Raw genomic sequence first — 144,179 nt, 5'->3', positions numbered from 1 at the left:
ATTTTACCCAGTGCTTACTAATATGCACGGGAGGTACTATCTCTTTGCTTTGGGAAACTAGCAATTTTAATTGGAGTACTCTCAACCAACAGTAGCTAAATAATGGACAGATTATGAAGATGATGGATTCCAATTTATACCATTAAAGGAGTACTGTACATCTGCATTCAGAGAAAGATATATAATGAAACTGAAGCTTGAAGGACAGGATCCCTAACTCCTAAATTGTATACATTCTATCTAGTATAGGAGTGGGTATACAGAATGTGTGTCTGTGCATACTTTTAGAAAGAGAGAAAGAAAAAATTAGGATCCAAGAATGAATTAAGAATATGGGATGAACCAATATTTTGAATGTATCAATGACAGTGCAGTTTGTGATTCATCATATTTCTAAAACAGAAGCAGGGGTAAGGCATTTGTTTTGACAGGCTTTGCTTTAATTCTAGCTGCTTCTAATTGCCAAACTCTAATTCAAATCTACTAATCATTTATTTTATTTTATTTAAAACATTTATGTAGCCACCCATCTACCAACCAACTCTGGCGAGGTAGCTCCCAATCAAAGGTTTATCAATTATTTAAAAGATATCGTAGCTACTTGTAGTAAAGAATTCCAGAAAAATAATATTATTTAAGGATATTATTTAAGTTTAAGGAAGGACTTCCATCATAGGATCAGGGAAAGATCTTAAATGTTAACCTTGATGCTAAATCTTAAACAAGAGAGAAGATGGAGAAAACATTTTTTGGAATGCAACTTCAATTAAAACAAATCAGGAAATATGCTTCTGCCTCTGAAGAGCAATTGCCAATTAGTGTTTACAATATTAGATCATATTAACAGAAAATCAGCTTTGCTCCATCATCAATGCTATTTTTGTATCTGGGAACATGGATAAGGAAGCACTAGTTCAATAGAATATAGATGTTCATGTTCAAATTAGAGACATAGGAAGAATTCCCCTATAACAATGCTTTTAACATGATGCTAATGTAAAACTCTGCCCAGCACTATCTTTTCAGATATTGTTTCTACTTTTCCATTTAACTAGTATACACATATGGAGTCACTAATATATAAAATAGGAAAAAACCTCTATTCCCTTACTAGCACTGATAATTTACCCAATTTGGTAATGAAATGTCTGCAAGAACATCCAAACTCAGAAAACATCCAAACACACAAAGAACCAAGGGCCTCACATTTCAACCTTGAGCTACAAATATTCTCTTCTATCAGTCCACATGGAAGTCATTGTCCTACTTGTTTGATTCCATTCCAATCTGCATACAATAAAGTCCAAAACTGTACACTATACGAATATTAGGGGATTTTAGCAGCCTAGCCTAAATTCAAAGTTATTTCTTGAGCAAAAGGAATAGTTTTGATTGGGACAGATGGACAAATTGCAGCTCATCAAATCAGTCAGGCCAAACCTTAGGGATTTCTCATTTGTGCCTTATATGCCTCAAGACTGCCTCCCTAGTCTGAGCAACTTCTCAAGTAAGTTTGCTAAAGACCTTTGCTTTGCCATGCCATTCCTTCTAAAAGCCCAGTTCTCCATCTTCATGAAGTTATATCTTCTGCCTCTGATTCTTCAGATGAACATTTTACTACCCTTAGGGCTTCATCTTCTCCACTTAGGTTTATCAGACCTGGAAGCCATCTTTTACCTTTGGGACTACAGGCCTGCCATATTTTCTACTGTGGGAAAATGAGAGGGGGGATTATACAGAGTGTGGGTGAGATATAGTGAAAATAACATTCTTTCTCAGAAAGTCAAGGCCTCCGGCCCTGCAGTGCGATGAGGTGATTGGGAGGCATTTCCAGTTTTGGACGGTGCCTGATTGGATCATGTGATGGACATGTGGGTGCTGGGCAGGGAGTTGAACTTTCTTTTGCATGGGGAAAGCCTGGAAACTTTCAGATTCGTATTTCCCCAGATGTGCCAATATGACATCTCTAATAAAATGGAACTTTGAGGAAACTCAACCCTTGGAGTCTTCTTGCGTTGGGGGTGTTACTTGGAACTCTGACAAGGTTCCAATGATTGACAGGTTTGAAAAGTGGCCTCTGGACCTACATAACAAACCCATCAGCATCAACCCATCTAATTCTTTAATGAATGAGTGGAGAATTCTTTCAGGGAATAGTAAATTTCTTCTTACTTCCTGTTCATGGATTGTGGTGCAAGATATATTGATAACAAAAATAGATTTTCCTTGTACAATCTCTGGACTTATCTTTGTGATTACAAATTCAACAAAAGAATCAGGTCTGTGCCAAGGCTTTCCCATCTCACTCTCCTGAATCCCTGGGGATTCCCCTGCTGATCCAGGCTTCCTGGAAAAGCTACTGCTAGTCTTTCAGGAGAGCTTTCCAGAGGGCTCAAAGCTTCTGCTAGGTCTTGCTCTATCCACTTGTGACTTCCTTCTGGAAATAGAGGTAGCCAATAATAAACCTTGGCCTAAAGCCAGGTTGCTTAACACTTCTTCCCTGAAAACAATCAGGATAATATGTAGTATGAAAATGCAAAAATCATGCACATGTAAATTTGTCACATTCTGGTCCAAAGGTGATTATTCAGTTTGTGCTTGCAACCAATAATTAAGTTACAATCTCACAGCACAAGGCAAAGAAAGAGACTGTTTGACATACAAACACAGGGGCTCCAGGAGGGTGGGTGGGTAGCTCAACCATGCCATACTGACAGACATAATGCAATGGCAGGAACAACTGAAGATATAAAACCTTTGCTAGACCAATTCTTGAATACAACTCATCTGTCTGGAATCCGCGCAGTATATTGGATATTAATACAATTGAAAGAGGCCAGAGATATCTCAAGAGACGGGTACTCCACTCCTCTATTCACAACAGAATACCCTATGCCACCAGGTTTGAAATTTTGGCCTTGGAAAACCTAGAGCTACGCCACCTACGGTCTGACTTAAACATAGTTCACAAAATTATCTGCTACAGCCTCCTACCTGTCAATGACTACTTCAGCTTCAATTACAATATTACTCGAGCAAACAATAGATACAAACTCAAGGTAAAATGCTCCAATTGCACAAAATACGATTTCAGCAACAAGAGTGGTCAATGCCTGGAATGCACTACCTGACTCTGTTGTTACATCCCCAAACCAGAGGTGGGTTTCTCCCGGTTTGACCCGGATTGGCTGAACCGGTAGTAGCGGCAGTGGGAGGCTCTGCCTAAACGCTTCTGCACATGCGCAGAAGTGTTGTGCGCAAACATGCACGCGAGCATGCCCAAACTAGTAGTAAAAAAAATGGCAACCCACCACTGCCCTAAACCCCCATAATTTTAACCTACGCCTGTCTATTGTTGACCTCGCCCCATTCCTAAGAAATCTGTAAGGGGCGTGCATAAATGCACCAGCATACCTAATTTCCCTGTCCTACTGTCTCCATTTATTTGTACCCATTTACTGTGTTCATACTTACGTTTATACTTAGACCTGTTATCTTTTACGTGTTTGACAAAATAAATAAATAAATGTTAAAAAGGACTTTGACATACTTAAAAAGGGGTGGGACTTAACTATTTGACATCATTGATTCACCACACAGATGCCCAGACCCCAGAAGCATCAATTTTGAGACCAATGGGTTTTTCTTGAAATCATCTTCATAGCTAGTTGAAGAAGGAAAGCAGAACAAGAAGAAAAAGGGAAAACAATGAAATCAGATACCTGTAAACTACTTCTATTATTTCATCTGTCACACTTTTTAATGACCAATCCAAACAGCGTGTCTATCTGGATATAGGTTGACTTTTTTGCTACTTCATATGGCTGGGTCAGTTATTATGCACACCAGAACAACTAGACACAAGAACAGTTTTTCCCCAAGTGCCATCACTCTGCTAAACAACTAATTCCCACAATACTGTCAAATTATCTTCTAAGACTATTACTGTTGTTCTTCTCTTCTTTCCTAGTACCTATCTCTTCCCACTTATGACTATAACCATGTTGCTTGTATCTTTACAATTTATATATTTTTTGTTTCGTAGTATAATTTGATTGCTTATTAGTAACCTATGACTATCACTAAGTGTTCTATGCTATGCTATGCTATGCTATGCTATTCTATGCTATGCTGTGCTGTGCTATGCTATGCTATGCTATGCTATTCTGTGTTAGTTATTATGCACAGGCATGGGTTGTTTTTTGCTGTATCTTATTTGTGCTGCAAAAATCTTGATGGCCCCTTCATGGCAGGAAAGAAATATAGAAACATTTTGTTGCTACCTAGTCTTCATCTGGATTTTTAGTTTGATAGTACACAAAATAAGAGCCAGTTTTATGTAGTGCTTAAGGCACCAAGCTACAAACTGGGAGACTGTGATTTCTACTTGTGCTTCAGGCAAAAACAGTCCCCCTGTTTCATCCCTAGAAAGGGGGCAAGGACAAAGAACTTCAGAAATCTTGCCAAGAAAACTGCAGGGACTAGAATACGCCAGGAGACAATAATGAGTCAAAAGTGCATGCACACATAGCCACACAAGGCCCCAAAATATACATTTCCTCAGCACAGAAAAAAATGATTAGTATAATTTCTCTATTAGTTTGGACCATAATTATAGCTGATGAATGAAAATGATATGCAGAACACTATTACATATCCAAAGGCTGCTTCAGAATCTTTTTAATATCTTTCTATAAATAATACTGGATTGGTTTCTAACATCCTATAGTTAACCCCTGAAAGTAGGAAAAGGAGCTTTCTGCCACATCCTATGTAGTGGTGATATTCAAAAATTTTGTACTACCGGTTGTGGGCGTGGCTTTGTGGGCATGGCAGGGGAAAGATATTGTAAAATCTCCATTCCCTCCCCACTCCGGGGGAAGGTTACCGCAAAATCCCCATTCACTCCTGATCGGCTGGGACTTGGGAGGCAGAGAATAGATGGGGGCAGGGCCAGTCAAAGGTGGTATTTACCAGTTCTCCAAACAACTCAAAATTTCCACTACCAGTTCTCCAGAACTGGTCAGAACCTGCTGAATACCACCTCTGATTCTATGGTTGATGACATGTTTTAAAAATATCAGGTTTCGGAAGGAAGGAGGGAGGGAGGGAAGGGGGGAGGGAAGGAAGGAAGGAAGGAAGGAAGGAAGGAAGGAAGAGCTCTGTACTGGCTTAAACAAAAGCATCAAGTTGATATCAGTTGAATAATGACACAGTCTAGCAGTGGTGACTTTTATAAGGAACTTCAAGAAAATTTATTTTCTTGAAGTTCTGGTGAAATTATTGTCAATTAAATGTTTTGTGTTAAACATCTTCAAGTTATGTATCTGATTCAGGAACTTACTTGGAAGCTGAAAATTTAAATGAAAATGTAATAATGACATTATATTATAGAATGTGGAGGTGGTGGCGCAGAGGCTAAGATGCTGAGCTTCTTGATCAGGTCAGCAGTTCAGCGGTTCGAATCCCTAGCATTGCATAACAGACTGAGCTCCCATTACTTGTCCCAGCTTCTGCCAATCTAGCAATTCGAAAGCATGTAAAAATGCAAGTAGGAAAATAGGAACCACCTTTGGTGGGAAGGTAACAATGTTCCATATGCCTTTGGCGTTTAGACATGCCGGCCACAAGACCAGGGAGATGTCTTCAGACAGCGCTGGCTCTTCGGCTTTGAAACGGAGATGAGCAACACCCCTTAGAGTCAGGAATGACTAGCACATACATGCGAGGGGAACCTTTACATTTGCCTATTATAGAATGTATATTTTGAGAAAATTCTAAGTCATGAAGTTCATGTTGACTTCTTGCTGATCTCAAGAAATTCTACTTAGATCTTGGAAACCAAATACAGGTAGTCCTCGACTTAAACAATTTATTTAGACTTATGACCGTTTTTCAGAGTTATGACCTTTTCAGCATCCTCATGTGATCAAAATTCAGATGCTTGGCAACTGGTTCACATTTATGACCGTTACTGTGTCCCAAGGTCATGTGATCACTTTTTTCAATGGGGAAGCCAGATTCATGTAACAACCCTGTTACTAACTTAACAATGGCCATGATTCACTTAACAATTGTGGCAAGAAATGTTGTAAAATGCGTCAAAACTCACTTAACAAATGTTTCACTTAACAACATAAATTTTGGGCTCAATTGTGGTCATAAGTTGAGAACTACCTTTACTCAACAGCAACAGTAGAAAAGCAGACATATGTGCATGCACACACACATTTTATTTAAATTTCACTTCTGGTCTTAGGATTCTAATGATTTGATATTTCTGTAGTTATTTTTTAAGTAATTAAGAAGCATACATTTTTAGGAAAGGTCAGTGGTGAAATTCATTTTTTTTTACTACCGGTTCCGTGGGTGTGGTTTGGTGGGCGTGACAGGGATGATACTGCAATATTTCCATTCCCACCCCACTCCAGGGGAAAGATACTGCAAAATCCCCAAAACCTTACCACTCCTGGGGGAAGGATATTGCAAAATCTCCATTCTTGCCGGTTCTCCGGAATACTCAAAATTTCTGCTACTGGTTCTCCAAAACCTGTCAGAACCTGCTAAATTCCACCCCTAGGAGATGTGAATTTAAAATAAAAAGGGAAGAAAAGTGTATAAGTCACCCAAATCAATGTATGTAATATAATAAAAATTTCTGTGCAATGCTATGTAAAGTTTTCTATTCCATAGTACTTGGTAATTATTTAAAAGTCCTACTTCTAAACCTTATTACATTTGTACACTGCCCAACTCATAGAGAATTTGGGTGTTTACAAGATAAATACATAGGAAAAACTAATAAAATAAGACAAAAGAGCAAAAAGATGGCAAAACTGGGCAACAAGAAAAACATGCGCTTCAATCATCCCAGCCCAAAGCCAAAGTGCTCTCTTCTTTTATTCACTGTTGCCAACAGTGAATAGACAAAAGTGGAATTTTGACGCTTGTTGAAATCACACCTTTTTCAACGAACAACCAACACACTTGATTGTGATTATCAACACAATATTCAATCAAGCAGTGAACAGGTGATACACCTTTCATGCAGTTTGGTTAACAGATGAAAACCAGCATGTTCCTTGTTTCTTCAGTAGCAATAAAATTAGCTCTTGGCTGCCCAGCAAAGCTGCTGTTGCCTCAGACAGAACTACAGCAGCAGTTTTACACTGAAACACTATGAATATTTGTATTAAAACATCTTCAATTGTTCAACGAGCCAATAAATTAAAAGAACTGAACTAAAAATGTGCCCTGCATCTGCTAGGTAGATGAGATAAAAGGGCCAAATGGGAGAGTCTGCTTCCCTAGGGAAAAAAAGAGAAGTTTACTCTAAAGTAGGTTCTTAAGCTATCAGAAAATAGTCACTACTGGTGTTAACACAGGATGTTCTTTAGGAGTGTTTTCCCCCTGTGTCCTCCACACTTACTTTAAAAAGCAAAATGATGTAAAACTGGATTAGTAGTTAAGCAAAAGTCTGAAATGAGACAAAGACTCTAAGCCCCTAAACTACATTGGCCTCTAATAACAGTAGAAGGCTTAGAAACTTTAGAGATAATGCAAGTAAGGGGTTAGACCCATGATGGAGAACCTATGGCACGCGGAGCCCTCTCTGTGGGAACATGTGCCGTCACCAGCTACTGGTCTGGTTTCACGCCGGCCAGCTGGTTTCTCCATGTGGCTGAGTGCCAGAAACCCAAAGACCAGCTGGCTGCTGCGCATGCCGGAAACCTGAAAACCAGCCAGCTGGCACATGCATGTACAGCAACCAGCTGGTCTTCAGGTTTCTGGCGCTCCAGTTCATGCACATGCACACATTCCGGTTTGGGCACTCGGTGCCAAAAAGGTTCACCGGGCTAGACTGTTGTCAGGATGAGTCGGGAAAGGGCAGAGACTAATTGAGCATGTAAGCCCACTATGATTAAAAGAACTTAAAAGAGTTGTACCATAACCCAACACACTGCACAGTTTTACAATCAACCTGTTATTTGAAAATGTAGCTTTGTAACAGCTAATTATGTAAGTTCTATATATACAGATCATGAATTACTTTAACATGATTTTGAATTGAATATTTATAGCAATAGCACTTAGACTTATATATCGCTTCACAGTGCTTTACAGCCTTTTCTAAGTGGTTTACAGTTGGCATGTTGCCCTCAACAATCTGGATCCTCAAATCTGGAAATGGAAGGATGGAAGGCCGTCAACCTTATATTAGCAAACACTAGCAAAACTACTAGAAGTCTATTTAAAATACTTTGAATAATTTTTGACACAATTACAAGTAAAAATGAATATATATTAAAGTACAGCACACTTTAAATTCAACCAAAGTGAAGTGTCTTACATTTAGAAGGCCTTTATACCATTTGCCTGGGGCTAACTATGCCTAAGAAGCAAACAGGTACAAATTCAAGCTTAGCCAGTGTCAATTCCAGCTGTGGAATTCACTTACCTTTCCTACTGGTTCGCAAATCTAAGCATGCATGCGCGCTTCACTCACACATGCCACAGATGTCCAATGCTCATGCATTATGTCGGGGTGGGTGGGCAGAGACTCCCACAGCCGTCGCTACCGGTTCGCCTCGAACCCGAGAGAATCGGCTGAATACCACCTCTGGTCAGTTCCATATATAGCAGTTTCTATAATTTCCACTCTAGAGTCTGAGTTACCATTGCAAAGTGAGTATGCTTGTGTGTATATGAAAACGCTTGAGAACTAGATTACCTCTCAGCCACTAGTGTTCTCAATTCTAAACGATTTTTGAAACTCAAAGAAGATTAAAGCGCGGTTTGTACATTCAGAGCGCTATTGCAAGACAACTTGGGAGGGAAACAAGCAACAGGAACAAATATAATCATTCTCTTTTTTGTTAGCCCAGAAAAGGTTGGGAACATACCAATTCCTTTTCAAAATCCAAATTCATTAATTTGGCTGGGGTAACAATATTTTAAAAGCTACTCACTGCAAAGGCACTATGTACGATTAAAATCATCACTGTATCAGAATTCTTGTGTTCCAATTTAAAAAAAAAATTTTTTTTGTCTTGACCTATTCAGGGACAAACTATCATAATCCTGAATAGGAGAAGGAAAAAAAGATCTGATTTTATATTGTTACAATGGCAAGCAAATACTGTGTATGGACCTAGTGAAATGCAAGACAGAGACTTTAAGAAAATATCCTAACACATTTCAAAATTAATTATGCCACTGGATTATGGGATCGATCATGTTTTCATTTTATTCTTTCGGTTTTACCTTTTTTATTATTTGTACATCGCTTAGAACCTTTTTGGAAGTGAGTGGCTTTTAAACTGCTGAAATGATTATATGATTAACCAATACATTATTCATGTCCAGTTTGAGATACAGGTAAACCCCAACATATAAGAGGCTGTTTAGCATTTGAAATTACAACCGACTCTCCAAAAGCTATACATGACCCCATTAATGAGCTCTATGAGCTGGCCTTCCAGCTCCAGCGGTCCTTGGAGGAAGCAAACTATCTAGACCCCTTCCAGTCAGGCTTCAGACCCGGTTACAGCACAGAAACCGCTTTGGTCGCATTGATCGATGATCTCTGGAGGGCCAGAGATGGAGGACATTCCTCCATCCTGGTTCTCCTCGACCTCTCAGCGGCTTTCGATACCATCGACCATGGTATCCTTCTGCGACGACTGCGGGAGGTGGGAGTGGGAGGCGCCGTGTTGCGGTGGTTCTCCTCCTACCTCTCGGACAGGTCGCAGTCGGTGTTAGTGGGGGGGCAGAGATCGTCCCCTAGGCCCCTAACTTATGGGGTGCCTCAGGGCTCGGTCTTATCCCCCCTACTATTCAACATCTACATGAAACCGCTGGGTGAGATCATTCGCAGGCACGGGATTAGATACCATCAATATGCGGACGATACTCAACTGTATCTGTCCGCCCCGTGCCAACTCAATGAAGCGGCAGACGTGATGAACCGCGGCCTCGAAGCTGTTATGGACTGGATGAGGGTTAACAAGCTCGTGCTCAACCCAGAAAAGACCGAGTGGCTGTTGTGTTTCCCTCCCAGAGATTCGACCAATATTCCATCACTCAGGCTGGGGGGTCAAATTCTACACCCCTCAGAGAGGGTTCGCAACTTGGGAGTCCTCCTGGACTCACAGCTATCGTTTGACCACCATTTAATGGCTGTGACCAGGGGGGCATTCGCCCAGGTTCGCCTGGTGCGCCAGTTGCGACCCTACCTGAATCGGGAGGCTCTCACAACAGTCACCCGGGCCCTTGTGACCTCTAGGCTGGAATACTGCAACGTGCTCTACATGGGGCTGCCCTTGAAGAGCATCCGGCGACTTCAGCTAGTACAGAATGCGGCCGCGCGAGTGATTGTGGGTGCACCTCGGTTCACCCGCATAACACCTATCCTCCGCGAGCTGCGCTGGCTACCTGTCGATCTCCGGATGCGCTTCAAGGTGCTATTAGTCACCCATAAAGCCCTACATGGCAGTGGATCTGGATACTTGAGAGACCGCCTTCTGCCAATTACATCCCTGCGACCAATAAGATCACATAGATTAGGCCTCCTCCGTATACCATCGGCCAGCCAGTGTCGGCTGGCAACTACAAGGAGGAGGGCCTTCTCAGTAGTAGCCCCGACCCTTTGGAACGAGCTCCCCGTAGAGATTCGCACCCTCGCCACCGTCCAGGCCTTCCGCACAGCCTTGAAGAACTGGCTCGCCCGTCAGGCCTGGGGACAAGGATAGTTCCCCTCCCGAATGATGAATGTATGTTGTTTATTATTTTATTATATGTCTTATCTTAATGTCTGTATCTCCCCTTCCCCGATTTTATGTGAGCCGCCCTGAGTCCCCTCAGGGAAAAGGGCGGCCTACAAATATTAATAAAATCTCAAAAATCTCAAATCTCAAAGAAGACAACAGATGCAGTGGGCCTGCAGTCATTCGCCCTTACGACCCACCACAGGATCATTCTTTTCCCCTCCCACCCCATCAAAACCCTGTAGTGCTTGGACCTCTTTTCCACATAGCCATCATGCCCTACACTTACTGTCTGAAGTGCTCCAGATCTCATATTGTCAAAGCAGGGTAGGCCATGTGTCCCCATTCCATGTGGTAGTGATCAAAATGTGGACAAGACAAAATGATGGCTTCCAGAAAAATGGTTTCATTTTGCTACCTTACAGAGGTCTGCACAATGCTGCACAGGTTTCTGAATGCTGCAGAAAACTTTTGCAGAGTTTGGTAAGGCAGCAAATTGAAGCCGTTTATCCCTGGGCTATGTGACAGCGACCCCAATTGCGACCACCATTTTATCCCACCCATTTGTGGAAGGGGACAAAATGGCGACCACCAGACAAACTGCTTAGTTTTGCTGCCATACCAAGTTCTGCACTGTGCTGCAGAAGTTTCTCAGTGCTGAAGAAAACTTCTGTGCAGAGTGTCAGATCTGGAAGCCATCTTCTACATTTGGGCCACATTTTCTGGGAGGGGAGATTATATGGAGTATGGGAGATACATAGTCAAAATAACATTCTTTCTCAGAAAGTCAAGGCCATCTTACCCTGCAGCTGCGATGAGGTGACTGAGAGGAATCTCGAGTTTTGGATGTTGTCTAATCGGATCCTGTGATGGACATGTGGGTTCTGGGCAGGGACGTGAACTCTCTTTTGGGTGGGGAAAACCTGGAAACTTTCAGATTGGGGTTTTCCCAGATGTGCCAATATGACATCTCTAATAAAGTGGAACTTTGAGGAAATCAAAGCCTCAGAGTCTTCTTTCATTGGGTGGTGTTACTTGGAACCCTGACACAGAGTTTGCTAAGGGAGCAGAACAAAGTAGTTCCCTGGGACGTGTGTTGGTGACCCAAATATGGTTGCAATTGGGATTTTTGTCCTGGCTGGGAAAAAATGGTGACTGCTTGCAGTCCTGTACCATGCGGTCGTACAAAGGCAACCTTGGAGCTTTTCAAAAACTAAGTGAGGAGAAGGTATTTGGCCTGTTGTAATCAGGCCTAAGGCCTGGGAGGACCTGGTGGGAGCAGGGAAAGGGCTGTTGGGACCCAAGGTGTGATAAGTGGAGCATGGGGAATCTCAGGGGTGAGGGAGGCCTTGGGAGGGCCAGGGCAGGCAGGCCTGGGCCTTTGCGTGGCCTCCCCAATCCAGGAGGATCCCACGTTTGGTAAGTTTAACATCTCATTGGGGAGAGCAGGGATGGGGGAGGTCGTGAGGTGACATGTTTTGTCTAATAACTGCTGTGAAATGTCGGCCATAATAGACAGGCTCCATTTTTTGTATTTTGAGGGACACAAACTGAGGAGACCGGTTAACAACACCATTATGGTTGTATCTCAAGTATAAGGTTTTTTTGCTAACTATTCATTTCTTATAATGTCAGTTTGCCACTTTCTATTGTTATTTTTATTTAAACGTCCAAAAGAGAATAGGAATAGAATAATAAGCTCCTCAGAGTCACCTTGAATTGTGAGATAAGTGAAAATAGATTTAATAGTAAATGAAATGAAATAAAATAATAAATATTTGAGTGCTAAAAGGAAAAGCAACATTCTGAACGTTAGATAATTTTACTAATATGGTTTCAGTGACAATTATGAGTGGTCTTATAGCTTTATATACATTTCAGCCTAGACTACAGCTTTTCTGCCATTTATTAAATGGATCCACTCTGGATCCATGACATTGGTATCATTTTGCTGCCCTCACTTTGGCCATGTCATGTAGGAGAATTCACTGGAGAAAGCAATTATGCTTGGAAGAGTTAGTGGTAAAATGAAATGGATTCAAAGAATACAGTGGCTGGACACAATCAAAGCTGGCTCCAGGCAGAGCATATAAAAACTCAAATAGTGCAAGATTGAAAGATACGGAAAGACCTGATGTCGCCAAGAGTCAAACCTGACTACATGGATATCATCATCATAATTTGCTGTCTTAGGCTCAGTAGAGAAAGAGGAAGATACTCACAGCATCTTCCTTTGTATGGTTGTTTCAGTACTGCCTTCAAAATAAAGTGTGCGAATATGGTTTATGAGATGAAGCTGGACTGTGCAAAAAATTAATAAAAACTCCAAGGTGCAAATGCCATTAAGCAGTAGGCTGACTATTATCAAGTGTTAAAAATATACAAGAATGCATATGGAAGACTTGGAATTCACTGCTACCATGCATTTTTAAATACATTCAAGGAGATGCTAGAACAAATTCACCTACTGAATTATTTATAGGATACTCTTGAGTTACCATTTGCAATTTGAATGTGCCAATGCCTTTTCCCTTTCTTCCTCAATCACAAAGGGAATTCTTACTGCTGCAAAGGAAGTGGAAATGGTTTGTGTGTTTATATGTGTATATGGAGGGACGCCTGATGGAATATTGCCTGAATGGAAGCCTGCTCATGTTAAGATATTCTTCATTTTTCTCCTCTTGTTTGTCCCTCTGCAGCAGATTTAGGAAAAAAAGTGCATAAGGACCTCAAAGGAAATGGGTTACCCTTTCTGGTTTGGTGGCACTGGAGATATTAAATTTGCTTTTACTTATTTAATGTATATTTGATCAGAAAACTTACAGGTTTAGAAATACTTGTTTTGTGTCTTTGAATCAATTTTGACCCTTGGTGCAGAGATGGGTTGCTCCGGGTTTGGCCGAACTGGTAGTGGCGGTGGCAGGAGGCTCCACCTACCCACCCAGATGCACATGTGAACACGGGCACAAGCATGAACGGACCAGTAGTAAACCAGTTAGGAACCCACCACTGACTTGGTGACTGCCTGGACTAGGCCTTGCAGGGTTTTTTGGCAAATTTTTGGAAATGGTTTGCTATTGCCACCTTCTTAGGTTTGGGAGAGAGTGGTCCAAGGTCACCCAGCTGGTTTTGTGCCTAAGACAGAACTCATCAGTCCCCCAGTTTCTAGCTTGGGGTCTTAACCATTACACCGGCCTTTCTTTCAGTCATTTCCAGATTAGTGTAAATCAGGACTGAGGCTTCAGTCCAAAAACCATTTATGTGGATGTAAATCAATTCAAACCAAACACAAGCTTGTTTTGCTAAACTAAGCAGCACCAGAACCTATAATCCTGGAAAATGAAACAGCAAGAGCACATTTTGAAACTACCAGTATTTACTTAGGAGGCTAACCCAAGCTAGGTGTATATAAATTACTACATATAGAAAAAGAAACTGTATCTTGATAATGAAAAAAACCCCTCCTTTCTAGCTTCTATTGATCAAAAGCTATTGTAGAAATCTGGAGAAGGCATTTTTGGGCAAATCCATGGATGTTTGATTTTTGGAAACGCAGGCATAGTTGAGGTTTTCATAAATGTAACTTCTTCCGTTCACTGAACGTAATAGCCAAAGAATAACTACAGGCAGCTTTATCTTAACAATTCTCTTGGTTTTTAGCCTTGTGAGATACAAAAAGCTAGGATAGGTTCATCAACATTTGATACAATTCAGTTCATAAATCTGCCTTGCCAAGAAACTTCTAGCAAAACCTGAAGTGGTTGAAAATGGATAAAAACCAAAATTCTCCAAATAAAAGGCTGAACTATTACTCAGGAGAAGAAACAGGCGAAGCAATGCTTTGTTGTAATGCATCAAGGCAGCATTTATAATCAAACTTGACCTATACAGGTAGTCCTTGACACAACAGTTCATCTAGGGACTGTTCAAAGTTACAACATCACTGAAAAAAGTGACATGGTCATTTTTCACATGACCATTGCAGCATCTCCATCATCACGTGATCAAAATTCAGATGCTTGGCAACTGACTCATATTTATGATGGCTGCAGTGTCCTGGGATAGTGAAATCATCTTCTATGACCTTCTGACAAGTAAAGTCAATGGGTAAGCCAGCCTCCTGGATGTTACATAACAATTGCAATGATTCACTTAATACTTCTATCAAGAAGGGTTGTAAAATGGGATAAAACTCACCTAACAAATGTCTCACTTAGCAACATAAATTTTGAGCTCAATTGCGGTTGTCCATGGAGGATTACCTATATTACTTTTCCATATGAAAGTAGATACTGTATTTCAATACACTAATTGACCCCTGTAACAAAAGAGAAAGGTTCAATAAAGCTGCAAATATTTTGATACAATCCTATGTCTTCCAGAGTTGGGAAGGATCTTGAATACAATTGCAGTGCCATTCTTTCCCTCTACATGAGAATTCCAAGAAGAACTTCATGTTTGCTTAGAAGCTCATCACTTGAATGCTTTGCCTCCTCAAAGACGTTAGGAAGATAAGAAAGAAAAATCCTCACAGTAATAGAGATTTGAAGGCAAAACTCAGTATTTGCTTTGGTTAACATAATGGTGGTGTTGATACAAGAGGTAAGCAAATTGATAACCACACAAACTTTCAAAGACCAAGAGGGGAAACAATGTGATTATTCCATACAATAATTGTCTGGAGATACCCTGTAGAGATAGGACTTTTCTGAAAAGGAGGAATGGGATGAAATCCATCTGGCCAATAACCAGATTATTATCAACCAGAGTTGCAGCTATGGATTCTAGAGGCTTCAAAAAATGGAACTATAGAAAAAGTACTTTAATGTCCACAGGATTGAAGAAATTCTTTCTCCCACAACATGCATGTTGAGGTTGGTTAAAGTGTAGAATGGACAGCTTATCTTTTTCTAACTATATTTTGAAATGGTTTTTTTTAAGTTACAACAATATTTATGTGAGAAGTAACTCAGAAAGTAAAGATACATGTTTACTTATGACACCATTTAAGAAAACGGGATTGAAAAATGTTACTCATTACTGAACAGTAGAAGGCAGTATGCAATGTGCTTTGTTCTTATTGAGATTCATCAAGTTCAAGATGAAACTGATAATACACTACCTTCTGGGGTCAGTAGTGTACAAAATCACAAATATGCTGAAATTGCCCCCCCCAAAAAAAGAATGGTAAAATTACAAAACTTCTAGCATGACACAAGATTAACAGCTCTACTTCTCTAGCTTGAACCTCAAATAAGAAAGGCAAATACCACTCGTGGATCAAGGATTGAATTTTATGATTTAGAATATTTATTTTTTTCTCCCAGAGACCCTAATCCTATGGCAAAGCACTTCCATATGGGAACTTCATCTTGTAATAAAGTCAGATACTTCAGGATCACCTATCCTAGTGTGAGTCACAGAACTGGACTTCGGTTTAGAGAAAAAGGTCTTTTCCTGCAGTGTAGATGCTTATTCACCATGAGGCCACATTGCTTTGTTTTCACAGTACTGTCCTCCTTGGCCAGCCAAGTTGCTTTTCTCTTGGCTAAAATTGACTTAATCACATATCCAAAACTTACTGTATTGTTTGCAGGTGTTTCTGAATGTATTTCTATTATGCCAGAAACTAATGTATTTTTAACAGGTGTGGAAGGAGCACATGGCTAAGATCTCAAGGACAAGTTCACTTCTTCAATGTCCTTTTTACAATACTTATGTTCCAGCCTTATATTTTTATCTGCAAACAGAAGCCCCTTCTACTTTGAGGACAATCTTAATTGCTACTGGCCCAGAATCCTAACACCATCAGGAGAGTTGCAAAATTTATTTCAGCTGCCAATACCCCGTTACCCATCACAGTATCTCAAAGATAATCTATTCTACCTTAAAATACAGGGCCTTGACTGAATGATTGTTTTTAAACTTTCCTATTAAGCTCACAGGAGTTCTTGCTTATTCTCAATATTCCAAGACTGGTCTTACAAAACTGAAGGCCCTTGCACCCTGGACTTCAAATATTTTCCAGGGATTTGGCAGTGGAAACAATACTATGTATTAATGTATGAAGTGTTTCTTTGTCGTCAATGTTCCTATGAGCATTTAGCATGATGGGGTGAGTTCACTATATAGCCAACATATTCACAAGGCAAGCAAGGTGAAGTGAGAAAAGAAGTTCCAGCACATGGATGTCAGTGGTATCATGAGTATCATGTATCCTTCTCTTTATTGGTAATTGTAAACAATTCTATAGGCAACACAACGGCTGGATAGGTTAGAGCCGTGATGGCGAATCTATGGCACGCGTGCCAGGGGTAGCACGCAGAGCCCTCTCTGTGGGCATGCACGCCATCGCCAGCTGCTCTTCTGTTTTCCAGTGCGCCAGCCATCTGTCTTTGCAGGTGTCGGAGCACTGGAAAACAGCCTGAAAATGGCCAAAACCAGCCTGAAAATGGCAAAAAAAAAAAAAAAACCAGGCATGCACGTGCTGGCCAACTGGTCTTTGGGTTTCCGGTGTGTGCACATGCATGCACATTCTGGTTTGTGCACTCAGTGCCAAAAAGGTTCACTATCACTGGGTTAGAGATTAAAAACAATAATTACAGTGCTTAGTCCAGGTGAAAAAACCCAAATGTAACCTGTGCTAGGAATTTGTTTTAAACCTTTCATTTTTCTAAAGGACTGCAAGATTTGAGAAAAATAACTCTAATCTTCACAAATATTCTGCTATAGTTTTCTGGAGGAGATCACAGAAGGCATATCTGGAACTTGAGATTTCCAGATCAAAGTCGTATCATTTAGAAAGAAGAGACTAAGATCTTCAATTGTGCATTTTGCTTTGAATGGTTATTCCCACTAGAAAATAGAAACAGGGACAGTACTAAACAGTCCTCCAAAAAAACCCAAACCTCTTAGGTTCATAAACATAGGTGTAGGATGGGAAAAGCTGTTCATCCCTATCATTGCCTTGATACTCAATCTCAGTTTAGTTCTCCAGCGTGTCTTTCACAGTAAGGAACTAGCTGATTGCCAAAAGAAAAGAAAAATATTCTTATATGACAGCTAGAAGTATGCAGACTGTAAGACCCAAAGTCCTTTGGAGTTTGGGGGTCTAATAAACAAATAAACAAGAGCAACAACAAACAATAGGCAAATAAAGAGCGGAAGTGATGAGTACCCAGATGGACAGAGGAAAGCAAACTGCTTGCAACAACATGCAAAAATGACCTCATTTCCATCTCTGTCAGATAGCAAAAACCTCAAATGCATTCCTTTTTTTTTTTTTTTTTTGCTATGTCCAGGGCATGGATCCAAGGTTACATTTAACAGGAAAACAGAAAAGCCTCCAGCATAACATGATGTGGCTGCCTTACCTGATCACTAACCAATAGTTTTATATTGTATTCTATTAAAAAGAAGAAGAAAAAGAAGAAAGAAGAGGAGGAGGAGGAGAAAAGGGGATCTAGGAATGATAGTTGTCATGCAATTATCTCTAACCTAATTCCTCTGATTCCCCACTGCAAAGAAAGATTTTCAAGCATGCAAAAGGGCTGCATTTTCATTATAAGGTTGGGGAGAAAGGGAGAGAAGAAGTGACTTCTGCAGTATCTTTTCTGCTTCAGTTTCCTGTTCTATGGTAGCTTAGGAGGGAAGGAAAAAAAGAGCTGTGGGGGATTTAAAAAGGAAGCAAAAGAATGCATTATCGTTACAGGATAGCTCCATCTACTGTCAAAATAAATGCATATGCACCAATAAAGGGGAATATTTGTAGCTCAGGGTTGAAATGAGGGGTCCTTGACACTCCCTGAGCTTAGTGCTTAGTTAGAACACTGATGATATTACCTAGTTTGGGCAAGAAAACAACCAGGCTCAGAAAGCACCAAGGACCCCTCATGCATATGTACACTAAGTGCTAAATATTTACAGATTTTATTTGTGAGAGACAATTCAGCAGGAGGGGGAAAAAAGTAAAAGAGCCAAAAGCCAAATTCAGGTACATAGAAGAGACCAAACTCTGATGATAAAAAATGAACATTTCCAGAACCTTTACATTTCTCTTTTCAGTTGTTTCCCTTTTCATTTTTAAGATTAAAAGAAAAAACTTTAAAAAAAATTTTTTTTAAAAAAAACTCTGCTGGTTCATATTTATTATTTTGGTGAAGTTAAAAACTGCTAAATAGCCCTGTTCGCATTAGGATGCAAAACAATTTTCTTTTCATCATTTCCTACAGCGCCACTGGCTTGGAACGGAAGGAAATTTATACACGCAGCATAAATAACAAGTGCCAAGTCTGTGCAGATCATTCAATGAGGCATTTTGCTTATGAGAAAACTTCTCTCTGAATCTTGTCTTGGAAGCCATGAAGCAGCTGGAGAAGCTGGTTGAAATGTCTTCTGCTCATGCACACATATGCTTAGAAGGCTTAGTCTGCAGGCAATGACTATTTTAGGACTTCAAGGTGCAGATCCTTGAAGAGCAATTCACTGAACGATTTGCACAAGACTACAAGATGCTACTTTTTCTGGACAATTGAGGGATCTCTACATCCGAGAACAACTTTTGTGAACAATAAAAATACTGTCTAGCAGTTTTGCATTTGTATAAGTATAGACAGACAACTGTAAGGTTTAACTTTCATTTTTCAACCCAGAAATACTGATGAAGATTGGTTGATAATTTTCTCAGGATTATGCTTTGAAAAATCTGTATGTGAGAAAACAGCATGTGAGATGCTATGGAGCTGCTCAAGACCTTACAATTGCTTGTTAATGCTTATTATCCATTTCTAAACAAAGAAATCATCAAATTAAAAACATGTTGAAGCAATGTTGCAGAACTAGAGATATTTAAATAGTTCAACTTAGCTATTTTACTGTACATTCAAAAGGAACATTTGTAGCACTTGCATCTTACTCTTCCTTCATCAGTACTCTGGATATACTGACTACATTTATTTATTCATTTTTTATTTAAAGATTTGTATCTTAGAATCACAACTCTGGGTTGCTTAGAACAGGGGGAACAACTTTCTGGAAGGTTAAGAGGTGAGGTCTGCCACATCTCAAGGAGAAGAATATGCCATAGTCCAGGGATTGCTATGGAAAAGGCGCCACAAGATGGCACCATTTAAGAGAAGGGACCTGGAGCATCCTTACCTTATCCAATGTGATGGAAAGAACAGATAACTTCAAGAAGGAAGGAGGAAGTCCTGCAGATATCCTGGCCTTGTGCTATGTATGGTTTACGTATGATTTTTACTTTTTTTCAGATTTCAAATTCCGTACTATTTTGTTTGAAGCAAAATATCATGTCGCAGCAGTGAAAATGAAGCAACAATTGGCGCACAAGGTCTATAGTTACTTTGCTTTCCCGAAAGTAAGACAGGGTCTTATTTTCTTTTGACTCACGAAATTAGCACTTGGCCTTATTTTTGGGGAGGTTTTATTATTTTTGAGATGCAGGAGGCAGAAAGCGTGGTCACCTCATGGCTGCTGCTGTGTTGCAATATTTTCAGGGAGGGCTTATTTTAGCGCATGCAATCAAAAGCCCAATTGGGCTTATTATCCGGGGAGGTCTTATTTTCAGGGAAACAGGGTATAACTCTCTATATATACTTGTTTCCTTTTATTATCTTCAGGTATATATTTTTTCTTTTACTGTCTTTAGTAGTATTTTTTGGTTTGGGCCCTTAGCCATAATAAACTATTCAGAGATATCTACATAATTCTAACAATGTTTTGTTGAAAGACCAAGGAAGGTAGGCACTTTGAAAGCCCACTATAGTTAAAGAAGTTAAGGTACAATTCTCTGTATGCTTTACTTGTTTAATTGTGTTTTTGTAGGAGAACATCCCACGAGGGGTGGATCATGTTTGCAACAATTTTGGGTGCTCATGCTGAGTAAGCAAGTGAAAAGAAATTTTCACTAAATGTGCAAAAATCTTATTTATTTAGCTACTGGATTCAGCTCAATGATTGAGCTGCTTATCTAGCTCAGAAAATTATTTCAAATTCATGATGTCAAAGATCTCAGTGAAATGAAGTTGATGGTGCAGTTATGGAAGAGAACTCTTGCAGTCTTGGGAAGTAACATGACAACAACTACAAGATTGGTGCCTAAAAGACAATTGGAAATGAACAACACAAAAGAAATTTGAAACTGAATTATGTATACATGCTGAATATCTAATAGCAAAAATGTATACATTTTTGTAAGGATTTGAAATAGAAGAACAAATTAAATACTGCATGACAAAATGAGCTATTAATTTTGGTATAACCTAGGAATGGGTGCTTGGAAGATAATATGGGTAAATGGTATTAAATTTACCTTGTGTCATAATTTAAGGGATTTTTTCCCCCTAAAATGATGTATTGTTGGTCTACCACATCAGAGAGAGAAATTATCAAAATTTGCATAAACATATTTCAAACCAGTGTTGGAACTATGAAAACATGAGGGAACTTTTTAATCATGCATGGGTGATTTGTGGGGTAACTAAGAAATTTTTCACACTGTGATACAAAATATTAGTATTGCAAAAAAAAAACCTAAGCTCTTTTTGGGGGACTTATGGACAATGAATTAAAAAAGATACATGGCAGATTGCTTTTGTATAGTGTAGTAAGATTATTTTATGCACAAAGATGGAAGAATAATAAAACCCACACAATGGAGAAATGGATTGTGAAAATGTCAGAATTCGTAGGAATGGCAAAACCAAACTGTTTGGTCATAGAAAAAAAAGCTATGTTTTTTTTAGAAAGACTGAAAACCTTATATAGATTTTTTGCTGAAAAGACTTGCATGACATCTAAGAGGAAGAAAGAAGAGTAAAGTTGTTGTTATCTGTTGAAAAGATCAGAAGTCATTCGCACATTCTTTAACTTTGTATGTATCTCAGCTTTCCCAAGTAGACCAGATTCTACTTTTTCATGAGGCTATGTTTAAGAGAGTCTTGCAAGTCTGATGGTACAAATCTATCTCTTTTAAAGCTTGGGAAGTTAGGGAGGATCCTTTCTGAGCCCCCCCCCCCGCCTGTTATGCAGCTGCAGGCTCCCCATCCATCCCCCCCTCCACCTTAATTTGGATAGTATCATTTCATCATTTGACCAGTAGGTGGCACTGGACTTTTATATCTAGTTAAAGCCAAGCATTTCCTGTGGCTGTCTTCCTGTTAACAGTTTTTGCAACACAATTTTACATGCCTATGCTGGACAGATGACTGTCAGATCATTGTAGAGAGAAAAATAACATGGTCTTGGTAACTTGCATGTCACATTTCCTATTTCAAGATAGTTTATCCTTCCATACTTTTTAACATCTCTCTCTCTCCCTCTCCCTTCCCCCCCCTCTCTCCCCACACATACACATACACACACACATGTACAGGTGTGCCAGTTAGTCTTGATCAGTGGTGAAATTCATTTTTTTTTACTACCGGTTCTGTGGACGTAGCTTGGTAGGGGTCGCAGGAGAAAGATACTGCAAAATCCCCATTCCCTCCCCACTCCTGGGGGGGGGAGGATATTGCAAAATCTCCATTCCCACCCCACTCTGGGGCCAACCAGAGGTGGTATTTGCCGGTTCTCCAAACTACTCAAAATTTCCGCTACTGGTTCTCCAGAACCTGTCAGAACCTGCTGAATTTCACACCTGGTCTTGATTGATGGCAATTGCTTGGACTAGTCCCTGCAGTTTTCTTGGCAACATTTTTAGAAGTGATTTGCCATTCCCTTCTTCCCGGGGCAAGGGGTGACTGGAAGCACCATACATGAGAAGGAGTCTGATAGCATCTTTTCTAATCACCAAACTTTCTTACAAGGACTAAGGTTTTACGAACTGTAACTTATGTACATCAAAAGGGGTCAGGCAATCTCAGAAGAATTCAACAAATACAAGAGGTTTTTTTTTTAGCAGATTACATTTAAAGCACTGTAATCTGTCTCACAAGAAATCCTCATCTGAATAATCACCCAGTGTTCTTCTCCTTTCCTAACAGTTTCTCCACCCACACTAATTTAAATTCTACACCAATTCAAGCCACTCTTGCATCTGTTGAAGGGAGCTTATGCCTTTTAATAAAATGTGTCCATCAGAAAAGATAAATTTCATAATAAATGAAAAGATGCTACCAGACTCATTTTTTGCCAGCGGGGACTAGTATGGCCTCCTCCTACAATAGAGGCCCCAAATTACTTTCATGCCTATAATGGGGCTAAAATTCAAAGGCTCTTGGTTTATACCCTGTTTCCATGAAAATAAGACCTCCCCGGATAATAAGCACAAAGCGCATGTGCTTTTGAGCGCATGCGCTAAATTAAGTCCTCCCCCCAAAATAAACCCTCCCAGATAATATTGCAATACAGCAACAGCCATGAGGTGACCACACTTTCCGCCTCCTGTACCTCAAAAATAATAAGACTTCCCCGAAAATAAGGCCAAGCTCTTATTTCAGGGATCAAAAGAAAATAAGTTCCTGTCTTATTTTCGGGGAAACATGGTAGTTAGTCATGTCTTTAGGACACTTCAATTGTTAAAGCTGAAAGTTGGAGAGGGGGCATTTGTCGGAAGCTCTCAGAATTGGCTACATCAAAACAACGGTTTTGATAAGAATCCTCTTTTCAGTTATGGCTGTTTGAATTGAATTCCATGGACTGGTTTGGTACTATGTGAAGAAGTCAGCCTCACAAGCTCCAGAGGAGGTGAATGGTGGAATTCTCCTTCAGGTACTTTTCCTCCTGCCGGTTTATTTGCCTGGTGGTGATCTGCCCCGTGACCCGTCAAAACCGCGGAGGACAAAATCTCGTTCGATGAAAGCGCGCATTTGACGTCATCACAGCGCGACGAAAAAAATTAAAAATTGAAATAAAATTAAAATTAAAGCAAGCCGATTCACATAAAGGTAAGGGTTAGGTTTAGGGTTAGGTTAAGGGTTAGGGTTAGGTTTAGAGCGTTAGGGTTACGTTTAGGGTTAGGTTAAGGGTTAGCGTTAGCTTTAGCGTTACGTTAACGGTTAGGTTTAGAGTTAGATTTAGGGTTAGGTTAAGGGTTAGGTTTAGGGTTAGGTTTAGGGTTAGGTTTGGGGGGGTTAGGGTAAGGTTTTCGCTTTATTTTTACATTTTTCGATCACAGCGCGATGTTTTCGTCGCGCTGTGATGACGTCAAATGCGCGCTTTCGTCGAGCGCGATTTTGTCCTCCGCGGTTTTGTGGTGGAACCGATCTGCCCCACAATACTGAAGAAGAGAGCACAGCAACTGGAAGCTGTTCCTCTCTCTGAATGACAGAAAGGGCAAGTGACCATGGAATAATGAAATGAGGACAAAATTGCCTTTCACAGGGTGCCAAATTGCCCTTCAACATCGTCGCTGGGAAGGAAAATATTTTTGTTTAACTACTTTTAACTCACTGCCACTCTACTCATTCAAGCTATTGCTACTCCAAAGCATTTCTGAAAGGGGGACCCCTCCCAATCCATTTGGATTCAGCTATTCTGAAAAGTTATAAAAAGAGCAATTCTTTTATATTGGCTGGCTAGGAATGTAACAAGTCAAAAACTATGACTTAGAAACCACACTAGATGAATTCAGGCAACATGCTAAGCCCCAAATCAAACAATAAACTAACCATTTATGGCACAGCATAATGTCCAGGCTCAACCTTGCAATAACTCAAATGATGGTTCTAAGATCACTGTCATTAAGTGCTCAAATCACAAATAACCCATGGCTGACTTCTAGCTCTGCTGTGAAAATTCAAATGTAAATTAAAGCAGGCTTAGACAGAGTCCATCTATGGAACACTATATAAGAGATCCATTTTGTGATAAAATACTTTGGGAGGTTAAGCTGTTCAGAATTAAAATATTATTACAGCAACCTGCTTTATTACACAATCCATTTTTACACAATTCCAGGGATTCTGATAACCAGCAATTGTACTGATTACTAGCATGTAGGAATTAGCATGTAGACAACATGGCAAATCATACACAGTTACGGAAGTTTGTCTAGGTTAACAGCAAATATGCTTTACCCATCAGATAATGTCCTAACTCCCTTCCAGGTAGAAATAGCTTGGAATCTAGAGAGGAAGAGTATATGTATTTTCAGCAAGTACAGAATCAAAGACAGCAAATTTGCTAAGGGCCACTCAAAAAATACTTGGTAAATCAACTAAATTTCACCTTCCTTTAGAAATGTTGTCAAACAGTTAGTGACAGATGGTAAGTAAGTAAATCTTTATTACGGTCAAAGACCAGCAATACACATTAGTTTTTACACTATGTTAAAAAATATTGACATTAAGATATAATTAAAAGGTATTGACGTTAAAAATGGAAATAACATACATGTTCTCAGATTGTTCAGGTCACTCCCTGGTTTACCTGGGTGCAACGTTGTTAAGTATAGGAGTAAATACAATGGTCCAAAGATTGTTAGAGATATATCCAGATAATTGGTACAAGATGACAACTATACTTCTGTAGCCAATTTTTTTTTCTTATGGACATTGGCAGCAGCACAGAGCTTTGCCACTGCATACGTGGTAACCAGGTTAGTGTCCTGGAGGAGAAAGCCTAGATAAAAATTGTCTGCCCTCCCTGGCAATCTCTCTAATAAGAGGAGAATATGTGCAGACCTACAAGCTCTGTATAGCTCGCAGTGTAATAGAACATGTGAATTATCTTCCACTTTACCACATATAATGGGCATCATTGCATCCTCCTAAATGTGTGATTTGAGAGGGGTAGGGGTAGAGAGAGCTTCATTCTCAAGTGCAACTTTCCCCAAAGAACGGACTCCAATTTCCATATTTGGCCTCCTGTGCAAGTAAAGTTTTTGCAGTATGGTAACGTGGAAAGTTCTTCCTATTTAGCACAAAGTGAGAGTGACCAAGATGAAGCTATGCTGTGCGGCCCAAGCAAGCGAAGCTTCCCCAGCCCAGCAGGCCATTTAACAGCAGTGAGAATGCACCTCTTGAGTCTCATTCAACCAACCAACAGTCTCTGGTCTCTCTCATTACCAAATTAAGTCATTAACCCATCATAAAATAACAATGCTCTTAAGATTTAAAAGCTACGAAATAGAAAGGATGCCATGGTTTTAGAGATACCCTGATAAATGCAGTTGCACTTATATATCCTGGTAACAACATCAGTATTTCACTAGCAATAATTTTGTTATTGAACTTTTGAAGGGGGGGCAGGGATTTGGCGTTTATAAAGCTGTTAAGATGTGAATCTCAGATTAGCTGTCTTTTGTAAATTCAATAAGGGAAAAGTTAGCCGTGACTTCTTTAGGTTCTATTTATTTGGACAATATCTAATTGATTTAGTCAGAAAATGATTTGCAAGAGAAAACAAATTTAAGAATAATGGGAATGTGAACTGGGAATAAAAAAGGGGAAAGAGAGATGGTTGAGAACACAATGTGAAGTTTATCCGATGACTGTATTGTTTTCTCACTGACATATTATATATTTCTAAATATTGTAACAATACACAGATACATAGATAACAATATTAGAAGTCTTTCGCTTACAATTCTGTTGTGTTGTTTGTCTAGAACTGCAGAGGCTTTCCACAAAACTCATCCATACAGGCTATTTCCCAGGCCTTTTAATAACTTCTTGTGGGGCATTTTGTAACATCTGTCCTCTTACTCCATTTGCAAACCTTTTATGTGACCAAGATTATATTCTACAACTTGGTTTGCTTAGGAGGCTACAAGGGACAGGTCGGAAAAGCATGCAATGGCAACAGCAAGAACGCAGTTTAACCCAATTCTATAACAAAACCAGTCTTATTCAGACAATCTAAGCCCTACTTTATAAACAACAATTATCTGGGAGTAAAGAATCTGCTCAGTCATCAAACATACTGTTCACAAGCCACAATAGCTAGGTCACATTCTGCACTAAATAAAAAGCATGTTTCAAACATGATGTGGTACATTGTATGACCAAAACAAATTATGGATAATGTTACCAAAACTGCTTTCATTCCTTGTTTAAACTTTGCAATGAGTTTTTCCAAGCACCTCTTTATAATCCCCCAAGTTTCAATGAGATATGGCTTAATATATATCTCAGCTATGGTTTATGTTAACCAACTCTTACTAATACGGAATGACTGCTTTACATATTTAAGCCATAAAGTGTAATTAAGTAATTCAACATGCTAGGTCAAAGCCAATGAAATGACATTCTGGCCTAGCGTGATAAGTGAACTCAACCAGTAATCCTGTTTCACAATTACATTGAATTAATGATAGTTGTGGAGTGTAAATAAAAAGGTTCAATGGGAATTATATTACTTGTCTGAGCCTAGTGCCCTCTAGAGGTTTCTACACTATAGCACCCATCATTCCCTTCTCCATGTTGTCTAGAGATGAAGGCAGTTTTAACTCACTTATCCTACTAAACTCTATGAGACCTGCTTCCAACTACATAAATATAGAATTGCACTGTCATTCTGTCTTACACCTACTATCCTATGCTTACTCGTTTAAGAGAACATTTTAGGCAGATCTGTGAATTCACTTCATAATGATGAATAGAAATATGTCAATTTGACTGGCTAATGGAATTGAATCAATACCCACAACTTTCTGTAATATACACATGTTCTTTTCAGTTACCAATGCAGAAGAATATACAAACCCCCAATGGAGAAAAAAGCTATAGATCTAAACAATCCTTAAGATTACAATCCTATATGCAGAGACAAAGTTCACTGAAACAAATGGGATCTATTTCTATTAAATAAACCGGGACATAGGTTTTAAATTGTAAAATTTATTAACCTGAGGACTAAAATGTATAGTTGCATAATAGTACAACGTGTCTTCTCTTTTATCCAAAATTCTCCAGTCTCTCCAGATATGGAATTTTTTTTTAAAGAAAAAAACTTTTCAGAGTATTTCTGATTATCATAAATTTATCTTTTAAACATTACATCTTGCACAATTCTTCAAAACAAATATGAGAAGACTTTAAGACTGGAATTCATTGTACAGCCCCTCTCCTGTGCACTAAACCTGTATATAAATAGCAACAATTAAAAAGCCATCATGCCTCACCACTTCTCACTTTAACAGTATCTGTTAAAGTCTGTTAAAGTCCCCAATAATGTCCACCCCAATCATAATTAGGAAATGAGAAATGGGCTACTTACCCTTAGAGGTGAATGGACAACAGAGCTGAAAATATTCACTGCTTGTTTGGACCAAAGTGAGAGAAATGAAAGGCACAAGCAACATCCTGCAGCTAAATAAGGACAGCCCTTTCTCTTATATGCTAGAGATGCTTCACTGCTTAAAGATGGTGGGGGAAGCAGCATGTGTGAATACTGCGTTCCAGAATGCAACAACCAGCTGGCAATTTAATGAGTTAGTGTGCTGACTGAATGAATACGTTAATCACCCCCCCTCCCAATTCTGGTAGCTTTTAATTTAAATTCTCCCTCTCCCTCCCTCCCTCCGTCCCCCCGCTCTCTCACACACAAGCCCACTCACCCAAAACACATCTGTACATGCAGGCTTTTAAAACAGCAACCTTCACTGTGCATTTTGTGGCGCTCAAGACTAGTCCCACGCCGCTGTCCAAGGTCCTGCAGAATTCTCCCCAGCTTTAGGGCACATTCAAAGCATTCATGCCGCCTCATTAAGCACCAGTTCTCTGACAAACCCGGCTCTCCGGCTCTTGAAATTCCATTCACAAGCCTGCTGCACCACAACTACTCTGCCTACTGCTGGAGGCCTATTCTGATGCAGCCCATATCGGAGGAGTTCTCGATTCCTCTCTTCCTTTCAATGTTGCAGTAAACTGAAACAATAGGAGCCTCTTAGGGAATCGGTATTTTCCCCTCCACAGGCTGCTTCAACAGAGTTCAGCATATTTCTTAAACCGCTGTACCTGCACAAATCATCTACCGCAACCATCACCATAGGTGCTTTGTCTAGACTCTGCAGAGCAGTCACTCTAGAATTTTATCCGCAGTATCATTCACACACACACACACACACACACACACACACAAAGATCTTCAGTGGTTTTTAAAAATAAACACAGAAGCATAGATAACAGGTCTCTTGTAAAAGATGGATCGCTTCTACATTCATATCTATATCTATATCTATATATCTTTATATCATCTATATATCATCTATATATCATCTATATATCTATAGCTATCTACACCAAAAAGTCATAGTGAATAGCCCTTTTCATGGATATCTCTCCGCACTCACAGCACACCATGAAGGAAATAGATTTGTTTAATTGCTTAATCCGTCTAATCAACAGCAATTCCACCCACAGGCAGAGAAGATGTTTGCTAAGCAAATATATTATCGATTCATTTGCAGACTGTTTCAAAGCCAAAACCTAGTAAAAAAATATGCTATCCAAGCAAGAAAGCAGAACCTATTTTTCTCTCCGAATAATTCCCACCCCCCACCTCTCTTCATCGTACCGCATGACTGTAGGGGGGGGGTTGAAATCTCTCCGCATACTATTAAACATGCAATTAAAAATATTACCTAAGTAGATGCAGCAAAAGGTCATAATCCAACTTCCATGCTCCCATGAAGCATTAGGCTGAATCCGGAGCTTGTTCAGGTCGGTAGAATTTCTCTCTCTCTCTCTCTCCTACACTTGACCTAGACTGCCTTACATAATGAGGAGTCAGAACTAAATCTGGAATGTCATCCCTGGCAGGAAGAACAAATGCTAGCAAGCAGGTGGGCTGGTTTGTAGGGAGATGACCAAGTCTCTCCCTTTCTTTTCCCCCTGTACTGCTCTGGGAAAAGCAAGCTTAGTTCTGAAAAGCTGATGTCCTCCTTCCCCTGGCAGGAATAGCCAGGTTTAGAGACGAGCATTAGAGAAGCGTTGACAGTCAGCAAAAGCTAACCTAACACAATTCCTGCTCTCATGCTGTACAGGACTGCATGGCAGCAGCTAGCGTGAGCAACAGCGAGGCAAAACAAGGAAAGAGGCAAGCTTTGCCTGGGTGTCACTGTCTCATGCTGGTGAGCGGAAGGCAGAGGAAGAGGAACTGAAGATCAGATTCTCTAAAATGAATTTCCTAAAGGGATGTTTAAGTCAGCAAATGACTCTGTGAACATGTTGCTGCTTAGAGGGGGGAAAAAAACCCTTTGGGACAGCTACTGTTGTTCAAAGGCTGTGTCAATTTTCAACTAAAGGTATTTGATACGTCTGGAAGTCAATGTAGATTATATATGCAGACCGGACTGTAGCCTAGAGTTTCTTTTTCATTTTGGCTAGCTAGAATTTTCATTCATTATTTTCTATAGATTATAATCTCAGAATTCTTTGGATGGTTATTTGGTTGAGAAAAGTATCAAATGCAAGGTAAAAGTCAACACTGATATACTTGGTTTGGATGTTTTGAATTGAGACTTAGGCAGACTTCTGTTACTGGGTAAACTTAAGTCTTTTGTGAGTTACTGTATAATGGTTCAATTTCTTTCTCCTCTCTCAAAGTACTTTTTAATTTTCTAGAAAATAATGGGGAATAAAATAATAATAATTCTCAAATGAGGTGAATATATTTTAAAATTCATTGAAATATTGCATAGATTGATTTTGACTGTACAGTATATTAAATGATGTTGATAATAATATCAAACTATAAGACAGGTCATCAGTCATCTACCATTCAGATGAATTATCCTGGAAAATTCAAAATACATCTTCCCCTCTTCCTCTTGTTGTATTTTATTACTATAGGTAAGTTTCTTCTTAAGAAGGAGGATTAATCAATTAACCATGGTGATAATTAACACCACCACGAGTGTCAGTAATGAATGGAACTTTCTATCAAGAATTTAATCCATTCAGACCATTTATTCTATTAACTACCACAATTATCTGTAAAATAGGAATCTCATAATAGGAGTGAAGAAAAAGCACTTTTTATTTTGGTAAACAGGACTTGATTCTTTTGATAGTTTTGCTCTTATGCGATAGTAATTTATACATAAAAACTAATGGAAAGAATGATGTATATCCATTCACTCTTCAAAAAAGATTGTTTGATCTATCTATCCCTCTCCTAAACTTTTTTTCTTGCAGTTCTTTCATATATATATGAGATTTACATATGCTTTGCAAAATTGAGGCTATTCATTTTGATATGGAGAAATAGGAATTATATGATATTCTAATTCTGCTTGCACCCCATAAATTTTATATGACTCTACATGATCTGGCAGTGGGAGGTGGTGTAATGTCCTTTCTATCCTATTGCTAATGTTTTTTTCAAATGCTAATTTTCCCCCTTTGCCTGTTGCAGAATACTGTACAGATGATTTCAACTAAAGTTGTATTCTTATTATGGTCGTAAGGTCTGTGTAATTATGTCAGTTAGGTCTCATATTCATTTGCTTCATAATCATGTTTACTAAGATGCCTCTGTTCCTTCAAAACCCTCCTTAAGGGTTGTGTTTTTCCGAAAAACTTTGGCAAAGGTCTTTTTGCCCTGTTGCAAGGAAGCTTCAGTTGCTGTAACCGTATTGAATATGTGTAGATTCCTCTCTCTGGCTCCAGATATTCTGCTGCTCTCTTTCACACAATTGCTTAGAAGCATTTCTAAAGAGTCAGTAACACAAGACTAGGGCAGGAGGTGAAAATGGAAGTATATCAGTGGCGAAATCCCATACAAATCCATATATGTATGTAACTACATAGCCTATAGTAGTAACTGTGAGGCGGATCTTGGAGTCCTAGTGGACAACCATTTAAATATGAGCCAGCAGTGTGCAGCAGCTGCCAAAACAGCCAACACAGTTCTAGGCTGCATAAACAGAGGGACAGAATCAAGATCACGTGAAGTGTTAATACCATTTTATAATGCCTTGGTAAGGCCACACTTGGAATACTGCATTCAGTTTTGGTCGCTATGATGTAGAAAAGATGTGGAGACTCTAGATAGAGTGCAGAGAAGAGCAACAAAGCTGATTAGGGGACTGGAGACTAAAACATATGAAGAAGGGTTACAGGAACGGGGTATGTCTAGTTTAATGAAAAGAAGGACTAGGGGAGACATGACAGCAGTGTTCCAATATCTCAGGGTTTGCCACAAAGAAGAGGGAGTCAAACTATTCTCCAAAGCACCTGAAGGTAGAACAAGAAGGAGTGGGTGGAACCTAATCAAGGAAAGAAGCAACTTAGAACTGAGGAGAAATTTCCTGACAGAACAATTAATCAGTGGAACAGCTTGCCTCCAGAAATTGTGAATGCCCCAACACTGGAAGTCTTTAAGAAGATGTTGGATAGCCATTTGTCTGAAATGGTATAGGGTTTCCTGCCTAAGCAAGGGGTTGGACTAGAAGATCTCCAAGGTCCTTTCCAACTCTATTATTCTGATTCTATACAGGTAGTCTTTGACATACAACAGTTTTTTTAGTGATCTTTCAAAGTTACAATGGCACTGAAAAACCTGAGTAATAGCCGTTTTTCACACTTAAAACTAGTATCCCCAATTGACAATTGAGCCCAAAAGCACCTCTCTTGGTCAAAATGAAGTTCTCTTCTATATATTGTTTTTGATGGGTGAACATTCATGGTCATTTTTGTTGTTGTTTTAGGAGAAGGGCCAGAGAACACAAAGCAGGACAATAGGAACTCCTGTCATCTTTTAGTCTTTCCACTTGCTGCAGGTGAATCTCCAAGTGTAGAAACAAAGGATGATTGGGTAGGTGAGCTGAGGACTTTGCTGAGGCTTTGGAAAATGGAAAACACTATTATTCAGGTAGTCCTTGACTTACAACCATTCATTTAGTGACCATTCGAAGTTACAACGGCACTGAAAAAAGTGACTTATGACTGTTTTTTTCATGGTCGTGTGATCAAAATTCAAATGCTTGGTAACTGACTCATATTTATGACGGTTGCAGTGTCCTGGGGTTCTGTGATCACCTTTTGTGACCTTCTGACAAGCAAAGTCAATGGGGAAGCCTGATTCATTGAACCACCGTGTTACTAACTTAACAACTGCAGTGATTCACTTAACAACTGTGGCAAGACAGGTCATAAAATAGGACAAAACTCACTTAACAACTGTCTCGCTTATCAAAAGAAATGTTGGACTCAATCCAGGTTGTAAGTTGAGGACTATCTGTAATATCAGTTGATTTCAACTAGGAAGGATAAGTGTGAAAAATTAATACCATAGCAATAGCAATAGCAGTAGACTTATATACCGCTTCATAGGGCTTTCAGCCCTCTCTAAGCGGTTTACAGAGAGTCAGCATATTGCCCCCAACAATCTGGGTCCTCATTTTACCCACCTCGGAAGGATGGAAGGCTGAGTCAACCCTGAGCCGGTGGGATTTGAACCGCTGAACTGCTGATCTAGCAGTAGCCTGCAGTGCTGCATTTAACCACTGCGCCACCTTGGCTCATTGCCATTCCAAATATTGTCAAGAATCTTAGGAGATTTTTGCAAATTCAGTGAAATATTGAGAAACCTCTAAAGTCATAGAAAGCTGAACATGCTTATGAACCACCCACATTTCAAAATCCCAGTTTTGACCATTGTAAGCATGTTTAATTAAATACTCCATGATTCCTTTTAGGAATTTGTTATTAAATGAATGAAGAACCTTAAAGTATGTCAGAATCTCAGAGAAAAGATTTCTTTATTCTTTGCTGCTCCTTCTAATGTAATTCTGCTGAAGACAAACATCTGCTCTGAAGGTTGTATGACCAAACCTTCAGTTGCTTTCAACAAGTGATTTGCCAATGACAGTTTAACCCAAGGGTGAAATCCAGCAGGTTCTGGAGAACCGGTAGCAGAAATTTTGAGTAGTTCAGAGAATGCCACCTCTGGCTGACCCCAGAGTGGGGAGGGAATGGAGATTTTGCAATATCCTTTCCCTGCCACGCCCACTAAGCCACACCCACCAAGTCACACCACACCCACAGAACCGGTAGTAAAAAAAATTGAATTTCACGACTGGCCTAACCATGTGCTTTTGGTTCCTGTGGCAGCTACTACTCATTGCCTATTCTTAACCTGTGATTTGCTTTTCCTCCAGACAACCAAGTATATATGAATGTTCAAGTGGGAGACGGTTTTATTTTTTCTCCCCTAGGTTTGCCCAGATCACAATGGGGGTTTAGAACAGAAAGAGAGGGAGAAAAAAAAAAAGAACAGAAATTGGGGAAAGGCCAGCTTCTATGCTTGTAAGGCAGCCTATTCCTTTTTCCAGTAGGACTTCTGTTTCAGAGGCCAAAGAGGTAATGCAAAACCTGATCCAGAAATTAGTACGGGGATGAAACTATGGGATGTATTTTCTCTCCCTCTCTTCTATTTATTTAACTTACTTACATGCACCCAATACTATTTTATGAGCTTCTATCTTTACTGTCAAGCAGGTTGCATAGCTACAAAGTTCTCATGGAACAACAACAGCAAAAATGGTGACCAGATCGTTCCATTTCTCAAATATACTCTACAGCAGCGATTGCCAACTGGTGGTCTATAGACCCCTGGTGGTCCGTGAGAATATTTTGGTGGTCCGCAGGAAAAATTATTTACATTTTTTATATTGCACTAAATCAGGGGTCCTCAAACTACGGCCACTAGGCCGGATATGTGCAATGAACGCTTGTGTTGCTGCAGAGAGTCTCCCCCTTTGCGGTCTTTTTGTACGGGTTGGAGGGGGGCAGAAATTCCGACTTGGGGTCTGCTTCAGCCTCCTGGTGTGGAGCTTTGGGTGAAGGCTGGAGGGAAGTGCTGCTGGTGGCAAAGAGCCGGAGGGCCTTGTTCCAGTGGGACTGTATCATGGCCTGGAACTGGCTGACTATCTCAGTCTACTGAGCCTCCAGGCACCGGTACCTGCCTTGCACTCCTGCAGGTCTTCCCTCTGCTTGGAAAGCCTATGCTCATAGTCCTCAGCGAGGTGCTTCTGTTGAGCCTCAGTCTCGGTCAGATCCAATTTGAACTGAACTGTTTTGCCAACTCTTTCTCATGGCGGCTGCTTAGTTCCAGCAACTGCTTTCTGTTGGGGCCCTAAGGAGCCCAGGCAGGGAGGCAAGGAGTGGCTGGCAGAGGAGGGGCTCGTAGAGGCCAGCGAGGCGCCCTTGACATGAGTGACATCAAGTTGGCCATGCCCACCCAGTTACATGACCACCTAGCCACGCCCACCCAGCCAGTCATTAGGCAGATCATATTAGTGGTCCGTGGGATTTAAAATGATGAATTTAGTGGTCCCTGAGGTCCGAAAGGTTGGTGACCCCTGCTGTACAGGACATTCTTTAATGTTCTAATACAATAAGTATCCTTTCATGTTCACAAACAAATGGACTATCCCAAGAATAGTATACCTATAAAGAAATTGGGTTCAGTTTAGCTCACCGATATCTTAGCTAAGAATCCACATCTCATTTAACATTATTAATAGAATGGAAAAGGCAAGAAGCTCCATTGAGAAAGTGACTCTGCAGTTACTCCAGGTGTGGAAAAACCTATAGTACAGCTGCCTGTCAATGAATTCATGGGTAATACCGTAGGATTCTCTGCTGAATAAGAGGATCATCCTGAATAAGATTTTGATTTATGAGCGGGGTGGATTGTTCAAATTAAGTTTTTAAAATGGAATTCCTCCTTCCCTTTGCATACTCCAAGTGTTCTGACCTAGGCTTCCCAAGAGCATGAAGCAAACTCTTTGTCCCGACAAAAAAACTTTTTATTAATTTACTTTACTGAGCCAAGGTGGCGCAGTGGTTAAATGCAGCACTGCAGGCTACTGCTAGATCAGCAGGTCAGCGGTTCAAATCTCACCGGCTCAGGGTTGACTCAGCCTTCCATCCTTCCGAGGTGGGTAAAATGAGGACCCAGATTGTTGGGGGCAATATGCTGACTCTCTGTAAACCGCTTAGAGAGGCCTGAAAGGCCTATGAAGCGGTATATAAGTCTACTGCTATTGCTATTGCTATTGCTACTTTGAATTCTGCTCACTCACATCCAGTAAAGTCTTTCAAGGGAGGATTTACAGTCACAGACCTTATCTGGATTGGAGAGCTGACAGTCCGATATCTGCAAAACCTGGCAAGGAGTCTCGGACAGTCACGAACCAATTAATCGAACTAATTGTCACCTGCAAACTCCACTCCCCTTTTGCTCTCTTTTATTTCCTCTGGGAGGGGCCATTCATCATCCACCTATGGCCTTACTCCCAAGTCGACCACTGTTCTTTAGTTGTTCCCTTCGTCTGGCAACTGTGCGCATGCACACACTGGGAACAGGCTCCAGCTGTTCTTCTGCCTCACTGAAGTCTGACTCCGAAGACAGCTGATAACTGTCAGACGGCCTTGGCCCCATCTCTTCCTCTAACACAGAGCCCTCATCAGAGCCTTCCCCAGACTCCAGGACTGGCCCATGTTCCTCCCCAACCTCCTTACTGTCCGAATCTGCTACCAGCTCTGCTGGCAGGTCACAACACCAAGTCCAGTTACTGCTATCCCAAATTAAAAGACTGCAAATAATGAGAAATATATCTTTCCACCCAAGTAGGTAGTGTTAATTTAGATGGGCAAATCAATAGCAGTTTTGTATATTCTGAGGAGCAGCTGCATTATACAGCATGTGCTTTGTATGATAGAGATCTTGGTGCCTCCAGGCAAATAATTTCTTCAGAAGAACTACTTTCAGTCAAAATAGACAGGATCATAAATATCCAGGCTTGGAATCTTTGTCCTTGATATATTGCTTCTATGCCAGCCTATTTGAGCGCTGGTTAGTCACAATGGCCAAGGTGGCCAATGTGTCCCTGAATTGAACCCTTCTTGTATTAAGGATGCTTCTGTCCTAGTCCATTTGGGAAGGGTTGGCCAGAATATTACTAGTTTATTAAAGACCGATTTAGCGACTTGTGTTCCAGAGAACAAAGTGTTATTTGATCAAAGGGGATGAGGATGGAGTCACACAGTACTGCTGTCTTTTTCAAATCCTACTTGCTTGCTACATCATTTATAAGACGAGAACAAAGCTTTGGCGGCAGTCCTTAAACCACTGAACTGTCCCTTTAGTTTCTGTATTTCCATGCCCGAGCAAATGAGTCAAGAAGATTGTTGGGAATGTTAAAAGGTTTATAAATGTACATGTACAGCCATGGAAATCAATTACAAAAATGAAAACTAATATAAACTAAACTCAGAGAGAAAGTAAAAAGAGCAAATAAAGAAAAGAAAAAAGAAAAGATATGTATAAAGAAGTGACTTCCAATCTTCATCACAAGTATAAACAATTCTTCATATCTCTTCTTCCCATAATCCCTTGCTTATCTTATAAGCAAATCTGTAAGACATTAACTTTTAATTATCAAACCTGGTGTCACCAAAAAATCTGTAAGAGTTCCCAGAATTTCATATAAACATGTCTTATTTTAACCTTGGTCAAATAAACCACCTTTATACTTCACTTTATCTATAAGAACTTTAATGTTCAAATATTCAAATATTATTGTAGGATTTAATCTCTCTCCAATTCTTCTTTGTGCCATCACATAGGTTTCTTCAAGGCTTTAAGAAGTTTCTTTTAAAAATCTATTTAAAACATTGTCCAATCTTGGTTTATCATTTGCACTTCCCCTTTACTTTTAAAACCTTAGCTAGCTACTTTTGTATACTTGTATTTCCATTTTAAAAACCTTCTCTGTATTGCAATCCACGATTTTTAAAAGGTTCAATCTTTCCAATTTCATTACTTCTGCATCAGGCAGGATTTATTTCACAAATAGGCTGTCATTCCTTCATGAACTTCATTTAAATGCAGTCTTGAGGCAGATTTTGTGGCTACTAATTTCTAACCCCATTTCTAAAGATCTTCTTTAATATTTCAAATGAGTTCTGGTAAGACATTCCAAAACACACATATGTAGCGTGTTGCAGTCATAATGTTTCATTAGCATTTAATGGTATGATGTACTTCATTTGTGAAAGCTTCACAGATGGGTAAGGGAAGACTTCTCTTTAAAAAAAATATTACTAATAACGTATATTGCTCAGTGGCTAAGATTTTGGAAGTGGTTTGTCTTCGCTTTGGGCTAAGAAAGAATGAATGGCTCAAGGTCATTTAACTGGCTTTGTGCCAAACTAGGACTAGAACTCACATTGTCTAGGTTTCTAGTGCTTGCACCACTACACAAAACCGGCTCTCAACTTTGTACTGTATTAATAGCTAATAATTAAAATATCATTAAACCACAACTTGATGCTTTTTACTTGAAACATTAATAATATCACAGATACTATAATATATCCCATAAAGCAATTCTTCACTCAATCAAGTATGGATTGAGATATTTAAAAAATAATCCAAGTGGGAATATGTAAGATGAAGAGCTAAAAAATAAGTGTGTTCTTGAAACTTAAAAAAAAAAAAACAATTAATTGAAGGCTCAAATAATAAATGAAAAACTTGGTTGCCATTATATGGCCCACCTGTAAATTAAATCAATTAACTAAACATCTTTGTAAAATACCTAGTATATCTCTGGTGGTGCCATAAAAATGAAACTCACTTGAATATCATAGTTTCTAGCAACCAGGTTTATAGAGTGGCTCTCAGTAGCTGAAACCTGTTCATTTATAAAGTCTGAATGTGTGGCTTGGTGGCCCTGGCAGGGGAAGGAAACTGCAAAATCTCCATTCCCTCCCCACTCCAGAGGAAGGATACTGTAAAATCTCCATTCCCTCCCCACTCCAGGGAAAGGAAACAGCAAAATCTCCATTCCCTCCCAAGTCCAGGGGAAGGAAACTCAAAATCCCCATTCCCTCCACAATCCAGGGGAAGGATACTCCAGGGGAAGGTTAAAATCCCCATTCCCTCCACACTCCAGGGGAAGGATACTCCAGGGGAAGGTTACTGTAAAATCTCCATTCCCTCCCGATGAGCTTGGACTTGGGAGGCAGAGAATAGATGGGGGCAGGGCCAATGAGAGGTGATATTTACTGGTTCTCCGAACTACTTAAAATTTCTGCTATCAGTTCTCCAGAACTGGTCAGAACCTGCTGAATACCACCTCTGGCTTTGGTCCAGGGTTAAGACGTGAAATTTAAGGAAGCTGGTTCTGCAATTGGTTTTGCAAATTTAGGATTAGGATAAGCCTGTGTTTCTCAACCTTAGCAACTGGAAGACATGTGGATTTCAACTCCCAGAATTCCCCAGCCATCTTGGGGTAAAATTGCACTTTTAGCTGTAAAGTCAGGATTCCTTTCCAAACTGCTTCTGTATTGCTATTTCTGCTTTATCAGAGAGACTGAATGACAAAACGTGAAAAGCAAAGGCAAGCCTGAATGAGGTCCTCGGCCCTGGAAAAACATATGAACATGATGTTGAAATATTTGTGTTAATGGCTGCAACTCAATCCAAAAATATCTCCAACAACGTTCTGCTTTGTGTTTGAAACTCTATGCAGCTGTTAACAAAATAAATGTTGCTATCCTTTTGAGTATACTTAAAAGCATGAAGTATACATAAAAGCAGTAAGCATTTATGATTAATGCCTCCAAACTATGGATGAATGATCCCTACTTTTATGAGTTCTTAATAGTACTCACCGGAATAACAAAAGCTAAGTCAATCATTAAAATAAAATAAACACAAGAATCAGTGCCCCACAGATAAAAGCATTAGTTTCCATTCTGCAAGTGGAAAGTTACTTGTAGTGGTTAAGATCCATATTGTTAATTTCTCTTGTACTGGTGTAAAGAAAATACAGAATCATTTTGTCACTCTTATCTATCTATCTACCTATCTACCTATCTATCTATCTATCTATCTATCTATCTATCTATCTATCTATCTATCTATCTATCTATCTATCTTCTATCTATCTATCTATCTATCTATCATCTATCTATCATCTATCTATCTATCTATCTATCTATCTATCTATCTATCTATCATCTATCTATCTATCTATCTATCTATCTATCTATCTATCTTCTATCTATCTATCTATCTTCTATCTATCTATCTTCTATCTATCTATCTATCTATCTATCTATCTATCTATCTATCTATCTATCTATCTATCTATCTTCTATCTATCTATCTATCATCTATCTATCTATATATCTATCTATCTTCTATCTATCTTCTATCTATCTATCTTCTATCTATCTATCTATCTATCTATCTATCTATCATCTATCTATCTATCTATCTATCTATCTATCTTCTATCTATCTATCTATCTATCTATCTATCTATCTATCTATCATCTATCTATCTATCTATCTATCTATCTTCTATCTATCTATCTATCTATCTATCTATCTATCTATCTATCTATCTATCTATCTATCTATCTTCTATCTATCTATCTATCATCTATCTATCATCTATCTATCTATCTATCTATCTATCTATCTATCTATCTATCTATCTATCTATCATCTATCTATCTATCTATCTATCTATCTTCTATCTATCTATCTATCTTCTATCTATCTATCTTCTATCTATCTATCTATCTATCTATCTATCTATCTATCTATCTATCTATCTATCTTCTATCTATCTATCTATCATCTATCTATCTATATATCTATCTATCTTCTATCTATCTTCTATCTATCTATCTTCTATCTATCTATCTATCTATCTATCTATCTATCTATCTATCTATCATCTATCTATCTATCTATCTATCTATCTATTTATCTTCTATCTATCTATCTTCTATCTATCATCTATCTATCTATCTATCTATCTATCTATCTATCTATCTATCTATCTATCTATCTTCTATCTATCTATCTATCTATCTTCTATCTATCTATCTTCTATCTATCTATCTATCTATCTATCTATCTATCTATCTATCTATCTATCTATCTATCTTCTATCTATCTATCTATCATCTATCTATCTATATATCTATCTATCTTCTATCTATCTTCTATCTATCTATCTTCTATCTATCTATCTATCTATCTATCTATCTATCTATCTATCTATCATCTATCTATCTATCTATCTATCTATCTTCTATCTATCATCTATCTATCTATCTATCTATCTATCTATCTATCTATCTATCTATCTATCTATCTATCTTCTATCTATCTATCTTCTATCTATCTATCTATCTATCTATCTATCTATCTATCATCTATCTATCTATCTATCTATCTATCTTCTATCTATCTATCTATCTATCTATCTATCTATCTATCTTCTATCTATCTATCTATCTATCTATCTATCTATCTATCATCTATCTATCTATCTATCTATCTATCTATCTATCTATCTATTATCTATCTTCTATCTATCTATCTATCATCTATCTATCTATCTATCTATCTATCTATCTATCTATCTATCTATCTATCTATCTATCTATCTATAATCTTTGGGAATCACTGGGTACCTGGCTATCTGGCAAGATCTAAAGTAATTGTCTACACACATATAGAGGGAGGGGGGAGGGAGAGGGAGAGGGGGGGGAGAGATTATTTTAAAAGATTGTTCCTAGACTTATTGATCCCGTGCCACCTTTAAAAGGTACATGCTGTAGCAGCCAAAAATCAGTGCAGCATCTTTTCCTTACAGGCATTGCTAAGTGATCATTCTTTCTTTTCCTACATAAATGCTTCTAAATTTGAAAGCCAAAAATATGCACCACTAGGAGGAGGCTCTGATAGTAACTGCCAGGAGTCTATTCAGAAAGCACTCCATAGTGGGCGTGGGAAGAGACTCGGCCTTCCTCCCTTGCTTCATCTACATCCAGACTCCTTGCACAGGTTGTCCTCGACTTACATCCATTCGTTTAGTGACTGTTCAAAGTTACAACGGCCCTGGAAAAAGTGATTTATGGCCATTTTTCACTCTTGCAACCATTGCAACATCCCCATGGTCATGTGATCAAAATTCAAATGCTTGGCAACTGGCATGTACTGCATTTTTCAGAGTATAAGACGCACCAAGATTTTGAAGAGGTAAATTTAAAAAAAAGTTTTTGCACTCTGCAGGTTTCCCAAACCCTCTGCACACCTCATTTTGGGGGGGGGGGGGACGAGCAAAAAACAGCCCATTTTTGTGCGAAAACAAGCCCATTTTTTGCAAAAAAACAGAGCGTGCATAGGTTTTGGTAAGCTTGTAGAGTGCTACTGGGAGCTGGGGGGGGGCATAAAAGAGCAAAAGAACAGCCAATTTTTTGTTTGTTTTTGCCCGCCCCAGGTCCCAGGAGCACTTCGCAGGACTCCCAAACCCTCTGCATGTCCATTTTTGTGAAGGGGGCCAAAAATGCTGTATTCAGTGTATAAGACGCACTCAGATTTTTACCCTCTCTTTTTAGGGGAAAAGGTGCATCTTATACTCTGAAAAGTACAGTAGTTATGATGGTTGCAGGGTCCCGGGGTCATGTGATCACCTTTTGTCAAACAAAGTCAGTGGGGAAGCCATATTCACTTAAGAATTATGTTACTAACTTAACTGCTGCAGTGGCTAGAAAGGGCAAAACTCACTTAACAGCTGTCTTGCTTAGCAACAGAAATTCTGTTTCTGTCAGAAATTTTTCATAACTTGCACTAAGTCATATGTATTTCAGCCTTTTTAAAAATTCAGTTAACTTGAAGAGGATGAATGTGTGCATTGCCTTTAGAAGTGAAACATGGTTTGCAACTCATAGTGGCTGGATTCCCACAATGTAGAAAATCACAATCAGACAAACCCCAAGGGGGCTTAGTGCAATTTGTGAATGTTGCTCTTGATTGAAAAAAAACAAGGGGAGGAAATAGGAAGAGCACCCTAAGTTATCATGTCAAGCAGCTGTTCTAAAAAATATACACAGATCAGCAACAAATCTTTTGATTGACAGATAGACAAAACAAAGGGAATGACGGTCTTGTGTCACAGCGTATTATTCTACTTATTTTAAGGTATCAATAGCAATAGCAATAGCAATAGCAATAGCAGTAGACTTATATACCGCTTCATAGGCCTTTCAGGCCTCTCTAAGCGGTTTACAGAGAGTCAGCATATTGCCCCCAACAATCTGGGTCCTCATTTTACCCACCTCGGAAGGATGGAAGGCTGAGTCAACCCTGAGCCGGTGAGATTTGAACCGCTGACCTGCTGATCTAGCAGTAGCCTGCAGTGCTGCTTTTAACCACTGCGCCACCTTGGCTCAGCTTATGGCCGAAGTTATTATTTATGCAAACTGTTTATTGTCCCATAGTCAAGACTAAATTGCAAAAAAAAGGAGGGTTGATTTCTTGTTTCACTTTTTAATTACTTCAGTAACCTGAATTAATGAGACAGGACTGCATTCCGTATCGAAAACTAACCTGAAAGCCGTATGCCTCCTCTTTTCCTTTCAATTTAATATTGTATAATTTAACTTCAATTAGATTTTTTTTTTGAGATGCTGCCCTTGGCACCAATTGCACTAAACAGCTGTCAGGCCCTGTACAAATCATAGTGAAAGATGCAAGAAAAAGGATGGGCAAATGCTTGGCAGGGAAGGTGATCTGCAGCCCATCTGGCCTTTCTGAAGGCAACTATCTGCTTCAGAAACCTTCGGCAGACCTCTGGCTTTTCCTCCTGTGGCAGTGTCAGCCCATGTGAGACAATGACTTTCAAGCACATCCCAAGGCCCCATGGTCTCCAAACATGCCCCCTGCTCAATCAGTCTATAAACTACTGCATTTTTGAATATATGCTAATTTTGCCAAACAGATATAGTTCTGATTTTCTGCAAAGTTTTTGAGGCAAAAGTAGGAAGATCACCAGATTTTTAACACAAGTAGGGTATACTCTCTTACACAACTGTCTCCGGTTGTGCTACATTAGGTATATGATCTTCCAGGCACACTCATTGAGTCAAGAGGTTTCCATCCAAGGTTCTCCTTATGGGTTAGGAATAAAGATATAGAAAGGCTGAAAATGCTGAGGCAATGGAAAAAGAAAAGTAGGGAAAATGCAATATATGCTCCAGTCCTTTTGTTGTTGTTGGCACCCTTTAGAGATATAAATAATGGATGCTGCTGTCAATATTTATCCTGTGTTTTGAGGCCTAGCAGAGGACAGGAACATCTTTACCAACTTTAGATCAAAAGACAACAAGAAGAAGCAAACCAACGAATGGCTTCATAATCCTCTACCCAGAACATTCATTTGTAAAAGTTTGGTTAGGCTTGTTTATGCTTAGAAACTTAACCAAGCCCAAAGCGTAGCTCAACTGAGGCAAGGCCTCAGTAGAAAGAGTATGGGTTCAAGTCTTAGCCGAGTCTAAGAATAGCTGGGCGATCTCAGTTGGATAAGATTGTGTTATCTTAGCATCCTAGGAATTTGGGATTTGACAGGGACCTTGAAAAATCACCCAATCTACATCACAGAGCAAGATCATCTAGTGCAGCCTCTTCTCCTGTGTAGGTAACCATCACTACAACGTCCCCATCCAGCTTTTGCTTCTGATTACCAGAGAAGGAAAGTCCACTGCTTCCCAAGACAGTCTATGCCTTTGCTGAACAACTCTTGACCAACAGGAATTCTTTCCTGATATCCAGGTAAAACCTACTCTGAATTCTTGTTTCTTGCCTGCCTTCTGGAACAACTCTGACTAAATCTACCTGCTCATCTTCTAAGTATAAGTATAATCTTTATTGTCATTGTACTTAAATACAACGAAATTGGTTTTAACCTCTCTGGTGCAAAATTATAACAGAAACGAAAAAAGAAAGAAAAAGAAAAAACTAGCGTGTGCATGGAGTGATTGTCGTTGTATTTAAAAGTCTCACAGCCCAAGGATAGAAACTATCTTTAAACTTGTTTGTTCAGCTGGCTATACTTTGATGCCTTCTGCCTGATGGTAGAAGTGCAAAGAGACACTGACCAGGGTGTGAATCATCTCTGAGTATCTTCCTTACTCTGCTAAAGCAGCGAGATCTGGCGATGTCATCCAGTGGTGTCAGAGGGCAACCAATGGTTTCTTGTGCCTTCCTGTCCGCAGCTGTTAAACCAGCATACCATACTGTAATACAATATGTGAGGACACTTTCTATGGTGGAACGATAGAAAGAGGTCATCAGCTGTGGTTCCACCTGATTTTTTCGCAGGATTCTAAGGAAATGAAGTCTCTGTTGGGCCTTTCCAATCACCAGAGACATGTTGTTTTTCCAGGTGAGATCTTGACTAATAAGAACTCCCAAGAATTTAAAAGAGGAAACCCTCTCCACACAGCCCCCCCTCGATATACAGTGGGGCAAGTTGCTCTCTGTGCTTCCAGAAATCTAGCACCATCTCCTTTGTCTTACTAGTATTTAGATGTAAGTTGTTTCTTGAGCACCATGCGGATACCTTCTGGATTTCTTCCCTGTTTGCTGATTCATCCCCTCCAGTTATGAGACCCAGCACCATTGTGTCGTCTGCAAACTTTATTATGATGTTGGATGGATGAGAGGATATGCAGTCATATGTATACAGCGAGTACAGGTAGGGGCTGAGCACGCACAGCCCTGAGGGGAGTCTGTGCTGAGCTTCTGCGTGGAAGATGTAAAGGACCCAACCCTTACTGTTTGTGGATGATGTCAGGAAGTCTTTGATCCATTCACAAGTGAGGGGAGGGAAATTCAGGTCAGTCAACTTTTCAATGAAAATTCCTGGTGAGATGGTGCTAAAGGCCGAGCTACAGTCTATAAAAAGTATTCTGACATTGTTCCCAGATTTCTCAAGTGGCTCAGTGCAATATGTAGAGCAGTGATGATGGCGTCCCCTATCGACCTTCTACAGGGCAGCTCTTCTTATGGTTGTCACATCTCCACAAATGTTACAATATATACTTAACATCTTGTTGTAAACACTAGAAACTCCAATAAAAGTTTTGGTTTAATTTAACTAATTCAAATATTGCATCAGAAAACTCCAAGTTTGCCTGGTAATAAATGAATTATTTGGATCTTGAAGATGCTTGCAATCCTTAAATCCAAGGGCATCACCCTATACTGTAACTGTAGATAGGATGTAAAATTGAAATAATCACATATATTTTTGATGACTGCTTGCTGCCCCCTCCTCACCCCCATTTTCTTAATTCCTCAGTTATTTCTATGCATCTCTTTTGGACTATAAGCTCAACTGGGTTATCAACCTCTTAATACCAGTTCTTTATAAAACTCCATGCCTAGAATTGGATCTATTTTAAACAAGATCATTATTAAAACATAATCGGCAGACTGGGCAGAGAAGATAGCTTGGGGAAGCCAGAGTCAAATATTTCCCTGCTCATCTGTTCACTTTGTTGCAGATCCAACAAGAAATTCTTTTTACCCTGACAACATTGTTGTTGATCAAAGGGAATGCAATGCATTTCCTGTTTTCTATTTTCCTTAGAGGCAACAAGGAAGGAAGCTAAATATCAGAATAATGTTTTTTTCCCCCTTTTGCAGTAACAGAAACAGGGACACTATGCAAGATTGAGCAAATGAACTAGTAGTTAATTTCCTCCTTTCTAGAAGCAACGATATGGAGCTAGCTGGAAAGGGAACACACCAGGAATAGGCAGGAGTTAAATTAAGATGTGGGGATGCGGTGGCTCAATGGCTAAGACGCTGAGCTTGTTGATCAGAAAGGTTGGCAGTTCAAATGCCTAGCGCTGCGTAACCGAGTGAGCGCCTGTTACTTGTCCCAGCTTCTTCCAACCTAGCAGTTCGAAAGCATGTAAAAATGCAAGCAGAAAAATAGGAACCACCTTTGGTGGGAAGGAAACAGGATTCTGTGCGCCTTCAGCGTTGAGTCATGCCAACCACATGACCATGGAGATGTCTTTGGACAGCATTGGCACTTCAGCTTTGAAATGGAGATGAGCACTGCTCCCTAGAGTCAGGAACGACTAGTATATATGTGCGAGGGGAACCTTTACCTTTAAATTAAGATGCAGAGAACCAGTTTGGTTTAATGGTTTAAGATACCAGGCTAGAAACCAGGAGACTTGAGTTCTAGCCCTGCCTTGGGCACAAAGTCAGCTGAATGGGCTTGGGCTGTCACTGCCTCTCAGCCTTAGGAAGGAGCAGTTGAAGTCAAGATTTTGAAGTGTTGCCATGAAAAGTATAGACTTTTCTCTGGGCTGTTGCTACAGTCAACATTGACTCAAAAGTCTAAAATAAAAATTAAGAAGATGCACCTTTTGATTAAACCATTTTTAAGAATGGCAACAATTCCAAAGCTTTCTCACAAACTATGCTGCTGAAAAAAGAAAGCTGAGAGAAATCGGGGGTGGGGGCATTTTTGTGTGTGAAAGGACTTCTGAACTTGGCTTGTGCAGTGATCAGTTTCCTGTGCTAAGCATGTGCTTAGAAATATCCTATTATACCAACATACCATGAGACTTCAGCACACACCATTTCTTTTATTGGGTGCAGAGTAACAGAGGATGTGAAAGCATTCATTTGTGGGAAATTCTGAAAAACAAGGCTGAAATCTGAGCCATTTTCATTTAAAGACAGCAAAATAGAAAATCAAAATATAGTATTGCAGAGAAGGTCAGTCTGCTGGCGCTTTGGTTTTATTTTTTTAAAATGCGAGGTGTCCCTGGAAATGTTTCAGCCATTGTGTCATGCAGTAATTTGCAACTTCCTAGCACTTAGCTTCATGTATATTTAATGATGCTGAATAATCTAATCATCACAGATGAAGAACAACTCTAGACTCCACTTTGAAAAGTGCAGTTAAGCTGTACCTCCACCAGAATCATTGGCCCAAATTGGTAAGAGACCACAACTCTTTTCATTCAAAATATCCTGTACTGTGTGTCAATCTTCTGCACACCGAGTGATTTTGCATAGAGGGAAGGGTTGCCAGAATCTGGTTCAGGAGGGCAGGTGCCCGGGGATTTACATGGCAACAGGAGACATGGAGTGTCCTTCAAGAGATGGCAACCTTTCTGTTGTTGAGGTTCTCTCCCCCCCCCCCCCGCCTATAAGGACCATAGCGAGAGAGGAATGGCAATGATGCAATGGTATAAATGGTGAGGAAAGTTGCAGTACTTTTTGTTGGTTGGGAAATTTGATCATAGATGCATTGTAACTGGCGATGGCTATGGGAGATAGGGGGAAGAGTCAAAGCAGTAGCTGAATAAGAAGTAGCTGAGTCCCCAGTAGGTATGGGGGCATGGCAAACATCTCAGATCTCTTCCTAGATTTTGGGACTGTGAAGGTGTGTGAGATACACTTTCAGATTTGCAAGATTAATATCAAACTTGTGAAGTAGTCCAGGCAAAAGCACACCCACAAATACTAGCCCTAACTTTATTGTAAAGCTACATTAACAGAATTGTGCAAATTTGAAGCTGCTGTGAAAATTTGTTTAATTTCAGCTCAGCACATGAGTTTATGGCTTCATATTATGTAAGATCTCAAACACCTGCAACAGCCATATTTGGTTTAAACTTGGTTCATTGAACAAATTACACTAACATGCCTATTATGCCAACCACATATGATGATGGCTTGGCATAAATTTATAGTTTAGCATAAATAGAAACCATTTTCTATTTATTACTGATTTATTGGCATATGAGTTGAACCAATTGTGGCTTATTCACTAAACCATTTGCATTATAACCCAGTTTAAGAGTTAATTTGGGCCAGATCCAAGGGATCATTTTATCCAATACCTGACCTGTAATATGTAATATGTTGCATCTGAAATTTACAGAATTTGATCAGACCTGTATTAGCAAATGCAAGGTAGTGAGTTTCATGACTTTGAAAAAGAGAATGCCCCCCCCCTGCCTCCCCAAAAGAACATAAAAGAGAAAAACCTACTCTTTCTCTCTCTCTCTCTCTCCAGTTGATTTTGATTTAGTTGAGCTCAGGATTAGAAATATTGAAATGAATTTAAGTATGTGCTCCTTTGAGCTTGTTCTACTGTGTTGGGCAGTCTCTTTTGCCTTTATCTTAAAAGCAAATGGACCGACAGGAATCTCTATACTGCATCAGCTTCCCTTTTTTGGTATCTCCCCAAATTGTTGTTTTAATTTTGCCATCATTTATTGGAAAGGGAGGTGACAATAAGCACTCCAATTTATTTGGCATTTATGGGAAGCAGGGCAATGATCCAATTGATAATGGAGAATCTCTTTGCCTACTTTAGCAAGTAGCCAGTAATTGTTTTAATTCTCAAACTGGAAGTAAATACTTAATGGATTAATAAGGTAACATCTTAACCATCAGGACCATTGATTTCACCCATTCCTGGTGAAAGCCCCTGCATTATATCATTGTTAGGCAAGCTCCTTTTGGGCCAAGCAACCCATGATTGTATTTTATATATTAAATCATAGGCAGCTGGTTTTCCAGGCAAAATTCTATTGTAAATTCTCTTTATTAAATTTCTGACATAAGAAACAGTCTTTGATGGTAAAGGAAACTCAGCCTCCTTTTTCCATGCCCAAAGGATGGCTCCTTTATTTTCCCTTACATAAAGACAATACTTAGTTTTCTAATGTATGTTACAACATTGCACAAAATTGGGGCCTTAAACTGGAGATATCAATATGAATTTTAACATGAGGCTCTCTGCACCTTTGGTTTACATTGGTGCATAATCAAACACAAATATATCTGTCTACTATCAGAAATTCAGCAACTTAGCTACCATGATAATCTTTTACCTTCAAAATCCTGGATAGATGTGGTGTTGCTTTCTTCAGGATCCCAGCAAACCTTTTCTTAGCCCATCTCTACTGCCTGTCTCTTCTTGATTTACTGATATTGCGACCCCTATCAATTTTTTAGGAGGATTATCTTCTTCTTTAAGGGCTATGTATGAAAGCTGGAGTGGCTGGCTCTTCAGCTGGCTTCCCACAGTGTGCTTAGGCATGCTTAAGTGAATAAAGCTCACGTGGTTGTGTTCACACCACACTCAAAGACATGAATTGTGGCTTACAAAGCACAATGGCTAGGGCGCATGCAACAAACAAAACCGAAACCAAATCAGCTACTGTGTTTCTCCGAAAATAAGACGGGGTCTTATTTTCTTTTGACCCCTGAAATAAGTGCTTGGCCTTATTTTCAGGGAGGTCTTATTATTTTTGAGGTACAGGAGGCGGCAAGTGTGGTCACCTCATGGCTGCTGCTGTGTTACAATATTTTCAGGGAGGGCTTATTTTGGGGGGAGGGCTCATTTTCAGTGAAACCAGGTACTTATGGGCTTAATACAGAATTGAAGTCCAATTCAACTACTACTGAACAGTCTCTATGATTTCAGCTTCCTTCTACAAGGCACACAGTCCACTTAGCATAATATTGTCTGGTACTCAGAATACCTCAGTGAGGATACTCTTTAGTAGATAAGACACTGCCAATTGGAGAAAGCACAGATAAGGGGAAATTTAACATTTGCTCTTCCCCCATCTCAACTAGATGAAGATAGCTAACTAGAAGTTTTATATGTGAAGCACATATCATGCTTCTATGGCAGCCTTTATTCCCACTCACCCACCCATTGCCATGTTCAGCCCTCACAGTTGGAATGGTGCTACCTCATTTACCCTGAATAGATTTTGATTAAAGCATTTGATTATTATTTTTTTAATGTGAATCATTTCAAAGAGATATTTGTGGTTATTCTTTTGCACATTTTTCACTGGATCAGCTCAAGTATAATATATCCCATACCACTGCAATTTCTATTCCCTAATCAGAACTAATAAATTCCTGTCTGATAGCAAGTTGTAGTTTACCATTGCCTCTTCACTATGGCTTGCACAAACTTTACACATTGGTATTAGAATCTCAACTCCAACTCTAGTTTGATGTACTGATTAAAAAAGTATCTGCTCAGGGAACATACTTCAAAATTGTGTGAGCACAGCCATTGCAATTTATTCAACAAACCATAATCAAAATGAACCATGAGTTCATGGTTTTTAGTATGTTAGAAACCAGGGGACTGGGAGTTCTAGTCCCACCTTAGATCTAAAGCCATTTAGGTTAGTGATCGCGAATCTTTTTCACCTTGAGTGCCAAAAGCACACACACACATGCTACCATGCACGGTCGCGTGCCCACCCCCATAATTTAATGCCCCCTGCACCATGCTCCCTGTGTATGCACATGTGACCCCCCACTGCCCCACACATGCATGCACAACTTTATTGGTGCCTGAGGAGGGCAAAAACAGCCTCCCCTGCCCCACAGAGGTCCTCCAGATTCCGGAAATGGCCCATTTTCTGACCTCCAGTGGGCCCGATAGGTCCATTTTTTGTGCCCTCCCTAGCTCCTAGAAAGCCTCTTTAGCCTGGGGAGGGAGAAAAATGGCCCAACATGCAAACCGGAAGTTCGTTTTTCTTCTTCCGGAGGCTTCAAGAGGCTTTTTGCCCTCCAGAGGCTTCAGGATTAGGGTTAGGGTTTGCGCATTGGATGGTTTTTCACCCACCAGAGGCTTCAGGGAAGCCTCTGGAGGGTGAAAAATGGCTGAAAATCAGCCAGGCATACGCACTGTAGCTGACAGGGCAACCCATTGTGTGCCCTCAGAAATGGCTCCGCGTGCCATCTGTGACATGCTTGCCATAGGTTTGCCAGTCTCTTCTCTCTCAGTCCTAGGAAGAAGGAATGACAAACCACTTCTGAAGAACCTTGCCAAGAAAACTGCATGGGACTCTCCAAGTACAGGAGTCAAAAGCTGAATGAAAGGAATATGAACACATAAAAAGAGAGAACGAGGGATATAAAAACTATCCTTATCTCTTACATTTGAACTTTTTATCATAGTTTGATATTAGTATGGTTCATATGCCATCCCTCCAAAAGGGGGAAAAACAGATTTAAGATCTATTAAAATAAAGAATTAAAAAACCCATATGGATGTTTTGCTATTTTCAGAAGCTAATTCTATATATAGAATTGAATTTTATGTCTCTTCTCTCTTATCTGCCTCAAATTTTACCTGGAGGTGAGGCAGAATTATTTGAAATAAATAAATAAAAACCTTGGAAGCAAATTCAGTTGTGTTCAGTGGTGCTTGATCCTCGATCAGCATGTATTAAGAAATGTAGGGCCAGGTAAATCCTTGGCTGGAAAAATCCAAAAATAGCCGCAGAACACCTCTGTGCTTGTAAAATATTTGTTGCTGTAGCCTACCTTGGAGGGGGAATAATAATTGTGGCACATTCAGAAAGCCATTAATAAAAGCAAAATATTGCTACTGGATTTGAGTTTGCAAATTTGGAATATCTATGGTTTGTTGATTAAAACTTTCCACACAAAGCTTACCCACTCTCATTCAAAAATGTATTTTTCTAAGATGTACATCAAAACATTTACAGGTAATCAGTCCTCAACGTAAGACCACAATTGAGCCCCAAATTTATATTGCTAAGCGAGACTTTGGTTAAAAGTGAGTTTTGCCCCATTTTACAACTTTTCTTGTCACGTTTGTTAAGCGATCAAATGTAGTTGTCAGGTTAGTAATACAGTTGTTAAGCAAATCCGTCTTCCTCATGGGCTTTGCTTGTCGGAAGGTCGCAAATGGGAATTGCATGATCCTTGGGACATGAACCAATTGTCAAGCATTCGAATGTAAATCACATTCGAGGGTGGGGGATGCTTGCAACAGGGTCACGAGTGTGACAAATGGTCACATGTTGCTTTTTCAGTGCTCTTGTGACTTCGAACAGTCACTAAGCGAACTGTTGTAAATCAAGGATTATCTGTATACTGTAGTGATCTATTTATTTTTAAGTCAGGGTGGCTATTAAAATGGAATGCCTATGTACAGGACCCATATGTAATACCACTCTACAAAGCCCTAGTAAGACCACATCTAGAGTATTGCATCCAGTTTTGGTCCATATGCTAGAAAAAAGATCCTAGAAAAAGTGCAGATAAGAGCAACCAGGATGATTAGGGGACTGGAGACTAAAGTATATGAAGAACAATTGCAGGAATTGGGCATGGCTAGTCTAGTGAAGAGAAGGACCAGGGGAGACATGGTAGCAGTGTTTTAATATTTGAGGGGTTGCCACAGAGAGGAAGGGGTCAAGCTATTTTTCAAGGCACCTGAAGGCCAGACAAGGAATAATGGATGGAAACTGACCAAGTAGAGGTTCAACCTGGAAATGGGGAGAAATTTTCTGACAGTGAGATCAATCAATCAATGGAACAACTTGCCTTCAGAAGTTGTGGGAGCTTCATCACTGGAGGCTTTCAAGAAGAGACTGGACTGCCATTTGTCAGAAATGGTGTGAAGGGTCTCCTGCTTCAGGGGGGAAGGGTTGGACTAGATGACCTATAAGGTCCCTTCCAAATGTGTTTAATGTACACAGAAACATTCCCGCTGAAGGGGAAATGAGCACACAAGCTTTCTTCTACTACCGGCTCCTCGATTTGCGCAGATCCAGCTCGCAGTTATCAACTGTGAAGGACCGGGTTTAAGGGCGGGAGGGAGAGGGGAAAGGAGCCGGTTTTTCTGCGGCTCTCGTTGCGTGCTCCTTGAGTTAATTCGTGTCTCCTGCAGCAAGAACCACGCGAGAAGTGGCACGCCACCATTCCCTTTCCCCCACCCTCCCTCCACCGCGCTGCCCCGCCCGGCCGGCAAAAGTGCCGCAAATGCTTCGACTTCAGCGGCACTGCAGTGTCATTTCCACCCCCTCCCACCCTTTAAAGCTCGGTGTGGGTGTGGGTGGGAGGGAGACTATGCGCCGCCGCGTCTCCTCAAGCGCTGGGAGAGAAAAGGCGGGGGTGAGGCCAAAGCGGAGCGCAGCACAGAAGTCTCCAGCCATGCTCGCCTTCCCGCCTTGCAGCCTTTCCTGAGGGGAATTTTTTCCCCCCTTCTCTCCCCCCCCCCACCCCAATTCCCCAAGTATTTCCGAGCCAGGTACTTCGTTTTGGATTCGTTCTCCCAAGGAAAGCAAATGAGTCATCCTGCAAGAACACACCCCGCCAAAAAGAAAAGAAAAAAAAAAAAGCAAAAAGCAAGCCCAGGTCCTTGGTGGTTGGCTTTTAGGGAGGTATTCGGCTATTTTTAATCTGGCAATATCTTCCCTCTCCTGGCAATATTAAGCTCCCCACCCCAAACTGCTGCCATTTTAGCACATTGCGGTCGGTTCTTGCATCGATGCATGGAAGAAGAAAAAAACGCGTGCTTTCCACGCCAGCGAATAAAGCGCAGAGCTCTTTATGCGATTTCGCTTTCTTGGCATAAAGAAGCGGGTCGCATAAATGAATTAACACCCCACCCCTTAAAAAAGAGGAAAAATCTTGAATTAAGCCCCCAAAGAAGAATTTTGCAATATTTTGTTTTTTTTTTGGGGGGGGGGGGAGAGCAAACCATCTCCCTCGTCACCGCCCTATACTATATGCAGATTTTCTTCAAGACCACGTACTGTTTGGGGGGGAGGGATCAGATTTGGATGTTAAGCAAGAGACGGGAGTCAGCAGGTTTTGCCCCTGATATAGTGAAATTAATGAGAGTTATACGTCCTGGGATAAGTAATATATTTGAACCATTAAAAGAGATTGATACAAGCTGAAACCGATTTTATTTTATTAGAGCTTTGAGTTCAGGTTGCTGAACAAATCATGCACCTGGGCTAAAAATACAAAACTTCCTAAGTTCATTGAATTCTCCTTATGTTTGAAATCAATTAGGTTTACTTTTTAAATATTTTATAAACAGGGTATACTAATGTCCGAACCGTAATATTTCCAATATTGATTGTGAGACCAAATTTATTCTTTTTTCTTTCCTTCTTTCTGTCCTATCTTTCCCCCTCTGTCTGTCTGTCTGACACACAGAGACTCCTCTGCAGACCTTGTGGCAAAAATTGTGGCTGCTTTAAAATGTCACAGGAGTTACACTCAAGCCTTTGAAATGTGGTACACCTTTATTACACACAAAACAGGCTGTGTGTCTGCATGTGTATATATTTGATATCGTACATATGCATATATGTGATTCATTCCCATCCTCTCAATCCCTGCTATGCTGCCTCATCATGGCATGTGTGTTTGTGTGTTCCTGGATGGGATGAGTGACAAAAGCTGGGAGAATATGTCAAGAGTATGGAAGAGTCCCAGCAAGCTCACAAAAGCTGTGAAGGTCCACGTGCCCAGTTAAAGCAAGCAATTATCTATATTGAGCAGGAATAATACAGGAAGATGCCAGAAGAGGAAGATCACTTTAGGGACAATGGTAAAGGCATCAATTCATACTGCTCAGGAGAAACTGATATTTTACCAGAAAATCATGGCTGGGCAAAATAAAGTGATTGATGACACAGTGCAGGATGACAGCCCTCCAAGTTGGAAGGCATTCAACTTGCTACTGAGAAAGAACAGAAGGTATTTCAAAATACTATTTGTATTTATGATGCAGCTAGGCAAAATCTTTGGGACATCCAGTTGCTGCTGTTGCCATACAGAACAATTCAAAGTTTTGACATAATTACAGTGAGAACATAAACATGAAAAGCATGAATATGGGAATGGTTGACACCCTGAAAGATAATTGGCTGTAATTTTACATCTTAGGGAATAATGAACTGAAATGGATTAGAATTTGACACTTTCATTCAAAAGATTGTACTGCTTACTACACAGGATAAAAACAAGGACTAATGTTGTCTTCATTGGAAAGATACAGCTAACACATAACCTGGGTACAGGTTATGCAGTCTTTCAACAAATAATATCGGATTTCATGGACAACCATTCAATATGACACTTATCCACGTTTATGCTCTAACCATTGGTGCAGAAGAAGAAAAGGTGAATAAATGTTATGGTCAATTTTAGTCTGAAATCAACAGAACAGGCAAGCTGCCTATGATGGAAAATGGAAAGCCAAAGTGGGAAATGTAGTTGGACTGTATGGCAAAGGAAACAGAAATGAAGCAGAATAATGGCTTATCAGTTTCTACCTGTCCATTCTTTGCCTTGAAACAACCAGATGGAGTACACTGAAATCAAATTGACTGTGCTGACTATGTAATACTATGAAATATCTTTAGGAATATCTATTGGAATCCCAGAATAGCTCATTGTTCTTATATGAAACCTGTACTTAGGGCATAGTCCAGATTAAACATGGCAAAACAATCTGGCTTCATATTGGCAAAGGAACAAGACAAGGCTATACACTCTTTCTTTGTTGAATCAGTAGGTGACTAAAATTAGATTGGAAGAAGGTAAGTATGGTTTTATAGCTGGAAGAAGGAACATCTGTAACCTGTGTTACGTTGGTGATACTCTGAAAATGCAAATTATCTGAGAATTTTAGTAATTAAAGTTGAGTACAGTGAATAAACAGGACTAAGATTAAGTGCAAAGAAGACCAAGTAAATGATCTTGTGTGTAAAGGTACAAAACCAATCTTAGAATTGATAAGTGCAATGTTGTGTGGCACATTAATCGATTAATTAGATATAAACATGGTCATGTACCTGTTTGTTAGATAAGTCTCAATAGGAACTCTAATATTACACACAAATTCATTCTATGAAAGAGAAGAGGTTTTTTTTGCTTATAATGGCAAAGATCAATAGAGTTAAGGATACGATTAATACTAATATTAATCATGCTTGATGTGGAAAAGAATGAAAACTTGATTTTGGGTTTTACCTATTAGACTGATAGATCTTTATAGAAATTGATTGTTCATATTATGAAGAAAAAGCAAAAAAGCTGTTATTTGATGTTAATGCCTTATTTTACAGAGTAGGAAGTCAATGCTTTCTTTTCTTTTTCTTATCTTTCCTCACTCTTCCTTTCCTTCCCCACTGCTTTTCTATTTACTTTGTATTTTGAATGTTATAATACTTTATAATTCAATAAAAACATGTCGACAATGATACTATTGAAGTACAAGGACAACATCTTCATGCTTTTATAAAATTCCTTCCCATTTGTTTGCTATCATGGTAAGCTGAGATATTTCTTTCCTGCCTGCAAAATTTTGACTATACCTGTATTAGTGTATATGCATTTGATGTGAATGGTTTCATGTTTCAAGTGATATTTCAGAACGTTAGGCTAAGTCATAATGCAAGTTGCTTCGGTTTACATGAAAACAGACATTGTGATATGAAGTCCATGGTGTATGGATTTGGAATATTTTTCAGATGCAGCAAGGATTGTGGACTTTTGGGAAACACTTCACCTACTTCTACTTTATCTGATTTGCTTTGCCAAATCAACGAGTTCTGCACTAAAAAAGGTACTACTGATACTTCAGCGAATTTTAGACATGGCAAGGCTTTTTTGTGGTGTTTCTGCCACTATCTGAATCTAAACATGTCTCCAAATGTCCCAACCACTTTTCCCAGCAAATATGCTTTTTTCTTTAGCAGAAAAAAAGGACTTGCTATCATACCCAGCGGGTCTGGTTGTAACATTGATGAGGGTGACTAGATGAGGGATTGAACCAGAGGAAATGGCATGACATTCCTAGAGGATTCTTCGTGCATAGGGATTCATGATGTGAATAGTATAAAAATTATCATAAGGTGCATATTGGGTATGCAATAGAAAAATGGGTTTAAACTATGGATGGCTCATTCTTACTCTAATATGGTTTATTTAGTGAAATTCTGAACCAATTAGGATTTAATGCTATACACCAGGGGTGTCAAACTCAAGGCCCGGGGGCCAGATCCAGCCTGCGTGGTGCTTAGATCTGGGCTAGTGGCCCACCCTGGAAACAACGGACTGCCCTGCCCTCTGATAGTGAAAATGGAGCTCAGGAGAGCTGCATGCTCTATTTCTGCTGGCAGAGGGTTGCAAGAGGCCGTCGCAGCCAAAAATGGAGCTTGGGAGCCTGTTTTCACTGGAGAGAACTCAAGCCACCACAGGCGCCCCCAATATGAGTGAAGTCAAGCTGGCCACGCCCATCCTGGCCACACCCACCCCAGCCCCCTGAGGTCAAACACAACCTTGATGCAGCCCTCAATGAAATCAAGTTTGACACCCCTGTTATACATAGATGGGACATAGACATAGAACCTAGAACAACTGACACTTCGAATGTTCACTAATTGGCATACATTAAAATGAAATTTCATTGCATAAACCAGGTGACTAGCTTCTTTAAAATTTGTTCTTTTTTTAAAAAAACCAACTAATTCTTGAAGTGATCATCTTTGAAACTACACATGGGGGCAGAGACTCATTTGCAATTTTTAGAACAGGAATTACTTGGCAGAAACACCATCTCTCCCATATATCCTGTGACTGGCTGAATAAGAACCTCCACTTCTTGACAAAGGATCTGAAGGAACACAGGACTTCAAGCAAAGTAAGAGGGCAGATTGTGTGTGAATTCATGGATGGCAACTCAAGGAACAGCAGCTACAGATAAGTAACTATTTCTTATGAGCATTGTGACTTAACCCGAGTGAGTAAAAAGTTGCTTACCTGAAGCAGCATTTGGGTACCATATATGACATGACTCAAATAATTTGGCCCTTTCAAATGTCTGGGAATAGACATCTAATCCAGCGACCTCCAACCATTTGGGGCACCAGGGACAGGTTACGTGGAGAAAGGTTTTTCTGTGGACCAGAGGGGGCGTGGGTTTGCATGCTGCCTGCATGCTGCAGATGGGGCTTCACTTGTTTGCGTGGACCAGTTTCTGGCATGCCACAAACCGGTGCTGGTCCATGTACCGGGGGTTGGGGATCCCTCATCTTATCTATAATGAAAGGTTGAGCCCATGCAGTTACCTAGTACAACTACAGTCAGGAAATGCTTGAGAGAAAGTCTATGATGCTCGTGTGGGAACAAAGCAGGTTGAAAGAGGGCTTTAGCTGTTTGATCACCTCACAAACTACGGCTACTGCTGTTCATTTGGAGAATTGCTGTGAAAAAGGCCATATCCTTTAGATGTCCCTTGGAAGGGCAGGAATACATGTTGATCTATGTGAAACAGTGCCATATCTCAAGATGAAAAGGAAAAATACATCTAAATAATGAAATGGTGTTCTCAATGATGCTGGAGATGTTAAGAAAAAAGCAAACAATATAAGGAAGAAGAAAGGATTCCAAATTTTGTCCTTAAAATCCTTTAAGAGATCTTTAGCTTGATGAGCTGGCAGCATAGCTATCAAATCAATTGCCTTCCATGAGTCACTGTTAACTTGTGTGATTGCTGTAAGGCTGCATTCTATTTTACATCTTGGAATAAAGACCTTGCCGAAAATTGCATTCACCATTATTTGTGACATTTACAAGAATATTCTCCTTGACTCGATTAAAAAGTAGGACACATTTGTCACTCCTGTCTTCTGAAATATATTTTAGTTACTGGGAGCCATTATAATTGTTTAGTGTCCAAATATGCCAGCTTCATAATTTTATCCCAAAATACTGTATATAGTTTTATTTTGCTTCTGCCTCGTGGATTGCAGTTTATTTCCTTAGCCAAGAGCATGGATAATAATTAGCAGACTACCACAGAATGACTGGAACAGACATAGTTGGCTAGTGAGGATGGGGCCATACTTGGGAATAGGGCAGTAGAAAACTCAGCATTACGATTTATCTAGAAAATCCAGGGAAAGGTAGGCAAATTAAATAAATTAAATGGATTATTTGCTGGCAAATTAATAATTAAAAACATTAATCGTACATAAAAATTCCAGAAATTATACATGAGATCATAACACTCTAAAAGATCTAGATAAAAACCTCATATAATAGATCAGAGTGAAAATATGCAATAATATCAGGACAAATACTGTAGGACAATAGCTGAATTCAGAAAAACATACTTCTGTATTAATGGAAAAAAATGACAAATGATTTTTCCTGAGAATATTAGAGAATTTATAAAGATCACTTTGATGCTACAAGATTGCAAATACATCATATAAACATATGAAAAAAATTAAACCTTCCAAAGGAAACAAGCCTCAACCTGTTAAGAAAATAAGAATATATTTATTGCTTACCAGAAATGAAGCAGGGAGGGGACCGGTTGGTCCTCCCTTAAAAAGAATAGTAGATCTGGCGTGTTCCTACATTATCTTGCCTTTATGACTTTAAAATTTGGCTTAATCTCTGGATTAAGATGGTTTCTAGGTTATAGCTTGAGAAATTGTAATTATTTCTTCCATGCTACTACAGACATTACAAGTGAAAAGGTTTGTACTAGCAGGGTGAAAATTGTCATAATCGCCTAGTAAACCACGAAATCCAGTTGGATTTACCAGTATATAAGAGCAATAGTCTCTGCATTGCTCTTGTACTATTTCTCTTCAAACTGGTGCTGTTGACCTCACAATTCAGCTCCAAGCTACACATTCTCTATTAATTATATCCTGCTGATGCTTAAGAATCTTTGATATCTACTGATGTAGCTGGGCCCAATTGGGTAAAAAATTGGATCTTATTTTGGTTTGTTTCACTATTTAACACCCTCTTCCCCCTATTCTGAAAAAATATTTTACTTTAATGACATTTCAAAGTTAAAAAGAAGCACAAAGTTAATCGATCCATGATAAAAATGATCAGCTTTATTCTTTTGGCTTGTTAGTAATATGGTTTATAGTTATTTATGCTAAAATATTCTTCTACATGCAATTCATCAATATATATTACTAGTCGATAGCCAAAGTAAAAGAATAGGTTCACTTCTTCCCTCTGTAAGAAACAGACAAAACAAAAGATACCCAGATACATTGATTTTCATTTTGTTCTTAAAGAAAGAGGACATTCGAATCAGCCTCTGGGGACCAAATCAGAGTTATGTTATATTGTATCTAACGCAGCACAGATCAAAATGAATACTGCAACAGATGTAGCAGTAGTGAAATTCAAGACCCAAGTGTTGGTGCAAGTACTATGAGAACCAAACATTCATTAATACCACTGACCCAGAGCTCACTGCTTTCACAGGCAAATCACATACTGTCTCCATACATCTGCAATGACTTCACACACAGATTTGTTCAGCTTTTCTAACTGAAACTGCTAGGAGGCACAGAAACAAACATAGCAATAACAACCTGATTGTTCCCCACCCCCACTGGTGTGTTAAACTGTATTATAAAATACCGGTTCAAATCATTAAAGCAAGCATATCAACTGCAAGCTGATAAATCAAAGTGATTTAAAAAAATAATATAAAATATGCTTTTATAAAAAGTTTTATACATTTATATTTTAAACCAATTAGCATGTTCATAGTACATCTTGTTAGTACAGTAATGTTTCGTGTCATAGAATAATCAATTAATAAAAATTGTACAGTGGTATGCAGCATCAAATATAAATAGAATAATATTTCCACTAGTTTCTTTCAACTTCAGACACATGATTTCCCGTCTGACGGCTACAAAAAAAGATGTATCCGAGGCAACAAAGGCATTCTGCACCAATAGATATAGATTTATATGCCAATAAAATCCAAATCACTTTAACCAGAATAAATTGTGGACTTTTACTAAATTATACGCATTAGCCCCATTTCCAAGCACGTTATTCAATTAATTTAGGATTTCTCTGTTTCCCCTATAAGGTATATAAGGTGAAAAAGCTCTTATCTGAAAGTAAAAAGAGTATAGGAAAAGCTATCAACTGATCTTTTTTAAAAAAGAAAATATTCACTCAACTACAGTAAATGAGCATTCAACAACTGTAGAATTTACCAGAACTGCACAGAGGTTAAAACAGTAATTTCTAAAAATCTTGCTCATTTTTCAAAAGCTTAATGGGAAGAAAGTCTTCCTTTCTCTTGATGAGAAAGTTATGTGGGATACCTTTCCTAAGGCAGCACCTGACATCTGCACTTTTTCTAGACACAACGTAAGCACAGTATTTATAGAGTGGGCATTTAAATCAAATATTTAAATATATTTAAGAAGCTAATGTAGAACCTTTGCAGTTCTAGATGTGTTGAACAATTCTCTTTCAAATAGATATGATGATGATTCAATAATCTTTTGAGAGCTAGGCTACGCTCAAAGATCATATCCAATAATTCTAGAGCTAGTTTGGAAGAAAAAAGAAATGGCATATTTAAATAAGCCAAATGTATAATTATTTTGGCTTATTTCACTTAATTTATTAGATTACTATAGCTGCCCACTCCAGGAGACTCTGGATGGCTTAAACATAAATTAAAAAACAACAACAGTAAAAACAATTATGACTCACATAAACAAACAATCCTGTTTAGCAAACAAATTGTGAAATATACTGATTCAGGTACGAACATTTACAATAAAAGGAGAAGAAAAGTCACCATGTTATTTGATTCGGTTTATCTAACATATATAAACTGTATAGAAACTTTATCTTGTATTATACAGCATGAATAAGTTAAAAAAAAATTAACAATTATGCAACCCTGAAATTTGGACAAGTTATGACTCCTTGTTAGTTGCTTACTTTTCCATCATGCATGAGTTAGGTAGTAGAGCATGCCTTCATGCAAATCTGTTATCTATACATGTGTGAAAATACCAGTACACTAACTGGCCAAATAAATTCAAGGGATACCTGATGTGCTAGAGACTTGGTATAGCTCATAAAACACCATTTTAAGATGCTAGACCCTACTGTAGTTGTCATATTATTTTAGAATGTTGAATTAATTAATTAATTAATTAATTAATTAATCAAATCAGTGAATCCATGAACAAATGGTAAGAGCTACTCTTACCATCAAATTCAGTATGCTATAGTACTGTATTTTAGAATATGTAAATCTGTTAAGAGTATTTATTTTTGATTATTTTTAATAGTTCTCTTTTCCCCTGTAGAAGTAGTTACAGGAGAATACACATGAGAATGTAAAATCCTTTCGGCTTTTGCATTCTTATGTACCGTATCTCACAGGATTCAAGAATTTTTCTCCTAAGAAAGTATCACCTCAGAAAAACATTCCTCTTCTACAATAGAAACACTTGTATGTGTATATACAAACTGAAAACTAAAACCTGTGGAAGTTGAGGGCGAAGAATTGCCCAAACGTGAGAAACTATAAAAATAAAAAATAGTCAGAATTGATGGGAGTCCATGTAGCAGCTAATTCAGGTTCTTTTGGGAAAGGAAATCCACAAATTTCCATTGAGTAACTTGAGTTATGCCAGACACCAGCCTATATTCTTAAAGCACCTACCTGTCTCTTTAAAGGTGAGTGGAGTTTAGTCAAATTCAAACAGCCAGTGGCCTGAGCAGTGATAAACCGCAAATAAAGGCTGGAATCGGCAACAGCTAATAATGAAGATTGGTAGTTCGCTACCTATGGCAGGAAGCAACACACATATGCTATTGTGCCCAACCGCCCCTCTCAGCCTGCACAAAAGAAAGCTGAATAGCCAAAGAAACATTATCTATCTTCATGGATAATGCCAAATATGTTCTCCCCAGAGATCTGAAATTCTGCTACCTGAAAGAATCACAAGCTGTGGAAACACCCTATTCTTTTCAGGGGAAGTATGTGCCTCCACTCCAGGTGGCCAACCATTCATCGTCCTTACGCTTCACTATCCAGTTGGGCTTCTATCTTGCCTACTTTTGGCTCCTTCCAATCACATGAGTTCAAGGTCTGAACTTCTAGTTGCTTACAATTCTCTTAAGCTTTTCACTGACTTTCAACTGGAAGTCAAGTCTCTTATTTTGATTCCCATCATTTCTTTTCTGGTAGGCTCAGTTTTTAGTAAACTTAGCTGGACAATGTTTTTCCCCAAGGTGAGACTTGCAGGTCTGAAGGATCTTGCAGATAAACTTTGGACAAGCCTACAAATGTCTGACAAGAGTTTTAAGCCTACAATGGTCAAGTTTCCCCAATGATCATATCACTATTATAAGTAATAAAGTTAAATATATATGTATGTATATCTATATATAAATCTGTGAAAAATCAATTCTGTTGCTGGACATAATCACGATTTGTAAACAGAAATACAACTGCACTAACAATTTTGTCAAACATGACATAAATGGCAATTGGATACAATTACTGCAGCAAGGGAATAATTTTTGGTTGTTGTCGTGAACTCACGCACACACGCACACGCATACACACACACAAGTGCTAATGCAGTCTTACAGCCTATAGTAATTTTGTGAGTCCTCTTCATCTGTGCAAGCTGGTAAAAAGGATTGTTCTTGTCCTCATAAGTCTGTTACCATACTATGCAGTCAACGATAAAATTACAAGTACCTTGGATGCATGAATATATTATGCTGATATCATATAGTAGAAATGGTCAGTTTGGCATAAGCTTTCAGTGTGTTGGTATCAATATTACCTTTCTGATGTTGTAAACAATTTGGTATAGATACAATGATAGGCCTCCTTCAGGGTTACTTTCTATAATCCTTGTCATCTTTACCTTTTTCTTCTTTTTCTGACTTTTCTTGTTCATATTTGTCTGGTTTTGTTACACTATCATAGGAAGGAGGTGAAGTTGCGGAGGAGCTTCTTTCTGTCTTTTCCAGAGTTAAGCTCAAACTTAATTTATCAAACTCCATTTCTGCTTTGCAAGGAAAAATATTCCTGTTTAAGTATTGCATGTCAGTATTGCACACTGGTTTCCTCAGACGATAATGCCTAAAGGCTCTCTGAATAACCCTCGCCGATTGCTCCTCAAGTTTCCGTTTCAGGGTGGTTGTTATTGGTTCATAGGAGACTTTTGAGGGGTTAGCAGCCATAAACCGGTCTTCCATTTGCACTCGGAGGGAGTCCATTTCATCGCTTTCACCCAAAACACGCTTTGTAAAGGCGAATAAGATATCCAGGCAGTGAATCCTGTCACCACTCACAATGGGCAGGTCCATTGCAATTAGCTGAACTTTGTTTGGCTTTGGTATTAGCAGAGGGGGCTCTAGCGAGGCAGCAAAATCAAAGAGCTTGCTGAGCTCTATAAACTGTGTTGCACCTGGATCAAACTTTTCCCAGACCTCGTAGAACATCTCAAAGTCATCTTCCCCTAGTGGTTCAGCACTTTCTTCGGTAGCCACACTGAAGTTCTCCAAAATGACAGCAATGTACATGTTGACTACAACTAAAAATGAGATGATAATGTAGCTGACAAAGAAGAAAATCCCAACCGAAGGATTGCCACAGTCTCCTAAGACTGAGCTTCCCGGATGAACTTTTTTAGGGTCACAGTCTGGCTCCTTGTTAAGACTGGGATACAGCAGATAATTCCAACCACCGGAAGTGGTAATTTGGAAAAGGCAGATCATACTGTTTGCAAAAGTTTCAAAATTGAACATGTCATCAATCCCAGCTTCCCTTTTAACATAGGCAAATTGGGACATTCCAAATATGGCGTAGATGAACATGACCAGGAAAAGGAGGAGACCAATGTTGAACAAGGCAGGGAGAGACATCATCAAGGCAAAAAGCAGAGTGCGGATCCCCTTTGCCCCCTTGATTAGACGCAGGATTCGACCTATCCGGGCAAGTCGGACCACTCGAAACAAAGTGGGGGATACAAAGAATTTCTCAATGATCTTTGACAGGCACATACCTAAACAAAAAAACAACAACTATAGAAGTTAAAATTGTATAGTTATATTTTCATACGTTTATTGTCTATTATTGCAACTTTAAATCAGGAGTAAATATTATTGTAATTTTAAATCAGAATGAAATAACATCCTTGTGGTTTCTTTTATCCGGAATTGGCTCTATCCCCCTTTTCTAAGTGATATGACTGAGAAAACAGGAATAGAACACGAAGTCAATGTATCCTGTGCACAAGAATCCATCTTTTTTTTAAAAGTAAAGATGGGCGAGCTATCAAAAAGTAAAAAAAAAAAAAAATGCATAACACAATTTAATCTGATTTTACTTCAAAAGTTTCTTACCTACAATGGAGAATATGACAACCACAAAATCAAATATATTCCAGCCAATAGTGAAATAATAGTAACGGAGAGCAATCAATTTCAGGAGACACTCCGCAGTAAAAAGGACAATGAAAATCAAATTAATCCAATATAAAATATCTTCTACAGAAGTATCCTGGTCAGCTGTTTCCACCATCATGGTAATCATGTTAAGGCATATAAGAATCATGATGCCGATGTCAAAGGCTTGTTTGGTTACAAAATCAAAAACAAAGCCTTGTATTTTATTCTAAAAAAGGAGAAAAAAAAAACAATTTGTTGTTATTTCCCTGAAGGATCGGAAATGGTTTTACTGAGTTATTTTTTCAGTTATTGATAAAAGGATACATTTTTAATTTCAATAAAACAAACTATTTTACTTCTATTTGTTTTTACGCAGTTAAATAAATAACAAGCATTCTTACTGATGGCCTGGGTATAGGTTTCTGTGGTTTTTTTGATCCCAATTTTTTCATGGCATTATAATATTTTTTCTGTTCTTCTGTCATAAAAATATCTTGACCTCCTAAGTAAAGAAGTAAAACAAAACGGCTATAACCATTTATCTCACGAGGACAAAGTTGTACATGGTAGTTTAAAAAAGAGGTTTTGAAGAAATAAGTTGTTTTCTCAATAAATCGAGTGGTCACAGATAATTTCTTCCCATAAAATTCTACTAACCAGCTAAAACAAAAATATGAAAGATTCTCAAAGTAAAGGAATGTGGAACAGTAGAATTTTTCAAGAATTTCTATTGCAACGAATGGTTATTATGTTTTCATAAAATGTTCTGAAGATGTGAAATGTATTTTAATATTATATTAGTCAGGATATGTAGAATAATAAGGGATAGCAATGAGTTCCAAAAAATGTTTCCAAACTGACGTAATGAAATTGAAATGGCACAGATAATTCAATGTACAGGTAGTCCCCAACTTACAACCATAATTGAGCCCAATACTTCTGTTGCTAAGTGAGATATTTGTTAAGTGGGTTTTGCCCCATTTTATGACATTTATTGCCACGGTTGTTAAGCAAATCATTGCAGTGGTTAAGTTAGTAACATGGTTATTAAGTGAATCTGGTTTTCCCATTGACCTAGCTTGTCAGAAGGTTGCAAAAGGTGAGAACTAATAATTCAGTAAAATGACATTTGAGCTATTTAATTATAACAATTAGTATATTGAAGTGAAAACTCAATTGTTTAATTTTATTTATTTATGAAATTTATTTGCCACCCATCTTGTATCCAATGGCTGTAGGAAGCTTGCAACATTTAAAAAACCATTAAAACCATCCATTATAAAAAGACAGTCAATAAAAACAGGCATTAATGAATACTTATCTTCTTTTTCTGCTGGTTGAAATTATCAATGATGACGCCAATGAACAGATTCAAAGTGAAGAATGAACCAAATATAATGAAGCCAACAAAGTAAAGATACATATACAGGTTATGCTCATATTGGGGTTGCTCTTCTATCTATAAAATAAGGAGGCATGGAAAAATATTATCCAATGAGTTTTCGGGACTGATGAAGAATTTGTATGCTAAATGTTTGCTGACTATCACCATAAAGGAACAATGAAATAATGTACAAAATGTATCATTTTTTTCCTTCCTAGCATTTTCTCAAACATGCAGGGTCCACTTTTTTTGGATAAACTGAGTCTTGATCCACTGGAATTGACTGACCATTCACAGTCATGGGCTAAGGTAGAATGACTGACCCGAAGTCACCCAACCAGCTTTCATGTCTAAGGCAGGACTAGAACTTCTGGTTTCTGGACTTCTAGGCTGGTGCCTTACTTGCCAGACCAAACTGTCTCTCTATACAAAATATATGGTTAAAACTGGAAATCCATTTTCTTCATTAATTTCCCAGGAAGTCACTGGTGCAATAATGGAAGAATCTGGTATTAGCTTCCTTAATGTTATTCTCTCCAACATAAATACTGGAGGGAAGAAGACTGAGAATTAATTTTAGATGAATTGGAAGATGGTCAAACTAAGTCCCAAACAGTTCTGAAGAAAATAAAATGGCTGCTCTGTTGGTGAGGAAAATTTCAGCACATGTACCATATGCTTTTTTTTTAGTGTTGTTACAACTGCCAAGAGAAATGAGGGAGATGAGCAACAATTACTCAATGCTCTCCTGGCAAGGAGTAATGGAAGATGATCTTGTCTCTGTATTCTTGGCTATTCGTGGGGCTCTCCCCAACATGGAGAAGAAAAAAAATGGAGAAAAGTAATATTCTTCTATCCAGGTTTAGATATCTCACAAATAATCACTCTGAAGGTCCTATTATTCTTATCAAAAGAGAAAAGCAAAGAAAAAAGTAAAGTTGAGGCAAAATTAAAAGTCAAATTTCTGTCGTTTGATCCTAATGAATAAGCCTTCTAAACTCCAGATGATCTTCATATATCTAGAGACCAAAACTGTGATGGACAAGAAAGATATCCTCTGAATGAATCTAACTGAAAGCAGTAACGTTCATTCCGTAATGTTCCTTTATATGATCTGAAGGCAAAGCAAAATCTACTTATTATGAACACATGTAGATTTGTCATCCTATACTTACTCCTGTTGAATCAACAGCAGCATACATTATTTCCATCCATCCTTTAAAAGTAGCCTATAAAAAAAAGTGTCAGTGTTGATATATGGCAGATGCTGTTCCATTAATAGAACTACGGAACCTAGACTTCAAAATGAAAACCTCTATTTGGAATGAAATGAAAAGCTTCTGAATAATGAACTGTGCTAGTCTACAAATGACCCTGAACTAATTTTAATGGCCAAGTAAATGTTCTGCAGTTTTATAATTTAGCATATGATACCTACAATAAGATGGCCAGCAATAGTGATGCACTATTGTGAACACTATAGTGCATCACAATAGTGAACACTAATGCAAATGCCAATGCACTTAGCATTGCCTGGATGGACTTTACATATAGTTCTTCACTATCCTTATTTTTAACAACCGATACTCATTTTCACAAGTTTCCTTCTTGAAGAAGAATGACACTGAAGCAAAGCATAAATATGTTAGAACTGAAGAACTGAAACAGTGAGTCGTGGCTATTTTACACAAGTCACTGAATGCACTGATCTGGATCAGTCCAATGGCTTTCATTTGACAAAAATGCTGATGATACAGCAAGAACTCTACCAAAGAAAATGTTGATATGTTGCTCTGTTGATACGTTGTTCCTACATGCTAAATATTGCTTGCTTGAAAATAGGGATGTGGATTGATAAGGTTTGGCTAATGGCTTCACTTGTTTCCATTTTTCCAATGAAACCATAGACTACATAGTATAGATGGGAAGTTATTATTCATATTGATATGGTAGTTACTTACAACTTGAAGAAGAGAGAGATACCCAGCACCAACATTGTCAAAGTTGACTTTAACATTTCTCCATCTGGCATAGTCTAAAGTCTCACAGACATTTTTCAATGGGACGATCAAATGTGAAATCCTTACTCCATCTGTTTTATTTACACATTCAAAGAATGTACCAGCGAACAGATTTACACCCATGATGCTGAAAATTAGCCAGAATATAAGACAAACAAGAAGCACATTCATAATTGAGGGTATGGCTCCTACCAAGGCATTCACCACCACCTGGAGAACAAAACAAAAATTATGCAAAAGGTTGTAGGTCTACATCCAACAGTCTTATGGCACCTGAAAGATTAAATTGCCTGATGTCTAAATATATAATCATAGACAATTCACCAGGGAACATTCACATAACAAAACATGCTGATGTGGCCCACCTAAAAGCAGCAGCTAGTAAGAATTGTTCTTCTCTTTCAGTAGCACAAAAGGAAATATCAGGAATAAAGAACAGAAGAATCTTAACTATTATGTTTCCACAACTAGTTTATAGGGTAGATTTTTTAAAAAAAAGAAGAACTCTAGATTGACAATTTATAATGATTCTATTTGACATCTTTGGACTGATTTGTCAAGAAAGTATGCAAGTTTTGCAGTGCAAGAGGCAAGTTTTGCATCAGAGCCAAATGCATTGGGAGGAGCGACGGTGGAATAATGAAATAATCATCCTGACATTCTGATTCATATAGAAGGGAATGGTGGGATTTGCATTGTGAGACAGGATTTTCAATTTTTTTGTTACTATGGCTTATACCAGGTACCTATGATTTTAGCTTAAAAACAGCAACATCATCTTCTGAATAAGATAATGAAGATGTGGTGAAGGGAAGGTATAGTAATACCGTACCTATGAAGACAAGCTGGAAAGGAAAATGAACATGAGTGTCAGAGGGATGGGATGCAAATGAAACAGATTTAAATCTAATTTATTTTAAGGTATTTTTTTCCCAACCTATCTTGAGGATTAAGATCTACATCTTATTTTGAATTTGAAGAAGTCTATGAAGTACTCGTTTTTATGCACTTTTTTGCCTTTTAAATTACAGCTTGTTTGGCAATAAACAAAGCGACACAATCTGTTCTGGGATTAATTTATGTTGCCTTATGCTGCAATTCTGCATAATGTGTCTCACAAACGGTTCTAAGGATAGCATTAAAAGAACAATGCACTTGGCTGTAAAAACTATTCACCAGAATGACTGTGACTATGTTAATCTTCTCTGCAAATCTTTATCCTTGTTACAGGGAATGGTTCTAATAGTGGAAAAGCCAAACAGCAGATAACTTCACCCAACAAATTACTCTACCGAAATCCCCAACGAATCGGCATCTATGGAACAGCTGTTACCAATAACTTTGGTCTTACTTACCCTCATTCCTTCAAAGCGGGATAAGGCCCTTAAAGGTCTCAAAGCTCTCAGGGTGCGAAGCGATTTAATAGGACCAAGTTCAGAATAGTCCAAGGCATTGGCAATTAAACTGACTAAGGAAACCTGTTCAAAAAGATGAAAATCATGTCACTGAAGAATTGTTGGGGGAAAAAAGGTATCCTGTTTAAAAACGTAATTAACAAAAAAGACTTAAATGATCAGACAGATTACCAGATTAAAGTGTCTGAATTGAATGGTTTAGATATTTAACCTATATTTTTAGAGTCTCTTTTCACCCTGGTGGAATTCAAGGCAGCATACCAATAGAAAGGTATTACTTTAAAGCAAAGTTATTGTATTAACTGTTCTAGACTAGCCTGTTTTTATTCATTAATGTGCGCCTTCGGCATATAGCCTTATTGTCTATATGACCACGGACAATGTCTTTGGACAATGCTGGCTCCCTTGGCTAAGACATGGAGATGAGCACCGTGCTCTAGAGCAGTGTTTTTCAACCTTTTTTGTGCAAAGGCACACTTTTTTCATGAAAAAAATCACGAGGCACACCACCATTAGAAAATGTTAAAAAAATTTAACTCTGTGCCTATATTGACTATATATAAAGTAATTTTCCCACGGCACACCTTACACTATGTCACGGCACACTAGTGTGCCGCGGCACAGTGGTTGAAAAACACTGCTCTAGAGTCAGATACGACTGGACACGTCTCTAAAGCAGGGGTGTCAAACTCAATTTCATTGAGGGCCGCATCAGGGTTGTGTTTGACCTTTGGGGAGCAGAGTGGGTATGGCCAGAGTGGGCATCACTTGTGTCGGGGCCACCTGTGGCCTTTCAAGCGCTCTACCAGAGAAAACGGGCTCCTGAGTTCCGTTTTTGGCTGCAACGGCCTCCTGCAACCCTCTGCCAGTGAAAACCGAGCTCGGCAGGACCCAAGTACAGTTCTCCCAATCTCTGTTTTTGCTGGCAGAAGCACCACAAGCTGGTCCACTGTTTCCTAGGCGGCCCTGCAGGCCAGATCTAAGTACCCCACGAGCCAGATTTGGCCCCCGGGCCTTGAGTTTGACGCCCCTGCAATAAAGAGTTTGCTTTATTTCCAGTTGCCAGGCAGTATGAAAAGTTTATATACAAAACCAAAAAAGTCAATATAATAATAAAATTAACAATGACACCCAAACTTAAGTTTATTCATTTTCTCGGTCCTGGCAGGGATTTGTTCAGGCAATCACCAGAAGCCAACACTGACTCAAAGCATCCCCCACCCCCCCAAGACAGAAAATATTAGGAAAGGCTATGTGAGAATACAACACTCGTGCCAAACCTGACAATCTCACAAGTTTTTAAGAATTTCTCTTTTAAAATAAAACATTATTTAAAAATTTAGATTATGGAGACTAATGGATGCCCCTGTGATTGTTCTGGTGTCACATACAACTACCTGCAGCATTGTTAGGTTCAGGCATTAAGGTAAGTAAATGGAATCAGAACTTACATCTACAATCACGAAATCCAGCCAGCACCAAGCGTTGGTGAAATAGGCTTGAAAGCCATAAGCCACCCACTTCAGAAGCATTTCTAAAATGAAGATGTAGGTGAAGACCTTGTCTGCGTATTCTAGGACGGTCTTGATAGTCTTGCGCTGCTCAATGTATATGTCTTCGAAAGCCTATGAATTAAAATACTACTACAAGTAAAGTCGTAAAGGTAAAAGATTAAAGACAGAAAAGGGGAAAAATGAGAAGGGAGGGAGGGAGGAAGAAAAATAGAAAAGAAAATACCCTCCCACCCATATTGTACTCCATATTTCAAAGATTTGTTTTGCATTGATTGCTATCCCAATTATATTTTGGATAGTTGTATTTTGTTATTCAGGATTCTTTTGCTGCTTTGTTAAACAACACAATGTTTAGTATTACTTCATAGGCCCTACTTATGAACCACCACACTTATTTGGTGGGTTCTATACCAAAGCACCTGCAGGCAGGAGAAGAAGCAATGGATGGAAACTAATCAAGGACAGAAGCAACCTAGAACTAAGAAGAAATTTCCTGACTATTTAGAACAATAAATCAGTGGAACAGCTTGCTTCCAGAAGTTGTGAATGCTCCAACACCGGAGGTTATTAAAAAGATGTTGGATAACCATTTGTCTGAAGTGGTGCAGTAGAGTTTCCTGCCTAAGCAGAAGGTTGGACTAGAAGACTTCCAAGGTCCCTTCCAACTCTGTTATTCTATTCTGTCAAACATACTACTACTACTACTACTACTACTACTACTACTACTACTACTACAACTACTACTACTAGCCCTGTTATAAAATACTTCCTGTATTTCAAAGTCATCAGGACAAATCCATTTGCCCCTGTTGCTTTGGGGTCTTCCCACCTTTGTTCCCATTTACTTTCTCTATCTGTCTATCCAGCCTGGTCTTTTTCCTTCTATCTCCTCTAATGTTATAACTCGTCCTCTCATTCTCCCCTACCTATCATTAACAATAAGTGGCAAACAGGTTCCTTTCTATTTTTTTTTTTAAAGTGTGGAACAGCAGGTAGGGCAATGCTGGCTAAGTTGTAGCTCTTAGGGATAGGTTTTAAGACATCTGGTAATAATTCTGCTAGCTTCATTCAGAGCAACTTCTACTTTCCCAGCACGTGCTGATTTATACAAGAGTAGCAAAGAGCTAGAGCTGTTGTCTTAAGGACTTTTAGTTTGGCACCCCAGGTAAAGCTCATTCATGAGCGCTACCTGGATCAGCCCATTATATGCACTTAATTGACCACCTTGTATGAAATGCTTTTATACATATGCTACAGACATCTAAAGAGATGGAGACAGTAGGTAAAGAACCAACGTTTTCTGAAGCTCTTCATCGCCATCTGGTGGTTGTGTAGATTTTGAGCCCATATATAGCATTCTTATCTCATACATATGAAACACTGCAAAAGCCTCATAAATGTCAAACTAATCATAACTGACATGTTATGTTCAAAGTACCACAGTACAGGACTTTAACAACCATTTCATAGTCTCAGAATTGAACAGTTTTAAGAGCCAGTTCCCTTGAATTTATCAGTGTTTCAAATATTTATTAGTATTTTAATGAACTTCCAGATAAAATCTGTTTGAATTGAGGCTGGTTCTATCTATCATATCCTTTATAATCTATTCAACAACATCATGACAGAGAACTAGGAGCTTAGAGATTTAGTGAGACATTTTGAAAGCTTATGAAGATGCTACAGAAAAGATAGAAAATTGTGGTGAAAACCTCAGCCAACTATTATTAACAAATAATTATTCGGATTACTAAATGAAGCAAAGCAAAAATAAATGAGAAATAATAAAGCTACAAGAGAAGAACTATAGAAACGTATAGCTACCACATGATTTCATATGTCTCCTTATCATATAAATTGGATGCTGAAGTGACCACTGATAATACCAGACACGTTTTCCCCATAACCAGGGTTTCACCATAAACATTTTCCTCCTTAGTTACTCAATTTCATTTGTATAAATATCAGGGCTGCCCCTCCAATTAGTCTACTTACTTAATTTCGCAAGCAATAGAACTTGCATGGCATGTAATGTGGAATCTTGTTTTGTTTGTTTATTAGATTTATATTTATATGTTGTAGCACAAGCAACAGTTATCCTAGATAACTTGATTATCCTAAACTGTTTTGTTTCCAGTTGGATATGGAATAGATTCAACTTACCAAAGCACCACTGCTGAGAAGAATCATGAAGACAATGAAGGTTTCAAACCAATTGTGTTCCACTATCTTAAAGCAAGTTTTGCGAAGGTTCCACCAACATTTGCCTTTCCCAGACTCTATATCGATCTGACAACATTTGAATTTCTGTACACAGCCTAGAAAGCAGAATATCTGCATTAAACAAACTTAACAGCCCTAAAAAAAGCACCGTTATCTATGATAACACAAACTTTTTATAGAAACCCCTGCATTTTGTTTCCATAACTGGGTTTTGCACATGGAAAGTGTGAGTTTTTATTAACTGACAAAATGCAAATTCAAGAAAGGTCTTAGCAAACGGAAGGGAAGAAGATATTTTAGATTCCATTTCCACTGCAGGTTCCTGGGCCACCTTCCACACTGTCATTAACCCAGAAGTGTCCTGAGTATGTATGTCAAATGTTGAAACAGAGTCCTATTGTGATGATACAAGCTCTGCCCTTTATGTATGTCCCTTCTATAGCTGCATATACCCAAAAGGGCAAAATTAGTTTCACAACAGTAGAGTGCTAGTTTCTTCATTTTGACAAAAGTAACATGTCTGCAGATGTTTTGTCTGAATCCCAATGGTTTGGAATACATTTTCATTAGGTATAAGAAGGAGTCAAAGATACCAATGGGATTTGTTTTGTTAATACACTATTTCTGCTCATTAATTTCTGGAGTCTTTTCTTACATATTATGCACATTCCAAAGTCGTAGATACAGCTTGTCAACACTCAATATATGAATAAAAAGATGGAAGAAACAATATAATGCCCTTGATAACTTGGCTCATCTTTGAGGGAAGGATACAATAAAAAGAAATTTTCTGCTGTTCATCTTTAAATCAGCGTTAGACTCATTTATCTCAGATTCACATATCCTGTTAAATTTTATAAATCACTAGTACTAAATTTGGCATGCATGATAGATAATCAATTAATATATCACCAATATACATGGCATTGAATTTGGAGAGCTAGAAAAGTATGTGTGTGTGAGAGAGAGAGAGAGAGGGAGGGAGAGAGAGAGAGAGGGAGAGAGAGAGAGAGGGAGAGAGAGAGAGAGAGGGAGAGAGACAGACAGACAGACAGAGAGACAGAGAGAGACAGAGAGAGAGAAATCTACTTGTTAGCTTTGTAGCCTGGAATATGTTTTACTTTTCCATTTGCAGGCATACTGCATTATTCCAATACTCTAACTGCATTATAGATTGCAAATTCTGAAGGATAAATGGCATGTATTTTCAGAAATAATTGTGTGAAGACCGAGGCTGGCAAAACGCCAGAAGACCAATACCAGACAGTAACAACTAAATCATGGTACAGATGCCTTCCATGTCCACAATTAAGAAATGAGCAACAAGAAGTTCATTACTATGTGAGAAAGAAAAAAGATATATGCAGTAAAATATAAGATGTAAGCTTTGCAGTTATAAATAAAACACTTGACTCTGCAGCAGCTATATTTATTATTACAGCTTCTTAAAACTGCATTAAGCAATTTAAGCTCCACCCTTGGCAATTTTGCTTTTACAGTTGCAAGAAAAAGTATGTGAACCCCTTGGGATTACGTGGAGCTTTGCATGAATTGGTCATAAAATGTGCTCTGAACTTCATCCAAGTCACAACAAAAGAAAAACAGTCTGCTGAAAATAATACTACACAAACATTAGATATTGCCATGGTTTAATTGAACATAATATGTAAACATTCACAGTGCAGGGAGGAAAAAGTATGTGAGCCCCTAGCCTAATGACTTCTCCAAGAGCTAATTGGAGCCAGGGGTGAGCCAACCTTGACTCCAATCAGTGTAATGATATTGGATGTGTTGCTGACAGCTGTCCTGCCCTTTAAAAACGCACACCTGTTTTGGGTTTACTGGTTTCAAGAAGTACTGTCTGATGTGAACCATGCATCGCAAAAAAGAACTCTCAGAAGACCTATGATCAAGAATTGTTGACTTGCATGAAGCTGGAAAGGGTTACAAAAGTATCTCTAAAAGCCTTGATGTTCATGTGTCCACGGTAAGACAGACTGTCTACAAATGGAGAAAGTTTAGCACTGTTGCTATTCTCCCTAGGTATGGTCGTCCTGTAAAAATGACTGCAAGAGCACAGCGCAGAATGCTTCATGAGGTAAAGAAGAATCCTAGAGTATCAGCTAAAGATCTACAGAAATCTCTGGGACATGCTAACATTTTTGTTGACACATTTGCAATAAGGAAAACATTAAACAAGAATGGAGTACATGGGAGGACACCACGGAGGAATCCATTGCTGTCCAAAAAAAAATATTGCAGCACGTTTGAAGTTTGCAAAAGAGCACCTGGATGTTCCACAGCACTACTGGTAAAATATACTGTGGACAGATGAAACCAAAATTGAGTTGTTTGGGAAAACATACAACACTATGTGTGGAGAAAAAAAGGCACAGCACACCAACATCAAAACCTCATCCCCATTGTAAAACATGGCGGAGGGAGCATCATGAGCCAAGGTGGCGCAGTGGTTAAATGCAGCACTGCAGGCTACTGCTAGATCAGCAGGTCAGCGGTTCAAATCTCACCGGCTCAGGGTTGACTCAGCCTTCCATCCTTCCGAGGTGGGTAAAATGAGGACCCAGATTGTTGGGGGCAATATGCTGACTCTCTGTAAACCACTTAGAGAGGCCTGAAAGGCCTATGAAGCGGTATATAAGTCTACTGCTATACTGCTATTGCTATCATGGTTTGGGGCTGCTTTGCTGCCTCAGGGCCTGGACGGATTGTTGTCATTGATGGGACAATGAATTCCAGGGTTTATCAAGACATTTTGCAGGAAAGCGTACGACCATCTGTCTGCCAACTGAAGCTCCGCAGAGAATGGATGATGCAACAGGACAATGACCCAAAGCATACAAGTAATTCAACAAAAAATGGCTTCAACAGCACAGAATACATTTTCTGGAGTGGCCCAGTCAGAGTCCTGACCTCAACCTGATTGAAATGCTGTGGCATGACCTTAAGAGAGCGATTCACACCAGACATCCCAAGAATATTGCTACACTGAAACAGTTTTGTGAAGAGGAGTGGTCCAAAATTACTCCAGATCGTTGTGCAGGTCTGAATTGCAACTACAGGAAACATTTGGTTGAGGTTATTGCTGCCAAAGGAGGTTCAACCAGTTATTAAGTCCAACGGTTCAACATACTTTTTCCTCCCTGCACTGTGAATGTTTACATGTTATGTTCAATTAAACCATGGCAACATCTAATGTTTGTGTAGTATTATGTTCAGCAAACTGTGTTTTTCTATTGTTGTGACTTAGATGAAGTTCAGAGCACATTTTATGACCAATTCATGCAAAACTCCACATAATCCCAAGGGGTTCACATACTTTTTCTTGCACCTGTAGCTTCTAGAAACATGCCTCTCCACTTACACTATCATTGTTACTACTACCTCTTCAAGAGGTTGGTTATTTCTTCCTTATCCAGGTTAAACCAACAGTAACTAAATATATTTCTAGGGCAACTTTTCATACTTTCTCTACTTTTTTTTCATTGACTAAAACATCTCCCCAATCTTTTTTGCCATCTGCTTAATAATACAAAGAAAATGAATCTACAGTAAAGTTCTTCCTTTGCAGTCTCTAAACAGCAAATTTACTATCCATATCCTGGCAAGTAAAAAACTGTCTGCAACTGAATTCTCATTTTCTAATTCCAAAAGTTCCCACCAGTTACATCACAAGTGGACTAAAGTCTGAGTCCTTCATAAACTTGCTTTTTTCCTTCTTCAGAGACCAAGAAATTGATTCCATAATAAATGACTGACACATAATCTTTCAGTAACTATCAGCAAAGATAAATCAAGGTCCACAGCAGTACGAAGATAATTACAAACTGCAGATTCAGATAAAAATTACTGGTGGTATCATATACAGATTAACAACGTACATTTTGGTTGAAAGCAAGGGCTGAAAATGGCAATCATTTGCAAATTTCCCAAAATAAATTCACAATGAATACGCTCGATCATCACAATAAAGTTGGTCCCTTTGATACATACCATCAGTAAAACAAGGTTTTGGTTGTGGTGGGCCTTTTGCTGCAGCATCAGATTCTTTGTCTCCCACAGATGCGAAAATAATTGTGCTACCTTCAGTGGAGCTGCATAGACTTGTTTTCTGCAAATAAGATTCCACAAGGCATTTTAAAAGAAAACAATATTTATTCTGAATGGAAGTTAAGCATGCAATTGTGATACTTTTCAGGGATAAGATGATTTCAAAGTTGAAGAGGACCTACTCTCTCCTGTTCTACCACCTCTTACAACAGGGGTGCCAAATTTGCGTCATCATGATGTCATCACGTGACATATCGCGATGTTCCCCTTTCACTAAACCGGGCATGGCAAGCATGTGACACATCAAGCCTGTGGGCCGTGGGTTTGACACCCCCATCTTACAATAATAGGCAACACAATATCAACAGTAGAGTCCTTCAAATTTCTTGGTTCTATAGACTTGAAATGAATACCTAACGTTAGAACCATCATTAAAAGGCACAACGAAGAACATTCTTCCTGTGTCGACTCAGAGGAATTATTGACTCTGTCATTTGTACCTCAATGACGCTCTGGTTTGGCACAGCAACCAAGCAGGACAGGTACAGACCAGGGGTGGATTCCGACCGCCATTATACCAGTTCGGTGCCTGAAAAATTTTGCTGGCCAAATCGGATCGAATAGGTAGGAACCCACCTCTGGTACAGACTTCAACAAATAGTTAGGACTGCAGAAAAAACAATCGCAACCAGCCTTCCATTGAGGATCTTTATATTGCACGAACCAGAAAGATGGCTGGGAAAATATCTACAGACCCCCTCACATCCTGGACATAACCTGCTTCAACTGATCCCTCTCAGGATACTCCTGTACGTTACTGCATGCCAAAACAACTAGACACAAAGATAGATCCTCCCCCATGCCTTCACTGCTTTTAAAAAAGTGTTGGCATCAATCTGGAGAGTTGTGTTATAGTCATCAATAAATGTTCCATTCTGTCAGTCACTATCTCTTTAAAAAAACAGTTATATCTCAGTCAATGATTTGGATTTACATTCAGGTCTTCCTCATATACAGTATATCTCCTGTTATCTGCTGAAGGCTCAAGCTACTCATAATAACTAATGGACATTTCAGATTAATATATGACATGGAGCAGCTACCTGAGCAAAGCTGGTGATAAAAATGGCATATTTTTATCACCACCATCCTGTCTGCTGTAGGTGCACTTACATATTGTAAGGTCAGTTTGCCACTTCTTATCATGGAAACATTTTGTTTAACTGAAATTCAGCCGAACTAGGAAAAATGGTGCTAAAATACTGAACAAGTGTCACAGGTGATAAATCATTTTTTTCAACATGGCCAAGGCAATACTGAAATCACTACTGTGAAAGATAACAAATAAATTGCATTCCAATAGCAATTGTTTTGGATTTTTTCTTGTTGAAGCACAAATGTATCATTTCAGCACATTTTAAAACTATTTGTTATTTTGGTACACATATAGATAAAGATATCCAGATTGTTCCTGGGGAAAAAAATCAGATTGTGACTATATTGATTTGATATCTACCAATCTTGAAAACATCATCACAAATGTAAATGTGATTTAATGTAGTGTTCTGGGCAAGGACGGAACTGATACAAACTGGATAAACAATCGACATATATGAGTTTCCAAAATAAAGCAAATTAGTTTTGGTAATGGTATTTTCCAATCTGTTGCAATGTTATCACCATATAGTATAACATCTGAAATGAGTTCAACGCAACACAGCTGGATGAATATAATGAACAATGAAAGCATATTTAAAACAATATAGGATCATTCAGACCAATATTGCTGCAATCCAATTTTCCCTTTTTCAATTGGAAAAATACAAAATAAAAGATACAGAATAAAATATATTTTTATTTTATTCTTTAAAATAAAAATACATGCATTTATACATTTATTTTGTTTTTCATTCAGTTCCCCCCTTCTTTTTTTTTTTAAAAAAGGAAGCCCACAAGTATACTGTGAATGAAAATAAAATATTTATTTATAACACAGGACTGTTTATCTGCCACAGCTTCACTGGGCTGCATTATCCAACCCACACATTGACATTTCACAAGGAAGAGAAAGTAACTGCATCATCCTGCTACATGCTCTTCCTTGAAATTGTCTTCCTATAATTACCTGGGTGAGAAACAAACTACAGACTAGATATTCAAATATACAGTCTATGCTCTCCTAATGAGAACCACTGGAGTTTGAACTCCTATGGCACAAGGCTGCATTCGAATGTTCGCTGACATTTTTGCCAACACTTGTCCTAATCACTGATGGCCAGTTTCAAGTTTCAAGTTTATTAGAATTTGTATGCCGCCCACTCCCATAGGGACTCTGGGCGGCTCACAACAGACAAGAAACATTTAATTTTAAAAAATAGAGATAAAAAAAATAAAAATACAGTATTAAAATTCATGTCACCCATTCCATCTAAGCGGGGCTGGATATCAATCAACAGCCCCAGGCCTGTGGAACAGCCAGGTCTTGACGGCTTTACGGAAGGCCAGGAGAGTAGTAAGGGTACGGATCTCTGCAGGTAGATCGTGCCAGAACAAAAGTTGCCATAGGAACATTTTCTCTCATCTTGGCTGGGGAAGAATGCTACCAGAGTCAACACTTGGAGAAAGCCTCTCAGCTGGTTGTCTGAACTGAGGTAAGTTTCTATGGCATTGTCGATTCCAAAGGGTGCTTATATGTAGAAGTGTGGAGACAATGGGGAGGCCAACTTGGTCAATAGTTCCCCCCCAAAAAATGATTAATTAGAAACAAGGTGGCGCAGTGGTTAGAGTGTGGTATTTCAGGCTACTTCTGCTGACTGCCAGCTGCCTGCAATTTGGCAGTTCAAATCTCACCAGGCTCAAGGTTGACTCAGCCTTCCATCCTTCCGAGGTGGGTGAGGTGAAAACCCAGATGGGGGCAATAGGCTGACTCTGTAAACCGCTTAGAGGGGGCTGTAAAAGCACTATGAAGCAATATATAAGTAAGTGCTATTGCTATTATAACAATCCCTCCTCTGCATATTATTTAATCTTATGCTACTTTCTGAGGAAATGGAAACTCTTCCATTCAGACGACTAAAGAGCAGATAAACTGCTCTGAATACAAGACACTTGTATTCAGTTCCTTGCCTGTTACACAAATGATTTGATGATGCAATATAAGAATTGCAAAGCACTCACAACAAGAGGTTATAAGCATTGTGTCTATGTTAAAATAATCATATATCACTTTCTTTATTATTGTGGGCTGAGCGGTAATGTTTTTGCTTCCATCATTCTAATATGGACATTTTTCTTACACCAAATGTTACAACAATGACTGGAGTGGACATATTCATTCTGAACTGGATTATAAAACAAAGGTAACAGAAAAGTTTTAAGTAGCTAGATTTTCTATCATGCTAGATAAACTCAGATTGCTTTTAATTGTTGTTTAATAAATAGTTACTCCCATCTTCCTCTTTTTCCTTCAACCTTAGTCACTTTTCTGTTTTTCAGCAAAACATTTGAGAATGGGTCTGAATGGTGCCATTTCAGAGCGATAAAGTTCTTATTTCACCCTCTTTTCAACCTTTCCTCATCCCAGCTCTTCTTTCCCCATTATACTATTTTTCCCCCTCATCATTCACTGAGTCAGCTTCTCACTAGGCCCTGCCTTTTTCCCTTTAAATTGAGTGTGATACCCTGCACATATATCCTGGAGCTTTCCATCCCTGGATCAGACATAGATTTGTGATTGACTATGCCATCTTATATCAATCCCAGAAAATCATCAGTTGTAATAATCTCCCTGCTCAGTGGAAAAAGCCAGAAGCCAAGCCTGTTCTATGTTTGGGGAATAATAATAATAGTGTGGAACTGTGTCTGTTTCCTGAACTCACAGGAATCAGGAAATCCAATTTCAAAAATACTATGAAATGGAGTTCATCAGGCCAGCAAGGAGAGATAGAGTTAGAAGAGAAGGAAGAATTTAATGGTTCAACAAGAACTGTGAAAACGTGTTCTCCACCTTTTACACAAGTTCCTTGCCGTAGTAGGACAGCTAAGGGAAGTGTCAAGAAAGGCAGAAGATTGGGGAGTGGGGCAGGGTGGTGAGAGAGAGAGTGCACTGGAGAAAGGAAAGCATGGGGAAAGTGAAAGGGAGGGCATCAAGGATGATAGATATAATACAAGTGCTTGAGTGGTACCTCTGTAATGCCATAACATTGGTAGATGAAGCTGGGATGCTGTGAGAGGCTATGCCTGAGCAGGCCACCTAAAGATTCTGAGTTATGCACCCAGAATTCTAATAAAAATTAGAGAATTTGTCTTTTTTTTCTAGGTATAAACACACTCAAGTTATGATTGAAGATGGAATTACCTCAGATATTTTTCAGGATGGGTTTTCCTCTTAATACCTATAGTAATAGTTGTAGTTATAGTTAGTCATTGTTAGTATTGTTAGTATTGTTTTATACTTATCAAAAGACCTAATTGTTTCCTCAGAAGGCAGCAGGACAGTCACTTATACATGTAGCAATCATGTTATAAATGTCAGCATTCCAAGTATCATGTAGAATTAAATCAGAGTCCAAGGCAAAACAATCCTTAAAGTTCCAAATTAATAAAGCAGACATCTTAGCACATCTTAGCAAACCTTGAGTGGTTTATGGACAAAAACTTTAATTCGTACCATCAAAATCTGTATGTAATTTATTGTTTTCTACTCTAAGGCTAAGCAAAAAAAATCTTCAACTTAAAAAAAAGCTCCAGTGAATATACCGGTAATAGAAAATTAAATATCACATTAGAATTTTAAGATTGTAATATTCAATTATGTTATGTTCAGTAGTTCACTTCCTATAGAAAAGACCATAGACCATGCATTAAGATGCTATGTAACAATAGTCAGACATGGTGAATATTGATCATTGATCATGCTGTAATGCAAGTCACATGACTCAAATACTAGATCAATTCATACATGTTTCTATTCATTTGCAATGGATGGAAATGGCAGATATTGTAAACCGATTATTAGCATGCATGCCAGTCAAGTGTTATTCAACATGGAACATGTAGATTTGCTAAGACAACCTGTTCAAAAGAGGTGACACAGGATGATCTGCCTTGTTTAAAAGCACTAGAGGTGCATTCTTGATTGATCCTGCTTGATTTAAGTCCTGTGAGAAGTAAGAATGATAGGAAACAGGATTGAAGACACAAATAATTGGTTTCTGTTTCAGTAAATGTGATGAACATGGCTTCAAACGTTTCTACTACAATATTCAAAGAAAAAAACCTGTGAAAAGTAGGACAAACATAGCAAGTGAATAAACACTCAATTTTTAAAAAGTACACATTAGGAATATTGCTTGCTGTGGCTTCTGGTATGAGCCATGCCTGACTGAAGACACCTGGGCAAATAAGGAGAGATGACAATTACTGTGAATAACTAAAGATGAGCCTGTAGATGAGGCCTTCCAATCTCTCTGGGGAAGAGATAGAGAGATCACCATGAGTGCTCTGAATGGCAGCTTCTTTCTAGGGGATCATAAAAAATATATCTCCCACAGGTTTGAGCACCAGGAGCTGAGGGAGACAACATCTTTGCTCCTTTCAGCAGTGGAGCCTTTCATAAGGACACTAAGTCAGCAGAACTTTCAATTTGGAATTGTTCAATTTAACCATTTTATGAATATTAGAGATCTTCAAAGCAGGGAGCTTAATTTGAAACCTGCTAAGTTTTACCTTATTTGGATTTAAGAAATTTTAAACAGAGATTAAAGAATTTAAAATTATATACAAAAAAGCAAAAGTAATGGCAAAATACAAAAAGAAAAAGAGGATTTAATAAAGTTTTAGATGGAGTGGGAGACTAGAGAGATTTGGAATCTTGATTATTTTTGCTGTACGATTTGAAATATAAGTATATAATTTATTCAATATACTTAGGGAAAATGATTGAAATGGAACTAAAACCCATATTAGAAATTGAGGCTCAATGAAGCCTGCAAATGGACACTAGAGGGAACTAAAAGACCAGGCTAAAGTGGCTAAGCCAATTATAATTTTATCTTATCTGTAAGGAAGTTTGTGAAATATGGACTGAAATATTAATAACTAATATTTCTGTAAGGATACAATTTTAATTGGAAGATACAGAGCCACCCCCTCCCCCAGACATTATAGAGTCAGGGAACGGAAGAGAATAAAATCGAGATTATTAAAATAGGAAGACCAAAGGCAAATCAAGAAAATCTGGGCATGAAATAGCTTTGACAAGAAATCCTGGACAGTGCCTCTTTACGGTGTTGGAAGAAATGTCCATCTGGGTTCAGTTCCAAGTGGGGAAAAAGACACTGAATATAATGGTGGCTGTTTGGAAAGATGGTTTTAATGGTAGACAGGACCACATGGCTTGAAGTCCCGGGAAAAAAAAACACATGGGTGAGAGAAAGAGAGAGATTTATACACTGTTGAGCTTCCTTTTCCTGTGTAAGAAATATATCCCATTGGATATATTGTCAGACTCCCAGGGGGCAGGGGTCTTACCTAACTTTGTAGACTGTCTGTGTCCCAGGCTTGGTTGAGCCTTGCTGGATGCTGTAATCTTCCCAGGTGCCATGTGGTGAGATGGGTAGAGGGCTAATCCTGTCATGTCCTAAGGGCCATGTCTTAATCCCATCACCCTGGAGCTGAAGGGGGGGCAAGGAGTTGCTTTGTCTTTAAAACATGTTTCTCCTTTTCTCATCCAGGGAAACATAATATTCTGCCTTTTTAATATTTCCTAGAATATTTCATTCTTCTAGGAGAGGGGTGGGTGCTAACTTCCTACAATGGGATTTACAATGTAGGCTGGTAAAACCTTTGATGACTCCTTTTAAATCCAAAGAGTGATGAAATATCAAATCCTGAAATGCCATAGGAATTATTTAAAAGTCAAGATTTGCAGAGGGAAAAAGAAAGAATACGAAGTTGGACTATTTGACCAGGAATAAACTATTTATTTGATTTTCTGGCAAAAGTCCCTAATGGATTTTTTGCTGAATTGGAATTGAAAAGGTGACGATTTCTAGATTGGATTTGCTTACAAAAGTTAGGCTATAGGAAGATATAGGTGTTGGTTTTTTTGTAACTTTAAAAAACGTTGAAAAGTTAGCATGCCAGCTTATTCTTGGTTGGAAACACTTCATTATTGTATTTGTTGCCTTTTTTCTCTTCTTTATTCTGCACCTTTTGGACTTTCTTTCTTCTATTTTAGTTTACATCCATTTTTACTATTATTACTTTTTTATAATCATATAGTAATAGAGAATTTTTAAACATATTCGTATTTGCTATAAAGCAAATTGAAAAATTCTATTTTTAAAAATTCTTTCCTTCTGCACTTTTGCTTTTCTTCTTCTTTATTTGCTGTTTCTGTACTTGATTAGTTTGTGTCAACGTTCATGTGTTTTGTAAAATTTAAATATTAAAAAGTTTTACTATGTTTATTAAAGGCTTTGATACAATTATCAACAAAAAGGAATACTGGCAGCTGTGGAAACCTCCACAGAGCAAATCCAGGAAAACGTATGTCAGTCCAGAACAAGTCAATTCCAAACAGATGAATCTGTGCATTACACTTTTGTACAGGGTGGAAATTTTCCTTTTGAAAAACTCTTGTAGGATAAGGAAAGAGAAAGTCAGCTATGCAACTTTGGGACACTCCAGCAAACTCACATGGATGCTGTGGGATTTTAACTGCTTAATAAACAGAACTGGGGAAAATAGAAGAAGTGAGTGTGAGGTATGTTAGTTGCCTTGAGTTATTTATCAAAATAATAATGAATACATAAATAAAATACACTCATTTTATTAGACATGTAGGATAACTCGCAGTAACCTTCAATTCCCTTCTTTTCCTGTGCATCTCTAAAGTTGGACATTGAACCATATATTATACAAAGATGATATTCACAATCTTAATCACAATAGGCAAAAGCAATAATGTGAATAAAATTTGATCTGAAGCTGAATTGTTTCCATTAATCTAACAAAGTCTTAAGAAAAGTTTGTCCAAAGCTTTTCAATTTGGAGCAAAAAATAAAATAAAATAAAATAAAATTGTTCATCCACTGTTCTCTTGTACCTTATTCTCTGCCCCTTATTCTCAAAATCATGTTGGTATCAAGTGCCCTTTGTGACTGAAACTAGTTCAGCAGGAGAAGATAATGTATAGTACTAGAACATCAAGTGGCACTTGACCTAAATTGAAAATAAATTCTGTTCATTAACAGGCTTTTGGCAAGAATAAAGTGGCCCTCCTTTAACAGTTTGCTAGATGGTTAGATAAAAAGAAAGGGGTTGGAAGAAAGAGGGAGAAAAGGGAAATGGCGTTTTTGGCTCCAACCTCAACTACCCTCATCTCCTGCAGCATTCAGGGTTTGCCAACAACTGATAAACAATGAAGATGCTTCTCGACTTGGAGGACAGGATACTATTTATGTGCACAAATAGAGAAGTGAAGGTGAATAATAACATCCCGTGCTCAAAATTCTTGGGAGAATGAGGAAGGCCTACTTATGGAGGAAAAGACACCTGGTATTTATTTATTTATTTGTAAAATTTATTAGCTGCCTGCCTTTCCACACTAGGGCAAAATCCTACTTCCATAATACAATCTCCCCATTAGTTTGAGAAGACCTAAGTTCAAATCCATCCTTAACCATGGAAGCTCACAGAGTGACATATGATTAGTCTCTATTCCACAAGACCATTGTGAGGGAGAAAAGATACCTACCGTATTTTTCGGAGTATAACACGAACCTCTTTTCCTCAAAAAACGCTGAAAATCTGGGTGCGTCTTATACACTGAATACATCATTTTTTGCCTCCCGAAACCCCCCCCCCCTTCACCAAAATGGCACACCCTTATAGAGGCTTTCAGAGAGCTTCTGGGGGCTGGGGAGGGCAGAAATAAGTGAAAAACTGGCCCTTCCCCCCCCCCCCCCCCCCAGCAGCACTCTATAAGCCTCCATAAGGCTATGCATGCAATTTTTTTGGCTGTTTTTGAGGAGGTTTGCAGACAGCAAAAACTTTTTTTTTCCTTTAGGAAAGCTCATTAATTGATTGATGAGAATTACATTGATCAAGTGCTGTGCCAGCAGAAACAAAGTCTTAAGGTGCTGCAGATTGTCAGCGATTTCCTTCTTCGGCACATGGATAAATACACCTCTCTCTCTCTATCCCTCTATCTACCTACCTACCTACTGTATTTCTCTCTTTCTATTTCTCTCTCGCTATCCCTCTACCTACCTACCCTCTCTCTCCCCCCCTCTCTCTACCCACCTACCTACCTACTCTCTCTCCCTAACTAGCTACTGTATTTCTCTCTCTCTCTTTCTATTTCTCTCTATTCCTCTACCTATCTACCTACACACACTCTCTCTCCCTACCTACCTACTGTATTTCTCCATCTCTTTATCTCTCTCTATTTCTCTCTCTCTATCCCTTTATCTACCTACCTACCTATTCTCTCTCCCTACCTACCTACTGTATTTCTCTCTCTTTCTTTCTCTCCCTCGCTATCCCTCTATCTACCTACCTACTTTTTTTTTAATTTGCCTCTTCAAAACCTTGGTGAGTTTTATACTCTGAAAAATATGGTAGGTAGATCAGTTTGAGTTCCTGAAGGAATATAAATCTAAATAAATAAAATATTATTACCTGATTGTTATTGTAATTAGTGTTACTTCGGTTAACACTAACCTCAACGGGGCCATGCGTCTAACTATTTTCAAAATGTTGACTAGTTCCTACTTCAAACACAACAGCATTTTATATTCATCCATTTATTAAGTCAAGTCATAGCCCATTTCAGCATTTTGTTAAAGATATATTTCTTAGATCCGTGATGCCGAACCTATGGCACGTGTGCCACAGGTGGCACATGGAGCCATCTCTGCAGGCACGTGAGCCATCGCCCAGATCAGCTCCACTGTGCATGCGTGCATGCCTCCTGCTGGCCAGCTGATTTTCAGGTGAATTGTAATTATACAGTGGGAGTGGGGAGGTCGCATGTGTAGGTGGTAGTGGGATGCGGGCCTCCCCCCCCGTGCCCCATTTTTTGTTCTAGGACGCTATCATGAGCAGCGGGCAGGCCCTGTAGGGGGGCATTGGATTATGGATGTCAGCACTTTTGGCACCCAAGGAAAATAAGGTTTGCCATCATTGTCCTAGTATTTGGGCTGGAAAAAAAAAGTTTAAATGTTACTGCGGTTTCTATGAAAATCCATTATGAGAAGTCAGACTTCAGATATAGTGGTCTCCCTATACTATAGAAAGCCAAAATCTTTTCCACACATACTTTTTGCCTATTAAAAATTGTACTTGACTCTTTTTTAATGATTTAACTGCAATATATTTTAATTTCAGACATGATAAATCTTTTGAATATACAGCTGGTTTCAGATTGTTTGAATTATCCTGGGAGAATTACTTGCCTTATCAAACTAAAACATTTCTGAACTAAAGTAATCTTCTAAGCCAAGTGCCACTAGAAGTCTGAGTTTTCCTGTGAGTTTTCCTTTTGGGTCCTGTCATATTTCCTTTTTTTTTCCTTAGAGGGACATCTTGAACCTACCAAAATGAGTCACCTTGATGAACCTAATCCAGCCTTTGATTTGAAGTTTATAGATTCAAGAACAGCATATTGACAAAATTCTTCAATTCTGAAGAATGCTCCACACAGCATCTCCACCCTAATTTTCAGACTGTGTGAAATCTGTACTTCATTCAACTCTTTGCAGATATATTATATTTTATCTGTCATGTGCACTTAACAATATGCAGATACATGTTAGGTGCCATTTTGTGAATGAAAGGACACATACCATGCATAGTCTTGTACTACATGATCACAAGATAATTAGGTTATCACTGTTTAATGATCACAAATCAATATTATGTAGATAAAAACAGTAATTGAACCCCCAACGTACCAGCTTTTGACACAACAGAATTCATAGCCACTAGACAAAATTTCTCCAGTTATTTATGCCATTTGTGTACTCATATCATTAAACAAATGAAGTAAATTGCTGCAACGCTTTTTCAATTCTACTGGCCGTGCATGAACAGCACCTCTCCCAATTAGTCCAATAAAAAAGAGATTTCATTTTATTGAAAAATTAAGAATCCTTTAACAGATTTAAGTCATAGAAAACTAATGGCACTATGGTATACACCGAAAAATAACTCAAACATATAAAACAGTATTACTGTATAAAATAATGTCTTACTTCTTTGGTTTCTTCAACTTCGGATATGCTGGTAAGTTCCTCTGTGTTGAAATGTTCAAAATCAGACTCTCCCACTGCTATCGGTACAGTCACAGTAAGATTTGGGTTGTTTATGAATGACATGTGATCAGTGTTGTCCACGCAGCTGGTAGTCATTCTAGGCCTCTGATAGCCAAAAGTTTGGTTGATCTCCACTATGGTATGGTTGGGAATGCACTGATCTTTCTTATCGTTTTGTTGATCAGCTGCACTTAATCCAGAAGTGGCCTTGCATCTTTGCAAAAAAACAATTTGCACAAATTCACATATCTTCCTCTTTATGTAATTTATTCCCCTCTGAATTCTTGATATAGCAATCTGTAGATTATTTGCTTCAGTTTCCTGCTCTGGAGCAGCAAGGCTGTCTGAACTGAAAGAACTCAATAATAATGCCAGGAAGAGGTTTAGAAGCTGGAGGATGGAGTATGGAAATAAATTAATTAGATTTCCCCCCCTCTCTAGTTAATCATTTTGACTTATTGTTTTGACTTTCTACCAATTGCATGCATTCACCTTTTAGTTTCTGATCATAGTAAAAAAAAAAAAACCAATTGCTGATACTAGGTTTTCAACTTTGGCAGACATGAAATCAAATTTGCTTGCAGGATTTGTGAGGGGGGGGGGCGGGGAGGGAGGGGAGTCTTTAACCAGAATAGGTCATAGTAGATCAATCCATTAAAAAAAAATTGTATAATAGGATGTAAATTAGCTGGTTGGTAACACCAGATCAGCATTGTTTTTGAAGATAGAACAGGATGGTATAATGGTTGGAAAATAACAAATTAACTTCTAGAAAAAAAAGCAAGGAGAATCTGTGTGATGAAAAGAACTGAAGCAACACAAACATATAACTAGAATACAGGTCTGCTAATACAGTCCAAGCGAGATACGTTGGGAATCTTTCTCTCTCTCTATCCACAGGTGACTTTTTGAGCCAATGTATTTTCTAAAACATTTGCACACTTTCTTCTCTGAGATCACAAGTTTCCCTTCCTGTTGAAATTAACCACAATAACTAAATTTATGTCTATACTACCGCCCTGAGTCCCTCAGCCGCCCTGAGTCCCTTTCAGGGAAAAGGGCGGCATACAAATAAAGTAAATTCAAATTCAAATTATGTCTGTACTGCAAACTATGGATAGTTAAAACATAGCATAGTAGTAATATTTTAGGCAAGTAATAGAATATTCTTGCTTTGTTTATGAAGCCTGTAAATGTGCAATTTAATTACTTGAAACAAAAAGAAGACTGCCCACCATATTTTTGCAATTACAATAGAGGAAATCGAAGGTACAATATTTGAATTTGAGATGCATAGACTTTTAAGTTTAGCATTATGCCAGAATCGATCCTGTGCCCATCACAGCACTTTAAGACTGTGACAGCTATCTAAAATTGCAGAAGTTACAACAGCACTAAAAAAAAGTGATTTTTCACCCTTACGACCTTTGCAGCATCCCCTCAGTCACTTGATTTGCATTCAGATGCTTGATAACTGATTCAATTTATGACCGTTGCAATGTCCTGGGATCATGTAATCCCCTCTTGCGATCTTTTGACAGGTAAAGCTAATGGGGAAACCAGATTCACTTAACAACTATGTTACTAATTTAACAACTGCAGAGATTCATTTAAGAAATGCAGCAAGAAAAGTTGTAAAATGGGGCGAAACTCACTTAACAAATTTCTCACTTAGCAACATGAATTTTGGGCTCAATTGTGGAAAGATGTAGGAAAGACTACCTGTAGAAGGAACTTTGAAATTCCCTGTAACTTTCTGATTATTCAAAAGACATTTGAAAAGGGTATTCTTAGTAGCTCTCATGGATTCTAAATTTTGGTGGGAATGTGTGACAGTAGTTTTCTCAACAAAACTACTGTATTTTTCGGAGTATAAGACACACATTTTTCCCTCAAAAAAGAAGCTGAAAATCTGGGTGCGTCTTATACACTGAATTCAGCATTTTTTTGCCTCCAGAAACCCTGCCCTCTTCACCAAAATGGCCGTGCATAGCCTTTAGGAGGCTTTTACAGTGCTCCTGGGGGCTGGGGAGGGCAGAAATGAGTGGAAAACAGGCCATTTTTTTGCTCAATTTTGCACCCCCCAGCCCCCAGGAGTTGAGTTAAGTTGAGTTTATTGGTTTTGTATGCCGCTCACTCCCGAAGGACTCCGGGCGGCTCACAATAAACAGGGGAGGGAATAAATAAGACAATACAAACAATTTTAAAATCCACAACAGTCACAATTAAGACGGGGCTGGGAGCTTTAACAGCCCCCAGCCTGCCGGAACAACCAGGACTTAGTAGCTTTACGGAAGGCCGGGAGGGTAGTAAGGGTCCGGATCTCCACGGGGAGCTCGTTCCAGAGGGCCGGAGCAGCAACAGAGAAGGCTCTCCCTCGGGGGGTTGCCAGCCAGCATTGGCTGGCAGATGGAACCCGGAGAAGGCCAAGCCTGTGCGATCGAATTGGTCTTTGGGAGGTAATTGGCAGGAGGCGGTCTCTCAGGTACCCAGGTCCGATGCCATGTAGGGCTTTATAAGTAACAACTAGCACCTTGAAGCGAGTCCGGAGACCAATGGGCAGCCAGTGCAGCTCGCGGAGGATAGGTGTAACGTGGGTGTACCTAGGTGCACCCACAATCGCTTGCGCAGCTGCATTCTGGACTAGCTGAAGTCTTCGAACACTTTTCAAGGGCAGCCCCATGTAAAGCGCATTACAGTAGTCCAGTCTTGAGGTCATGAGGGCGTGAGTGACTATCTGAAGTGCCTCTATAAGCCTCCTAAAGACTATGCATGCCATTTTTTGAAAAAAATGGGCCCCTTTTGTGAAAAATGGACCGTTTTTGCTCGTTTTCGCCCCCACCCCCCAGGAGCACTGGGCCTGTTTTCACAAAAAAGGGGCCGTTTTTGGGAGGTCTGCAGAGTGCAAAAACTTTTTTTTTTAATTTGCCTCGTCAAAATCTTGGTGCGTCTTTATACTCCAAAAAATACGGTAATTAGGTGACCTCATCAACAATAAGAGTTGTATAGTATCAGACAACACAGTAGAAACAATCCCATAACAGCTGTATACAACAGTGTCTACAAATACTTACCACCAGGTGCTTTTCAAAAGGCAACTGGACTTTTTTTGTTTTTTCCTTGAAGACTGTTTTTATCAGCTCTGAAGAAGCTTCTTGGCTAAGAAGCAAAACGTCTTCAAGGAAAAAAAAAACAAAGGAAGTCCAGTTGCCTTTTGAAAAGCACATTTCGGACAACCATGAGCTGAATAAGTGAGAATCTCCATAGTTACTTACCACAAGGTTTCCAATCACCATCACCATCATAAAAACTGTCAGGCAAAGGGGTTGACCTGAAACCTCCATACAGTCCCACATGGTTTCTATCCATTCTCCACAAAGAACTCGGAACACAATCAAGAATGAGTGGAAAAAGTCATTCATGTGCCAGCGTGGAAGTGTACAGTCTTCTGAAATTTTGCATTTACACATGTCATAGTTTTTACCAAACAGCTGCATACCAACCACAGCAAATATGAAGACAATGATAGCGAGTACCAAGGTCAAGTTTCCTAAAGCTCCAACTGAGTTCCCAATGATCTTTATTAGCATGTTTAGAGTTGGCCAAGACTTTGCCAGTTTGAACACTCGAAGCTGAAAACAGTAATGAAGAATTCATATGTAAGAAAAATGTATATAATTTATATAAATGAGGAATTGGTACAGGCTGGCTAAAATGCAGAGAACCACCAGACCCCACTATTAGCTGTAAACGTGTAGCCTATGAATTTTTTTCATTCCTCTGGTACCCTTTTATGACACCGCAAACCCTCTCAGATTGCAAATCTGTCAATTGTCAGCAGTGGGTTTTTGTTGTTTTTGTCGTTCTTATTGTTAATTGACTCTCAGAATACTTTAAAATTCTCCAATCCACTTTCAAAAAATAACAAATCAGAACTCTGCTTCTATGTCACCATAAAAGTGAACCCCATTTTACCAAAACCTGTAGTTGAAATAAACACAAAATAAAGAAAATATTCCACATCGGGGAGTGGGTGAGGACGGTGTGCCCTACTCTACTTACATGTGTTACATACTGAACAATGGGCTTTAGTTACAGTTCTGAAAACACAGACTTCTTTAAGTAACAATTGCCAAACAAAATACATGTTCCAGTTTTCCTAGACTCGCTTTTTAAAAAATTGTTGATGTGCATCTGATTGTTAGCATGAATTGAATTGAATTTATTGCATTTATATGCCGCCCTTTTCCCCGAAGGGGAAACTGAGAAAATATATTAATGCTTTAAAAAAAACCCCACCCAAATCATCCAATATTCTCTCTTTACCAGCAGCAATTTTTGGAGGGGAAACTAAGGCTTCATCCACAGACCTTCCTCACCACGGCATCAAAATGATTGTTAAATCTTTTTGTAGAGTTTGCGCCCTTACATGGAACCGCCATTGTAGAGTCAGCCTGCTGTTGAATCAAGGCTGAAGCCAGATCGAGATGATCTATCAAGTGTTCCTCTTGGAAACACATTACTCCCTTGCAGGAGGACTCTGAGGCAGGTCAGTGATTTGCAGGACTGCCCCACACAGGCTCCCATTTGCTGCCTCTGTGACAATTTCTGCTTTGGCTGAAGGAGACAACAGAACATCCCAACAATCCAAACTGTTTTTTATTTCATTGGTTTCTACCGTTTCCCTGAAAATAAGACCTCCCGGATAATAAGTCCAATCGGGCTTTTGAGTGTATGCACTAGAATAAGCCCTTCCCCGAAAATAAGCCCTGTGTGAAAATATTGCAACACAGCAGTAGCCATGAGGTGAACCTGCTCACCGCCTCCTGCAGCTCAAAAATAATAGGACCTCCCTGAAAATAAGGCCAAGCACTTATTTTGGGAGTCAAAAGAAAATAAGACCCTGTCTTATTTTCAGGGAAACACAGTAGTAGCTATTTCAGAAAGTTGCCATTCCTTCCAATAGCTGCTGCTGTCAATAGAGCAGGAAAACAGATAGGAAGAGTTCCTTCAATGTCCCTGCTCCTCTGTCTGGCTTCTGCCCTTACTTCTGTGCTTCCCCTAGCAACATAAACCATTGTCCTGTAATGTGAATGCAGCAATTTTTGCAACTTTGTTTTGGAGGTATTTTATGAATGCTATGGAGATAATGAACTATGTTTTCTTTCCTTCTCAAGGATGAGGAGAAAATATATAGTGTGTGTTTGTGTATAGGGAAGTAAGCCATACACTTGGCAGCCTTGTATCTGAAGGGGCTTGCTGCTAATCCGTCTGAATGCTTGTGAAATCCAGGCTGTAATCAATTCCAGAATGGCCTAGGCATTTCTTCAGGGAACTCTTTCTGGGAAATACAAAGCTTCTCATTCTGCTTCCTTTTAATCTGCCTTTCCTATACCAAACACCTGCCTACCACAGAGGTTACTTATGTTCTCTATTGTTAGAGCCCATGTAGCTAGATACTATTAATGATGGAAACAGAATAGTAATCTCTCTCTACATTACATATTCTCAGAAGTGGTATTCAGCCGACCGGTTTGCCTGAACTGGTAGTGGCTTGGCTCTATGCCATCCTATTTATACACCTTTTCAAGCCAAAGCGCATGCACAGAAGACCAAGTGCATGCGTGGATGGTGCACGTGCAAGAGTGAGCACGTGCACTCACATTTGCAAACCAGTGGAGAAAGTAAGTGAGTACCTGCATATTCCACATAGGTTTTCTATTCTAGTAAGAGTGGCTAAAATGCTTTCTTCTGAGTATACTGTAGATCCCTCCAATATTTTCAACTTATTCCAGATGAAGGGGATTTTTAGGGGGAAGGGGGTTGCTTCATCCAAAATGCACATCCTAAACAGGGAGTTTTCATTTTCCCCTAATCACATGGGTATCATGTCATGTGATGGATTGCAATATTTTTTTGCCTTTGAGGAGTTGGGGGGAGGCGTGGCTTACATGTGACACATCCAGCCAGCGGGCTGCCAGTTTGACAGGCCTGCCTAATCAGAACCCAGCAGACTATATAATGACACTGCATCAAATAAGCCTGTTTCCCTATAAGAAAATAATTTTATATATGTATATTCCATCCAAGTGTTTGCAAAAACTCTAATGAAGATCTTGGTAGGTTCTAAAATCCTAGTTTGGCTTTTCTAATATAAAACTTCTGCTCTATTATAACAATCTCCAAATAGGATAAATGGAGTCTGTCAATTCCAAAGATATTAGGTCTTCCTGCTTAAGTTAGCTAATCTGCAGGTATCTTTATCCTAAGAAAAATTGCAGCTATGCTGGGGGAAAAATATCCCTCTGCAGGTCAGATATTTACCAGTCTGAAAGATCTTAAGACTGACAATCCCTCCACATTTTGAAGGCCCAGCTCCATTAAACTCAAGGTGACAATGATGCTATCAAAAATATTCCAGCCTTCTTGGAAATAATAATAAGGATCCATAGCAACTATTTTGAGGACCATCTCTGCAGTGAAGATTCCAGTGAAAACCTAAATGTAGAATGCAACAAGTTATTCATTCCCATAAAAACATCATGTATTATTTTGTTGTTTGTAGGCATACAGGTCAAGAAACAATACTTGAAATACAGTGGGGAAAAAAATGTTTAAATCTCATTTGTGCTCCAGCTCCAACTGAGGAAACCCATGGCTTGACATAATTTTAAAAGAGCTGAAGTACAGGAGAACTTACATCAAAGCACAGGGTATGAACCATGGAAAGGTTTGTTGAAGATAACATTAACAACTTTCAATCATACAAAAGTAGCCTCCTAGATGTGTAACTTCCACAATTTTCAATTAGAACAGCACTCCCTCTACAGTCCTAAGGTTGTAACTATAATTGTGAAAAAAAGGAATGGGCAATGGGAAACACATATTCCATAAAATAGACTCGAAATTTAATCTCAGGAAGGATTTCATTATTGTAGTGGAAAAAACAATATTTGCTCTATTGATGATTCCTGCTAAAGAGGCACTGATGTCTGGCTCAGATTTATATTTTCAAAAAGTTTAGAGAGATCATGTTTGGAAAGCTTCCTTAGAATTTAGCAGTTTTATGAATTATAAGATAATTTATATTTATCATTATTTGACTTACCAGATTTCCATTTTTAAGAATGCTACTGAAGGAGTCGTCAATTGGATAATGTTCCATGCTCATGAAGAGTGTATTTAAAATAATGCAGATAGTAATTCCAAGATCAACAAATGGATCCATCACAATTAAATGAATAATTTTCTTTATTTGTAACCACCTATCAGAACAATTCCAAATCAAGTACTTGTGGGCAAACTTATACCAGCATGGTGGACATTTCTGTCTTGATTCTTCAAGTTCTGAAGGAATTGAAAACATTTAAAAAAACCACCTTATACTGATTTCATGATTTAAATTCATTAGAAAAGAACGTCATTAAAATCTGATTTGCAGGTTCATTTCTATGAATTTTCCGTCATAGCACATTTCAAATACTGCTACTTAAAAGGGCAAACCTATTTCACAGATATTGTAACAATTGGTAAGACAGAAAATGAAGTGGTGGATATTTTATGTATTTATTTCCATCACACAGAAAAGCAACTGTAAGAAGTGCACAATTTAAAAAAAAACTACTGTACCATCAAGATATTAAAACAATTACAATTAAAAATACATCAGGCAATATTAGTATTTATTAAATAGACAAAAAAAATGCTGCAGCCATTTTTTTAGACCATCATTTCCTTGAGATCCTTAAGTAGCCATGTTTTGAGGGACATATGGAAGGATATCAAGGAAGGGGCCAATCTCACCTCAGAGGTGAGGGGGTGGGGGTGGTGTTTCACAGAACGGGCATCACAGCAGAAAAGGCCATCTCTTGGGTCACACTAAATAAACCTCTTTCACAGATGGCAGATGTAACCGGGTGAAGGTGGTCCTTTAATGAACCTGGCCCCATGCCATGAAGGGCTTCAAAATCAACATCATGAATTGTACTGTAAGCAAACTGGTACCAATGAAACTTACAGAGCAAAGATGTGCCATGTGCCATTCTAGGGCCGCACATCAAGCCACCATATTTTGCACCAGCTGAAATTTCCAGATACTCTTCAACAATAGCCCCATGTAGAACTCATTACAGTAGTCCAACCCAGGACATGATCAGGGCATGATTCTGTGTCAGTCACTTGTGAGTGGAGCCTCTTTCAACAGGAACAGGCACATCCCAAAACTGTATATAAAAAAACCACTCTGCACCATCTATCTCAAGCATGATGACTGGGAACATGATAGCACCATCACTTGGAGACTCTATGACCTGTACCTCATTGCTCAGCTGCAGCCATATCAGAGGACAATGAGGTAGGGCTCTCAGATGCATATGGAGAACTGTGTATTGATCTAATTGTAACTTCCATTCAAACAAAGTGGTGTGTAGAATTTGTTCCACCCTCTGTTTCTTCCTTACTATAACAAGATACCTAAATTAAAATTAGGTGTTAATTAAGGCTTTGTCACGGTTTATTCTAGTACTTGAAAAAAATCTTCTATAAACACATCCAGTGTAGTACTTTTTTTTCAATATCAGTATACTTAAGAGGGAGGACTTCACTCTCAATCTATCCATCTTCTTGATTTTCGTTCTAATTTAAGTCTTGCCTGTAGGAGATGACTGAGCTGGAGAGAGGGGTCAAACACGTCATCAGTCATGAGTTCCTGCGTGCCTACAAGAGATTTAAGGCCAGCCCCATCTTGAATGCCTTTCTTAATTCCCTCTACTTTCCATTAATAGCTCATATTCTTGTAGAAAGCTTGAACTTGCAATAAATCTTTATATTCATTTGAACTGCCTGAAAACTCCTGATTTCCCTGGCGCTGGACACTACCAGTTTTAACGGCTTATCATTTTGTAAACTGCCCAGAGTCACTTTATTTGTGGGCAGCATATTATAACCAAACAAGCAAACAAAGTTCACATATACTATTAAGAAAAAAAAAGCTACCTTGAGAAACATGAGATAGTTTGATTGATTCTCCTAAAACACACTGAAGGATGCATGAGAGGGATTTCAGGCCCACCCAAGTGAATTGTTTGACACATTAGATCAGGAGTGTCAAACTCAAGGCCTGCAGGCCAGATCTGCTCCTTGGGTGCTTAGATCTGGCCTGCAGGGCCACCCTTGAAACAGTGAAGGACCGGCCTGCAGTGTCTTTGCCAGCCGAAATGGAGCTCAGGAGAGCCATGTGCATTTTCGCTAGGAGAGGGTTGCCAGAGGCCATCACAGCCAAAAATGGAGCTTGGGAGCCCATTTTCACTGGCAGAGCGCTCGAGCCACCGCAGGCTCCCCTGATACTAGTGATGTCAAGCTGGCCATACCCCCCGCCCCCCGAGATCAAACACAACCCTATTTCGGCCTTCTAATAAATCGAGTTTAACACTCCAATTAGCTTTGGATCGTGAATGGTCCAAATCAGCAATTCTTAATTGCTTCCACCTAAATCTGTAGCACCAGCCAGGAACACCTAAAGCCAGATACACTTTTTGCAATGATGGCATATCAGCAGACCCACAAAGACCCACTCTTCAAGAAAATGGAGTGTGTTTTAATGTTTTACAGGTGTTATGCACATCCTGAATTACATTTTGTCTATTGATTCCGAAACTCTGCAAAGCCTAATAAAGCACAGGATTTAAAAAAAAAACTTGATTAGTGTCTCATTAGTTTTATAAAGCTAATATACATAACAGGAAAGTAAACCAAAGTTTAATACCATGTTTCCCTCAAATTACAACATGTCCTGTTAAGGCCATGCCATATTTTTCCTGTGGGCAAAAATATACGCCCTCCCCCAATAATAATCCCCTAGACAACCCCCCGCGCTCCAGCCAGGAAGAGCACCACTCACCAACCTAGCAATAACCCAAGGCGCAAGCCACAAGAGCTGGGGAGGCAAAGGCGCACACATTGAAGCCTTTGGGATACCGCTAGGTTGGTGGGTGGCGCTGTGCCCAGCTGGAGTGGGGGGTTGCCCAGGAGCTGCTCTAATGAGCACCCACCCGGCAACGCCCCTTTCCAGCTGGACAGAGCACCACTCAGCAACCCAGTAATATCCCAAAGGCGCTAAATCGCGTGGCGCTCTGCCTGGCTGGAAAGAGAGGTTGTGCGAGAACTTGTTCTGCCTCCAGCTCGCATGCCTCCCAGCCTCACCATGCCCAGCTCTCCCTGCAGGGCTGGGCCAGGGCGCCACCACAACCATAGAGCATAGTCCCAGAGCGGCCGCTGCTGGAAGACTCGACAGCGGATCTCCAGAGTTTGGAAGCAGTTATGGTTGGAGCATGGTGGAGGTGGTGGCAGCAGGGCTGCAGCGCCAGCAGCAGTGGGGCCACAGCAGTGGCAGCGCCCTGGCACGGCCTTGCAGGGACAGCTAGGCATGGTGAGGCTGGGAGGCATGCGATCTGGAGGCAGAACAGGTGCTCGCACAACCTCTCTTTCCAGCGGACAGAGCACCACGCAGCTTAGCGCCTTTGGGATATTACTGCGTCAGTGAGTGGCGCTCTGCCCGGCTAAAAAGGGGGGTTGCCGGGCAGCTGCTCATGAACGTGGTCACCTCATGGCGGCGACAGCGCAACCCAGCCATTTGCCCCTGAGACTGTGCCCGGCTCTTCGGGCACCCGCTCACAAGACAGCAGCCACCCGGCAACCCCAAGCAACCCCCTCCCGTTAAGAAGGCCCAAGCAACATTTGGGGGGTGGTCAAAAGAAAATAAGGCTCTGTCTTATTTTCGGGGAAACATGGTAGCCGATTTACTAGGCTAGGCACACAGCTATACACAGAGACCCACCTTCCATTGTGTTTGTGATAATGCTTGCTATGCTCATTGCTCTTTCCCTTATGGTGGGGTCTTCTAGCAAATCCATCGATATCTGAAAAGAACTGGATCGCCTCTTTTTGTTTTCCATCTCAGAAGTAGTAGGCTACAGTGAAGTAAGAAGACTAAATTATCAACATGATTATGGAGATGTATACTAGTAATATAACCCAACACAACTAACTTCAGGAAGTTCATGGCACTGCACATGCACCTGAATCTTTCTGTACTTCTTAAGCTTAAACATAAGTCAACCATAGAATGTATTTTATGCTTGTTATATATAACCAACTAACCCTGCACCTCTACAACAGGCCATTTTAGCCTTTTAGCTTAGAAATGTCCCATGAGCAGGCTTGCATCTCAGGAGTTCTTGAGGGCTCATGTGCAAATTGTGTATGTTATTTTGAATATCTCTCTTCTATAATAATTGAAACTACATTTCAAGTTTCCCAAAGTCGTGCTTGGATCAGGATTACGGATTAGGTTCTTGACCCAGATTTTACCAGGGATCAATCTATAGCAGGGATGTCAAACTTGTGTCATCACAGCAGTGTCATGTGACGTATTGGGACTTCCCGCTTCGCTAAACCGGGCATGGGCGTGGTCAGCGCATGACCCATCTGGCCCATGGACTGTGAGTTTGACAACCCTGATCTATAGCCTCGTGCAGCACATTTTTTTAAAATTTAGTTTTGCAGATCTTCTTTGGTTCAAGTAGAATCTGTTGGCATAGTTTCCTGCTATTTTGAAATGGAGTATATATAAAAAAACCTATAATGTAAGGTAGGTTTTGGTTTCTAGAAATGCTGATGGCACATAGACAAATATTAAGTAAAGAAAATGAAAAAAGTTAAAATATTGCCCAATTGAGTGGCCTCACTCAACACTATGCCATTGCTATCTCATTGCCTTAGTCCCATTGTCTTCTATGTTCTGGTGAATATGAGTCTTATTTTCTGTAGAACTGTAACACTTACAATTGAAATGATTGTGAATATTAGATTATATCTTATTTCCAAGACACAAACACGATATATGTAAATCAAAGCATGAAAATTCTTACTCGAGGTTAGAATAATTCATTTTATGTTCAGATAACCTGACACCTTTCACTTGGGAATCCAGAAAGAAAAATTAGGTCATGCAACAAAAGTCATTTCAGCAAACAGCATTATGTTTTTGAGCCAGTGCTCCTCCAGGCCTTCAATCCATTGTGAACAATTGTTTAAAAAATCAATAACAATCTGTTTCTAAGCCGAACAGCCAGCACTGTCTGAAGATGTCTCCGTGGTCATATGGCCAGCATGACTAAACACCCAAAGTGCACAGAACGCTGTTACCTTCCCACCAAAGTGGTCTCTATTTTTCTACTTGCATTTTTACATGCTTTCAAACTGCTAGGTTGGCAGAAGCTGGGACAAGTAACGGGAGCTCACTCCGTCTGCTGTACTGCCAACCTTCTTATCGACAAGCTCAGCGTCTTAGCCACCACATCCCTACCCAATCATATTACCCGAGTTTTAATTTGTGCAGCTCCACACAAATTTAAAATTTATGTCTATCTATGTAGAGATGCACATCCACAAAAAAAAATATCCATGAGCATTCCAATATGCAAGCTTAGTGTAGGCAGTAAGATTTACTGGCGCCCTTCGTGCCTTTTTGTGTGTGTGTGCAAAAAACAGTGTCTAAGAGACCTGCTGTCTCAGGAATTGGTCTTACTAGGCTGAAGTGCCACAGAGCATGGAAGAATGTTGGCCTTGTAGCCAGAGCATAGAATACCTTACTCTCTATGGTGACAAAAGTGCATTCTTGTTAAGGAAAGGCAATGAGAGATACCAGTGGGAGAATTAAAGAGACAGAAGATAGAAGAATTAAAGAGATAGAAGAACTCTGGCAATGAAAGAGAGTTAAATAGAGGTGCACAATTGGGGGGGAGGGGTATTGAGTAGCAATAGAAATAGCAATAGCACTTAAACTTATATACTGCTTCATAGTGCTTTATACAGCCCTCTCTAAGCGGTTTACAGAGTCAGCACATTGTCTGGGTCATTTTACAAACCTCAGAAGGATGAAAGGCTGAGTCAACCTTGAGCCTGTCAGGATCGAACTCCAGACTGCGGGCAAAGCTCACCTGCAATATTGCATTCTAACCACTGCGTCCTACCACATTGTGTGGCCAGCGTTGCATCCCCAAAAGTAGGAGACCCAGATAAAGAGGTAAGATCAAGAAAAGTTTACTACAAACAAATAAAGTTGGAGTGGAATTTCACCCTTTTTGTACATTAAAGAAATCATGTTAAACAGCTGTTTTTGGAGAGGCTCTAAAGTCCATGGGGACACTTCTAGAAACAAGATAATGGATCTTTTAGGCAAGGATGAGCAGGAGCAAATCAAAGATAAAGGCGCAACGAAGGAGAAGGTATTATTTGCTCAGCATAAATTAAAGGTAAGCATGGCAATAAACCCCTTTGTATTTAAATTCATTTTAATCTTGTTTTCTTTTAAATTGCACTGTGTGTATGGTGCTTGCAAATACATGCAGCAGAAGTCAGACCATTTATTTTTGGGTAGCCCAGTGTTATAACCCTGGAGAGGGGCAACATCGAAAGCATTTCCAAGATGCAGAGGCATTCGGGATTTGGATTCCATCATGCCTAGGCTACTTAAATCTTCCTTACACTGTCATCGGTAGTTGCTTTATCTATTATCACCTCTGGGAGAAGCTGTCCTGTAGGCGACAGGAGCACAGGTGGTCCTCCTACCAAGGAAACCACCCCATTGCAGTCCACACTGCTCTGCATCTTCCCATTCATTGGAAACATGGTCTGACTAATGTTGCTGCTGCGACGTTCGCTATGGCTGCGTACAACAAAATAGGAACCGTTCCGGCTTCCGTTTTCTTCAAAGGTGCTGTGTTCACTATCAGCATCGGAGCCTCCTTCGACGGTTGGGCTTTTGAAGCTGGAGAAGCTGGCCCTGCTATTGCGCCTTGTGGGGAACAGTATTGACTAAGGAGACAGAAATGAAACCATCAAGCGAAAACTTGTAAATCGTATACGAATCTCAGTTCGATGATGCTACCGTGTTTTCCTGATAATAAGACAGGGTCTTACCGTATTTTTCAGAGTATAAGACACACCAAGGTTTTGAAGAGGCAAATTAAAACAAAGCTTTTTGCATTCTGCAAACCTCCCCAAAACAGCCCATTTTTTGCGAAAACGGGGCTGTTTTTTTTTTTTAAAAAAAGGGTCTTTAAGAGGCTTGTAGAGTGCTCCGGGGGAGGGGGGGGCAAAAAATGGCTTGGTTTTTTTTGCCAAAATGAGACCGTTTTTTTTTGTCAAAAAAAAAAAAGGGCATGATAGCCTTTAGGAGGCTTATAGGGTGCTCCAGAGGGGTGGGGTGGAGGGCAAAATTGAGCAAAAAGGGAGCCATTTTTTGCTCATTTCTGCCTTCCCCAGCTCCCAGGAGCTCTCTGAAAGCCTCCATAAGCTATGCACATCTATTTTGGTGAAGGGGGCGGGGTTTCAGGAGGCAAAAAATGCTGTATTCAGTGTATAAGACAGAAAAAGATGCGTCTTATACTCCAAAAAATATGGTATTTTCTTTTGACCCCGAAATAAGTGCTTGGCCTTATTTTTGGGGAGGTCTTATTATTTTTGAGGTGCAGGAGGTGGTGAGCATGGTCACTTCATGGCTGCTGCTATGTTACAATATTTTGGGGAGGGCTTATTTTTGGGGAGGGCTTATTTTAGCACACGTGCTTAAAAGCCCGATTGGGCTTATTATCCAGGGAGGTCTTATTTTCAGGGAAACAAGGTAGCCAATAACTTTGAGAGGAAAAGTACAATTGATCTTATTGAAAAGCACAGTTGATCTTAAGTATGATGTGATCAAACTTCTAAACTGATTTCATGGGAATCAGGCATGCATAAAAGAATGCAGGTTTGACTCAGAAATGGGGAAGTGGAACCGCAAGCCATTATAAAAAGATTCCCAAGTCCTGAGTAGAAAACATGAGAAAGAAATTCAAAACTTTCCAACATTGTTTTCTACCACCCCCTTTTACTTCCAAGGATACAGTGTATAATCTCAACTTATCCTTTGTTTGCGGTGAAAGTCATACTTCCAAATTGAGAACAACCACTATTTTCATTTTCTAGAAACACCTATATGGCTGTGTGAGGCTTATGGGCTTTCTTAGGAATGTGATTAATAGTGTTTTGAAATACAATAGCTGCTCTATTTTTTTTTTAAAGTAAAAGAACGTTTAAGAAGTAATCAAAATCAACATGGGCCAATAGCTTGACACATATCAAGAGCAATGTCCTTGGGCACTATTCTCCCCCCCATCCCAAATTTCAATAAATGCTAAAAGGTACTTCCAAACACATCCAATTTACTGCATGAAAGGCCTATCAATAAAGCTCTATATATATTATTAAAGGAAAATTCAACTATAATTAGTGGTTCCACTGAGATGATCACGTGTAACTGGTAGAATCCTTGTGCTATCAAGTTCTTATTAATAAGTAATGAAAATGTCCATACGGTACACTTAAATAAATTATTTTGCTATTCAGATACTCAGTATTGGGGATCCCCAATCCCCAAGCTGGTCCACGGCCTTTTAGGAACCAGGCACACAAGTGAGTGAAACCTCATCTGCGCATCCACGCGATCTAAGTAGCGTGTGAAACTACTACCAGCACCGCTCCAGTCCGTGGAAATATTGTCTTCCATGATCCCTGGTGCCAGAAAGGGTGGGGACCGCTGCTCTATCGTCTTTGTTAGAAAAATCTTATTCCTCTTTCCCCAAATTTCATCCTATTATCTGTACCTCTTTTCTAACTATTTGGCTTTCTAATAACAAAAAGATACCATTGTTTTTAAGTTCCTTGTGCTACTGCAAGTAATGACAAGAACCTGAAGCCCAAAAGGAAACAATATGCTCATATATGTCTTTCCTTGCATGAAGACCACCAAGTGTCTTTCAGGCCCTCATCTGCAACAATTTCGATAGATACATCCACAAGTTATCTGACCTGGTATGGAGAAATGACCCTGCTTTCATATGCGAGTCTATTCCCTTCCAAGGAAAATCGAAATCCTTTCCTTCGGATGCTACTATCCGATTCTGATTTTGGAAACATTTTGTTGTTCCCTCCAGGTTCGCCGACAGACAATTCTCTTTGCCGTCTTTTTTTCCTTCGGTTTCTTCTTTCTTTAGCACTTTTGGAACTTGATAATTCTGAAGATGTTTCGGAAAGTCTTCCAAGAGTGCCATCGTCCCTGAAATCTTTGTAAGCTGCTGCTGCCATCAGTGCCTGTTGTATGAAGGGATCACCTGTGTTAAGTGCTCTTCACACAATTTAATTATTTAGCATGATGCTTACTACTGCCAAAGTAGTAAGTAGAATAATACAAGTGGGCAAAAAAACCAACAACATGTATGTATCAAAATATTAGCAAATGGACATACACCAAAATAGCGGCTCTTAGTCTTTTTGTTTCATAGATCTCTTTGAGGGTCTTGTGACACTTATGGATACCTTCTTAGAAAAATGTGTGAAGTCAAATACATAAACAGATACTATGTTACAAAGGAAATCATTATCCCCAACTACAGGTACCAAAATATTTTAAAAACAGCAATCTATATACCATATTTTTCGGAGTATAAAATGCTCCGAAGTAAAAAACACACCTAGCTTTTGGGGAGGAAAACAACGGGGGGGGGGGGGGAAATCTGCCACTGCCTCCCAGCAATTTGCCTCCTTGCAACAAACAGCAAACAGTACAGACGATATACATTGTTTGTGGTGTATTTCTGTCCATGTGTGCCTGACCCATAGAAATAGCAAAGAATTGGAGAAATTTACATTATGGCAGTATATTAATGCCAGAAAGTTTTCTTAAATGTAATTACACTAACTCCTCCCAATTATTTAAATAGATCTACTCCAAACATGACTAAGTAAGGGTCTAATTAGACAATAGGATACTGTTACATTTCAGACAATACTTGTACAGAAGCTGTTAAAATTGATGTGGCTTTCTGGAAGTATACATTATTCTCTGCTATTTAAAAGAAGATCAGAAGTATTTATTCTTAAAAGCTTTTTCATTTTGTTAAGTTGTCTAGAACAATAATAAAGCAGTCTTTAAAAAATAAGTTTAATAATGTGAACATTGTATAGGCATTTATGGTTATTAATTTACCTCCTTGCAGCAAACAGCCTGATTAGTACAAGAAAAAAAATCTGCCTCTGACTCCCAGCAATTTGCGTCCGTGCAGCAAACAACAAGTTTTAATTTCAGCATGGGCGTCCCAAACGTCAGCTGTTTCAGGCTGCAGGGATTGCTATAGCCTATTGCAGCCTCCGCAAGCCCAATTTTCCCCGTTTGCTGCGTGGAGGTAAATTGCTGGGAGGCAGAGGCCAAAGGGTGGGGATAGGTGGGTGGGTGGGTGGGTGTGTCTTATACATTCAGTGTATAGGACACACCCAAATTTATACTCCGAAAAATATAGTATATAAAAATGGCTCTGTGTGTGTGTATGTGTGTGTGTGTGTGTGCGCGCGCATGTTCCAGCATAACTTTGGAACGCCTCGAGCAATTTCAACCAAATTTGGTACACAGACAACTTGCTCTCTAAAGAAAAATACTGTGGGGGTAAGACACCCCTAATACCCCTCAGGCTGTGTGTTCTGTTAAGATATAGCCTGTTGTGCCATACAGCCATTCTGACCTACTATACAGTGCAGTGGAGTTGCCATGGTAACGGCTTCACAGTACTCCACAAGGGGGCTCCCTCTGGTAAGGGGGAAAATCCAACATTAGAAATTACGTTTGGTCTGGACATTTCCCCCCTATAAATAAATACCTGGGCAACACCGGGTGATCAGCTAATATGGAATACAAAATATGTGCTTCATTATTAAGCCATTTAATCAATACAAGCTAAGTTTCAGTTAAAATACAATTAAAATTTTTCCCAATTGAAGTTCATGACCCCCTTGAAATGTATCAGTATGTTAAGGTAATCCTTGACTTAGAACAGTTCATTTAGTGACCATTCAAAGTTACAAGAGCATTGAAAAAAGTTACTTATGACCATCTTTCACACTTACAACCATTGCAGTACCCCGTGGCCATCGATTAAAATTCAGACACTTGGCAACGGACTCACATTTATGAGGGTTGTGGTGTCCTGGAGTCATGTAATCCCCTTTTGCAACCTTCTGGCAAGCAAAGTCAATGGGGAAGCCAGATTCACTTAACAACTGTGTTACTAACTTAACATCTGCAGTGATCCACTTAACAATTAAGGCAAGAAAAGTCATAAAACGGAGCAAAGCTTATTTAACCAATGTTTCACTTAGACACACAGTTTTGGGGATCCGTTGCGGTCGTAAGTCGAGAACTTCCTGTAAATATTTAGCTGATATATAATAATGAGAATTAGAATCTAGCCTGTGTGTTGTGTGTTAACTCTATGCATGCCATTAAATAAGCCAAGGTACTGTATTTCATGTTCTGCATGTAATATTGTAATAGTGTTCTTTCCATCAACATGAGCACCCATCTGTTCTAAAGCTCTGGGTACTCAATCCCATTCTTATTAGGGGCAATAACACTAAGTAATGCCCTTAATTTCCTGTCATCTTTGTTGGTGTTGTATCTGTACTACAAGCAGGACTGGGGGCCAAAACAGTTAATACCACTTCATAATGCCTTAGTAAGGCCACACTTGGAACACTGCATTCAGTTTTGGTTGCCATGATGTAGAAAAGATGTTGAGACTCTAGAAAGAGTGCAGAGAAGAGCAACAAAGATGATTAGGGGACTGGAGACTAAAACATATGAAGAAGGGTTGCAGGAACTGGGTATATCTACTTTAATGAAAAGAAGGACTAGGGGAGACATGATAGCAGTGTTCCAATATCTCAGGGGTTGCCACAAAGAAGAGGTAGTCAAACTATTATTCAAGGCACCTGAGGGTAGAACAAGAAGCAATGGATGGAAACTAATCAAGGAGAGGAGCAACTTAGAACTAAAGAGAAATTTCCTGAGAGTTAGAACAATTAATCAGTGGAACAGCTTGCTTCCAGAAGTTGTGAATGCCCCAACACCACAGGTTATTAAAAAGATGTTGGATAACCATTTGTCTGAAGTGGTATACTAGAGTTTCCTGCCTAAGCAGAGGGTTGGACTAGAAGACTTCCAAGGTCCCTTCCAATTCTGTTATTCTATTCTATTCTGTTATTTGACAGATGTCATACAATGTATATACTTTCTATATGGTTGATAAAGGCAAGACATAATGAATCCAGATAGAACTGTATTTTTATAAAACATATCACATTAGGCACTGGTATTCAAAAATATACAGGTAGTCCTCGACCTATGACCACAATTGAGCCCAAATTTTCTGTTGTTAAGTAAGACATGTGTTGTGAATTTCCCCCCATTTTTCAATCTTTCTTGCCATTGTTGTTAAGTGAATCACTGCAGTTGATGAATTAGTAACACGGTTGCCAAGTGAGTCTGGATTCTCCATTGATTTTGCTTGCCAAAAGGTGACCTTGGGATGTAGGAACGGTCGCAAGTATGAACCAATGTCCAAATATCTGAATTTTGATCAGATGACCATGGGGATGCTACAATATGAAAATTGTAGAATATGAAAAACGGTCTTAAGTCACTTTTTTCAATGCTGTTGTAACTTTGGAAGGTCAGTAAATGCCCTGTTGTAAGTTGAGGACTACGTGAACCTTGAAAATGCAATAGATTTTTTGAACACCTTGAGACTAAAAACCATGCCGCAGGGGAGTCTCACAAAGTCCTTCTAAAAGGAAAATGTTTTGTGCAGTTCCTACTTATCTATATTTATTTTTCTTGAAGATTTTAGACACCAGTACCTGAGCTTCCTCTTGTTGCCTTTTCAGACGCTCAAGCATTTGCTGATACTCTGTCTCTTTTCGGAGAGCTTCCTCAATAGTAGCTTGATTTTGCTCATCATAGGCCATCGCTACTACTGCCAAGATCAGGTTGATAAGGTAGAAAGAGCCCAGGAAAATCACCACGACGAAAAAGAACATGTACCCTTTGCCGGCAGCCCGCAATGTCTGGGAAACCAAGTAGGAGTTACTAGGTTAGTAAACAAGTGAATGTTAAAAGTTAAATGTATATCTACTGTGTTTTCCCGAAAATAAGACAAGAGTCTTATCTTTTTTTGACCACCAAAATAAGCGCTTGGCAAGTGCATGTGGGGCGTGTGAGGCATGTTCCCCCCTTCCTCCCAGGAAATGGTCAGGGACCGGCTGTGCATGCATTTACAGTAAGTATTTTAGGGGGGGTATTTTCAGGGGAGGGCTTATTTTAGTGCATGCACTCAAAAGCCCAATTGGCCTTATTATCCGGGGAGGTCTTATTTTCAGGGAAACAGGATATCTCTCTATATTTATGTATCTTCCATTGATGTTGTCTTTTAAATATACAGAATGAACAAACAAGTCTTGGATCTATTATTTAGCAGTATAAACATCTTTTCTGAATTTAATAAATGTTGTATTCCACTCTACCACCATATATTATTTGTTTAAAAATGGGTAGGAGGAAACTGGGAAGCTGCATTAAACGATATCAGGCTTTTCAATGTGAAATTTAGTTGTGTCTCTAACCCAGTGGTTCTCAACCTTCCCAATGCCGCAACCCTTTAAATACAGTTCCTCATGTTGTGGTGACCACCAACCATAAAATTATATTCGTTGCTACTTCATAACTGTAATTTTGCTACTGTTATGAATTGTAATGTAAATATCTGATATGCAGGATGTATTTTCATTATTACAAATTGAACATAATTAAAGTATAGTGATTAATCTGCCAATCTTGGTTTGGGAGACAATCAGCCAGGCTGGGATTTTCCAGGATAAAACGACCTCCCTGCCTGCCTCCAGCAGTAGTTCGTGGTTTACATGAGTTTCACTTTGTTAATTTTACTTTTTTTACATTCCGTTTCCCCCACTCACCCAGTTTTCCTTTTTCTTTCTTTCTTTCTTTCTTTCTTTCTTTCTTTCCATTCCTCCCTCTTTCTTTTCTTTCTTTCCATTCCCCTCCTTTTTCTTTCTTTCTTTCTTTCCATTCCCCCTCCCTTTTCTTTCTTTCTTTCTTTCTTTCTTTCTCTTTCTTTCCATTCCTCCTTCCCTTTTCTTTTTTCTTTCTTTCTTTCCATTTCCTCCCTTTTCTTCTTTCTTTCTGTCTTTCTTTCTATCTTTCTTTCTTTTTCCATTCCTCCCTCCCTTTTCTTTCTTTCTTTCTGTCTTTTCTTTCCACAGATTAAGAAGTTGCCCTTTAAATGGGATTTTAAATGGAGGCTTAGCTACATTGAACTGTGCTTCCGTCCCGCGTGGAATTCCTCGGGATGGAAGGAATGGGTGGGCAGGGCCAGTCCTCCCCTCCGTCCTCTCCTGCCAGCCCTTCCCGGAGCCCAAAAAGCCTCCGAGCTCAGTTTAGCCCGCAGGACAGGACCGGCGGCAGGGGTGTTCATGCTCAAGGCGGCTTGAATCCCAGCAAGTGCCTGCCTGGGCGAGAGCCCATCCCGCCGGCTGAAGCAGGTGGCCCAACTGCCCCGCCAGTCTCCTGCTCTCTGAGTGCCTTAGAGCCCCTGTGCAGGGGCTGAAGCAGCATCGCAGACCACGCTTGCTTCGAACATCTGTTGGAGCCGAGGCTAATCCGTCCCTCCAAAGAACCCGTCTCTCTCCCCCTTCAGTGTGGTGTGGAGACCGGGCGGGGTGATGTCTGGGTTGCGCACGGAGCTGGGAGGAGGCTGCTTCACCACCCGGTGCTCTTCATGCACCTGCCGCTTCAGGACGCGCTCCTGAGCATGGGCGACGCCGGTGGAGGTGGATGGTCTTAGGTGACCCCTGTAAAAGGGTTGTTCGACCCCCAAAGGGGTCGCGACCCACAGGTTGAGAACCACTGCTTTAACCAATGGTTCATAGCAATTCTTCATCCAAAACATATTCACAATAGGAAAGGGTGGTTTATTTTTCAGTCACTTGTATAAATAATTTTTGGTCCTTTCTCAAAATTAAAAGTGTTATTTTTCTCACCTGTTGATAAAGGTTCTCCCAGTAATCCTGAGTCATCAGCCGAAAGAGTGACAAGAAAGCCCAACTAAAGCTATCAAAGCTTGTATAGCCATAGTCTGGGTTTCTACCGTATGGTACACAAATGTATCCTTCTGGACATTGCCTACAAATCAAAATGAATGTATGAACATTTTTACACTTTCTAATTAAGCACGTGCAATGTCTCAAAGCAAAAACAAAGGAATAACTGCACTCTTGTACCTCAAAATACTGAGGTTTATGGAACAGTTGAGAATAAAAACTTTATAGTAGCTTATTTAAATATTCTGATGAATTTTAAATAATCCCATATCCAGGATTAAGATGTGAAATTGCCTCTTAAATGTCATACTTCCTCAAATCTGGGTACTTGAGAGACCGCCTGCTGCCAATTACCTCCCACAGACCCATTAGATCTCACAGGGTTGGCCTCCTCCGGGTGCCATCTACCAGCCAATGCCACCTGGCTATTACCAGGGGGAGGGCCTTCTCTGTGGCAGCTCCGGCCCTCTGGAATGAACTCCCCGCAGGGATTCGGACCCTCACCTCTCTCCAGGCCTTCCGAAAAGCCGTCAAAACCTGGCTTTGCCGGCAGGCCTGGGATTGATGAGTTCCCCTCCCCTCTCGACATGTATGGTTGTGCGACTGTTGTCGACTTTTATTATTTGTATTTTGTCTTTTATGTTCCCCCTTTTTTTCCCCTTTGAATTGTTCGCCGCCCTGAGTCCTCCCGGAGAAGGGCGGCATATAAATATTAAAATAAAATAAAAAAATAAAATTAAAAAAAATCAAATCAAATCAAAACAAAACAAATCAAATGCATCAATCATGAACAGAAACTTCAAATGCACTTTAAAATGCTTGTTTTAAACTAAAATAGCTAAGACATAAAAACTGAAATGTGTAGAAATATATCAGGTCCATTAAAAATCAAAATACAAATTACTCTGTGGATTTATGAAGATTTGAAGATTCTGTGGATAACAAAAACCTGTGTACATATTCAAGGCTGACCTGAATCAGAACCAGACTGTCCTTAGAAATTTAAGGACACTGTATTACTTAAGAGTCCATCACACTGAGTCCCATCGGAGTGAATATCTGCGGTTCAGTCCCCTTTGGATTTCCATTTTTGGGTGCTATTCCTCCTACTTATCTTCTTAAAGAAAACAAATAAATTTCTAGATCTAACTAAACTAATTCTCAATTAATGAGTGTGTGAAAAAGTTCCCATTAACTTATTATGACTTTCAAGAATAAGTTATATTTTGTTATCCAATTAAAGAAACCAAGTCTTTGTACTAAACCAAAGTTTTATTTAGGATTTAGGACTAAACTGGGCTTTTAAGACAAAGTATTTTAGTGGCTTGAATATTCTTGCCATATTATAAAGCAAAGAAGAAATACTAGATTTCTCCCATTTCTTCCCTTAAGCTTCAGCTTTCTGTATAACGTTCCATGATGCCAGAAAGCATCCCCAAACCTCTTCCATAGCTTTTGCTCAAATATGTTAGCATTCAATGGAAAGTAGTTAATGGACTAGCACCGTAATGGTGAACCTATGGCACATGTGCCACAAGTGGCACATAGAGCCCTCTCTGCGGGCAGACAAGCCTTTGCCCCAGCCAGCTGGTTTTCAGGGCACATGCAGGAGACAGGCATGCATGTGTGGGGAGCAGGGTGCACGTGTGGAGGTCGTGCATGCATGTGCGGTGTGTGTGGCGCATGTGTGGAGGTTGCGCATCCAGGGGGAGCACGGCGGGGTCTGTATGTCACATGCACTTGCAGGGGGGGCAAGTGGAGCGCAGGGGGTGCACATGCATTGCATTATGGATACGTGCACACTCGCGCACTTTCAGCACACAACGACAGAAAGGTTAGGCATCACTGGACTAGCAGATTTAGTTAGATTACTAATATTGGATTTGTCTTCTAAACTATACTTACCCAGCATCTGAGCTATTACCGCAGAGCAAGGCATCCTTTGCACCTTCCAAGTAGTAAAAGTGATCTGGTAAGGAAAAAAAAAACCAACCTTATGATATTTTCATTCATATCATAGTCAGAGTTTTCTGTTTGTTGCAGAAGACATTTTCACACTAAGAGCCACAATCCAATAAAACATCCCGATACGTTGGAAAGTAATCAAGAGACACAATAGAGATTTCTACTTTTGGTAGAAATTGATATTCCATGCACAATATTTCGCAGTTTTGTTCTCCTGACTGTGGAAAATCCAGAAATTCTGTTGATGCTCTATACCATTATTGTTAATTATATGGAATAAAAAATTAAACAAAAATCTTTATGACATGTTTTTTTCAGTTCTAAACTTTTAAAACTAAAATTTGAATTTTTCTAAAGAAAGTTTCATTGAGTACTTCAGATTTATGTGTTCCTGTATTGAAAAAAGCAAAGGCTTGCTATAATATGTGTATTATACAATACTCATATAAGTAAAACCATTAAACAGTCCTGGTTTTTCATCCAAGAAACTAATTTCAAATTTGTGTTATGAGCAAAATGACTATGTCTTACTTGTGTTTGTGATGTGTGTAGCCTCTACAACTCTCTTGCCCAACATAAAGCAGTCCAAACACATCTGGGAGGCATGTAGATGGGGAAATAAGATAGACTAACATAGTGATAAGTTAACAGTGCACAATCTGTTCTATCTTTAATAGCAACTTGTTAAATATAACTGGTCTTGTGACTAGACTTGTATGGGAGAAGACAAAGCAGTTAGGAATGCAGGTTACATGGTTGTTTGTGTGTGTGTGTGTGTGTGTGTGTGTGTGTGTGTGTGTGTGTTGCTATTCTGCCAGTTCGCACCAATTCGGCCGAACCAGTAATGGGGGCAGTGCGAGGCTCCACCCACCCGCTCAGACGTTATCATGGGCCTTCTGCGCATGTGCATGCTCCCGCTACCGAAGCGGTAATGAAGATAATAGGATATTATTACTGGTCTGTGTGTGTGTGTGTGTGTGTGTGTGGAATTCAAGGAAGTTGACTACCTTGATTATATCATTATATTTCCTGAATCCAAGCAATTCTTTTTTATTATTATTTAATATCTTTACTTAGGAATCCATGTGATTCCGTAAATGACTAAAATCTGATTTTCAAGGTGAAGTACTGCCAGTGTGTGAATATGAATTAACTAATTAAACTAACATCACTATTGGGAAAGTGGACAACTTGATTGACGGGAAATTGTCATTTTTCTCCAAATAGAGCACTCCTAGCATTTTCAAAGAGCTTTACTTTTTCTTTTGACTTTGCAACAGAAAACTGCTAATTAATTAATCTACATCTGTGACTGAGCATTTAGATTCAAATACAAAACATGAGTTATTGGTTATTTATTGCAGTTCTATATTGCAACTCTTATTTGAAATGGTGTTTTTACCAACAGCACTGATTTCCCTTCATTTAAGCAATTCATTTTCGATGATCTATACTAAATGAATTAAATTTATATGGTAATTAATCCAGAGAAGCCACTTAATAAAATTATTCCAGAATTTTTTTTTTAGATTAATTATTATTACTTTATCAGCCCTATTGCCAGGCAGTGTCAAGAAATGATGTTTTCACTTTAATCAAAAAGACCACAAATGAACTAAATATTGGAAAATAAGAGTGCCACCCTGTGGAACAACTGAATGATGGTAAGTGTGATGTGAGTTGATTCACAGTAATATTTTTGATTCCACAAATATTTTCTGAATGTAGAACTGGCCAAATACATCGATTGGATTTATGGCAAAGCTTAGATTCATATCCAAGTACTCTAGTGCAGTGGTCACCAACCAGTGGTGCACGAGAAAATTTTGGCAGTCAGCAGAAAAAAATATATGCATTTTTTATATTGCACTGAATACTATTTATCTTTAAAAAAACCATATCAGTGGTCCATGGGATTAAAAATTATGAATTTAGTGGTCCCTGAAGTCCGAAAGGTTGGTGACGCCTGCTCTAGTGGATTACTATTATTGCTACTTCTGTTGTTATTTAAACATTACCTTTATTTTCCATATATTTAGACCACAAGAGCTCAGTTCCATTGTAGTATTCCTTAAAGCGTGGGTCTTCAGGAGAAGTGTTATTCGGCCAATACAAGCATTTATGCCTCAAGTGACCCATAAACAACTGCAATCCTATTAGTGCAAACACACTCAGACAAAACAGAGTCAAGATCATAACATCTGAAAGCTTCTTCACAGACTGAATGAGGGCACCTACAATTGTCTTCAGGCCTAAAATAAAGAGAAAGGCATAATCCCAAATTAGCTTCGGTTCGAGCTCTAGGTGTTGGCAACTGAGATGAATTAAAACGTTTCATGCAAGCAGTTCCTATTTTTCAAAGTCATTACCTTTTTTGCTAAAAGAGAAAGCCTTTAAACTCTTGAGACATGAAACATTAAAAAAAAGGCAACTATAAAGGAATATAAAAAGCGTCATCACCTAAACAGCTTTGCGACTGGAAGCCAGCAACTTTAGTTATTCTTACTTTGCAAACAGCTAATGCAAGGGGTAGGCAACTGGTGGTGTGCTGTGTGTGTGTGTGTGATACCTTTAATTTTGAAATAATGGGTTAATTACAAACATTTCACATGAGAAGATACCTATTTAGGTAAAGATAAAGGTTCCTCTCGCACATATGTACTAGTTGTTCCCGACTCTAGTGGGCGATGCTCATTTCTGTTTCAAAGCCGAAGAGCCAGCACTGTCCAAAGATGTCTCCGTTGTCATGTGGCTGACATGACTAAACATGAAGGCACACGGAACGCTGTTGCCTTCCCACCAAAGGTGGCTCCTATTTTGCTACTTGCATTTTTACATGCTTTCGAACTGCTAGGTTGGCAGAAGCTGGGACAAGTAATGGGAGCTCGCTCTTGTTATGTGGCGCTAGGGATTCAAACTCTGAACTGCTGACCTTTCTGACTGACAAGCTCAGCATCTTAGCACTGAGCCACCGTGCCCCTCAACACCCATTTATCAGATGTCAAATTAGCCCTTCTCCCCAGTCTGTTCTCTGTGAGCCCAGTGGTGGACTTGAAGTGCTCTTATAATTCCATAGAACATTAGAAGATGCAGTTTTGCTTCACAATGGTCTTATATACCTATATAAAAGGACTTGTTAACACAGTAGCAAAGGAAGTGTTGTGGCATGCTGGTGCCCAGGGTTATCTTGTTGCCTACCCTTGATTTGATGTAAGGATTTTTTTTTACCAATAGTATATTTTTTTCAAGCATGACTTAACAAGAAACATCTCCTTTCAAGCCAAAAAGTGATTTGGAAGGTAATGCTTCTTAAGCTATATTCATGCAATATCCATGCAGTTCTTTATTAGCATATTAGAAGGTTTACTAGCACTCTAATTTTCTAAATACGAATGTCCTCATTCCCAAATTATTTCAATAAGCAAAGTCTACCTGAATATGAAAAGTGCAACCATTTTTCATATTGCTGTATGAAAGAAGATTACCGTATTTTTCAGAGTATAAGACACATCTTTTTTCCTCAAAAGAGGCTGAAAATCTGAGTGCGTCTTATACATCGAATACAGCATTTTTTGCCTCCTGAAGCCCCGCCCCTTCACAAAAACTGCCTTGCCAAAATTGCATGCATAGCCTTAGAAAGGCTTTCAAAGAGCTCCCGGGGGCTGGGGAGGGCAGAAATGAACAACAAACGGGCCGTTTTATGCCCACCCAGCCCCCAGCAGCACTCTATAAGCCTCCATAAGGCTATGCATGTAATTTTTTTGACAAAAAATGGGGCCTTTTTTTGCTCATTTATGACCCCCCCCACGAGCACTGTGCAAGCCCCCCCCCCCAAGGCTATTCATGCCCTTTATTTGGAAAAAAATGGGCCCGTTTTCACAAAAAACAAGCCATTTTTGAGGAGGTTTGCAGAAACATTTTTTTCCCTTTTGGAAAGCTCTTTAACTGATAGATGAGAATTACATTGATCAAATGCTGTGCTAGCAGAAACAAAGTTTTAGGTGCTGCAGGTTGTCAGCGATTTCCTTCTCCAGCACAATGATGAATATACCTGGAAACATCTACCTACCTACCTACTCTCTCTCTCTCCCTACCTACCGTGTTTCTCTCTCTCTCTCCCCTCTATCTACCTACCTACCTACTCTCTCTCTCTCTCCCTACCTTACTGTATTTCTCTCTCTATTTCTCTCTCTCTCTCTATCCCTCTACCTACTGCCTACACACACTGTCTCTCCCTACCTACCTACTGTATTTCTCTCTCTCTCTCTCCCTTTATCTACCTACCTACTTATCTACTCTCTCTCTTTCCCTATCTACCTACTTATTTCTCTCTCTTTCTCTCCCTCTGTCTCTTTCTATCCACCTACCCATTTTTTTTAAAAAAATTGCCTCTTCAAAAACTTGGTGCGTCTTATACTCCAGTGTGTCTTATACTCAGAAAAATACGGTAACCATTTTCATGTGCAACATAACATAATTTTCAGTTCTATCTCATGCAGAAATGTGTTAAACTCCAAGGCTGATGTCTTCACCACAGCAAGAAAAAAAGGAATTGTTTCTAGACAAATAATCTAGATTAGCAATTAAATGGTCCAAACAGATACGACTGCAGTTTTGACAAATTAAAATCAGCCTCTGGGTTTAACCTAGCTCTCACCTGGGATGACTGATATTGTTTTCAATGCCCGGAGAACTCTGAATGTTCTCAACGCTGAGACATTACCCAGGTCCACAAATTCTGTCACATATCTGTAATAGGGGAGTTCACACACAAACACAAGGACAGGATAAAAAGGAACAGTTGGACAGATACAAGGGACCTAACACCTTACACCACTTACATCTTACCTGGGATTACAGAAATAGTTTTCAAAGCTCTCAATACTCTGAAAGTTCGAAGAGCTGACACATTGCCTAGTTTTACAAATTCTGTTATATACCTGTAGAATTAAACCACAGTTATTCAGAATTGAGGTAGACTTCATGATACTTACCTGAGGATTTATTTGAGCTAAATCCTTTTGGTAATGAAATTATAATTTAGTTTTAGTGATTTTGTATTCAGCACGTAGAGTGGAAAATAACTCCCACTGTGCCCACTGGGAATAACACCAAGTAAATGCTTGTAAGTTTGTAATTACTGTCAATGAAAAATTTGTTAGCACATTTGATATCAATGATTAAAGATGCTTTACCATGTATGTATGGTTTTGTTAACAGACTGAAACTTAGATGTTTGTATTTCCATGCCTGTGTGGATGTATTATGATGGAATAAAATACCTCCTTACAATGGAGCTGCATTCAGCCCTATAAAATGCACCACCATATACAGTACAGAACTGTCAGTGCTTTGTTGAAAGCCTAGTAAATTTATGTATTACTTAAGTGCAGAAAAGAGCAACCAGGATGATTAGCGTGACCCGTCAAAAGCGCGTTCCACAAAAGCGCGGTCGACGAAATCGCGTATGTGACGTCATCACAACGCGACGAAAAAGATCGAAAAATTGAAATAAAAATTAAATTACAGCAAGCCGATTCACATAAAGGTAAGGGTTAGGTTAAGGGTTAGGGTTAGGGTTAGGGTTAGGTTAAGGGTTAGGGTTAGGGTTAGAGCGTTAGCGTTACGTTTAGCGTTAGGTTAAGGGTTAGCGTTAGGTTTTTCGTTACGTTAAGGGTTAAGTTTAGGGTTAGGTTTAGGGTTAGGTTAAGGGTTAGGTTTAGGGTTAGGTTTGGGGGGGTTAGGGGAAGGTTTTAGCTTTATTTTTACATTTTTCGATCTTTTTCGTCGCGCTGTGATGACGTCACATACGCGCTTTCGTCAACCGCGATTTTGTCGTCCGCGGTTTTGTGGTAGAACCGATGATTAGAGGCCTGGAGGCTAAAACATATGAAGAACAATTGCAGCACCTGGGCATGGCTAGTTTAGTGAAGAGAAGGTCCGGGGAGCCATGATAGCAGTGTTCCAATATTTGAGGAACTGCCACAGAGAGGAAGGGATCAAGCTATTTTCCAAAGCACCTGAAGGCCAGACAAAGAATAATGGATGGAAACTGAACAAAGAGAGATTCAACCTGGAAATAAGGAGAAATTTTCTGACAGTGAGAGCAACCAATGGAACAGCTTGCCTTCAGAGGTTGTGGTAGCTTCATCACTGGAAGCTTTCAAGAAGAGGCTGGACTGCCATTTGTCGCAAATGGTGTAGGGCCAGGATGGTGAACCTATGGCATGTGTGCCACAGGTGGCACGTGGAGCCATTTGTCAGGGATGCGAGGCGTTGCCCTATCAGCTGGCATGTGCATGCTGGGCAGCTGAGTTCGGCCTTCTTTAAAGCCATTTTTCACCCTCCCCAGGCCCCAGAGGCTTTATAGGAGCCTGGGAAGGGTGAAAAGAGTGCACCCCCCTGAGGCCCTCCGGAAGCTTCAGGAGCTTCCCTGAAGCCTCCGGATCGCAAAACAATGGCCCTATGGGCAAACCGGAATGGACTTCCGGTTTTCTCGTAGGATAGGTTTAAGCCCTCTGGAGGCTTCAGGGACCTTCAGGATGCTTTCCTGAAGCCTCCGGAGGAATAAAAACAGCCTTACAAGCAAACCAGAAGTCATTTCTGGTTTGCTCATAGGGTCATTTTTAGTCCTCTGGAGACTTCAGGAAAGCATCCTGAAGGTCCCTGAAGCCTCTGAAGGGCCTCTGGGGGGGGGGGGGCAGGGGAGGCTGTTTTCGCCCTCCACATGCTCCTATAAAGCCTCTGGAGCCTGGGGAGGGTGAAAAAAGCATGCAAAAATGGGGGGGAGCACCACTCATGCATGCATGCACACTTGGGGGCATCACACATTGCATTATGGGTGCAGCACGCCCACGTACAATCCCCCTGCGCTCCCCCCTTATGGCACGTGAGCAAAAAAAGGTTCACCATCGCTGGTGCAGGATCTGCTGCTTGGACAGGCAGTTGGACTAAATGACCTACAAGATCCCTTCCAACTCTGTTAATCTAATCTAATCTTTTTATATAGATGAACAATTTAGGGCCACAAGGGAGTATGTGTATTTGTATGTCTATGTGCATGTATATGTATATGTCTGTATTTCAGACAATCTGAATCAGTTGCACCATATTATTCCATTATTGCTTTAACAAATGAAATTCTGACATTTAAGAAAAAGAGAGGGGGGGGGGGGAATTGGATTAGATACAGCAATTCTTCCTTTACATTCTACCTACTCCTACACTTCCAGAATATATTCTGAAGAAGCATGGATTGGATTTCAGGACAAGCCATTTTGCTGACAGAAACTACTTTACTGGTAAAGGGAGCTAATTATGAATAAGAAAAACTAATCACAACTGAAGTAAACATGAGATTAGTATGACTTAGTTGTAGTATCCGGTGACAGTTTTTCCATTTTGTTCATAAGTGAGAATTTCCTACTGATTCTTTCTACCTTCTGGGATTCCTATACCTATCCTAGAACAGTGGTTAGGGGAGGAGCACATGAGGGGAAATTTATCTTGCCTATTATGCCCATTCCACTAAGAGAAAGCTATTTGCAATTCATAAACAATACAATTAATGTATGTCAAAATTGTCATGCAGGTGCAATATTAGTGATACTGGTTTCTTTAAAAATACATACATCACCTATGTAAAAAAAAAGGCTGAATACTTACGCAAATGAAATTACAAGAAAATCAAGCCAATTCCAAGGATCTCGAAGGAAAGTAAACTTATCTATACAGAAACCTCTTGCAAAGATTTTTATGAGGGATTCAAATGTATATATTCCAGTGAATGTGTATCTGAAGGGGAGAAAAATCCAAGCAAACTGGTCATTCCTGCAGGATTTAGTATTTCCTGCTTGTTTTATTATTGACGCCTTTTCCTTTTATTTGGTGCCTTCCAATATGGCAGAGATTTCTGCACTTAAAACAATAATTTTCCTTTCCACTCCTCTGCCTCTCCCCGCCCCTCACTTTCATTCTCAATTTCTGCTCCTACATCTTGGATCTAAGGGCAGGAACATTCTCTTTATCAGAAAGATTATACTACTGGATTTTTCACCTTATTTTTATACTGAGCATAAAACACTACTATAGATATACATCTCATTAAAAGCTTTTAGATATAACAATTTAACATAACTTTAGACACAATGCTAGAGGACTGTTTTCAAATTCTGCTAAAAGTTATAAAGAGTACCAATGTACCAAGTTTTTTTTTCTTATTTGCAGTGTAAGAAGGAAGATATATTAACAGAAGGAACATATATTAGTATATTACTGAAGTGATAGACTAGCAATAAAAAGATATCAAAGCCCTTATTGTTTTATGGAAGCATATTACATGTTCTATTTTGGGCAAATAGTTCTCCCATATTTCTTCCCCATGAGATTTGGTTTGTGAAACTTTCTTTTTTCCTTGAATATGTACTGCACTCTAACCACCGCGCCACCCCGACTCATGCTGTTATCTTCCCACCAAAGGGGTACAAATTAGTCTAATCACCTTTGCATGTTTTCAAACTGCTAGGTGGGCGGGAGCTGGGACAAGTAATGGGAGCTCCCCAGCTGCCAAGCTCAGCATCTTTAACTGCTGAGCCATCATCTCCCATTAAGTTGCATTAATCTATATGTATAAAAATGGCTGTATGTGTGTGTTCCAGCATAACTCTGGAACGCCTTGAACAGATGACTTACTCTCTGGAAAAAAATACTATGGGGGTAAGACACCCCTAACACACTTGGGGTGTGTCCATGTGTCTGTGTCTGTGTGTTCCAGCATAAATCTGGAACGCCTGGGCTGCTGAAATTAAAAGGACTGCATTATATCTACAGTGTCAAGTTACAGTACTTTTGTCAGTGATACTGTGCATTTTGGATTCAGATTCTGTTAAGATACAGCCTGTTGTGCCTTAAAATGGCTTTTACTGTAGAGCGCAGTGGAGTTGCCATGGTAATGGCTTCACAGGACTGCACAAGGGGCCGCCCTCTAATAAAGGATTGGGATAAATACATACCCGGCCAACGCCAGGTTATCACTTAGTAGTCTAAATAAAAATTGTACATGGTATGTATGTACTCATGTTCTGAAAAATGTATCCCAGGCTCTTCTGGCTCAGTTACTGCTGTGAGTTGCCAAACAGCTGATCAGAGTACCAGACATTGTAGCTGAGCTCTGTTTTCAACTAGCTCACAAAATTCCAGAAAATTTAACAATTGGTACTTGCAAGTCAGTATGAGCTGGTTCCAATATTACCACTTGGTGTGTTTTTTGGAGGGGTGGTGGTGGAACCAAAAGCAATCCATAAAAACTCAATATATGTTTTCTTCTTGTTGTAAATCTACATCACTGCCTAGATACAGTATTTTCACAAGGTTGTCTATACAGGAGTAGGAAAACAAACAAATTGTGTACTTACTCTACCATCCATGACCACTTAGGAGGGTCTTTCAAAGTCATGAATACACAGTTTGTGAGAATAGTAAACATAATAAAGATGCTGAATAATGTTGGATTATGTCAAGGAATATGTGACAAATTCTAGACAAATACTTACATCTACCAATTCATTTCAATATATGTCTACTCAAAAGTTAAGTCTACTTAATTGAATGAAATAAACAGGCATAAGTTTATTCTCTAAATAGCAATAGCATGTAGACTTATATTTTGCTCCATAGTGCTTTACAGCACACTTTTGAGCTGTTTGCAGTGTCAGCATATTGTCCTCAACAATCTGGGTCCTCATTTTACCGACCTCAGAAGGATGGAAGGCTGAGCCATCCTTGAACCCCGTCAGGGATCAAACTCCAGATTGTGGGCAGAATTAGACTGCAATACTGCACTGTGTCACCAATGTATCCATGGCTTTTTTAGGATACTAGCTTATAAATATTCATTGTATGAATCGATGAATTTATTTGAAAATATATTTATAAATTCCACTTAAAAATGCTATGCCAACATAAAAGTTATTTACAAGATAAATCCAAAATTTTATTCTACCGGTAGAAAATCAAAATGAATCTGGTAACATCTTTTACAACTGGTGAATTGTGTTAAAAAGCATAAGCTTTCATGAGCTGTTGCTTACTTTATCAGATACTCAGGATGGCGATAATAAGCTGAACAGAAGAGAAGAGAAAAGAAGAAAAAAGAAAAAAGAGAAGAGAAAGGAAAGAGAGAGGAGACCGACAAAAAGAAGGAAGGAAGATTATTCCAAGTCAAATGATACATACAAAGAGAAGATTTTATCTATTTAAGTAAGAATATAATGTCATCAAGGTAATTAAAATTAAGGGAGAACATGTACATCTCTCTGACAAAAGAAACTGATGCTGCTGTTTAAAAGGCAGTTTAATAAGAGAAAGTTTTACATTACTTCTGTTGTAAAAGGATATGAATGAACTAAAATTTTTATAGAAATTCTTCTAAGAGTACTGAAAGGACTCAGCATGTATAAGGCAGGTGTGGCACTGAATCTGAAGATAGTCTTCCCTTTATTCAATACTATAAATGTCTGATGAGAGAACAAAACATATAAATGCAATGTTGTAATCATATTGATTTTATTTCTTTAGTTTAAAAATGAAGTTGCAGTTCAAACATTCCAGTTAATCATGGTTTTCTATTATGAGGAGTCGCCATGTTCTATTTCAGTGATGGCGAACCTTTATGGCACCAAGTGCCCAAACCGGAATTGTGTGCACACCCCAGAGTCCCAGAAACTCAAGGACCAACTGGTCTTTGGGTTTCCGGGGCTCCGGCACACGCGAAGATCAGCTGGCCGGCACACATGTGCACAATGGAAACCAGAAAAGCAGCTGCTGATGGCGCACATGCCGGCAAAGAGGGCTTTGCATGCCTCCTCTGGTGTATGTGCCATAGGTTTGCCATTATGGTGCTATTCCTTCCCTTCATAATTGTGCAAGAGGAGTTTTCAAAACTTTTGAATTTCATTTGACACTAAGCACAATTCAGTATAATATTCCTGTTCTGGTATTTATTTACTTATAGAATGTATTACCAGCTTTTCTTTTAACAAACAATTATACTGGGGTTTCAGTACAGCATTAAAACTACAAAACCTTCAAATTACAACAGTTTAAACCTGTAAAATCATCAGCTTGCAAAATCTTAATGACCACAGGATTAATGAAACTCAGAAGCAATGAATCAGTTAAAAGGCAGCATTTGTTGTAAATGAACCGGGAAGATTTCCAGACCGCATCAGGGTTGTGTTTGACCTCAGGGGGGGGGGGGAGGGCAGGGTGTGCATGTGGCTAGCTCATCACTCGTTTCAGGGGCACCTGTGGTGGCCCGAGTGCTCTGCCAGCGAAAATGGTCTTCCAAGCTCTGTTTCTGGCTTCGACGGCCTCCTGCAACCCTCTGCCAGTGAAAATGGAGCTAGGGAGGGCAGCCTTCCCGAGCTCCGTTTCCACTGGCAGAGGCACTGCAGGCCTGTCGTTCACTGTTTCCAGGGAAGCCCCATGGGCCAGATATAATCACCCCACCGGCCCTATCTGGCCCATGGGCCTTGAGTTTGACGCCCCTGCACTAGCCAAACACCGCTAATCAAGTTTATACAGATGACTTCTTTCATCCACATTACGTAGCACATATATACTCATTTACTATGACCCACATTTTGGTTTTACTCTTTTTATAAACACTTACTTTTTTATTTGCATAATAAGGGTCCAGGTCTTCCAAGGGCTGAGACACGAAGCGAGAAGGAATGTCTCCATAAATAAAAGGCAACGACTTCCCTGCTTCCAAGTCAGTATTTGGCTTCGGCTTGCTTTCATCATGGTCCTCCTCCTTTTGCTCTTGCTCTACTTTTTGTTTGGCTTTTTCCTCAGTGATCCTTTGCTCAATTGCTGCAAGTGACTCCTGAGTGAATCGGAAGAAGCAATCGGGCCCTGGTTGTGCATGCAGTGCGTGTGCCATTTTTTCATTCTGCAAATTTTAATTACTTTTTAATTCCTACAAAAGAATGACCTGTGAGAAGGAGGAAAATCATAAAGAGTTAAAAAAGAAGCAGCAGCAGCAAGCAACAACAGCAAGAGCTTTTGTGGGTCTCTGTGTGAAACTCTTCCAAACTGCAACAGGAAAATAATCCATAGCTTCCTGACTAGGCAAATATGAACTCTTTATTATTATTTGGGGGGGGGGGGGTGTGAGGATTTTCCAAATAAAGTTGGGATTGAGGTTCTGAAGTTCAGTGAGAATCAATGGGATATGGAATCTTTAATCATCTACATTAAAAATCCAGAACTGACGTTTTCTATTATTTAAAAATGCCATTTAGGCATAATAGATTCTAAAGGTTTAAAACATTTGAATAATATCAGAAAATTGTACGTCAGCTTACTATTAAGTATTTGCATGCAGAATCATAATATGCAGGAATCTTTTTCTTGTTCCAAAGTTGCACAGCAAGAAATTCCACGGATAATCAATAAAGACATTACACCCACACACACACACACCTCCTTCATCTATTGTTTAGCAGTACAAAATATTTATCAGGCTGAAAGAGTGGCTTTGGGATTGTAAATGGACCTTTTATAAGCTGCTGTACTTTCTACTAAAAAGAAAAAAAAGGGCACAGCTATAGATCTTGACTTATGACCATAATGGTAACAACCACATGTTCACCTTGTTTAACGTTCCTTAACCCTGCCCTCCCCAATGTGGTCATTAAGCAACTGTGCTTGTCATTATGTGGAATATGGGGTGGTGGAGGAGACATTGGGAGGCCTAGCCCAGGCTCAGGTCCAGGCCTCCTAAGGCACCCCCCCCTACCCAAAGGCACCCCATGCTCCGCTTCCCGTTCCTTGAGGTCCTTGTAGGCTTGTGCTGTCCAACTCCTGGCCCATGGGCTGGACGCGTCATATACTGGCCACGCCCACACCCAGTTTAGCAAAGGGAGAAAAAGTCCTGATACATCATGTGATGTCTCCATGACGTGAGTTTGACACCCCTGATGTAGGCTTTGAGAGCTCCCCCAGGTAATGTTTTTACAAAAATCATTTATCAGGCTGAAGGATCTCTGACCACAGAAGCCACGGGACATAGCATGCACCGATATGTTATTTGTAAAGGATGTAATCCACGAAACCTGTACGAATTGTGTGCCATGATGCAAATAATGCAGAGCAGGCAATTCTCATCGCTTGTACAATCATATCGTGACATACAATATGTGATGTCACACTGTCCCCACCATCCTGGCCAGTGCAAAATGTTCCATCTCAGCTGTAAGGGAAGAAGAATGCATTTGGCAAGCTGTAACCGCTTAGATCCCAAACGTAGCTTGAGTTTTAAGCAGGATGAGCACTTACGGTGATGATCATTATTCCTGACAACGACAGGAACCGAAGACTGAAAAGATGATGAAAGAGCCACACAACGCAAAACATCACACTGCACTTTGCTGAATGCAAATCAAGCATTTGTGTGAAAGGAAGTCCAATGCAAATAGCAGGTACAGCAGAGTTGGTCCAATTCGAGAAAAGGATTGGATGGCGCCCTTCTCCAAGCCCTTGTTACTTATTTTAAGAAGCTGTTTTAATAATTTCTACATTGTAAATAATGTCTTGTTTAATTTCGCCCCGAACCATTGAAGAGTTAATGTACACCACACTTATGTGTACACACAGTACGGAGAAGGTTCTTCTGAACACAGAGGGATTAACTTAGAATCACAATTGTGTTCCATGTATACCTTCCCTAATGCATCTATTTTTACCTAGGCACTGACTTAAAAGAAAAAGGAATATGGAAACTCCATCCACCTAAAATAAATATTTATTTTAATCGGTCCATGTAAATTCGGCACACATTAAGCAAACTCTTACTTGCTTTACATAAACCATTTGTATGTTTACTGTGTTTTATAGATGCCAGTCCATAACAATAATTATTCCAAAGCACTATTCAGTATTTTACTCTCAAAACCTCTTCACGAAGAGAAAAACAAAGAAAGAAGGGAAGATCAGTCTGAGATCAATGTAGGCCACAGTTTGATTAAAATAGAGATCCAGTTTGATCTTTTGGTTAAGGCACGAGGCTAGAAACCAGGAGCCTGAGTTCTAATTCTGCCTTAAGCGTGAAAGCCAACTAGATGACTTTGGGACTTTCTTTCAGTTCAACTCAGGTCACAGGCAGGGGTGGGTTGCTACCGGCATTACTGCCGGTTTGGTGCAAAAAAAAAAAAAAATTGAGCATGCATGCTCGCTTCGCTCATACCAAACGCGTACTCTGCATGCAAGCGCATTTACACCAAAAAAGTTCTGGGCAAGCCCAGAATGTTAGAAAAAGGAAAACGTATTTCTGCAATAGAGAATGTTCTGTGCATGCGCAGAACCCAAAATCAAGATGGCACCACTGACAATAGAACTGGTTTGGGTGCATGGGCGGCCAAGTTACTACCTACTCGTCCGAACCGGTCCAAACCAGTAGGAACCTACCTCTGGTCACAGGGTTGTGGTTGTCATAGAAAAAACAGCAGGAAGAAGGAGGAATGTTCAATACTTTGAGTTATAAAAAATTATAAAGGCAAGGTAAAAAAAAAAAGCCCTAAAAACCCCAGAGGACTTCCATTACAGTTGTACAGTAGTGGTGCACATCCTTTTCAACAAGTTGAATAATGTCTCTTTCATACCTTTCCTAGCATCTAAATTACTTTACAGCAATTACATATATACATATATATTTTAAGAAAACTATAGTTTTGCCTTACTATCTGTTGAGAAGAAGAATAACCAAAGATAGAATCAAAGCTTGACAAGAAAATTGTGTTCTCCAAATGTACACATGAGTGTGTACGAAGGCAGCTGGTTTTCTCCATTACATCGTATCACTTTTATAACAAACTAGCTGATAACCCGGCACTGCCCGGGGTATTTATTTATCCCAACCCTCCCTCCATGAAGGTCACCGCAATTTCTAATGTTGGATTTTTCCCCTTATCAGAGGGGCTTTGTGGAGTACTGTGAACCCGCTACCATGACAACTCTATAGCACTGTACAATAGAAGCCATTTTATGGAAGTACGGTAGAATCCATTTTAAGGCCCAATAGGCTGTATCTTAACAGAACACCTCCCCCCGAGGGGTGTTAGGGCTGCCTTATCCCCACAGTATTTGTTTCCAGAGAGTAAGTAATGTATGTATGTATGTATGTATGTATGTATGTATGTATGTGTATATGTATATATATATATATACACACACACATTACACACACACACAAACTCACACACACATGAAGATGGGTAAAAGCTAGGTGTCTTACTAGTAGAGTACTACTCAATTATGACCCAGCAGTGTGTCACAACTGCTAAAAAAGCCAATGCAGTCCTAAGCTGCATCAACAGAGGGATAGCATCAAGAAGAGAAGTGATAATACCACTTTAAACAATGTGTCCAGTTCTGTTGGCCACAATAGGGGGGAAAATCCTGAGACTCTAGAAAGAATGTAGAGAAGAGCAACAAAGGTGATGAAGGATTGGAAACTAAATCACACAATGAGTAGTTCATGGAAATAGGCATGCCTACCCTAACAAAGAGAAGGTTTAGGGGTGACATGATAGCAATCTTCCAATACTGGACTGTCACAGGGAAGAGGGTGTTCATTGATTCTCCCTAGTACCTGAGAGCAGAAAAAGAAGTAATGGATGGAAGTTTATCAGAGGGAGATCCAACCTAGAACTAAGGAGAAATTTCCTGACAGTGAGAATGATTAATCAATGGAACAGCTTGCCTCCCAAAGTTGTTCCATCACTGGAGGTTTTCAAGAAGATGTTGTACGACGTTTTGACCAGAAGAACTCCTGCCTTGGACAAGGGATTAGACTAGAAGACTTCCATGGCCACTTCCAGCTCATGATTCTATCTCTATGTCATACACTGTTTTTAGTTCCTTCAGCCTTCCTTTGTGGAGCCTAAGCCTCATTTTGTTTTGTTTGGAAAGCACTGCTTGAAATGAGCCATTGCCACTCAATTAATGACAAGTGCTCTATCTGGCACTAAAATTCAAAAGTTCTGGCTGGCTTCCCTTGCAATTTCAATCTTGCTGCCTGTCTTGATCACAGTAGAAGCTTCCAATCTGCCCTTCAGCCTAACACAAATGTCCATCGCACGTCTCCTTTGCTTTTTTATTTCATCATTTTATTTCAGCTTTTAGGCAAGTGCTACAAAGAAGCAAACATTAAGAAATTATGAAAAATCAAGATATTTTCCCCCTGCCCGCACTGTTTATTCCTTCACCCCCCAAAAATAATGACATATAGAAAGTACTCTGGGATATCATTAGTATGGAGGGAAGATATCTCCCCCCCCCAACCCTACTCCTATAAAACTTTACAGATAGTCCTTGCTTACTAACCACTTATTGGTGACCTTCTGAAGTTATGAGGGCTTTGCCAAAGGAACTTTAACAACCAATTCTCGTAATTACAATTGTTACAGACTGCAATTTGGGTGCTTGGCAACTAGTGTGCATTTACAGCAGTTGCAGTATCCTGGGGTCTCATAATTTCCATTAGCGCCCTACACAGCTATTTCCAACAAGCAACATCAACGGGGAAGCCAGCAAGAAGTTGCAAGTCATAGTCATGTGATGTCACGCGTGTGGTGATTTGCTGAACAACAGCAGCCAGAACTGCAAATTGTGCAGTCACGTGGCGTTTCACTCAATAACACCTGACACACGCTTTTTGGCTACAGTGAAATAAATGCAATTATTATCAGCAATGAACTACTAGAGTGAACATATCAGTTAGAAACAAGAAATGTGATTGTACTTTTTCCTCTTTTTTAACACAGTGAAAAAAAAACCAGCGAGTTTACTTACTGGAGTCTAAGTGGCCACAGCATTCTAGGAAAAAGGCTTCATATTGTTAATGGGCCATATTGTTAAGACTTAGTCTAACTTTATTGTCACTTTATGCTCTAACCTAGGCTTCACAAAATCACGAAGCAGACTCCTTATCTGACAAAACCACTTTTTATTAAACTAATGTGAATTTCTCTCATTCACATCCAGCAAAGTCCCAGTGAACAGTCTTTCAAGGGTGAATTTACAGCTACAGACCTTATCAGGATTGGAGAGTTGCCAGGCTGATATCTTCCAAACGCAACATGTACAAGAAAATACTTGGCAAGGAGTCTCTGAGAGTCACGAATAAATCTTCACATAAATTAAATGAACAAATTGTCTCTTGCAAACCCTTTTGCTTTCCTTTATTCCCTATGGTAAGGGCCATTCAATGTTCACCGGTGCCTTCACTCCCAAGTCGGCCCTTAACTGTTCCCTTCTCCTGGCTCTGCACATGTGCACACTGGGAACAAGTTCCAGCTGTTCTTCTGCTCCACTGATATCCGACTCTGAAGGCAGCTGATAACTGTCTGATGGCCCGGGCCCAATCTCTGACTCCAATGCAGAGCACTCATCAGAGCCTTCCCCAGACTTCAGGACTGGCCATGTTCCTCCCCAACCTCCTCAATATCTCAGTCTGCCACCAGCTCCACTGGCAGGCCACAACACTTTGAATGTACACTAATTTGCATACATGAAAAGGAAATTTCATTGTGTTTAATTCTCAGAGGGTCTCCATCTCCAATATACATTGTTTGTTCTGTAAACAAATTTAGGGCTAATCTCAAATCCTATCTGCAGCAATGTTTCCGAAAATTGCAAAGCATTTTTGGAGGGTCAAAATGCAAGGCAATCTGTGCATATTTTGGGATGTAATAAAAGACTCCTACAACTATGCTGCCAATACACACGTAGACCTTGACTAACTATACTGACTGGGACCAGAATTTCCGGCCACTATGTGATGTGGTCGTATAGCTTGACATGTGACTGCATCATTTAGCAATGGCAATTCCAGGCCTCTCTATTGCTATTGTTAAGCAAATATCACTGGTCATTTGCCAAGGACTCATCTGTATCATTCCCACCTTGGTCGCTCTTAGCTCTGAGCCTCTGTAAGACAAGGGACTGGCTTCTTTTCAACTCCCCCCCACCTATTTCTCCCCCCTTCCCTCTTTATCTTTTGGGTGTCCTGCTGCATTTCTCTTCTTTCTGTGTCTCTGTTGGCCTTGTCCTTCATTCATCCAGCTGCCCTGCCACCTCCGGCTGACGTTCCTTGACCTTCCCTCCGGCTGCTGGTGACACTACACAAGGCAATGTGCTGCCTTGTACAAATTACATGTGGTTTTCTCAAAAGGCTAGGGAAATGCATCAAAGCCTTGCAATGAAGCAACATGCAATTAGGACGAGGCATGTGAAATGGTTTATATTTTTTGAACAATTATTTTTTTAAAAGTAGGTTTCAGAATGAAAAATTGAAACTGGTTGCTATTTCCTACTTTGTACTCCAAGTACAGAGCTGGTCTGGTACTGTGATTAAGGCACCAGGCTAGAAACCTAGAGAGTGTGTAAATTCTACTACCTTGGGCATGAGGCCAGCTGTGTGGTTTTTGGACCAGTCCTGGAAAGGAAGCAAAGGCAATCCACTTTTGAAAAATATTGCCAGGAAAACTCCAGGGACCTGTCCAAGCAGCCGCCAGAGCTCAACACAAAGGTTGTGCAGCTGCAGAGGGAGGAGGGAACCAGCTTGACTAACAGGAGTATTCAGTATAGTGATTAACCTAAACTCTGATATGCAGCAAAAAAGACAAAACTCACACATTCATGATTTTACTAATAAGAAAGCCCAAAGCTGTTTGAATTTCTCAGAGTTTGGAAATGCAACGATGAGAACAAAGTCTGAACATGCTGAAGGGATATTCAGCTCCGAGTCACAAGGCAAAGCGTTCTCAGTCCACAGTTAGGGCTGGAATGATGCTTTTGGTTACCTGTCTGTTGGTAGGTAAATAACTGAGATGATATTGAATCGCTTAGTAGGACTCTCCTTCCAGTGGCTGATGGTTTTGTGGCTGGATCCTACGCTCTCTCTACACATAGAAAATAGCAGCAATTAGATCAACAGTTCCCAAAGAGAGGTTTTCCCTAGCTGATTTCTACAGGTGGCAAGTCAACCAGCAGCTGGCGTTTCCCCCATCTCAAGAGGCACCCTTAGTTTACATAAAGGGGGCCCAAGCAGGTGAGGGAACGACTAATGTGTTTACTTGAAGCAGGTGGCTTAGATGCAGCTCTTTTGATATAAAAACAACAGACAAATGTTGAAGCTTAAGGCCAAGAGGAGCAAAAATTCAGGATCTAGAACAAGAGCAAACTTTTGTACAATTGTAAGAGTTTTATTACACGTTCTAGGAAAAATAGCCCTTTCATGATGTTGCCATGATCTTTATATTATTTATTATTAGATTTCTCTCTTTAATTTTTATGCCTTTAGGTGCCAGGCACCTGTGATATATTTACTGCAGTACAGTGATAAATAAAATGTGAAAATAGTGCCAAGCACACAAAATTCTTCAGAATGCCTCACTGTTACGATTGAAATCAAAAGCATGTTTGAATACATCTAGTGTATATACTACTGAGATTTCCTTCTCATTTTAGTTTATCTTCATTCAGTTTATCTGAATTACTAATAAAAGTATTTTCAAAACTTTAAATTCATGGATTATTTAACAAATCACAAGTTATTCACTCACTGACATTAGTTTCATACCTTACTTTTCTCCATCTCTAATCCTACTTTAAATTATAATGGACTAAAATCCTTCTAAGGAAACATTTTCATCATTTTTCTTTATCTCATTTTGTCTTTTTGTATATAACTTTTCTCCCAACACTAAAGCATAATGCAGCAATGAATTTCTTTTAAAAAGAATATCAAAGAATACAATATTTTTGACTTTGATTTGGCAATTTAACAATGTACAAAAGGCATTGCTTTCTTACAGTTTTGTCTCATAGATTGAGCACATCAAGTTCTTAATAGGGTCTTCAACACAGATATTTTACATATTGTCTTAATCAAACGGCCTTCTCTGAATATGTTCTCTAACACAGTAAAAACATATGGAAAAATCTTGTGGTGACAGTCAGTATGTTATTGCAATTAGGATAAAGGACTAAGAAAAGTCAGGTTCAAGTCAATTTAATAAAGCAAACTTGGCTTGATTAAATCTGGGTCAGATCCTATCTCTGTCCAGCCTTTCTAATAATGTTACTGTATGGATACAATTGGAAGGGTTATTGTAGTTTCCTGATGTGATAGAAGAAGACATTTAATGAACAAGTGTGTATCCACTTAGAATCAGTAATTTCGGATTTGAAAAGTTGGTCAGTAAATTCTTGATGAGTAGAGAGAAAGAGAAAAAACTTTCTGCAATAACCCACATTTTCTGCTAACACCAACAATTTTCTTTCTAGAGCACTTTTATTTCATTTAAGGCTGAATGAAAATTAACGCAGGGCTATTATTGGTGCCACATGATTTTTTCTGACAATAAAAGAGGGGATTCACAGATAAATAGCATCAATATTCAAATTCCAGCTGCTCCAGAATACTTATCAGATAGGCTCCTATCCTTCAGAAATATTCCTACTTAAAATAGTTCATATGGTTGGAGAAAGCTGATTCAGGCTAATGCATTTCTATATATCCTCCCCAGTTAAATAAAATGTACAGGCTAAAATTAAAGTATATTTTAGTTTAATTCATTTTATCTTCAAATCATGCTCTTCACTGAAAATGATACCTCCAGGCACATGCATCATAGAAAAACATAGATAAATTGCAATTCCTTTTATGCACTAATATCAAATGTGTTTGCTGGTTCGGTGTAAGGTTAACTTCTGAATTATTACGGCCATTAATATTTTTAATCAATACAGTTACAAGAAACAATACCAGATTTTTAACCAAATGTTTCTTTTTCACTACTTTATTTAACAGTACTTAAATAATGACCTTTGAGATGAAAAACTTTTTTTAAAAATTCTCTAGAAGCCCAATGATTAACAATCAATTCAGATTACTTAAAGAAATTGGTTAACAGAATTTTACGAATCAGTAAAAACATTAAATTAAAATGTACTTCATTGGATCAATATTAAACTCATTTTTATTTGATGGATATGATGGTGTTTATACAGCACTGAGTTGAGTTTTAAATTATTTGCCCTCCTTATCATATTCCATAAATATTTTCACTATTGGCAGTCCTTGTTTAGCTACCACAATTGGGACTGGTAACTCGATGCAAAGCACAATGGTTACTAAATGAAACCGGAACTGTGCTTAGAATCTTCCTTCAGCTTTTATTTCCTTTACAGAACTGTGAAAGTCATAAGTGTGAGGGCTGGTCACAAACATACATTTTCATCACTGTCATAAATGAAAAGTTAGTTGGTAAACAAAAATAATAGCTATCTGTAGTGATATTATACTACAGAATACTAATTTTAGAATATCATGGCTTAGTTCTTCATTCACCAAATCTTTGAACCCACTTCCCAGCCCATAGCCAAATTCTAAGATACTCTCTGCCACCTAAGTTTAATTTTCTTTTTTTTAATCCTCTACAGAGGTAGATGCATTTAGAAACACAGTATTTACCATCTTATAGATACATTTTTAATGAATTCCTCTAATGCTTATTTGGACTCCCAAGGCATCTTTGTAAATAGGATGAACCTAGAGACCGGTACTTTAGACTGTAAAATGCCATGTTCTATTAATTCTAAAAAATAAATGGCAATCTTTTAAAGAATTTAAAGTGGAACAGAAAATCCGGCAGATGCCAAAGAAGTTGTCTGCAGGCAAGGTATGTCTACTGGCATCACATTTCCTAGGCCTAAAATACATACTTTATATTCTAAACATATCTGGACTCTTTTCATTTTACAAATTAAGTGCTGATTGAATGTAATGGTTTCCAGGGCAAATTAAGGGGCAGCAGAGCAAACAGTCCTATGGAGAGAAGGTGGCTCATTACTAAATCATGTAATTAAATTAATATTGACCTTGAATTACGATTATTCGTTTAGCCACTTTTCAAAGCTACGGCAATGCTAAACAAATGGTACTTATGTCTGGTCCCCAAAATTATAGCCATTTCAGCATTCCTGAGATCACGTGATCAAAATTTCGACGCTTGGCAGCCTGCCCTGATTTACAACTAAAGGGGGGGGCTTCAACTCCCTCACATGCCTCTCCCCATCTCTTGCCATTTGACCTCCACTGCCCTGCACTCCACAGCCCGCACAGATGTCCTTTGTCATCTTCTTGCTCCTGCTATTGATGAGAACTTGGTACTTCTAAAAGCAGCTGCCGACTGTGTGAAGCTTTTTCCCCGAGGTCACACCTGGCAGTTTCTTCAAGAGATCTAGAGGAGAAGGCCTTGTGTAGTGAGCAGCTGCATCATAAGGGTCAAGGATGGACATGTCTCATTAGTAGTGGGAACAAGAAGATGGCAAAGGTCACCTCGGTGCAGTGTAGCACAGGGTGGCAGGAGCCTCTGAGTGCAGGGTGACAAGGGCAGTTCCCTTGCAGGGTTTATGCTGCTGTGCTGGACCAGGAAAAGGTTAGAAGCTTCCAGGGCAGCTGAAGCTTCATGATGTACCTCTGGGCCAGGTCAGCTGTGGCTTCTAGGAGTTGTGGCTATGGCTGCACCCAATTGGGGCAGGGCTGGGAGTGGCTTCTGAGGTGATTGTGTTGCAGTTCAGAGTATTTTAGGAGCCCCACAATCATGCCATGCCACAAAGGCCTGGTTCTGGGGCTGCTTGTCACCCCATAAGCCAGGATGCAGAAAGGACAAAAGGCCAGAGATGGGAGGGAACAGTAGTTGGAAGGAGCTGAAGGGAAAGTAGGCCCTTACCTTGGAAGAAAAAAGGAGGGGCCAAATTGAGAATGGCTCGGATTAGGATAGAACCTTGGCTACTGACTAGTGAAATTCAATTAATGATAGCAATGGAGAGTGCCAGGATTGCTGTCACTAAGCGATTAAGTCACATGATATCAAGATTTACAACCACATTGCTTAGTGCCTCCAATCCGAATTGCTGTTATAACTCAGGCTCTGGGAGTTATAATTTAGGAATTCCAGTCCCAATTGCTCTCATAACTCAAAGGATTATCTGCAACACATTTTATAGAAAATTTTGCTGCATTATTTCCCACTTTTAATGTCTTATTTTAATGTCTAGATACATCTATCTTTATATACAGTATGAGGCCTCAAATTTTAAATCATTATAATATTTATTCCTTCTTTCTTTTGTTTTAAGCAAAGAGGAGCAGAAACATAAACAGCAAAATATTGGAAGAGAGATTATTTTTTACCACATGGGCAGAGAGCTTTCTTCCAACTAAGAAAACAATTACTGTGCACAAATAATTCTTGGCCCTTGACCACAGCTGTTTTAAATCATTTTAATAATGTGCAAAGACTTTGCATCAAAGCCTCAAGCAATTATTTATAGTGCAGCCTATAGCACGCTTCAACATGTAAATATATATTCTGCAAATGAGAGAGAGTAAGAATATCCTGCTCTGTTAGTCACCTTCACAAAGCTCTGACCTGAAAAGGTGGCCACAATGTTTTATTTAACAAAAATTAATTTTAAAATATATGACCAATTAATAATTTAAACCAATACTATGCGGTATTTCCAAGATTGTACTATGCACATACCAGATCTGCAGAAATATATGAGACAGAGCCAATTTGGTGTAGTGGTTAAAGTATGATGGTAGAAACAGTAGACCATGTCCCACCTCGGACACAAAGCCTGAGGTGTAAGCCAGCCATTTTGTCTGAGCTCTAGAAAGGAGGCAATGGCAAATTACTAAGAACACTGCCAAGAAAGCATGAAACTCTACATGTGCTGTTGGCAGAGTGTGTCAGCCCAATGAAGTAGACCAGATCAAGGAACTGATTATAACCATATATTATTGAGATAGGCCTGTGATGGCGAACCTGTGGCACACGTGCTTACTAGACCTACTAGGCCCAAAACAGGGCGGGGGGGGGTGTTGCATGTGCATGGGGCAGGGAGAGTGCGTGTACATGAGCAGGGCATGCGGGGGTGTCATGCATGCATTGCATTATGATGCGGGTGTGCGTGGTCCCACGCATACACTTTTGGCACACAACGACAAAAAGGTTAGCCATCACTGTGATAGCAATAGCAGTTAGACTTATATAGCGCTTCATAGGGCTTTCAGCCCTCTCTAAGCGGTTTACAGAGTCAGCATATCGCCCCCATAGTATGGGTCCTCATTTTACCCACCTCGGAAGGATGGAAGGCTGAGTCAACCTTGAGCCGGTGAGATTTCAACCGCCAAACTGCAGCTAATAGTCAGCTGAAGTGGCTGCAGTACTGCACTCTAACCACTGTGCCACCTCGGCTATAGTGATAGAATTTTGCAATTCTGGATGTGTTTTATTTTCCCTCCCTCATACTTTGTTGAGTCAGCCTGAGTCTCTCCTTAACACTATCTCCTTTCCTAGGGCAAAAGGAATGTTTTTGCCCGTGTTTCTTTAGCGGCTTCCAAATGTTTCTTTCACGGCCATCTCCATGGTTCTCTATAGCGAGGGACAAGTTAGGGATGCTGCTGTTACATCATCTTCCCAGCTTATATAACTGTGTCCTTGTCTGAGCTTCTTGATCTCACCTCTAGGTTTGTAAAAACAAGGATGCAAATGCCAGGTGATTTCAATTCTCTGGCTCTGGGGATGGAATTGTGTGTAAGGAACATCATTCCCTCTGTTAAAGTACTGAAGTTTGCAGATGATACAACGGTGACTAGTCTCATTTGAGACAAGGACAAATCTGCATACAGACGGGAAGTTGAATAGCTAGCCTTGTGGTGCAACCAGAACAATCTTGAACTAAATACACTCAAAACCATAGAAATGGACTTTAGGAGAAACCCTCCTATACTCCAACTCCATACATTTTTCTAGGTGGTATTTTTGGAACTATTTGGCCACTGGGGCTGAGAGACAGTGTCTCACCTACAAACCAGCTGCTCTATTAAGATACAATCCAGATTTTCCTACTCCTAGTCTGACGCTGTAATTATCTGGCCAAATCAAGTTATATATACACGCCAAAGTAAAAGTGGAGGTGGAATTGAAAAAGAGTAGAGATTAAAATAATATTACAAGAATTAAGTTGTTCAAAAAAATCTCTACAGTTAATTATTAATATTAGATAATATAGTTCATGTATGTACTAAGTTTTAATGGGCTCCACTGAGTGGTGCACAATTTTTGTAAGTGCATAACCTTTCTAACATCATATCTATGGAGATTCTCAGTCATCCAGTCATGCTTGCCCCAAACATGCTTTTTCCAAAGGCAACTGGGCTTTCTTTGATTTTCCTTGAAGATGTTTCACTTCTCATCCAAGAAGCTTCTCCGGTTCTTCTTCCTGTCAGAACTGAAGAAACTTCTTGGATAAGAAGCGAAACGGCTTCAAGTAAAAACTAAGAAAGTCACCTTTTGAAAAAAGCACCTCTTGGGATTTCAAACATCACCGTTTTCCTGCAGAAAGAATGAACCTTCTACTTCTACCTGAATTCAGTGCGAAACATGTCTTTGACTCAGGAATCCACATCCCTGTATCTGAACATTGTTTATGGATCAAGACCTATCTAGTTCATCATTCTATGTCACAGTGGCCAATTACAGTAGAAGCATCAAAAATTTTGTAAGGAAAGTAATTGATTTATGTTGCTACTCAACATCTGGTGTTTAAATACACTACTTATGATTCAAGAAGTAGTGTTACCAAGAAAGCTGCACAGAATGAAGCACAATTCAAGGGTTTTACTTCTATACAGCCATCAAGGTTAACGGCCACTCCCAGCTTAGTCTTCCACAAATCTGTCTAGGACTTTTATAAAACCATACAAATTTGTGACCATCATTACATCATATCTCAGGGAAGCATATTTCATAGTAACTATTCATTGTGTGCCTGTTAGTACTCATCCTGAATATTCTCACATTTAGTTTCGATATATGATCCCCATTATTAGAAGGGAGAAAAAAACCTCTGCATTCCATTATTTTTAATTAGAAATTTTAATGTATTGTAATACACAAAACAAGCAGGAACAAAATAAAAGATGGAAAAACAAGAAATTTATAAAAAATGGAATTGGGCCTTTTGTCCTTTCCGTTGAGACTTCACATTTCTTTCCCCAATCTCTATCTCATTTTTAATTCCTCAAAAACTTTTTCATATGATACAAAACTTTAGCTCTATTATCTGCCCTTTCATTTTCATAAACTAAAAATATCAAATGCTGTGATTTTTCTCTGTGTAGGGAAGCTCAATATGGTCCCTTAATCTTCTCTATTGCCTTTTCCCATACCATTTCCACTTCCAGCACTATTTTTTTAAGAGAGAAAAGCATCCAATATGCTTTAGGGGCTTTAAAAGTTTCTAAATTAGCATGGATTGTTAATAAAGTAGGTTTTATAAGGTAATATTGTACTATCGAATTAATTATAAGTGCACTGTTGTAATGTGTAAATCCAAGCAAGAAAGCAAAAGTAGCAGTAGTAGGTGACAACAGAATACTGCATTTATATACTGAAATGTAATTTCTTCTGATTTTCATAGTGCTGATTTATGAGTATTGCAGTTTATTTCTTTGAGATAAGAGGAAATCTTGTCTATACCTGGCAACACAATTTTCTTTACTGATGTGAAATATGAGAGCGACTAATATATCGACAAGATTGTAAACAAATGGTATTGTCATATATCACAGTTTTAATGTATGTACTGTTGGAGGCATCAAGCTAATATTGAACAATTGTGATTGATCTTGGGATTTTAATAGCTGCCTATTTTGCACTATTCAGATTCTTATTCCTATGCTTCCTACTGCCTACTGTATATACTTGTGGATAAGCCATCTTTTGAATTTTTAACCAAAATATCATGAAAAATACACCATCAGCATATAAGGCAAACCTTGAAATTTCTGCATAATTCCATTTTCAAAAGTGGCTTATCTGTAGATGGCACATTTTTCATGATATTTTGATTACAAACTTGAATGGCAGCTTATCCACCATGAGATTATCCATGAACATCTATGGGAAATACAGGTACTTTAAAAATTATTACTACATGTACACACAGATAAGCCACTCTGTGGACAAGTCATAGCCAATTCTGGGGGTGTATTTTTTTAGATTAAAAATATTCATTTATCTATGAAGATATATATGGTAATTATCACAGTTCAAGAACTTTTTCATTGCCCAAGTACAAAGAAAAGAATACTACTCTGTTTCCCTGAAAATAAGACCTCCCTGGATAGTTAAGCCCAATTGGGCTTTTGAGCACATGCGCTAAAATAAGCCCTCCCCCAAAAATGTTGCAGACAGCAGCAGCCATGAGGTGACTACACTCGATGCCTCCTGCATCTCAAAAATAATAAGACCTCCCTGAAAATAAAGCCAAGTGCTTATTTCAAGGGTCAAAAGAAAATAAGACTTATTTGTGGGGAAGCATGTTAGTACTGAAGAATCTTCCTCACATACGTACACATCATATGTGTTCACATCATATGTACACATATCAGTGTGCAGTTATTGATGACTTCTTCCTTACTTTACTGTATATCATCATTTCCTGTCTGCATTTCTGCTTGCACTTGTCTCTATTTGCTTGTAATAATACTCATGACAAAACCATTTAAATGTTCTACCATCAGAATAAGTTATGGAAACTGAATTTTAATTTGGGTCCTTTTCTTATTTGCTGACTGATATATTTACCTATACTTAAAATTGTGTTTTTCTAAGAAAAGGAATAATACATTGTTTTATTTTTAATTACTGAAATTAATTTTAATTTCATCGGAATTTGGTAAACGGTTTGCCATAACAATATATCTTTAAACTAAATGCTAAAATAAAAACTTCTCTTCCCCTTCACTTTTTCATAAGACAATTTTCTGACACATTTCCAGAAGGTTCCATTAAAAATGTAAGGAATGAAATTGTTTTCAGTATCCACACTTCTGGTTTCTCTCATCTTCTCTAGGGAGAGAATTTTTATGGGGGAGTTTGAACTGAAGTTGATACTCTATGGCACAGGTATCAAATTCGCTGTGTCACGTGATGTTTTTCCCATTCGCGGAGCTGGGATGGGTGTGGCCTGTGTGTGAGGCATCCAGCCTGCGGGCTGCCAGTTTGACACCCTTGCTCTATGGGCTAAATCAGGAGGCCAAGGTTTCCTGATTCCAAAGGTTTGAGATGTGGAGTAGAAACAGATGAATGCAAATCTTTATTTAGCTAAAATGAGTGTGCTTGGTCCTGATCTAGATACGTCCTTTCATGATAGGACAACTACATATGCAATCTAAATTTTCTTAGAGGAAACCCGAGGTGCAAATGTATAGATAAGCACTATATTAATATTTGGCTGGATTTAAATGGTTTTTGACAAGTGATGAAAAGAAATGTTGTAAAATGAGGCAAAACTCACTTAACCAATGTTTCACTTAACCACAGAAATTTAGGCTCATTTGTGGTCCGTAAGTTGAAGACTACCTGTATTCTGGAAGCTGCTTGCAAATGATAAAAGGTTAAAAATCCTACAGTACTCCAATTCCACCATCCCCTGCTATGTTAGTGACTTTCCCCAAGCTCTACTGCTTTTTCTATAATATTTTTATAAACCAGGCAGAATTTTACAAGAGGAAGAGCACCAAGGATACGTTTGGGTTTATCTGAAAAGGCTAAATAAATCCAAAACAATATGCAGGCTTGTACTATAAGTAACAGATTCTATACACATTCTAAATTGTTATAGTAAAATCCCTTACATGGAGCAATTACTGAATACAGATCCCAGCTGGAAATCAGGGCAATAAAAACATTTTCAGGACTTTCATAAAACCATGAAGCATCCTTTCAACTGTTCCAAAAGCTGCCAAGGAGTAGAGTATTAGAGTATTAGTAATCCTGGAAAGGGATTACTGAAATATTTCTACTACAAAATTGTACATTGATATAGATTTCTCTCACTTGTAACCGTTTATAAGCTGTCGTGTTTACCCTTTTTATTATTTCATACCAGCAAATAAGTTCTTAAATATAAAAAAGTCCTTTGCATTTGGCTGAGATCATTCTAAAAACTGTTCTTTTTAGTAAGAGTTGTAAGAAAGCACCAACAGATTAGATATAGCCTCAAAGCATCTATACTGAGAATTTGTTGTTCACTTCTTTTTAACATAATCAACTTAATTTGTTCAAAATAAGCCACTGGATTGCTAGCAATAAATAGGAAAAATAGCAATAGCACTTAGACTTATATAAGCTTCATAGTGCTTTTACAGCCCCCTCTAAGTGGCTTACATAGTCAGCATATTGCCCCCAACAATCTGAGTCCTCATTTACCGACCTCGGAAGGATGGAAGACTGAATCAATCTTGAGCCGGTGAGAATTGAACTGACGAACTGCAGCTGAAGTAGCCTGCAATACTGCTCTCTAACCACTGCGCCATCTCAGCTCTTAACAGCCCAATAGTTTTAAATGTTCACAATATTACTCTGTCCAGCAGAATGGTATGGACTAAAGAACTGACTATAATTTTTCAAACAAGCTCATCATTTCTTAGTTTTGCCAGTGGGTTGTTTCAAAAGCATTCCACCACTTTCCAAACTGTCTTACTCAAATGTCTATTGGCAATGTCCTGATGTTAAACTATTAAAGAGCAGGGCTAATCAAATTTACAGGAAAGTGGTTTTAGCGGTGAATGATTATTCTTCCCTTTTGCAGCCTGTCTTCTAAAGTTTGTCTCAAGCACCAATACAATAATAAACAAAGAACAAAGTACCATATTTTTGGAGTATAAGACGCACTTTCCCCCCCTAAAAGAGGGTGAAAATCTGGGTGTGTCTTATACACCGAATACAGCATTTCTGTCCTACTGAAACCCTACCCCCTTTGGGAGGTAGGGTTTCAGTAATGGATGGCTCCCAAACCCTCTACACATCCAAAAAATGGATGTGTAGAGGGTTTGGGAGGCTTGCAAAGTACTCCTGGGGGCTGGGGAGGGTAAAAACGAGCAAAAAATGGGCCAGAGGACCCAGGAGCACTCTACAAGCCCCCCAAAGCTCTGCATGCCCCCCCTTTCTTTTGCAAAAAATGAAGTGTGCAGAGGGTTTGGTAGGCCTGCAGAATACAAAAACATTTTTTTTAATTTACCTCTTCAAAATCATGGTGCATCTTATACTCCAGTGTGTCTTATAGTCTGAAACATAAACCATCACACGCTAAATACATGAAAGTACAAAATTATAAAAAAAGAATATTTTGGGAACAATGTTCTATTTTGCTGAATAAAGAAAACAAACACAGAATGGGCCAGAGTTCAGGAGAATCCTGCTGGCTAAGGTTTTACCCCATTAATATAATACAAAATATCTTTAAAGACAACTAAAGTTAATATTTATAACACGCTGGGTAATGCAGCAATGATGTTAATTTCAAGCCAATTCTGACCTTTTCCTGAAATCTGCTGTAAGTAGTTCTTACTTTGGACTCTGAGTTTATCAATTGGTAGCTTCATCCTTATTTTAACAGATGGTGAGTTTCCAAATTATCAATTCTAAAGAAATATGAATAAAGAATATTGCTTCTCCCATCT

The 144,179-nt window shown here is 39.3% G+C and overlaps 1 protein-coding gene across 2 annotated transcripts; it reads right to left on the bottom strand.

Annotated features, from left to right (window-relative positions):
* Positions 1–64,057: 64,057 nt before the first annotated feature.
* On the bottom strand, positions 64,058–125,519 carry LOC116518540 (sodium channel protein type 2 subunit alpha-like). 2 transcript variants are annotated; one of them, XM_032232023.1, is made up of 26 exons: positions 125,241–125,519; positions 123,965–124,083; positions 122,983–123,072; positions 121,235–121,363; positions 118,227–118,318; positions 115,588–115,821; positions 113,510–113,573; positions 111,545–111,686; positions 109,343–109,555; positions 105,470–105,751; positions 103,139–103,435; positions 100,395–100,527; positions 96,669–96,907; positions 95,885–96,058; positions 92,836–93,192; positions 89,501–89,950; positions 78,183–78,300; positions 74,112–74,266; positions 71,886–72,059; positions 70,375–70,497; positions 68,960–69,229; positions 68,174–68,227; positions 66,932–67,073; positions 66,016–66,116; positions 65,570–65,840; positions 64,058–65,229 (listed from the first exon to the last, which is right to left on the bottom strand). In XM_032232023.1, exons 1-26 carry the CDS (start codon positions 125,511–125,513, stop codon positions 64,058–64,060), a joined length of 5,868 nt encoding a protein of 1,955 aa, XP_032087914.1. In that variant the 5' UTR covers positions 125,514–125,519. The 2 variants fall into 2 exon arrangements, with proteins under 2 accessions (XP_032087914.1, XP_032087904.1); XM_032232013.1 differs by having other exon boundaries at positions 103,106–103,435; positions 109,349–109,555; positions 125,241–125,513.
* Between the last annotated feature and the right edge of the window lie 18,660 nt (positions 125,520–144,179).

This window comes from Thamnophis elegans, chromosome 1 (genome assembly GCF_009769535.1).
Source record: "Thamnophis elegans isolate rThaEle1 chromosome 1, rThaEle1.pri, whole genome shotgun sequence".
NCBI classification, from domain to species: domain Eukaryota; kingdom Metazoa; phylum Chordata; class Lepidosauria; order Squamata; family Colubridae; genus Thamnophis; species Thamnophis elegans.
This window is presented reverse-complemented; position numbering and strand designations above follow the sequence as displayed.

What these genes read in the sequence shown, in the direction of transcription:
- LOC116518540 (XM_032232013.1), bottom strand. Translation starts at nt 125,513, where the DNA reads ATGGCACACGCACTGCATGCACAACCAGGGCCCGATTGCTTCTTCCGA. An exon ending in TTCTTAAAAATGGAAATCTG is followed by an intron (nt 96,059 to 96,668) that starts GTAAGTCAAATA and finishes TTCTACATTTAG; the next exon opens with GTTTTCACTGGAATCTTCAC. An exon ending in AAGTTGAAGAAACCAAAGAA is followed by an intron (nt 78,301 to 89,500) that starts GTAAGACATTAT and finishes TCTTATTTGCAG; the next exon opens with AAAACAAGTCTATGCAGCTC.